Genomic DNA, 144,179 nt, shown 5'->3' on the forward strand with positions numbered 1-144,179 from the left:
GTCAGCTGGGTGTGGCAGCCAGGCGCCCCCTAGGGGATGGGGAGCCTGCCAGCCCCGGGCCTGTCACTGCCTGCTGTCCCTGCTGTCACCAGCTAGGCCTCTGAAAATTGGTCAAACCATGCCCAGACTTGGGGCCAATTTGGGCCAACGTCTTGAAAAGACAAGTCAGGACGAAAGACATGGGACAGAGGGAGAAAGCGAAGGGAGCAGGAGAAAGGGAAGGAAGAATAAAAAGTAGTGTTGGGCTGCAGGAGTGAGATGGAGGAATTGCCATTAAAGAGGCAAGAAGCAGGAGAGTGATAGAAAATGAAAGATGAGACATGCAGCCAGACGAGGGGTTAGTGAGAGAGGATGGGAGAGAGAACAGGATGAGAAGGAAATAAGGCAAGGCAAGGACAGGCAAGGACAGGCAAAGCAAGGCTAGGCTGCAGGACATTTTTTTGCTTTATATTTTCTAGCACATTCATCTTCAGACTAGGAGTAAGGCCATAAGACCGTATGAATTAGGCCCAAGCAAATACACCGGCTACTTGAGACACTTAGACTAAGCCTAAGATACGCAGAGTACTCCATAAGGATTGTTTTTATACTGTGCTTCCACAATCTGCTGGCAGTACAAAAAAATAAGCTGCAGATCTCTTAGGCTGAGTCATGGTGCTTTGTTGCAGGGACCAGGCATATCATGGGAATATTTCACCATTTCTGCTCTGGTGTTCAGAGTATGACACCAAAACACCCACCTGATGATATCCTTTCAAGAGCAAAGGCAGCAATTTGCAGAATTCCGCTTCTTTGGGGAACTGAGAAATTGCTGAGCTGCCACCGAGTCCTGCAGTGTCCCTGTCACCTGCAGAGTCACCACATAGTCGCCACGGTAGCGGGCATTGTGACAAAGGTTCTATGTCAGCTGGGTGTGGCAGCCAGGCGCCCCCTAGGGGATGGGGAGCCTGTCAGCCCCGGGCCTGTCACTGCCTGCTGTCCCTGCTGTCACCAGCCAGGCCTCTGAAAATTGGTCAAACCATGCCCAGACTTGGGGCCAATTTGGCCCAAAGTCTTGAAAAGACAAGTCGGGAAGAAAGATATGGGACAGAGGGAGGAAGCGAAGGGAGCAGGAGAAAGGGAAGGAAGAATAAAAAGTAGTGTTGGGCTGCAGGAGTGAGATGGAGGAATTGCAGGAAAAGAGGGAGGAAGTAGGAGAGTGATAGAAAAGGAAAGACGAGACATGCAGCCAGACGAGGGGTTAGTGATAGAGGATGGGACAGAGAACAGGATGTGAAGGAAATAAGGCATGGCAAGGACAGGCAAGGACAGGCAAAGCAAGGCTAGGCTTCAGGACATTTTTTTGCTTTATATTTTCTAGCACATTCGTCCTCGGACTACGAGGAAAGCCATAAGACCGTATGGATTAGGCCCAAGCAAATACACCGGCTACTTGAGACACTTAGACTAAGCCTAAAATACGCAGATCTCTCCATAAGGATGGTTTTTATACTGTGCTTCCACAATCTGCTGGCAGTACAAAAACATAAGCTGCAGATCTCTTAGGCTGAGTCATGGTGCTTTGTTGCAGGGACCATGCATATCATGGGAATATTTCACCATTTCTGCTCTGGTTTTCAGAGTATGACACCAAAACACCCACCTGATGATATCCTTTCAAGAGCAGAGGCAGCAACATGCAGAATTCTGCTTCTTTGGGGAAGTGAGAAATTGCTGAGCTGACACCAAGTCCTGCAGTGTCCCTGTCACCTGCAGAGTCACCACATACTCGCCACGTAGCGGGCATTGTGACAAAGGTTCTATGTCAGCTGGGTGTGGCAGCCAGGCGCCCCCTAGGGGATGGGGAGCCTGTCAGTCCCGGGCCTGTCACTGCCTGCTGTCCCTGCTGTCACCAGCCAGGCCTCTGAAAATTGGTCAAACCATGCCCAGACTTGGGGCCAATTTGGCCCAAAGTCTTGAAAAGACAAGTCGGGAAGAAAGATATGGGACAGAGGGAGGAAGCGAAGGGAGCAGGAGAAAGGGAAGGAAGAATAAAAAGTAGTGTTGGGCTGCAGGAGTGAGATGGAGGAATTGCAGGAAAAGAGGGAGGAAGTAGGAGAGTGATAGAAAAGGAAAGACGAGACATGCAGCCAGACGAGGGGTTAGTGAGAGAGGATGGGACAGAGAACAGGATGAGAAGGAAATAAGGCATGGCAAGGACAGGCAAGGACAGGCAAAGCAAGGCTAGGCTGCAGGACATTTTTTTGCTTTATATTTTCTAGCACATTCGTCCTCGGACTACGAGGAAAGCCATAAGACCGTATGGATTAGGCCCAAGCAAATACACCGGCTACTTGAGACACTTAGACTAAGCCTAAAATACGCAGATCTCTCCATAAGGATGGTTTTTATACTGTGCTTCCACAATCTGCTGGCAGTACAAAAAAATAAGCTGCAGATCTCTTAGGCTGAGTCATGGTGCTTTGTTGCAGGGACCATGCATATCATGGGAATATTTCACCATTTCTGCTCTGGTGTTCAGAGTATGACACCAAAACACGCACCTGATGACATCCTTTCAAGAGCAGAGGCAGCAACTTGCAGAATTCCGCTTCTTTGGGGAAGTGAGAAATTGCTGAGCTGCCACCAAGTCCTGCAGTGTCCCTGTCACCTGCAGAGTCACCACATAGTCGCCACGGTAGCGGGCATTGTGACAAAGGTTCTATGTCAGCTGGGTGTGGCAGCCAGGCGCCCCCTAGGGGATGGGGAGCCTGTCAGCCCCGGGCCTGTCACTGCCTGCTGTCCCTGCTGTCACCAGCCAGGCCTCTGAAAATTGGTCAAACCATGCCCAGACTTGGGGCCAATTTGGGCCAAAGTCTTGAAAAGACAAGTCGGGAAGAAAGATATGGGACAGAGGGAGAAAGCGAAGGGAGCAGGAGAAAGGGAAGGAAGAATAAAAAGTAGTGTTGGGCTGCAGGAGTGAGATGGAGGAATTGCAGGAAAAAAGGGAGGAAGTAGGAGAGTGATAGAAAAGGAAAGACGAGACATGCAGCCAGACGAGGGTTTAGTGAGAGAGGATGGGACAGAGAACAGGATGAGAAGGAAATAAGGCAAGGCAAGGACAGGCAAGGACAGGCAAAGCAAGGCTAGGCTGCAGGACATTTTTTTGCTTTATAGTTTCTAGCACATTCGTCTTCAGACTAGGAGTAAGGCCATAAGACCGTATGGATTAGGCCCAAGCAAAAACCCCAGCTACTTGAGACACTTAGACTAAGCCTAAAATACGCAGATCTCTCCATAAGGATGGTTTTTATACTGTGCTTCCAAAATCTGCTGGCAGTACAAAAAAATAAGCTGCAGATCTCCTTAGGCTGAGTCATGGGTCTTTGGTGCAGGGACCATGCATATCATGGGAATATTTCACCATTTCTGCTCTGGTTTTCAGAGTATGACACCAAAACACCCACCTGATGATATCCTTTCAAGAGCAGAGGCAGCAACTTGCAGAATTCCGCTTCTTTGGGTAAGTGAGAAATTGCTGAGCTGCCACAAAGTCCTGCAGTGTCCCTGTCACCTGCAGAGTCACCACATACTCGCCACGGTAGTGGGCATTGTGACAAAGGTTCTATGTCAGCTGGGTGTGGCAGCCAGGCGCCCCCTAGGGGATGGGGAGCCTGTCAGCCCCGGGCCTGTCACTGCCTGCTGTCCCTGCTGTCACCAGCCAGGCCTCTGAAAATTGGTCAAACCATGCCCAGACTTGGGGCCAATTTGGCCCAAAGTCTTGAAAAGACAAGTCGGGAAGAAAGATATGGGACAGAGGGAGAAAGCGAAGGGAGCAGGAGAAAGGGAAGGAAGAATAAAAAGTAGTGTTGGGCTGCAGGAGTGAGATGGAGGAATTGCAGGAAAAGATGGAGGAAGTAGGAGAGTGATAGAAAAGGAAAGAGGAGACATGCAGCCAGACGAGGGGTTAGTGAGAGAGGATGGGACAGAGAACAGGATGAGAAGGAAATAAGGCAAGGCAAGGACAGGCAAGGACAGGCAAAGCAAGGCTAGGCTGCAGGACAGTTTTTTGCTTTAAAGTTTCTAGCACATTCGTCCTCGGACTACGAGGAAAGCCATAAGACCGTATGGATTAGGCCCAAGCAAATACACCGGCTACTTCAGACACTTAGACTAAGCCTAAAATACCCAGATTACTCCATAAGGATTGTTTTTATACTGTGCTTCCACAATCTGCTGGCAGTACAAAAACATAAGCTGCAGATCTCTTAGGCTGAGTCATGGTGCTTTGTTGCAGGGCCCATGCATATCATGGGAATATTTCACCATTTCTGCTCTGGTTTTCAGAGTATGACACCAAAACACCCACCTGATGATATCCTTTCAAGAGCAGAGGCAGCAATTTGCAGAATTCCGCTTCTTTGGGGAAGTGACAAATTGCTGAGCTGCCACCAAGTCCTGCAGTGTCCCTGTCACCTGCAGAGTCACCACATACTCGCCACGGTAGCGGGCATTGTGACAAAGGTTCTATGTCAGCTGGCTGTGGCAGCCAGGCACCCCCTAGGGGATGGGGAGCCTGCCAGCCCCGGGCCTGTCACTGCCTGCTGTCCCTGCTGTCACCAGCCAGGCCTCTGAAAATTGGTCAAACCATGCCCAGACTTGGGGCCAATTTGGGCCAAAGTCTTGAAAAGACAAGTCATGAAGAAAGACATGGGACAGAGGGAGAAAGCGAAGGGAGCAGGAGAAAGGGAAGGAAGAATAAAAAGTAGTGTTGGGCTGCAGGAGTGAGATGGAGGAATTGCAGGAAAAGAGGCAGGAAGCAGGAGAGTGAGAGAAAAGGAAAGAAGAGACATGCAGCCAGACGAGGGGTTAGTGAGAGAGGATGGGACAGAGAAAAGGATGAGAAGGAAATAAGGCAAGGCAAGGACAGGCAAGGACAGGCAAAGCAAGGCTAGGCTGCAGGACATTTTTTTGCTTTATATTTTCTAGCACATTCGTCCTCGGACTACGAGGAAAGCCATAAGACCGTATGGATTAGGCCCAAGCAAATACACCGGCTACTTGAGACACTTAGACTAAGCCTAAAATACGCAGATCTCTCCATAAGGATAGTTTTTATACTGTGCTTCCACAATCTGCTGGCAGTACAAAAAAATAAGCTGCAGATCTCCTTAGGCTGAGTCATGGTGCTTTGGTGCAGGGACCATGCATATCATGGGAATATTTCACCATTTCTGCTCTGGTGTTCAGAATATGACACCAAAACACCCACCTGATGATATCCTTTCAAGAGCAGAGGCAGCAATTTGCAGAATTCCGCTTCTTTGGGGAAGTGAGAAATTGCTGAGCTGACACCAAGTCCTGCAGTGTCCCTGTCACCTGCAGAGTCACCACATACTCGCCAGGGTAGTGGGCATTGTGACAAAGGTTCTATGTCAGCTGGGTGTGGCAGCCAGGCGCCCCCTAGGGGATGGGGAGCCTGCCAGCCCCGGGCCTGTCACTGCCTGCTGTCCCTGCTGTCACCACCCAGGCCTCTGAAAATTGGTCAAACCATGACCAGACTTGGGGCCAATTTGGGCCAAAGTCTTGAAAAGACAAGTCAGGAAGAAAGACATGGGACAGAGGGAGAAAGCGAAGGGAGCAGGAGAAAGGGAAGGAAGAATAAAAAGTAGTGTTGGGCTGCAGGAGTGAGATGGAGGAATTGCCATTAAAGAGGCAAGAAGCAGGAGAGTGAGAGAAAAGGAAAGAAGAGACATGCAGCCAGACGAGGGGTTAGTGAGAGAGGATGGGACAGAGAACAGGATGAGAAGGAAATAAGGCAAGGCAAGGACAGGCAAGGACAGGCAAAGCAAGGCTAGGCTGCAGGACATTTTTTTGCTTTATATTTTCTAGCACATTCATCTTCAGACTAGGAATAAGGCCATAAGACCGTATGGATTAGGCCCAAGCAAATACACCGGCTACTTGAGACACTTAGACTAAGCCTAAAATACGCAGATCTCTCCATAAGGATGGTTTTTATACTGTGCTTCCAAAATCTGCTGGCAGTACAAAAAAATAAGCTGCAGATCTCTTAGGCTGAGTCATGGTGCTTTGTTGCAGGGACCATGCATATCATGGCAATATTTCACCATTTCTGCTCTGGTTTTCAGAGTATGACACCAAAACACCCACCTGATGATATCCTTTCAAGAGCAGAGGCAGCAACTTGCAGAATTCCGCTTCTTTGGGGAAGTGAGAAATTGCTGAGCTGCCACCAAGTCCTGCAGTGTCCCTGTCACCTGCAGAGTCACCACATAGTCGCCACGGTAGCGGGCATTGTGACAAAGGTTCTATGTCAGCTGGGTGTGGCAGCCAGGCGCCCCCTAGGGGATGGGGAGCCTGTCAGCCCCGGGCCTGTCACTGCCTGCTGTCCCTGCTGTCACCAGCCAGGCCTCTGAAAATTGGTCAAACCATGCCCAGACTTGGGGCCAATTTGGGCCAAAGTCTTGAAAAGACAAGTCGGGAAGAAAGATATGGGACAGAGGGAGAAAGCGAAGGGAGCAGGAGAAAGGGAAGGAAGAATAAAAAGTAGTGTTGGGCTGCAGGAGTGAGATGGAGGAATTGCCATTAAAGAGGCAAGAAGCAGGAGAGTGAGAGAAAAGGAAAGAAGAGACATGCAGCCAGACGAGGGGTTAGTGAGAGAGGATGGGACAGAGAACAGGATGAGAAGGAAATAAGGCAAGGCAAGGACAGGCAAGGACAGGCAAAGCAAGGCTAGGCTGCAGGACATTTTTTTGCTTTATATTTTCTAGCACATTCGTCCTCGGACTACGAGGAAAGCCATAAGACCGTATGGATTAGGCCCAAGCAAATACACCGGCTACTTGAGACACTTAGACTAAGCCTAAAATACGCAGATCTCTCCATAAGGATAGTTTTTATACTGTGCTTCCACAATCTGCTGGCAGTACAAAAAAATAAGCTGCAGATCTCCTTAGGCTGAGTCATGGTGCTTTGGTGCAGGGACCATGCATATCATGGGAATATTTCACCATTTCTGCTCTGGTGTTCAGAATATGACACCAAAACACCCACCTGATGATATCCTTTCAAGAGCAGAGGCAGCAATTTGCAGAATTCCGCTTCTTTGGGGAAGTGAGAAATTGCTGAGCTGCCACCAAGTCCTGCAGTGTCCCTGTCACCTGCAGAGTCACCACATACTCGCCAGGGTAGTGGGCATTGTGACAAAGGTTCTATGTCAGCTGGGTGTGGCAGCCAGGCGCCCCCTAGGGGATGGGGAGCCTGCCAGCCCCGGGCCTGTCACTGCCTGCTGTCCCTGCTGTCACCAGCCAGGCCTCTGAAAATTGGTCAAACCATGCCCAGACTTGGGGCCAATTTGGGCCAAAGTCTTGAAAAGACAAGTCAGGAAGAAAGACATGGGACAGAGGGAGAAAGCGAAGGGAGCAGGAGAAAGGGAAGGAAGAATAAAAAGTAGTGTTGGGCTGCAGGAGTGAGATGGAGGAATTGCCATTAAAGAGGCAAGAAGCAGGAGAGTGAGAGAAAAGGAAAGAAGAGACATGAAGCCAGAAGAGGGGTTAGTGAGAGAGGATGGGACAGAGAACAGGATGAGAAGGAAATAAGGCAAGGCAAGGACAGGCAAGGACAGGCAAAGCAAGGCTAGGCTGCAGGACATTTTTTTGCTTTATATTTTCTAGCACATTCATCTTCAGACTAGGAGTAAGGCCATAAGACCGTATGGATTAGGCCCAAGAAAATACACCGGCTACTTGAGATACTTAGACTAAGCCTAAAATACGCAGAGTACTCCATAAGGATTGTTTTTATACTGTGCTTCCAAAATCTTCTGGCAGTACAAAAAAATAAGCTCCAGATATCCTTAGGCTGAGTCATGGTTCTTTGGTGCAGGGACCATGCATATCATGGGAATATTTCACCATTTCTGCTCTGGTTTTCAGAGTATGACACCAAAACACCCACCTGATGATATCCTTTCAAGAGCAAAGGCAGCAATTTGCGGAATTCCGCTTCTTTGGGGAAGTGAGAAATTGCTGAGCTGACACCAAGTCCTGCAGTGTCCCTGTCACCTGCAGAGTCACCACATACTCGCCACGGTAGCGGGCATTGTGACAAAGGTTCTATGTCAGCTGGGTGTGGCAGCCAGGCGCCCCCTAGGGGATGGGGAGCCTGTCAGCCCCGGGCGTGTCACTACCTGCTGTCCCTGCTGTCACCAGCCAGGCCTCTGAAAATTGGTCAAATCATGCCCAGACTTGGGGCCAATTTGGCCCAAAGTCTTGAAAAGACAAGTCGGGAAGAAAGATATGGGACAGAGGGAGAAAGCGAAGGGAGCAGGAGAAAGGGAAGGAAGAATAAAAAGTAGTGTTGGGCTGCAGGAGTGAGATGGAGGAATTGCCATTAAAGAGACAGCAGCAGGAGAGTGAGAGAAAAGGAAAGAAGAGACATGCAACCAGACGAGGGGTTAGTGAGAGAGGATGGGACAGAGAACAGGATGAGAAGGAAATAAGGCAAGGCAAGGACAGGCAAGGACAGGCAAAGCAAGGCTAGGCTGCAGGACATTTTTTTGCTTTATATGTTCTAGCACATTCGTCCTCGGACTACGAGGAAAGCCATAAGACCGTATGGATTAGGCCCAAGCAAATACACCGGCTACTTGAGACACTTAGACTAAGCCTAAAATACGCAGATCTCTCCATAAGGATAGTTTTTATACTGTGCTTCCACAATCTGCTGGCAGTACAAAAAAATAAGCTGCAGATCTCCTTAGGCTGAGTCATGGTGCTTTGGTGCAGGGACCATGCATATCATGGGAATATTTCACCATTTCTGCTCTGGTGTTCAGAATATGACACCAAAACACCCACCTGATGATATCCTTTCAAGAGCAGAGGCAGCAATTTGCAGAATTCCGCTTCTTTGGGGAAGTGAGAAATTGCTGAGCTGACACCAAGTCCTGCAGTGTCCCTGTCACCTGCAGAGTCACCACATACTCGCCAGGGTAGTGGGCATTGTGACAAAGGTTCTATGTCAGCTGGGTGTGGCAGCCAGGCGCCCCCTAGGGGATGGGGAGCCTGCCAGCCCCGGGCCTGTCACTGCCTGCTGTCCCTGCTGTCACCAGCCAGGCCTCTGAAAATTGGTCAAACCATGCCCAGACTTGGGGCCAATTTGGGCCAAAGTCTTGAAAAGACAAGTCAGGAAGAAAGACATGGGACAGAGGGAGAAAGCGAAGGGAGCAGGAGAAAGGGAAGGAAGAATAAAAAGTAGTGTTGGGCTGCAGGAGTGAGATGGAGGAATTGCCATTAAAGAGGCAAGAAGCAGGAGAGTGAGAGAAAAGGAAAGAAGAGACATGCAGCCAGACGAGGGGTTAGTGAGAGAGGATGGGACAAAGAACAGGATGAGAAGGAAATAAGGCAAGGCAAGGACAGGCAAGGACAGGCAAAGCAAGTCTAGGCTGCAGGACATTTTTTTGCTTTATATTTTCTAGCACATTCATCTTCAGACTAGGAATAAGGCCATAAGACCGTATGGATTAGGCCCAAGCAAATACACCGGCTACTTGAGACACTTAGACTAAGCCTAAAATACGCAGATCTCTCCATAAGGATGGTTTTTATACTGTGCTTCCAAAATCTGCTGGCAGTACAAAAAAATAAGCTGCAGATCTCTTAGGCTGAGTCATGGTGCTTTGTTGCAGGGACCATGCATATCATGGCAATATTTCACCATTTCTGCTCTGGTTTTCAGAGTATGACACCAAAACACCCACCTGATGATATCCTTTCAAGAGCAGAGGCAGCAACTTGCAGAATTCCGCTTCTTTGGGGAAGTGAGAAATTGCTGAGCTGCCACCAAGTCCTGCAGTGTCCCTGTCACCTGCAGAGTCACCACATAGTCGCCACGGTAGCGGGCATTGTGACAAAGGTTCTATGTCAGCTGGGTGTGGCAGCCAGGCGCCCCCTAGGGGATGGGGAGCCTGTCAGCCCCGGGCCTGTCACTGCCTGCTGTCCCTGCTGTCACCAGCCAGGCCTCTGAAAATTGGTCAAACCATGCCCAGACTTGGGGCCAATTTGGCCCAAAGTCTTGAAAAGACAAGTCGGGAAGAAAGATATGGGACAGAGGGAGAAAGCGAAGGGAGCAGGAGAAAGGGAAGGAAGAATAAAAAGTAGTGTTGGGCTGCAGGAGTGAGATGGAGGAATTGCCATTAAAGAGGCAAGAAGCAGGAGAGTGAGAGAAAAGGAAAGAAGAGACATGCAGCCAGACGAGGGGTTAGTGAGAGAGGATGGGACAGAGAACAGGATGAGAAGGAAATAAGGCAAGGCAAGGACAGGCAAGGACAGGCAAAGCAAGGCTAGGCTGCAGGACATTTTTTTGCTTTATATTTTCTAGCACATTCGTCCTCGGACTACGAGGAAAGCCATAAGACCGTATGGATTAGGCCCAAGCAAATACACCGGCTACTTGAGACACTTAGACTAAGCCTAAAATACGCAGATCTCTCCATAAGGATAGTTTTTATACTGTGCTTCCACAATCTGCTGGCAGTACAAAAAAATAAGCTGCAGATCTCCTTAGGCTGAGTCATGGTGCTTTGTTGCAGGGACCATGCATATCATGGGAATATTTCACCATTTCTGCTCTGGTGTTCAGAATATGACACCAAAACACCCACCTGATGATATCCTTTCAAGAGCAGAGGCAGCAATTTGCAGAATTCCGCTTCTTTGGGGAAGTGACAAATTGCTGAGCTGCCACCAAGTCCTGCAGTGTCCCTGTCACCTGCAGAGTCACCACATAGTCGCCACGGTAGCGGGCATTGTGACAAAGGTTCTATGTCAGCTGGGTGTGGCAGCCAGGCGCCCCCTAGGGGATGGGGAGCCTGCCAGCCCCGGGCCTGTCACTGCCTGCTGTCCCTGCTGTCACCAGCCAGGCCTCTGAAAATTGGTCAAACCATGCCCAGACTTGGGGCCAATTTGGGCCAAAGTCTTGAAAAGACAAGTCAGGAAGAAAGACATGGGACAGAGGGAGAAAGCGAAGGGAGCAGGAGAAAGGGAAGGAAGAATAAAAAGTAGTGTTGGGCTGCAGGAGTGAGATGGAGGAATTGCCATTAAAGAGGCAAGAAGCAGGAGAGTGAGAGAAAAGGAAAGAAGAGACATGCAGCCAGACGAGGGGTTAGTGAGAGAGGATGGGACAGAGAACAGGATGAGAAGGAAATAAGGCAAGGCAAGGACAGGCAAGGACAGGCAAAGCAAGGCTAGGCTGCAGGACATTTTTTTGCTTTATATTTTCTAGCACATTCATCTTCAGACTAGGAGTAAGGCCATAAGACCGTATGGATTAGGCCCAAGAAAATACACCGGCTACTTGAGACACTTAGACTAAGCCTAAAATACGCAGAGTACTCCATAAGGATTGTTTTTATACTGTGCTTCCAAAATCTTCTGGCAGTACAAAAAAATAAGCTCCAGATATCCTTAGGCTGAGTCATGGTTCTTTGGTGCAGGGACCATGCATATCATGGGAATATTTCACCATTTCTGCTCTGGTTTTCAGAGTATGACACCAAAACACCCACCTGATGATATCCTTTCAAGAGCAAAGGCAGCAATTTGCGGAATTCCGCTTCTTTGGGGAAGTGAGAAATTGCTGAGCTGACACCAAGTCCTGCAGTGTCCCTGTCACCTGCAGAGTCACCACATACTCGCCACGGTAGCGGGCATTGTGACAAAGGTTCTATGTCAGCTGGGTGTGGCAGCCAGGCGCCCCCTAGGGGATGGGGAGCCTGTCAGCCCCGGGCGTGTCACTACCTGCTGTCCCTGCTGTCACCAGCCAGGCCTCTGAAAATTGGTCAAACCATGCCCAGACTTGGGGCCAATTTGGCCCAAAGTCTTGAAAAGACAAGTCGGGAAGAAAGATATGGGACAGAGGGAGAAAGCGAAGGGAGCAGGAGAAAGGGAAGGAAGAATAAAAAGTAGTGTTGGGCTGCAGGAGTGAGATGGAGGAATTGCCATTAAAGAGACAGCAGCAGGAGAGTGAGCGAAAAGGAAAGAAGAGACATGCAACCAGACGAGGGGTTAGTGAGAGAGGATGGGACAGAGAACAGGATGAGAAGGAAATAAGGCAAGGCAAGGACAGGCAAGGACAGGCAAAGCAAGGCTAGGCTGCAGGACATTTTTTTGCTTTATAGTTTATAGCACATTCGTCTTCAGACTAGGAGTAAGGCCATAAGACCGTATGGATTAGGCCCAAGCAAAAACCCCAGCTACTTGACACACTTAGACTAAGCCTAAAATACGCAGATCTCTCCATAAGGATTGTTTTTATACTGTGCTTCCACAATCTGCTGGCAGTACAAAAAAATAAGCTGCAGATCTCCTTAGGCTGAGTCATGGGTCTTTGGTGCAGGGACCATGCATATCATGGGAATATTTCACCATTTCTGCTCTGGTGTTCAGAGTATGACACCAAAACACCCACCTGATGATATCCTTTCAAGAGCAAAGGCAGCAATTTGCAGAAATCCACTTCTTTGGGGAAATGAGAAATTGCTGAGGTGACACGAAGTCCTGCAGTGTCCCTGTCACCTGCAGAGTCACCACATACTCGCCACGGTAGCGGGCATTGTGACAAAGGTTCTATGTCAGCTGGGTGTGGCAGCCAGGCGCCCCCTAGGGGATGGGGAGCCTGCCAGCCCCGGGCCTGTCACTGCCTGCTGTCCCTGCTGTCACCAGCCAGGCCTCTGAAAATTGGTCAAACTGTTATAGTTGAATTGAATTTTGTGGGCTGTGTTTTGATTCTGTAGACCGTATCCAAGATTCTTAGCTTACTGTATCCAGGTTCAGAATGTGCATTCAAGCATGATTTTATATAATTATATCTTATTCTTGAAATTGACATAGATTTATGACATATTCTTTAGAACAGGTAACTTAAACCATACCCTATTGTTAAGATTGATATAGATTTATGATATATTCTTTAAAACAGGTAAAAACAGGTAACTTAGAAATAACTGATAAACATGCAAATGTTACTTAGCATTGCTTAGATAGACAATTTGTGTTAGAATAGGTGTGGGATATGCTAATGGTTGTCAGGAATTGTAATGCATATGTATGTGATCAAATTGTATAAATATGGTGTAGTCTGAATCAGTGGCTGAAGCCAGCTTTGGGTGCGAACCCCTGGTTTCCCAGCGCTGAAATAAAGCACCGCATATAACTGCACCTGTGGTTATGTGTCTTGAATGCTAACATTTTTGGCGACCCAGATGGGACCTCGCGAGCATTGCTGAGGCGGATCGCGTCTTGATCCTGCTCCAGCTAGCACCGAGGTATTCTTGGGGAGTGCATCGGACGCGACCGACCCTCTGCTGCTCACGACGGACCTCTGACTGGTAAGAAGGTGCTTTATCTGGATTGTTGGGTACCCACTTGGTCTGGTTCTGGTCTGGTAGCCTGCTGGTCAGGCATCTGGTAGCCTGCCGGTCAGACGCGGCGAAAGCCACGCTCGGTTGGGCAGGGAGCTCCCGTGGTATTGCCTAGGCAGCCGTCCGTCAGACAGAGGGAAACCTCTGCAGGTTCGGCATCTGGTCTGGTTATTTGTGCCGCAGGTTCGGCACCTGGTCTGGTTATTTGTGCGCACCTGGTCTGGTTATTTGTGCGCACCTGGTCTGGTTATTTGTGCTGCTCAGCACCTGGTCTGTGGTTCCTGTGATTTAGTCTGTACTTGCTGTTGAAATCGGTGATCTGATCCGTGTTTACTGTTGTTCTAGTGAAGTTATCTGTGTTATCTTTCTGTGTTGATATGTCTGATTCAAAAGTGTCGCCGTTGAATTGTTTATTGAAGTATTGGAAAGAGGCTGGGTTTGGACAGTCTATGCATAAAAAGAAGTTAATTGAGTATTGCACTCATTGGTGGCCTGAATATAAATTACCAAATGAAGTACAGTGGCCGCCGGAGGGCACTTTGAACCATGAAATTATTGCTGAATTAATGAGGTTTTGTCAGAGAGAGGGCAAATGGGATGAAGTTCCATACGTTGATCTCTTCTTCTATCTCGAGCGAAAACATGATTGGAGAGAGAGCTGTGGGTTAATGTTGGTGCAAGGTAGCAGCAATAATAAGTGCGTGGGATGCACAACGGAAAAGAAATGCATGACGTGTTTGGCTGTAGAAAACAGCAGTGGTAATGATTCAAAGACGGATTTACTGTGTTTTGATGTTGCGCCTTCTGAGGAAGGGGTACCAATTAGACCCTCCGCGCCTGTCCTTCCTGTCGATAGTGATGACGAATCAAGTGATGAAAGGGGGGCTATAGCCGGTGTAAAAGGAATAACTGTAACTCCAATATCTCACCGAACTAGAAACAGAGAAAAGGAAAAGGAAGCACAAAGGGGGGGAGGTTTATCGAATGTGATAGCACCCCTGCGGCAGGCGGTAGGTGTTGGGGGGGAACCGGTCTATGTAAAAGTTCCATTTTCGCCGGGGGATTTAGTGATCTGGAAGCAGTCAGCTGGTCCTTATAGGGAAAACCCAGATAAGGTTGCAAAAGTGATTAAGATGATAATTAAGACGCAGAATCCTGATTGGGATGATTTACAAGTCATTCTAGATACATTAATGGATTCTACAGAAAAGGATATGGTTATACGGGCTGCAAGGGATAAGGTGAAAGAAGATATCCGGAATGGGAGAGTAGAGGGGAATGTTGATGAGAATTTTCCAAAGGAGGATCCCCGATGGAATTATAATACAGGAGGCGGGTTATGTCATCTCCGGAGGTATCAAGATTGGTTATTGATCGGTGTTCAAACTGCTATGCCGAAGCAAATGAATTGGTCGAAATTGTATAATGTAAGGCAGGAAAGGAATGAGTCTCCCTCAGCCTTTTTAGAAAGATTAAAAGAAGCTGCCAAAAGATATACGGATTTAGACGTAGAAACGGAACAAGCAAAAATTCAGTTGGCTCTAATTTTCTTAGGGCAATCTCAAGATGATATTCGAAAGAAGCTGCAGAAATTAGAGGGTGCACAATTAAGGGATCTGGACGTAATGTTGGAAACAGCTTGGAAAGTTTATAATAATAGAGAAAAAGAACAATCGAGACGCCACCAGCAAAATTTGTTGGCTTTGATCCAGGGACAAGGCAGGGGAATAGGGGTCCGGGGTAGGGGAGCTGGAAATAGTCGAGGAGGTGGTCGGGGACGTGGTTCGTGGAGTGCCCAAGGAACTCCCCTGAGACCCCTCATGAGGCTTGGCATAAATCAATGTGCTTATTGTAAGCAAGAAGGACACTGGAAAAATGAATGCCCGGCTAGGAGCCCTGTGGGTCAGATGTCCAATGCGATGGGAAATGCGGTACAGACTATGGTGTTAGGGGAATACAGTAACAACAGCTGACTATATGAAGGCACGGAAGTGAAAACCCAGAATAAGGAGCCCTTAGTGACAATACAAGTGGGAGACCGGGATGTAAGATTTTTAGTAGATACGGGGGCTACTTACTCTGTATTAAATTCCTTACAGGGGGCAGTGGGTCACAGAGCTACAACAATTGTTGGTGCCACAGGGAAGGAGGAAGTACGGCCATTCCTGCAACCTTTGGATTTGTGTTTTGGAGAAAAGGAGCTAACCCACGAGTTCTTATATGTTCCAGATTGTCCAGTTTCTCTTTTAGGACGAGATTTGCTGACCAAATTAGATGCCACAATAACATTTGAGGATGGAAATTTGGTAATGAAAGTTCCAGAGTCAAAGGTAGGACAAATTTTACTATTAAAGGAAAATCCAATTGTGAAAATACCACAGGCAATAGAGGGTGCAGTGATTCCCACGGTATGGGAAACTGATATACCTGGGAAGTCAAAGGCAGCTAAACCTGTGAAAGTAGTGCTGAAGGAAGGTGCTGAACCGGTACGATTAAGACAGTACCCATTGAAATTGGAAGCCAGATTAGGAATAGTATCTTTAATTGAGAAGTTTTTGAAATATGGAATTCTAGAGGAATGTGAATCAGAATATAATACTCCAATTTTTCCAGTAAAGAAACCTGATGGTAGCTATCGACTAGTCCAAGACTTACGAGCAATAAACCAGATCACTAAGGACATACATCCAGTAGTTGCAAATCCGTATACCTTGTTAACATCTGTGAAAGAGAAATATAAATGGTTTACAGTACTTGATTTAAAAGATGCCTTCTTCTGCATACCCCTTGACCAGGAAAGCAAAAAGCTATTCGCTTTCGAATGGGAGAACCCACACAACGGGAGAAAAGCCCAATTAACCTGGACACGCCTTCCACAAGGATTTAAGAATAGTCCAACTATCTTCGGAAATCAACTAGCCAAAGAACTTGAGGAGTGGACTACGAGAGGCTATATCAGAATTCCTCGACAATGGTATTTGTTGCTGCAATATGTGGATGATATTCTGATTGCTGCTGAGACCCAAGAACTTTGCATACAGGTAACAATTGGAATATTGAATCAATTAGGAATGAATGGATATAAAGTGTCAAAAAATAAAGCTCAGATTGCATCCACAACTGTGATCTATCTAGGATGCGAGCTTTCTCAAGGACAGCGAAGACTAGGTATAAACCGTGTACATGCTATCTGTGCGATCTCAGAACCGCGTAACTTACATGAATTAAGATCTTTTCTAGGAATGGCAGGATGGTGCAGGCTCTGGATCATGGACTATGGACTTATTGCCAAACCTTTATACGAGGCACAGAAAAATAAGACCTTGGTGTGGGAAAGACCACAACGAGAAGCTTTTCGGAAATTGAAACAGGCTTTAATGCAAGCACCTGCTTTGGGCCTACCTGATCTGAGTAAAGACTTCCAGTTATTTGTACATGAACGACAGAGACTTGCTCTAGGGGTATTAACCCAACGGCTGGGATCTTGGAAAAGGCCCGTAGGTTATTTCTCTAAACAACTTGACCCGGTAAGTGCTGGATGGCCGGCGTGCTTGCGGGCGGTGGCTGCTACCGTGATATTAATTCAGGAAGTCCGGAAACTGACTATGGGGAAAAAGATTGAAGTGTTTGTATCCCACATGGTGACTACTGTATTAGAACAAAAGGGGGGCCATTGGCTTTCCCCAAGTAGAATGATGAAATATCAGGCAATTTTAACAGAGCAGGATGATATTATCCTAAAAACAACTAACCTAATGAATCCAGCTGTGTTTTTAAGCGCAGAGACTGAAGAAGAAAATCTGGAACATGATTGTGTGGAGGTCATTGAATATACCCACGCAAGTCGACCTGACCTGAAAGATACCCCGTTGGAGAAGACGGATTGGGAGCTTTTTACTGACGGCAGTAGTTTTGTGGAAAGAGGAGTGCGGTATGCAGGATACGCGATTACTACTGCCAAAACAGTAATTGAAGCTAAATCCCTACCACCAAACACATCAGCACAGAAAGCTGAGTTGATAGCCCTAACTAGGGCATTAGAGCTCAGTGAGGACAAAAGGGTCAATATTTGGACTGACTCAAAATATGCATTCGGGGTTGTTCATGTACATGGAGCTCTTTGGAAAGAGCGTGGACTACTCTCCTCCCAAGGAACAAACATCAAGTACCAAAAAGAAATATTGAACTTGATTAATGCTGTTCAAAAGCCATCACTGGTTGCCATCATGCACTGTAAAGCTCATCAGAGTGGGACATCAACAATTATTGAAGGAAACCGACTTGCTGATCAAACAGCCTGATCAGTGGCACGACGAGTCTGGATGATGGTGGGTCTTGTCTCCCAAAAGGTAAGAGCAATTGATTTATTACCTACACCTTCAGAGGCACCTGAATATTCTACAGAAGATGAGAAATTGGCAAGACTAGTAAAAGCTGTCAAGGATAATTCTGGATGGTATGTAACCACCAACGGACAAATTGTGGTCCCGATCACAATTATGAGAAGGATACTTCAGGCGGAGCACCAGAAGTGTCATTGGGGTGCAGAAGCATTGGTAACTTATCTAAGAAAACAAATTATCTCGGTCCAGATGTTAACAATGGCAAAATCTATCACAGCTAAGTGTGAAATTTGCTTGAGAAATAATCCTTTAGTTCGAAGAAAAGCAGATATGGGAAAAATTAGGACAGGTGTACAACCAGGGGATTGTTGGCAGATAGATTATGTGGAACTCCCCAAAACTCGAGGATTCAGATATCTGCTAGTTGGGGTATGCACCTTTTCAGGATGGCCAGAAGCCTTCCCTTGTCGCACCAACCAGGCACAAGAAACTGTAAAATGGTTACTGAAGGAAATAATTCCTAGATTTGGAGTACCATTGGGAATATCATCTGATAGGGGACCGCATTTTATTGCTCAAGTGGTAAAGGAAGTCAGTAGATGTTTGGGAATTAAATGGGAATTACATACCCCATGGAGACCCCAGTCTAGTGGCCAGGTGGAGAAAATGAATCAGACGTTAAAACGACAACTTAGCAAAATTTGCCAGGAAGCAAAAATTCAGTGGCCCCAGGCCTTACCAATAGCGTTATTGCGAATTAGGATTAAACCTAGGAGTGGAATGTCCGTAAGCCCATACGAAATTCTGTATGGCAGACCATATGAAGCACCTGATCCGAATCTAAGTGTACATGTAAAAGGTAATCAGGATGTGTACAATTATGTGTTGTCTCTCGGCAGGACATTGAATCGACTCAGATCTGTACTAGTGTGGAATCGCCCACTAGCACTTGAGAATCCGGTACATGATATAGAACCTGGAGACACAGTGTATATAAAGACTTGGAGAGAAGATCCTTTAAAAGAACGTTGGGACGGACCTTATCAAGTACTTTTAACTACATTTACCGCAATCAAGGTTGCTGAAATAGACTCCTGGATACATTACACCCGAGTGAAGAAAGTCCCAAAACTGTGGCAATCACGATTAGTGGGTCCAACCACACTTAAAATCACAAAGCAGGATGTCTAACTCTTGTTACCGTTTTGCTTTTGTAGTAGTTTATGTACCCAGACTGTATGCCACACTGATTTGCAAAGTCACTGGAGAACAATTATGTAAAACACGAAGGGCTGTAGGAGATAGTGACGATACTCAAATGCCACAAGTAGTACAGAGTGTACAGAATCAGGCAGAGAATCTGATGATAGGACTAATTCGAGATTTTGCACAAACCCAAAATGTCAGTAGCATCACTGCTTGTCTTCCCATCCCGAAATCAGCCGAAGACCCAGTACAGTGGGGAATAATATCTACGACCTTACCAGAAGTAAATAAGACTGGTAAGATAGTGTGTGAGTCCCATACTAAAATAGAGCAAGTACCAATCGAACAGCAGACAAAAGAGCTTGTTAAGAATGCCATGATAAAGAGAGGTGACTGCTTGAAGTTGCCAGGAGCAACATTTGTAAAGATAGGACGATTTCATAATATTGGGTATTGCACGTATGAAAAGTGGACCACCAAAACAGTATATGAAAAGGTTGAGCGAGCCTATTGGGAATGTAAAGATCAGGATAATCAGAACATAACTGAATCATGGGACAACATGTGGACGTTGAGTATAGTACAGCAATATCAATATAGCGAAGCATTTCCATGGTGTATACGATGGACCAATGTAACAAGAGGAGTAACAGTACCATGGTGGAATTGCTCTCAAGTAATGACCTGCCAGACAGATGTGAAAGAAATACCTCTGTCCATCATTAAAGTTGCAGTAATCGCAGGTTGCATTTGCCAGAAACAATTGGATCCAAAGGAAGCAGTCAAAATAGGCATTGAAGGAGATAAGATAGATTGTAGAGGAACTATAGGTAGTGTGGGACATTTGGTTTGGGCCTTAAGTGATGGAACTTGGACAACACATTTGCCGATAGCAGGACCTGTAAGGGAGGCTACTTTGGGGTTACCAACCCTATGTCCCATTTGGAAGAGGTCACCCCTGAAGAACAGGCAGGAACTCCTACAAGTTAGGTACAAGCGAGAGATAGATGAAGATGATGTGTGGCACGAGCCATCAGGTAGTGTTAAATTCGGCTGGGCATTAGAATCTTTCTTTGCACCAATCGCAGCCTATAGAAACAGAGAAATGATTGACAGATTAATTGGACAGATGGATCGATTGGCAAGGGTAACCAAAAAGGGTTTTCGAGAATTCAATATACAATTGCAAGCTACGACCAAAATGACTTTGCAGAACAGAATGGCACTTGACATAATGTTGCTAAAAGAAAATGGGGTTTGTGGATATTTAAAAGATAGGGTTGATCATTGCTGCATTCATATCCCAAACGTAACCTCTGAAGTGGAAAAAGATATTTCCCAATTAACCCAAACAGAAAAAGAACTGCAAGCGGAAAAACAAGATGTAGAGCAGAGCTGGGTTGGGGCCTTGCTAGGCAAATTGAACCTGAACCTGGGAGGATGGGTACATTCGTTATTGGAGAGTTTATTTTTGCTTGCCATTATAGTTGCTCTTTTCTTTTTGCTCTATGCTTGTATTAAGCATCAAATAAGTCAATCAAAGGCAAGGAACGACCGCATCTTTACTGTCCTTAGCAGATCCACTTTTGACAACCCTCCAGCTTATAAGGAAAATATAATGTAGTGAAAATGCATTGTCTAGGAATAGAAAAGCATTTTCAAAGGGGGGAAATGTTATAGTTGAATTGAATTTTGTGGGCTGTGTTTTGATTCTGTAGACCGTATCCAAGATTCTTAGCTTACTGTATCCAGGTTCAGAATGTGCATTCAAGCATGATTTTATATAATTATACCCTATTCTTGAAATTGACATAGATTTATGACATATTCTTTAGAACAGGTAACTTAAACCATACCCTATTCTTAAGATTGATATAGATTTATGATATATTCTTTAAAACAGGTAAAAACAGGTAACTTAGAAATAACTGATAAACATGCGAATGTTACTTAGCATTGCTTAGATAGACAATTTGTGTTAGAATAGGTGTGGGATATGCTAATGGTTGTCAGGAATTGTAATGCATATGTATGTGATCAAATTGTATAAATATGGTGTAGTCTGAATCAGTGGCTGAAGCCAGCTTTGGGTGCGAACCCCTGGTTTCCCAGCGCTGAAATAAAGCACCGCATATAACTGCACCTGTGGTTATGTGTCTTGAATGCTAACAAAACCATGCCCACACTCGGGGCCAATTTGGCCCAAAGTCTTGAAAAGACAAGTCGGGAAGAAAGATATGGGACAGAGGGAGAAAGCGAAGGGAGCAGGAGAAAGGGAAGGAAGAATAAAAAGTAGTGTTGGGCTGCAGGAGTGAGATGGAGGAATTGCAGGAAAAGAGGGAGGAAGTAGGAGAGTGATAGAAAAGGAAAGACGAGACATGCAGCCAGACGAGGGGTTAGTGAGAGAGGATGGGACAGAGAACAGGATAAGAAGGAAATAAGGCAAGGCAAGGACAGGCAAGGACAGGCAAAGCAAGGCTAGGCTGCAGGACAGTTTTTTGCTTTATATTTTCTAGCACATTCGTCCTCGGACTACGAGGAAAGCCATAAGACCGTATGGATTAGGCCCAAGCAAATACACCGGCTACTTGAGACACTTAGACTAAGCCTAAAATACGCACATTACTCCATAAGGATTGTTTTTATACTGTGCTTCCACAATCTGCTGGCAGTACAAAAAAATAAGCTGCAGATCTCTTAGGCTGAGTCATGGTGCTTTGTTGCAGGGACCATGCATATCATGGGAATATTTCACCATTTCTGCTCTGGTTTTCAGAGTATGACACCAAAACACCCACCTGATGATATCCTTTCAAGAGCAGAGGCAGCAACTTGCAGAATTCCGCCTCTTTGGGGAAGTGAGAAATTGCTGAGCTGCCACCAAGTCCTGCAGTGTCCCTGTCACCTGCAGAGTCACCACATACTCGCCACGGTAGCGGGCATTGTGACAAAGGTTCTATGTCAGCTGGGTGTGGCAGCCAGGCGCCCCCTAGGGGATGGGGAGCCTGTCAGCCCCGGGCCTGTCACTGCCTGCTGTCCCTGCTGTCACCAGCCAGGCCTCTGAAAATTGGTCAAACCATGCCCAGACTTGGGGCCAATTTGGCCCAAAGTCTTGAAAAGACAATTCGGGAAGAAAGATATGGGACAGAGGGAGAAAGTGAAGGGAGCAGGAGAAAGGGAAGGAAGAATAAAAAGTAGTGTTGGGCTGCAGGAGTGAGATGGAGGAATTGCAGGAAAAGAGGGAGGAAGTAGGAGAGTGATAGAAAAGGAAAGACGAGACATGCAGCCAGACGAGGGGTTAGTGAGAGAGGATGGGACAGAGAACAGGATGAGAAGGAAATAAGGCAAGGCAATGACAGGCAAGGACAGGCAAAGCAAGGCTAGGCTGCAGGACAGTTTTTTGCTTTATATTTTCTAGCACATTCGTCCTCAGACTACGAGGAAAGCCATAAGACCGTATGGATTAGGCCCAAGCAAATACACCGGCTACTTGAGACACTTAGACTAAGCCTAAAATACGCAGATCTCTCCATAAGGATGGTTTTTATACTGTGCTTCCACAATCTGCTGGCAGTACAAAAACATAAGCTGCAGATCTCCTTAGGCTGAGTCATGGTGCTTTGGTGCAGGGACCATGCATATCATGGGAATATTTCACCATTTCTCCTCTGGTGTTCAGAATATGACACCAAAACACCCACCTGATGATATCCTTTCAAGAGCAGAGGCAGCAATTTGCAGAATTCCGCTTCTTTGGGGAAGTGAGAAATTGCTGAGCTGCCACCAAGTCCTGCAGTGTCCCTGTCACCTGCAGAGTCACCACATACTCGCCACGGTAGCGGGCATTGTGACAAAGGTTCTATGTCAGCTGGGTGTGGCAGCCAGGCGCCCCCTAGGGGATGGGGAGCCTGTCAGCCCCGGGCCTCTCACTGCCTGCTGTCCCTGCTGTCACCAGCCAGGCCTCTGAAAATTGGTCAAACCATGCCCAGACTTGGGGCCAATTTGGGCCAAAGTCTTGAAAAGACAAGTCAGGAAGAAAGACATGGGACAGAGGGAGAAAGCGAAGGGAGCAGGAGAAAGGGAAGGAAGAATAAAAAGTAGTGTTGGGCTGCAGGAGTGAGATGGAGGAATTGCAGGAAAAGAGGGAGGAAGTAGGAGAGTGATAGAAAAGGAAAGACGAGACATGCAGCCAGACGAGGGGTTAGTGAGGGAAGACTGGACAGAGAACAGGATGAGAAGGAAATAAGGCAAGGCAAGAACAGGCAAGGACAGGCAAAGCAAGGCTAGGCTGCATGACATTTTTTTGCTGTATAGTTTCTAGCACTTTCATCTTCAGACTAGGAGTAAGGCCATAAGACCGTATGGATTAGGCCCAAGCAAAAACCCCAGCTACTTGAGACACTTAGACTAAGCCTAAATTACGCAGATCTCTCCATAAGGATGGTTTTTATACTGTGCTTCCACAATCTGCTGGCAGTACAAAAATATAAGCTGCAGATCGCTTAGGCTGAGTCATGGTGCTTTGGTGCAGGGACCATGCTTATCATGGGCATATTCCTCCATTTCTGCTCTGGTTTTCAGTGGATGTTACCAAAACACCCACGGGATAACATCCTTTCAAGAGCAAAGGCAGCAATTTGCAGAATTCCGCTTCTTTGGGGAAGTGAGAAATTGCTGAGCTGACACCAAGTCCTGCAGTGTCCCTGTCACCTGCAGAGTCACCACATAATCGCCACGGTAGCGGGCATTGTGACAAGGGTTCTATGTCAGCTGGGTGTGGCAGCCAGGCGCCCCCTAGGGGATGGGGAGCCTGTCAGCCCCGGGCCTCTCACTGCCTGCTGTCCTTGCTGTCACCAGCCAGGCCTCTGAAAATTGGTCAAACCATGCCCAGACTTGGGGCCAATTTGGCCCAAAGTCTTGAAAAGACAAATTGGGAAGGAAGATATGGGACAGAGGGAGAAAGCGAAGGGAGCAGGAGAAAGGGAAGGAAGAATAAAAAGTAGTGTTGGGCTGCAGGAGTGAGATGGAGGAATTGCAAGAAAAGAGGCAGGAAGCAGGAGAGTGAGAGAAAAGGAAAGAAGAGATATGCAGCCAGACGAGGGGTTAGTGAGAGAGGATGGGACAGAGAACAGGATGAGAAGGAAATAAGGCAAGGGAAGGACAGGCAAGGACAGGCAAAGCAAGGCTAGGCTGCAGGACATTTTTTTGCTGTATAGTTTCTAGCACATTCATCATCAGACTAGGAGTAAGGCCATAAGAACGTATGGATTAGGCCCAAGCAAAAACCCCAGCTACTTGAGACACTTAGACTAAGCCTAAAATACGCAGATCTCTCCATAAGGATGGTTTTTATACTGTGCTTCCACAATCTGCTGGCTGTACAAAACCATAAGCAGCAGATCTCTCAGGCTGAGTCATGATGCTTTGGTGCAGGGACCATGCATATCATGGGAATATTTCACCATTTCTGCTCTGGTTTTCAGTGTATGACACCAAAACACCCACCTGATGACATCCTTTCAAGAGCAAAGGCAGCAATTTGCGGAATTCCGCTTCTTTGGGGAAGTGAGAAATTGCTGAGCTGACACCAAGTCCTGCAGTGTCCCTGTCACCTGCAGAGTCACCACATACTCGCCACGGTAGCAGGCATTGTAACAAAGGTTCTATGTCAGATTGGTGTTGCAGCCAGGTGCCCCCTAGGGGATAGGGAACCTGTCAGCCCCGAGCCTGTCACTGCCTGCTGTCTCTGCTGTCACCTGCCAGGCCTCTGAAAATTGGTCAAACCATGCCCAGACTTGGGGCCAATTTGGGCCAAAGTCTTGAAAAGACAAGTTGGGAAGAAAGATATGGGACAGAGGGAGAAAGCGAAGGGAGCAGGAGAAAGGGAAGGAATAATAAAAAGTAGTGTTGGGCTGCAGGAGTGAGATGTGGGAATTGCAAGAAAAGAGGCAGGAAGCAGGAGAGTGAGAGAAAAGGAAATAAGAGGCATGCAGCCAGACGAGGGGTTAGTGAGAGAGGATGGGACAGAGAACAGGATGAGAAGGAAATAAGGCAAGGCAAGGACCGACAAGGACAGACAAGGCAAGGCTAGGCTGCAGGACATTTTTTTGCTTTGTAGTTTCTAACACATTCTTCTTCAGACAAGGAGGAAATCCACAAGACCGTATGGATTAGGCCCAAGAAAAAAAACCCAGCTACTTGAGACACTTAGACGAAGCCTAAAATACGAAGATCTCTCCATAAGGATGGTTTTTATACTGTACTTCCACAATCTGCTGACAGTACAAAAAAATAATCTGCATAACTCCTTATGCTGAGTCATAGTGCAGTGGGGCAGGGACCATGCATATCATGGGAATATTTCTCCATTTCTGCTCTGGTTTTCCGTGTATTACACCAGAAACACCCACCTGATGACATCCTTTCAAGAGCAAAGGCAGCATTTGCAGAATTCCGCTTTTTTGGGGAAGTAAGAGATTGCTGAGCTGACACCAAGTCCTGCAGCGTCGCTGTCACCCGCAGAGTCACCGCATCCTAGCCACGCTAGCAGGCATTGTGACAAAGGTTCTATGTCATCTGGGTGTGGCAGTCAAGCGCCCCCTACGGGATGGGGAGCCTGTCAGCCCCGGGCCTGTCACTGCCTGCTGGCCCTGCTGTCACCTGCCAGGCCTCTGAAAACTTGTCAAACCATGCCCAGACGTGGGGCCAGTTTGGTCCGAAGTCTCCAACAGAGAAGTCGAGAGGAACGATATGGGACATAGGGAGAAAGCGAAGGGAGCAGGAGAAAGGGAAGGAAGAATAAAAAGTAGTGTTTGGCTGCAGGAGTGAAATGGGGGAAATGCAATAAAAGAGGCAGGAAGCAGGAGAGTGTGAGAAAAGGAACGAAGAGACATGCAGCCAGACGAGGGTTTAACGAGAGAGAATGGGACAGAGAACAGGATGTGGAGGAAATAAGGCAAGGCAAGGACAGGCAAGGACAGGCAAGGCAAGGCTAGGCTGCAAGACATTTTTTGGCTTTATAGTTTCTAGCACATTCTTCTTCAGACTAGGAGGAAAGCCATAAAACCGTATGGATTAGGCCCAAGCAAAAACCCCATCTACTTGAGACATTTAGACTAAGCCTAAAATACTAAGATCTCTCCATAAGAATGGTTTTTATACTGTACTTCCACAATCTGCAGGCAGTGCAAAAAAATAAGCTGCAGGTCAGCTTAGGCTTAGTCATGGTGCTTTGGGGCAGGGATCATGCATATCATGGGCATATTTCACTATTACTGGTCTGGTTTTCAGCGTATTACACCGAAACACCCACCTGATGACATCCTTTCAAGAGCAAAGGTTCGCGGTTGAGGCGTACAAATGACATGGACCAAGTTCTTTCAAGATGAAAGTAATAGATGCCATTTATTGCTACAAGTGCATTTTTATACAATTCTACCACTTCATGTGTCTTTTCAATATTGGTTACAAGTTTCAGCACTGACATCTCATTGGTTAATTTTTCTATCATCCATGTTATTCTTCTATCCCCTTCTTTCTCACGGGTACATCTCTCCTCTCTCCGGATACTCCTTTACTCCCATCCTTCTCAAGGGTAAATCTTAATATCTCAAGGCTGATCTCTACTCTCATATTTTCTGTCAAGGATTCCACAGATCCGCTGCAGTTTCCCACAATTCCCCCTTTTTTTATTTTTGCTAAAAATGCTGCCCTCATTGTCCACTGCAGGGCCCTTTGCAGCAGAGAAATCATGCATGGCAACATTAGTAACACAACCACAACAACCATCAAAATGATCAGTCCTGTTTTCACTACTGATAACAACCATCCTAGAAACCCTCAACCACTAATCAATTTATTTAACAAATCCCATCGAAGTCTTCACACCCATGTCCTTGAGCTAATAACAAAAAATCTATCGCGACCCCACTCTGCCATGTGGCATGTCTTACAGAATGTACATCTAGAAAAAGTCCACTTAAAGCCTTTTAAGTTCTGTTAGTTTGCTTAACTAGTCAGCATCCTAATTTTCTAAAATATTTAAAGCTTTTAGCTGTGCCAACACCAGATACAAGAGATTCTAAAACCCTTAACCTTGAACCCCAAAAATCTACATTATCATCACATTTTGACTCATATACACGCAAAAAGTGTTTTTCTCGTCTTGCTCTTCTGTGATCTATTATCTATTATACATTGGGCGTTAAGAGAGTTAATAGTCCCAAAATACACAGTCCTTCAACAGCATTAGAAGGAATTCCTGGTCAGGCTCTATCTCCACAGATCAAGAATACACCATACAGGAGGTTTTGGGGTCCCTGTTCCCACATTATCAATGACATCCCTTGGATTCTTCTGCGAGCCATTACACCATTGAGTTTCATTTCTATAGTCACCAAAGGTAGAATTAACATTTTGCAGTTTTATTCATTCATTTTCTCGTATATTGTTCTGACACTTTTCACAAACCAGGTTGATACAAGTGTCCATGGGCATAGATGCCAGCAATTCCAGTTCCTGTGGTTCAATGTCTATTTCCGGGAGACAGTTAATCCAAAGTGCCATGTTAGTATTATTACAGTTTGTTGCAATGCCTCTGCACCAACCTCCATTTTGAAACAGTTGTGTGATGCTGCTGTAGTCATCAAGGGGGATGCCAACCAAGCATGTGTGGAACGGGTTTTCCAGAGATGCCATAGCTAGGCATATGGAGTCCTGGTCAGTCATGTTGGTTAAAGTACTCCACATGTTAGTCTTTGTCTGTGCGGGCATCCAAAACACAGCAGCTGCAACAATCATTGTCAGGAAGATAACACAGGTTTCACATTTCGTGCTGGCAACCATTGCGGCCCTTGATCTGTAAAGACATAAGCATAGCCTCTCCCCCAGGTTATCAATTGATGTGGCCTTTTCCATTGACCATTAACTAGTGATTTGGCCATAACTAATGTAGGTTCTTTCTGATTTAGCATGGTTTTGGGTCACACTTGCAAAGTATTTCATCACATACAATGCTTTTGACAATAGGTGTTGTGGTGTTTTCCCTACTTCTCCCCCCTTTTTGTTTAAAAAAGAACAGAACCAAAACAAAAAACACAGTTCAGAAGGAGATACGTGCATTGGACCTTGACTACGTACTCAGAATCACAAATCAAATTTAGAGGTTCCTCCTTAAAAAGCTCTAAGTAATGTAAAGCTGTGTCAAGTTCTGCTAATTGGGTTGAACCTTCAATAATTTTTACAGAATGATGCCAATTGTTATCTTCACACCAAACCACTACAGCTTTATGGGACTTCCCAGAACCAGCAACAAAAACTTTGCAAGTATGTAGGATCAGACCAAATACAAGTATGGCCTATGACCTGATGTGAAAGACTTGCAGGTTCTGCAGCAATTTACATTTTACATTTATGCATGCCAAAAGCTGTGCTGTTAAGAAAACCAGCTAGTGCAATTTACAAAGACATAGATTACAAATAAAATTAAAAAATCAGAATTACATTTCACAAATGGTACATATATGACAAAAGGATCATGGCCTATTGAAACTTAAATTCATTCCCTGCTTTTCTTGATCAGAGTAAAAAGCAGTATATCAGTCTGCTAGCAATCTCATCATACTGTTCCACAATAGCCACAGGTTGTTTCTATGTTGTAGCTATAAATAGACAAATCTGCAAGTCCAATTGAATGCAGTCAGCCTGTAAAGTTGTCATAAATTTATTCCTCAAAGTTTCCAACTCCATTTTGGCTGTCATATTTATTGGATATTGTTTTCCCTTACCAGATCGAAGTCCTGTTTCAGATCAATCAGTGTAGTATTTGCTTTATCGAAACATTGGCTGTTAATACTAGTGGAAATACAGCATTTGAAATTTCCTTGGAGATTTCTCACTTGCAGCAAGCAGATATGCGCCATCCAAGCAGCTTCTTGTAGGCCATGCAACTAAACAGAATTCTCAGAAAACGTTATTTGAGCTTACAATTTACTTAACAAATCTTAACCTAAGAGAAGTATAGGAGTTTCTAACAACTATAAGAATTCATGTATTTAAACTTTGTTCCAAATATGGCATTCTATTGGTCTCAAAAAACGGCCTTTCTTTAATTCTCTCTCATGACCTCAAAAACTAGCACAGTGAATTTACTAAGAAGTCACTTACAACTAATTACTACAGAATAAGTCTATTAACAAATTTTTGGTTTAGTTTTCCAGTTTCATTAGAACTATGGGTCTGCTAAGGATACCTTTAAACTTCACCCTCGGACTGCTCCATTCAGTATTACATCGCTGCAGTGGCGGGGAGAGAGAACCCCCCTTTCACTGCTTTAAAAGCAGGCAGCCAGATTTTTCCAGTTGTTTTTTCTTTCTGTGCAGTGTAGATATAACCAAGGTCACGCAGCTGGCAAACTGGCTGGTATGAAGTAGGAGGTTCTGGGAAACTTCTCAGTTACAATGAGCTGCACACAGGCCTGGGATATTTTGCTCTTTTGTTTACCCATTTCATTCCAACTACAAATTTCAAGTAGCTCAGAAATAGTTACATTCCTTAGCTTCATTTACGTTTTACAATTTAGAGGTGTCAAAAAACAGTATAAACCAGTATAATAAACATAAATCCATTAGTCTATTTTCCTAGATCCAAATCAGTTAATATTCTAGCAATTTTTAAATACAACCTCTTCCAAATTCACAGCTATCATAGCATTTTAACAATTTAAATGCTTTTCTAACAATATAAGCGATTACTTTAATGTGTAAGGATGCATCCTAAGGGGGAGCAAGGTGGAATTTTAGCAGTGGAACCGGTTCACATTTTGTAGTTATCTCCCCAAACAAGATTCTTTTGGTACCAAATATGAATATGCAAACTAAAATACTGAGCTCAGATGTGAAAACCATATACCAAGTTCAAATAAGCAGATGGATCACAGTTACACCAATTTAAGACAATATCTCAATTTTTTGCATTGCACCTTTGGGCTGCCTACTGCTCAGCCAGGTGGAGGTACCTCTGGGTCTCCCTGACAAAAAAAGTCAGTGCGCACTGGAGCCTCATCGGCCCCCGCAGCGAGCTGGACTGGGCAAGGCCTTTTTTGTTTTATTTTGTTTTGTTTTAGTGTCTCATCTGGTGTGCCACAGCTGTTATGCCAAAACCAGGATTCTTTACGTGATGTGCATACGGAAAAACCAAATCCAGCACACCGAGATGAGACACAGCCTGTCACAGAGTTGCGCAAGTCTGAATGCCGGAATAAAGGTAGCATGCTAGAGAAAAGAAAAAAAAATAACAGCTACTACACACAAAATTTTACCATCATATTCACGCAGTAAAGAACTAAATTACTTATGATCTTCTGTATTATCACAAAACACACATTTTGAGTCAACGGATTCTCATAATTTAACAGACTGTAAACTTATCGTACCATATAATAAAGACCTACCAAAATTGCAACATGCTTAAACCGATACCCACAAAGAAAACAGGTTAATGAGGGAAGCATCTTGCAGACTTCAGCAAGTTTACTGTGACATGTGTGTTGTCAGTTAACTCTCTCTCAGCTTGTTGACGTTCAAATCGTTCCAGCTGTAAAACTGTCTGTAATGATCTAATGATCTCTTGTAGAGATTTATTTTGTCCTGCTCTTCTCATCTTAAAAACAACATTAATTGCAACAAAATTCTATTCTCCGGACACTTTTCCCAATCATTTAACGTAAACAGCAGCGAACACTGATTTCAATATTTAACAAGATCTTCCTTCCTCATAATTCTGAGTGCTTTCCTAAGTTTTAAAACACCTCCCAATACTGATTTTTCAGGAACACAACTGAAAACAATTATTCCTGACCCCGTCTTGCAAGTAAAACCTTGAGAATGGGGAGGGAGGGGGAGAAAACACAGGGTGCTTGCAGCACGACTGGGAAAAATGGGGACAGAGTTTTACGGCGCACTGAAAAACAACTAGTAAAACAATTAACTCACATTCCTGACAAGCTGCTTGATTTTCAGAGAGGCAATACACAGAAGCACATAATATGTACTGTAAAACTTGCAGATAACACATCGGTAGCAAGCATTAGCATTCTCTACTGCTAATTTCAACATTAGTGCTTCCTTAACTTCTAAGTTTTCAACCTGCTTATTGATGGCCTCTTGAAGATGGTCAATAAATTGCATGTAATTCTCACTGGGACCCTGATCAATAGTTGCAATTGATTTGGCTGCATTGTTGGTTTCAGGCACCTTTATCATAGCTTGATATGCGAGGTCTGGTGACTGCCTCAGGATTTCAGAAAGTTATCGTGCCTGTAGTTGTGGTGTCAATTAGTGTCTCTTCCAGAAACACACGGGGTCCCGTGGTTTAACTGTAACTGAAAATGGGGGTAAATCCCAGCTTTTTGGTAAGTTCAGTTTACGCTCTGAAACTCCACCCCCACCCTCAGGAATTCGCTTTTTAGCAGCGTGGGAGGGAGGCGGGGGCAGGTTGGGGGGACCCAAATCCATAGGAATTACGTTATTTGGCTCAGTCTGGCTCACCACGGGGGGTCCTCCCCACCTAAATCTCCAGGCAAGGGGGGATAGGAAAAAAAATGTCCATTTTTTTCTTCCGCAACTGATAGCGGCGGGGCAGAGGGTTGAACTGTGATCAATGGCGGTGACGCAGACGGCGGAACCGCGGTTGATGATGGTAGAGGAGAGGTTCGAGCCGTGATTGATGACAGCGGAGCGGTCGGCCGAACGCATTGCTCCGACCGGTGTTTTGAGGGCCCCTCCCGAGATCGCACATAACCCAACGCTGTTTTTTCATGTGAGTCTTTCATAGCTTTTATCTGATCTCAGGGCCACACACATGTATATGAGTCTTTCATAATTTTTTTCTGATCTCGGAGCCACACATACGTATGCTCCTTCTTTACTCCTTTTAACTTTCCAAGAAAGTGCCGCGGATCCTTATCCGTGTCAGATAATACGGACTTGGGTGGTTTTGACGAATCCTTAGTAACAGGGGAGGTTGGAGTAGTACTTAATCTTGCCTTTTCCTCCGAATCTGGCCCAGGAGAGCCAGGAAGACCATCCCCCTCCGCCGCCTCTGCCTGTTGCTGTTTTAACTCTTTCAGAGTATCTAATAACAAGCACCACGTCGTTAACAGTTCAGATGCTTCCTTGGACCCTTTAGTAGCACTGTCAAGCAGTTTATCCCCCAAGTCCATCCATTGTGACACACTAAATGCTGTCACAGGATTAACCTCTATACCTTGTGCTTTGCCCCATAGTAACATTTTTCTTAAAGTCAGTTCTGGAAGGCTAACACCCTGCTTCTTCAGAAGCAGCTTCCATGTAGATAATATAGTACCCTCTTCTTTAGATAAGTTTCAACCCCCCTGTTCCCGGTAACTCACCTCCTCCTTAGCGAGATGTCTTTTCAACGTTCCGGACCTTCGGCAGCTCTCCTCGGCTGCTCTTATCAGCTGTACTGGGCTCCGTCTCCACAGCTCTTCTCCGGCTGTTCACAGCTTCACGCTGTCACCTTGTCATGCGAGATCCTCTTCAGGCAGGATCACGTCGGGGTCACCATATGTCGCGGTTGAGACAGACAAATGACATGGACCAAGTTCTTTCAAGATGAAAGTAATAGATGCCATTTATTGCTACAAGTGCATTTTTATACAATTCAATCAGTTCATGTGTCTTTTCACTATTGGTTACAAGTTACAGCACTAACATCTCATTGGTTAATTTTTCTATCATCCATGTTATTCTTCTATCCCTTTCTCTCTCACGGGTACATCTCTCCTCTCTCCGGATACTCCTTTACTCCCATCCTTCTCAAGGGCAAATCTTAATATCTCAAGGCTGATCTCTAGTTTCATACTTTCTGTCAAGGATTCCACATACCCGCTGCAGTTTCCCACAACACACACACTGTCTAATTGGGTTTGTGACACACACACGATGTCCAATGGTGTTTGTGACACACACGGTGTCAAATGGGGTTTGTGACACACACGGTGTCAAATGGGGTTTGCGACACACACACTGTCGAGGGGGGTTTGTGACACACACGCTGTCCAATGGTGTTCGTGACATACACAATGTCCAATGGGGTTTGTGACACACACGCTGTCCAATGGGGATTGTAACACACACACGCTGTCTATTGGTGTTTGTGACACGCATACTGTCCAATGGAGTTTCTGACACACACTCTGTCCAATGGGTGATGTGACACAAAGACTGTCCAGGGGGGTTTGAGACACACACACTGTTTAAAGGGGTTTGTCACATACACTCTGTCCAATGAGGTTTATGCCACACACACTGACCAATGGGGATTGTGACACACAGACGCTGTCCAATGGGGTTTGTGAAACACACTGTCCAATGGGGATTGTGACACACACACTGTCCAATGGGGATTGTGAACACACACATGCTGTCCAATGGTGTTTGTGACACACAAACTCTGTCCAATGGGGTTTGTGACACACACGCTGTCCAGTGGAGATTTTGACACACACACGCTGTCCAATGGGGGTTGTGACACACACAATCTATCCAATGGGCTTGTGAAACACACGTTGTCCAATGGGGATAGTGACACACATGCTGTCCAGTGTGTTTTGTGACACACAAACTGTCCAATGGGGTTTGTGACACACACACTTTCCACTGGGTTTGGAACACACACGCTGTCCAGGTGAGTTTGTGACACACACGCTGTCCAATGGGGTTTGTGACACACACACTCTGTCCTGGACAGCGTATTTTGGACAGGGTATTTTGACTCACACACGCTCTCCAATGGGGTTTGGACACACACACTGTTCAATGGGGTTTGTGACACACACACTGTCCAATGGGGATTGTGGCACACACATGCTGTCCAATGGGGTTTGTGACACACACGTGGTCCAACGGGGTTCGTGACACATACGCTGTCCAATAGGGTTTGCGACACACACACTTTCCAATGCGGTTTGTGACACACACGCTGTCCAATGGGGTTCGTGACACACACGCTGTCCAATAAGGTTTATGACACACACACTTTCCAATGGGGTTTGTGACACACATGCTGTCCAATGGGGTTCGTGACACACACGCTGTCCAATAAGGTTTATGACACACAAACTTTCCAATGGGGTTTGTGACACACACGCTGTCCAATGGGGTTTGTGACACATACACTGTTCCGGGGGGTTTGTGACACACACGCTGTCCAATGGTGTTTGTGACACAGAGACTCTCCAGGGGTGTTTGTGACACATGCGCTGTCCAGAGGGGTTTGTGACACACACACGCTGTCCAATGGGGTTTGTCACACACATGCTGTCCACTGGGGATTTTGACACACACATGCTGTCCAATGGGGATTGAGAGATACACACGCTGTCCAATGGTGTTTGTGACACGCATGCTGTCCAATGGGTTTTGTGACACACACACTGTCCGGGGGGGTTTATGAAACAATCGCTGTCCAATGGGGTTTGTGACACACACACTCTGTCCAATGGGGTTCGTGACACACACACTGGCCAGTGGGGATTGTGACACACACGCTTTCCTATGGGGTTTGTGACACACACACGCTGTCCAATGGGGTTTGTGTCACACACACACTTTCCAATGGGTTTTGTGAAACACACACGCTCTCCAATGTGGTTTATGAGAAACACACTTTCCAATGGGTTTTGTGGCACACACACTGTCCAATGGGGTTTGTGACAAATACATGCTGTCCAATGCTATTTGTGAACATACACGCTGTCCAATGCTTTTTGTGACACACACACTCTGTCTAATGGGGATTGTGACACACACACGCTGTCCCATAGGGTCTGTGATACGCATGCTGTCCAATGGGGTTTGTGACACACACATTGTACAGGGGGGGTTGTGACACATACGCTGTGCAATGGGGTTTGTGACACACACACTCTGTCCAATGGGGATTGTGACACACACACACTGTCCAATGAGGATTGTGACACAAACAAGGTCCAATGGCGTTTGTGATACACACGCTGTCCAATGGGGATTGTGACAAACACGTGCTGTCCAATGGTGTTTGTGACACGCATGCTGTCCAATGGCGTTTGTGACACACACGATGTCCAATGCGGTTCATGACAAACACTCTGTCCAGTGGCGTTTGTGAAACACACACTGTCCAGTAGGGTTTGTGACACACACATTTTCCAATGGGGTTTCTAACACACACGCAGTTCAAATGGAGTTTTTGACACAGACAGTGTCCACGGGAGTTTGTGACACTCACGCTGTCCAATGGGGATTGTGACACACACTCTGTCCAATGGGGTTTGTCACACACATTCTGTCCAACGAGGTTTGTGACACACACACTGTAAAATGGGTATTGTGACACACACACGCTGTCCAGTGGGGTTTGTTACACACACTCTGTCCAATATGGCTTGTGACATACACGCTGTCCAATAGGGTTTGTGACACACACACGCTATCCAATGTGGTTTGTGACACACACAATTTCCAATCGGGTCTGTGACATACGCACGGTGTCCAATGTTGTTTGTGACACACACACTGTCAAATGGGGATTGTGACACACACACGCTGTCCAATGGTGTTTGTGACACACAGGCTGTCCAATGGGGTTTGTGACACACACTCTGTCTAATGTTGTTTGTGACACATACACTTTCCAATGAGGATTGTGACACACACACGCTGTCCAATGGGGTTTGTGACACACACACTGTAAAATGGGGTTTGTGAAACACACGGTGTCAAATGGGGTTTGTGACATGCACACTGCCCAGGGCGGTTTGTGACACACACGCTGTCCAATGGGGTTTGTGACAAACACACTATCCAGGTCAGTTTGTGACACACACGCTGTCCAATGGGTTTTGTGAAACAGAGACTCTCCAGAGGTGCTTGTGACACACACGCTGTCCAGAGGGTTCTGTGACACACACACTGTCCAATGGGGTTTGTGACACACACACTGTCCGGCTGCATTTCCGACACACACAATGTCCAATGGTGTTTGTGACACACACGCTGTCTAATGGAGATTGTGAAACACACACTGTCCAGAGGGGATTGTGACACATGCACTATACAATGGGGTTTGTCACACCCACTCTGTCCAAAGGGGTTTGTGACACACACACATTCCAATGGGGTTTGTGACACACACACTGTCCAGGGGGGTTTGTGACACACAGACTGACCAATGGGGGTTGTGACACACACGCTGTTTAATGGGGTTCGTAACACACACGCTGTCCAGTGGGATTTGTGACACACACACTGTCCTATAGGGATTGTGACACACAGATGCTATACCATGGGTTTTGTAACACACACACTTTCCAAGAGGCTGTCCAATGCAGTTTGTGACACACACGCTTTCAAATGGGGTTTGTGACACACACTCTGTCCAGGGGAGTTTGTGACACACATACGGTCCAATGGGGTTTGTGAAACACACTCTGTCCAATGGGGTTTGTGACACACACACACTGTCTAAATGGGTTTGTGACACACACATGCTGTCCAATGTTGTTTGTAACACGCATGCTTTCCAATGGTGTTTGTGACAAACAGTCTATCCTTTGCGGTTTGGGACACACACACTTTCCAAGGTGGTTTGTGTCACACACGCTGTCCAATGGGGTTTGTGACACACTGTGTCTACGGGGGTTTGTGACAAACACGCTGTCCAATGGGGATTGTGACACACAGACGCTGTCCAACGTTTTTTGTGACACGGATGCTGTCCGATGGGGTTTTTGACACACATACACAGTCCAGGGGGGTTTGTGACACACAAACAGTTCAATGGGGTCTGTGACACACACATCGTCCAATGGGGTTTTTCTCACACACACTGTCCAATGGGGTTTGTGACACACACGCTGTAAAATGGGGATTGTGACACACAGACGCTGTCCAACGGTGTTTGTGACACGGATGCTGTCCGATGGGGTTTTTGACACACATACACAGTCCAGGGTGGTTTGTGACACACACTGTCCAATGGGGTTTGTGACACACACTCTGTCAAATGGGGTTTGTGACACACCACACACACTCTGTCCAATGGTGAATGTAAAAACATATGCTGTCCAATTTGGTTCATGACACACACGCTGTCCAGTGGGGTTTGTGACACACACACTGTCCAATAGGGTTTGTGGCACACACACGCTATCCAATGGGGTTTGAGACACACACACATTCCAATAGGTTTGTGGCTAACACACGCTATCCAATGGAGTTTGTGACACACATGCTGTCACATGGGGTTTGTGATATACACTCTGTCCAATGGGGTTTGTGACACACATACACTGTCCAATGGGGATTGTGATGCACACACGCTGTCCAATGTTGTTTGTGACATGCATGCTGTTTAATGGTGTTTGTGAAAAATACGCTGTTCAATGGGGATTGTGATACACACACGCTGTCCAGTGGGGTTTGTGACACACAGGCTGTCCAGTGGGGTTTGTGACACACACACTGTCCAATGGGGATTGTGACACACATGCGCTGTCCAATGGGGTTCGTGACACACACGCTGTCCAGTGGGGTTTTGACACACACTCTGTCAAATGGGTTTGTCACACACACTCTGTCCAATGGTGTTTGTGACACACACACTGTCTAATGGGTATTGTGACACACACAGGCTTTCCAATGGGGTTTGTCACACATACTCTGTCCAATGGGGTTTGTGACAAACACATGCTGTCCAATGGTGTTTGTGACACACACACTGTCCAATGGGGTTTGTGAACACATATGCTGTCCAATGGGGTTCGTGACACACATGCTGTCCAGTGGGGTTTGAGACACACACACCATCCAATAGGGTTTGTGACACACACACTGTCCAATGGGGTTTCTGAAGACATACGCTGTCCAATGGGGATTGTGACACACACACTCGGTCCAATGGGGATTGTGACACACACAAGGTCCAATGGGGTTTGTGACACACACGCTGTCCAATGGGGATTGTGACACACCACACACACTCTGTCCAATAGGGAATGTGACAGACACGCTGTCCAACGGGGTTTGTGACACACAGGCTGTCCAGTGGCGTTTGTGACACACACACTGTCCAATAGGGTTTGTGACACACACATGCTATACAATGGGGTTAGTAACACAGACACTTTCCAAGAGACGTTGTGACACAAACGCTGTCAAATGGGGTTTGTGTCACACACTCTGTCCAGGGGGGTTTGTGACACACAGACGGTCCAATGGGGTTTGCGAAACACACTCTGTCCTACGGGGTTTGTGACACACACACACTGTCCAATGGGGTTTGTGACACACACACTGTCCAATGGGTTTTGTGACACACACGCTGTCCAATGGAGATTGCAACACACACATGCTGTCCAATGTTGTTTGTGACATGCATGCTTTCCAATGGTGTTTGTGGCAAACAGGCTGTCCATTGCGGTTTGGGACACACACTCTTTCCAAAGCGGTTTGTGTCACACACGCTGTCCAATGGGGTTTGTGACACACTCTGTCCACGGGGGTTTGTGACAAACACGCTGTCCAATGGGGATTGTGACACACATATCCTCCAATGGGGTTTGTCTCACACACACTGTCCAATGGGGTTTGTGACACACACGCTGTCCAATGGGGTTTTTGACACACACGCTGTCCAATCAGGTTTGTGACTCGCTCACTCTGTCCAATGGTTCTTGTGACTCACACGCTGTCCAGTGGTGTTTGTGACACACACGCTGTCCAAAAGGGTTTGTGACACGCATACGCTATCCAATGGGATTTGTAACACAAACACTTTCCAATGAGGTTTATGACACACACGCTGTCAAATGGGTTTTCTGACACACACGCTGTTGAAATGGGGTTTGTGACACACACTCTGTCCAATGGGGTTTGTGACACACACATGCTGTCGAATGTTGTTTGTGACACACATTCTGTTTAATGGTGTTTGTGACAAACAGGCTGTCCATTGCGGTTTGGGACACACAAACTTTCCTAAGTGGTTTGTGTCACACACGCTGTCCAATGGGGTTTCTGACACACACAGTCTCCACGGGGGTTTGTGACACACACAGTGTCTAATGGGTACTGTGACACACACACACTCTCCAATGGGGTTTGTGACACACACAGTATCCAGTGGGGTCTGTGACACACACACTGTCCAATAGGCTTTGTGAGACACACATGCTATACAATGGAGTTTGTAACACACACACTTTCCAAGAGGCGTTGTGACACACACGCTGTAAAATGGGGTTTGTGACACACACGCTGTCCAATGGGGATTGTGACACACACACGCTGTCCCATGGGGATTGTGACACGCATGCTGTCCAAAGGGGTTTGTGACACACACGCTGTCCAATGAGGTTTGTGATTTGCTCACTCTGTCCAATGGGGCTTGTGACACACACGCTGTCCAGTGGTGTTTGCGACACACACACTGTCCACAAGGGTTTGTGACACACACACGGTATCCAATGGGATTTGTGACATAAACACTTTCCAATGAGGTTTCTGACACACACGCTGTCAAATGGGGTTTCTGACACACACGCTGTTCAAATGGGGTTTGTGACACACACACGCTGTCCCATGGGGTTTGTGAAATGCATGCTGTCCAATGGGATTTGTGATATACACACTGTCCAATGGGGTTTCTGACACACGCACTGTCCAATGGGGTTTGTCACACACACTCTGTCCAATGGGGTTTGTGACACACAAGCTGTCCAATGGGGTTTGTGACACACACACTCGGTCAAATGGGGGTTGTGACACACAGGCCGTCTAGTGGGGTTTGTGACACGCACACTGTCCAATGGGGTTTCTGACACACACACTATCAAATTGAGTATATGACACACACACTTTCTAATGGGGTTTGTGACACACACACGCTGTCCAGTGGGGTTTGTGACACACACACTGTCCAATGGGGTTTGTGACATACACGCTGTCAAATGGGGTTTGTGACAAACCACACACACTCTGTCCAATGGGGAATGTGACAGACACGCTGTCCAATGGGGTTCGTGACACACACGCTGTCCAATGGGGTTTGTGACATACACACATTCCAATAGGGTTTGTGGCAAACACACGCAATCCAATTGGGTTTCTGACACACATGCTGTCACATGGGGTTTGTGACACGCACTCTGTCCAATGGGGTTTGTGACACACACACTGTCCAATGGGGATTGTGACATACACACGCTGTCCAATGTTGTTTGTGACATGCATGCTGTTTAATGGTGTTTGTGAAAAACACGCTGTCCGATGGGGATTGTGATACACACACGCTGTCCCATGGGGTTTGTGACACACATGCTGTCCAATGGGGTTTGGGACAGACACATTGTACAATGAGGATTGTGACACACACACTGTCCAATGGGGTTTTTGACACACACACTGTCCAATGGGGTTTCTCAAACACACTCTTACCAATGGGGCTTGTGAAACACACGCTGTCTAACGGGGTTCTTGAACCACACACTGTCCAATAGTGTTTGTGACACACACACGCTATCCAATGGTGTTTGTGACACAAACACTTTCCACTGGGGTTTGTGACATACACACTCTATCCTATGGGGTTTGTGACACACACACTTTCCAATGGTGTTTCTGACACACACGGTGTCCAATGGGTTTTGCGACACACATGCTATCCAATGGGGTTTGTGACACACACACGCTATCCAATGGGGTTTGTGTCACACAAACTGTCCAATGGGGATTGTGACACACACACACTGTCCAATGCGGATTGTGACATACACACGCTGTGTAATGGGGTTTGTGTCACACACGCTGTATAGGGATGTTTGTAAAGAACACTCTGTCCAATGGGGTTTGTGACACACACACTGTCCAGGGGGGTTTGTGACACACACGCTGTCCAATTTGCTTTGTGACACACACGCTGTCCAATGGGGTTTGTGACTCAGATAATCTCCAGGGGTGTTTGTGAAACACAAGCTGTCCAGAGGGGTTTGTGAAACACACACTGTCCAATGGGTATTGTGACACACACACTGTCCAATGGGGTTTATGACACACACGCTGTCAAATGGGGTTTGTGACAAACCACACACACTCTGTCCAATGGGGAATGTGACACACACGCTGTCCAATGGGGTTCGTGACACACACTCTGTCCAATTTGGTTTGTGACACACACGCTGTCCAATGGGGTTTGTGACTCAGATAATCTCCAGGGGTGTTTGTTGAACACACGCTGTCCAGAGGGATTTGTGACACACACACTGTCCAATGGGTATTGTGACACACACAACATGTCCAATGGTGTTTGTGACACACACACACTCCAAAGTGGTTTTGACACACACACGCTGTCCAATTGGGTTTGCGATACACACACGCTATCCAATGGGGGTTGTGACACAAACACTGTCCAATGGGATTGTTGACAAACAAACTGTCCAATGGGGTTTGTGACACTTATGCTGTCCAATGGAGTTTGTCACACATACTCTGTTCAACGGGGATTGTGACACACACACGCTGTCCAGAGAGGTTTGTGACACACACACTGTCCAATGGGGATTGTTACACACACACGCTGTCCCATGGGTTTTTTCACACGCATGCTGTCCAATGGGGTTTGTGACACACACACTGTCCAATGGGGTTTGTAACACACACGCTCTCCAATGGGTTTTGTGACACACACAATCTGTCCAATGGGGCTTGTGACACCCACACTGTACAGGGGGGTTTGTTACACACATTCTATCCAATGGGGTGTGTGACACACAAAGTTTACAATGGGGTTTGTGACATACACACTGTCCAGGGGGGCTTGTGACACACACACTGATTAATGGGGTTTCTCACACACTCTCTATCCAATGGGATTTGTGACACAAAACTCTCCAATGGGCATTGTGACACACACACGCTGTAACATGGGGTTTGTGACACGCATGCTGTCAAATGGGGTTTGTGACACACACATTGTCCTGAGTGGTTTGTGACTCAGAGACTCTCCAGGGTTGTTTGTTACACACACGCTGTCCAGAGGGGTTTGCAACACACACACTGTCCAATGGGTTTGTGACACACACACACTGTCCAATGGGGTTTTTAACACACACGCTGCCCAATGGGATTTGTGACATACACACTCTCCAGGGTGGTTTGTGACAAAGACGCTGCAGAATTGGGTTTGTGAAACACACTGTCCGATGGGGATTGTGACACTCACACGCTGTCCAATGGGGTTTGAGACACGGATGCTGTCCCATGGGGTTCATGACAAACACTCTGTCCAATAGGGTTTGTGACATACACATGCTATACAACGGGGTTTGTGACACACACACTTTCAATGTGGTTTGTGACTCACACGATGTCCAATGGGGTTTGTGACACCCGCACTGTCCAGGGGGGTTTGTGACACACACGCTCTCCAATTTGGTTTGTGACACATACGCTATCCAATGGGGTTTGTGACACAGACAATCTCCAGGGGTGTTTGTGAAACACACGCTGTCCAGAGGGGTTTGTGACACACACACTGTCCAATGGGGATTGTGACACACACACTCTCCAAAGGGGTTTGACACACACACGCTGTCCAATGGGGTTTTCGACACACACACGCTATCCAATGGGGATTGTGACACACACACTGTCCAAGGCTGATTGTGACACACACAAACTCTGTCCAATGGGGTTGTTGACAAACAAACTGTCCAATGGGGTTTGTGACACATACGCTGTCCAATGGAGTTTGTCACACACACTCTGTTCAATGGGGACTGTGACACATACACGCTGTCCAGAAAGTTTTGTGATGCACACACTGTCCAATGGGGATTATGACACACACACGCTGTCCCATGGGTTTTTTCACACACATGCTCTCCAATGGGTTTTGTGAAACACACAATCTGTCCAATGGGGCATGTGATACACACACTGTACAGGGGGGTTTGTTACACACACTCTATCCAAAGGGGTCTGTGACACACAAAGTTTCCAATGGGGTTTGTGCCATACACACTGTCCAGGGGGGATTGTGACACACACACTGATTAATGGGGTTTCTCACACACACTCTGTTCAATGGGGTTTGTGACACACAACTCTCCAATGGGCATTGTTACACACACACCCTGTCTAATGGGTTAGTGACACACACACTCTGTCCAACGAGGTTTGTGACACACATGCTGTCCAATGGGGTTTGTGACACACACAGTGTCTCGAGGGGTTTGTGACTCAGAGACTCTCCAGGGTTGTTTGTGACACACACGCTGTTCAGAGGGGTTTGTGACACACACACCATTCAAAGGGGTTTGTGACACACACGCTGTCCAATGGGATTTGTGACACACACACTGTCCAGTGGGGTTTGTGACACACACGCTGTCAAATGGGATTTGTGAAACACACTCTGTCCGATGGGGATTGTGACACACACGCTGTCCAATGGGGTTTGAGAAACGGGCGCTGTCCCATGGGGTTCATGACAAACACTGTGTCCAATAGGGTTTGTGACATACACACGCTATACAATGGGATTTGTGACACACAGACTTTCCAATGTGGTTTGTGACACACATGCTGTCCAATGGGTTTTGTGACACACAGACTGTGTAAGGGGTTTGTGACACACCCACGCTCTCCAAAGGTGTTTCTGACACACGCTGTCAAATGGGGTTTGTGACACCCGCACTGTCCAGGGGGGTTTGTGACACACACACTGTCTGTCCAATGGGGTTTGTCACACACACTCTGTCCAATGGGGTTTCTGACAGACACGCTGTCCAATGGGGATTGGGACATACACACGCTGTCCAATGGGGATTGTGATACACACACGCTGTCCAATGGGGATTGTGATATACACACGCTGTCCAATGGTGTTTGTGATACGCATGCTGACCAGTGGTGTTTGTGACACACACGCTGAATATTGCAGTTTGGGACACACACACTTTCCAAAGGGGTTTGTGTCATACACGCTGTCCAATGGGGTTTGTGTCACACACCGTGTCCAGGGGGGTTTGTGACACAAACGCTGTACAGTGGGGTTTTTGACACACACACTGTCCAATGGGGTTAGTGACACACACGATGTCCAATGGGGTTTCTGACACACACACTGAGTCCAATGGGGCTTGTGACACACACGGTGTCAAATGGGGTTCGTGACACATATGCTGTCCAGTGGGATTTGTGAACACACAAACTTTTCAATAGGGTTTGTGACACAGACACGCTATACAATGGGATTTGTGACACACACGGTGTCCAGGGGGGTTTGTGACACACACGCTGTCTAATGGGGTCTGTGACACACACAGTTTCCAATGTGGTTTTTGACACACACACTGTCCAAAGGGGTTTGTGACATTCAATTGTCCAATGGGGATTGTACCACACACATGCTGTCCAATGTGGTTTGTGAAACACACACTCTGTCCAATGGGGTTTGTGACATACACGCTGTCTAGAGGGGTTTGTGACACACACACTGTCCGGACGGGTTTGCGATAAACACAATGTCCAATGGGCTTTGTGACACATAGACTTTACAGGGGGGTTTGTGACCCACACACTGTCCAGTGGGTTTTGTGACACACACACTTTCCAATGGGTTTTGTGACTCACACGCTGTCCGATGGTGTTTGTGACACACGCACTATCGAGGCGGGTTTGTGACAAACACACTGTCCAGTGGGTTTTGTGACACACACACTTTCCAATGGGTTTTGTGACACTCACGCGCTGTCCAATGGTGTTTGTGACACCCACATTGTCCATTGTGTTTTGTGACACACACACTGTTCAGGGGGGTTTGAGACACACACACTGTCCAATGGGGTTTGTGACACACACACGCTGTCCCATGGGTTTTTTCACACGCATGCTGTCCAATGGGGTTTGTGACACACACGCTGTCCAATGGGGTTTGTAACACACACGCTCTCCAATGGGGTCTGTGACACACAAAGTTTCCAATGGGGTTTGTGACACACACGCTGTCCAATGGGAATTGTGATACACACACGCTGTCCAATGGTGTTTGTGATACGCATGCTGACCAATGGTGTTTGTGACACACACGCTGAATATTGCGGTTTGGGACACACACACTTTCCAAAGGGGTTTGTGTCATACACGCTGTCCAATGGGGTTTGTGACACACACAGTGTCCAGGGGGGTTTGTGACACAAACGCTGTACAGAGGGGTTTGTGACACACACACTGTAAAATGGGCTTAGTGACACACAAGTTGTCCAATGGGGTTTCTGACACACACACTCAGTCCAATGGGGCTTGTGACACACACGGTGTCCAATGGGGTTCGTGACACATATGCTGTCCAGTGGGATTTGTGAACACCCAAACTTTTCAATAGGGTTTGTGACACAGACACGCTATACAATGGGTTTTGTGACACACATGCTGTCCAGGGGGGTTTGTGACACACACGCTGTCTAATGGGGTTTGTGACACACACAGTCTAATGGATTTTGTGACACTCACCCGCTGTCCAATGGTGTTTGTGACACGCACGCTGTCCATTGTGTTTTGTGACACACACACTGTTCAGGAGGGTTTGTGACACACACACTGTCCAATAGGGTTTGTGACACACACACTCTGTCCAGTGGGGGTTGTGATGACACACGTTGTCCAATGGGGTTTCTGACACATGCACTCTGTCCAATGGGGGTTGTGACACACACGATGTCCAATGGGGTTTGTGACAAACACACGCTATACAATGGGGTTTGTGATACACACACTGTCCAATGGGGTTGGTGACAAATACACGCTATCCAATGTGTTTTGTTACACACACGCTGTGCAATGGGATTTCTGACACACACACTGTCTAATGGGGTTTGTGACAAACACACTGTCCAATACGGATTGTGACAGACACAAGCTGTCCCATGCTCTTTGTGACACGCACGCTGTCCAAAGTGGTTTGTGACACACACATTGTACAGGGGTGTTTGTGACACACACACTGTCCAATGGGGTTTGTGACACATAGGCTGTTCAATGGTTTTTGTGACACACACACTCTGTCCAATGGGGCTTTTGACACACACACAGTCCAATGGGGATTGTGACACACACACTGTACAGGGGGGTTTGTGACACACCCTGTGTCCAATGGGATTTGTGACACACACACTGTCCAATGGGGATTGTGACTCACACAAACTCTGTCCAATGGGGTTGGTGACACACAAACTGTCCAATAGTGTTTGTGAAACACACGCTGTCCAATGGGGTTTGTTACACAGATGCTTCCCAATGGGGTTTGTTACACACACACTTTCCAGGGGGGTTTGTGACACACATGCTGTCCAGTGGGGATTGTGACACACACGCTGTCCAGAGGTTTTTGTGACCCACACACATTCCAATGGAGATTGTGACAGACACGCTGTCCAATGGGGTTTGTGAAACACACACACTGTCCAATGGGGATTGTGACACACACACGCTGTCCAATGTTGGTTGTGACACACATGCTGTCCAATGGTGTGTGTGACAAACACGCTGCCCATTGCGGTTTGGGACAGACTCAATTTCCTATCTTGGGCCTTGAAAAGCAAGTCCTTTGGCGACACGGTACGCCAGAAAGAATTGAATCAGACAACGGTACTCATTTCAAAAACAGTCTTATAGACAATTGGGCCAAAGAACATGGTATTGAGTGGGTATATCATATTCTATATCATGCACCAGCCTCTGGGAAAATTGAAAGGTACAATGGTTTGCTAAAAACTACACTAAAGGCACTTGGTGGTGGAACCTTTAAAAATTGGGACTCACATTTAGCAAAAGCCACTTGGTTGGTCAACACCCGGGGATCAACCAATCGAGCCGGGCCTGCCCAATCAGAAATTCTACGGACTGTAGAAGGAGATAAAGTCCCTGTAGTACACATGAAAAACATGTTAGGAAAGGCAGTCTGGGTTACTCCTGCCTCAGGCAAAGGCAAGCCCATTCGTGGGATTGTTTTTGCCCAGGGACCTGGCAGCACCTGGTGGGTGATGCTTAAGGATGGAGAAGTTCGGTGTGTACCTCAAGGGGATTTGAGTTTAGGTGAAAATATTCAATATTGAACTGCATGATGTGAATTGCCATGCTAACAGTGTTTAATAAGTGTCTTCCAGATCAAGACAATGATGATGAAACCAGAGCTAGCTTCTTCGAGTGGCGCCTGACAACTTCTTCGAAGTTGATATCTTTAACCCACAAACAGTGGTAATGAGATGCACTTGTACCATTTTTCCTGCCCTGGGAGACTGTCGTGACAAAACGAACTTAATGAACTTTTTAAAGGATGGTCCACTGATTAATTACTCCTGTGTATATATGTACATATGTATATATAGATATATAGTTGTAGTGATTAATTAGATTATATTGATAGATTGTATTGATAAGGTTTAAGCATTCAGTGAATGGCATATTATAAGGGGTGGAATGTCCTGGTTTAGTTAAAAACAAGTATCTCTTTCAGTGAATTTGCCTGTCAGCTAAAGCCTTCATATTAACTGCATTTTCCTGGAGAACCAGACACATGTTTTGGTAAACCTAGCAATGGAATGCAAACTTATTGATAAGCACGGATGGACATCTCGCGAGAGGGGCGACGAGAAGAAAGAGACCAAGAAACTGACCAACTGTGTATAACATTCCATTCACTTGAATACTTCATATAAAAGTGGGAGATCACAAGGATCTCGTTCGTTTTTCCCCTTTTGCCTTTTTCCCTTCTGCTCATGGCCGACATTAGAAGAGGACCTTGCTAGTCGTCCCTGCGAACTGAGGCCTAGTGAGAGACTGAATCCAGCTCCGGTTGGCTGCAGAATCTAATCCAGGACTTTGGTTGCCGGCTCTGCAGTTGCTGAGACTTTCAAGATTGGTTTTGTATATTTTGTATTATTTTCTCTATTCTTATTAGTAGCATTAGTAAAACATCTTTAATTTTTTCCAACTCTCTTCACTCTGTCCTTCTTTTCCTCCCAATTGCCTCTCCTTAGTGGAAAGCGGGGAGAGGGAGAGGAAAGTGGGGGCGGGGAGAGGGGGTTAACAATACATCTGCCGGGGTTTTATTGTCACCCCGCAATCTTAACCCTCGACACACACACGGTGTCCAAAGGGGATTGCGACACACACGTTGTGCAATGGCGTTTGTGACACAGAAACTGTCAAGGGGTGTTTGTGACACACACACTGTCCAGGGGGGTTTGAGACACACACGCTGTTCAATGGTGTTTGAGACACAGAGGCTGTCAAATGGGGATTGTGACACACAGGCTGTTCAATAGGGATTGTGACTCACACACGCTGTCCAAAGGGGTTTATGGCACACACACTGTGCAAATGGGTTTGTGACACACACACGCTGTCCAATGGCGTTTGTGACACACATACTCTATCCAATGGGGTTTCTGACACACAAGCTTTCCAATAGGGTTTGTGACACACACGCGCTGTACAATGGGGTTTGTGACACACACATTCCAATGGGTTTTGTGACACACATGCTGTCCAAAGCCTTTTGTGACACACACACTGTTTAATGGGTTTTGTGACACACACTCGCTGTCCAATTGTGTTTGTGACACACACGCTGTCAAATGGGGTTTGTGACACACACGCTGTCCAATGGGATTTGTGACACAAACGCTGTATAATGGGTTTAGTGACACACACACAATCTAATGGGGTTGTGACACACAATCGCTGTCCAATGGCGTTTGTAGACACACACGCTGTGAAATGCTGTTTGTGACACAGACACTGTCCAGGGGGGTTTGTGACACACACACTGTCCAGGTGGGTTTGAGACACACACGCTGTCCAATGGGGATTGTGACATGCACGCTGTCCAATAGGGTTTATGGCACACACACACTGTCCAATGGGGTTTGTGTCACAGACACTTTCCAATGAGTTTTATGATACACACTCTGCCACACTCTGCCATGGGTTTTGTGAAACACACACAGTCTAAGGGGGTTTGTGACACACACTCGTTGTCCAATGGTTCTTGTAAAACACACATGCTGTCCAATGGGGTTTGTGGCACACACACTGTCTAATGGGGTGTGTGAAATACACTCGCTGTCCAATGGTGTTTGTGACACAGACACACTATCCAGTGGGGTTTGTGACACACACACTGTCCAATGGGGTTTGTGACACACATGCTGTACAATGGGGTTTGTGACACACACAGTGTCCCCTGGGGTTTGTGACACACACGCTGCCCCATGCCTTTTGTGACACACGAGCTGTCCAATGTGGATTGTGACAAAAACATGCTGTCCAATGGGGTTTATGGCACACACACTCTCCAATGGGTTTTGTGAGACACACACACTATTCAATTGGGATTGTGAAACACACACATTCCAATGGGGTTTGTGACACACACGCTGTCCAAGGTGTTTTGTGACACACACGCTGTCCAATGTGGATTGTGACACACAGGCTGTCCAATCCTGTTGATGACACACACATGGTCCAATGGGGTTTGTGATATCCACACTGTCCAATGGGGTTTCTGGCACAGACACTGTCCAACGGGGTTGGTGACACACAAAGGCTGTCCAATGGGGTTTGTGACACACACGCTGTCCATGGGTTTTGTGACACACACGCTGTCCAATGTCGTTTGTAATACACATGCTGTCCAATGGGGTTTGAGACAAAAAGGTTGTTCAATGGGTTTTTGACAAACACACTGTCCAATGGGGTTTCAGACACACATGCTGTCCAAAGGCGTTTGTGACACACAAACTGTCCAATGCGGTTTGTGACACACATGCTGTCCATTAGGGTTTGTGACACACACAAGCTGTCCAATGGGGTTTGTGACACACACACTGTCCCATGGGGCTTGAGGCACACATGCTGTCCAATAAGGATTGTGACACACACGCTGTCCGGGGGGTTTGTGACACATGCTGTCGACTGGGGTTTGTGACACACACACTTTCCATTGGGGTTTGTGACACACGCACGCTGTCCAATGGTGTTTGAGACATACACACTGTTCAATGGAATTTGTGACACACACAGTGTGCAGGGGTGTTTGTAAGACACTCGCTGTCCAATGGGGATTGTGACACACACACGCTGTCCAATGGGGTTTGTGACACAGACACTTTCCAATGGGGTTTATGAAACACATGCTGTCCAATGGGAGTTGTGAAACACACGCTGTCCGATGGGGTTTGTGACACACACGCTGTCCAATGGTGTTTGCGACACACCCGTGCTTTCCAAAGGGATTTGTGACACACACACGCTATTCAGTGGGGTTTCTGACACCCATGCTGTCCAACGGGGTTTGTAATCCAGAAACTGTCAAGAGGGATTTGTGACACACAAAGTGTCTCAGCTACCTGAGACACTTAGACTAAGCCTAAAATACTCAGATCTCTCCATAAGGATGGTTTTCATACTGTACGTCCACAATCTGCTGGCAGTACAAAAAAATAAGCTGTAGATCTCCTTAGGCTGAGTCATGGTGCTTTGGTGCAGGGATCAGGCATATCATGGGAATATTTCACCATTTCTGCCCTCGTTTTCAGTGTATTACACCAAAACACCCACTTGCTGATTTCCTTTCAAGAGGAAAGGCTGCGATTTGCAGAATACCTCTGTTTTGGGGAAGTGAGAAATTGCTGAGTTGACACCAAGTCCGTCAGTGTCCCTGTCACCTGCAGAGTCACCGCATCCTCACCACGGTAGCGGGCATTGTGACAAAGTACGATGTCAGCTGGGTGTGACAGAGAGCCGCCCCCTAGAGGAGGAGGAGCCTGTCAGCCCCGGGCCTGTCACTGCCTGCTGTCCCTCCTGTTACCAGCCAGGCCTCTGAAAACTGGTCAAACCATGCCCAGACTTGGGGCCAAAGGGGCCCAAAGTCTCCAACAGACAAGTCTGGAAAAAAGATATGGGGCAGAGGGAGAAAGCGAAGGGAGCAGAACAAAAGGAAAGGAAGAATAAAAAGTAGTGTTGGGCTGCAGGAGTGAGATGGATGAATTGCCATTAAAGAGGCAGGAAGGAGGAGAGTGAGAGAAAAGGAAAGAAGAGACATGCAGCCAGACGAGGGGTTAGTGAGAGAGGGTGGGACAGAGAACAGGATGAGAAGGAAATAAGGCAGGGCAAGGACAGACAAGGATAGGCAAGGCAAGGCTAGGCTGCAGGACATTTTTTTGCTTTATAGTTTCTAGCACATTCGTCTTCAGACGTGGTGGATAGCCATAAGACCGTATGGATTAGGCCCAAGCAAAAACCCCAGCTACTTGAGACACTTAGACTAAGCCAAAAATACGCAGATCTCTACATAAGGTTGGTTTTTATACTGTATTCCACAATCTGCTGGCAGTACAAAAAAATAAGCTGCAGATCTCCTTAGGCTGAGTCATGGTGCTTTGTTGCAGGAACCATGCATATCATGGGAATATTTCATTATTTCTGCTCTGGTTTTCAGTGTATTACACCAAAACACCCACCTGATGACATCCTTTCAAGAGCAAAGGCAGCAATTTGCAGAATTCCGCTTCTTTGGGTAACTGAGAAATTGCTGAGCTGACACCAAGTCCTGCAGTGTCCCTGTCACCTGGAGAGTCACCGCATCCTCGCCACGGTAGCGGGCATTGTGAAAAAGGTTCTTTGTCAGATGGGTGTGGCAGCCAGGCGCCCCCTAGGGGATGGGGAGCCTGCCAGCCCCGAGCCTGTCACTGCCTGCTGTCCCTGCTTTCACCAGCCAGGCCTCTGAAAATTGGTCAAACCATGCCCAGACTTGGGGCCAATTTGGCCCAAAGTCTTGAAAAGACAAGTCGGGAAAAAAGATATAGGACAGAGGGAGAAAGCGAAGGGAGCAGGAGAAAGGGAAGGAAGAATGGAAAGCCCGAATTAAGAGGGAAATCAGCAGCCCACTTGACTTGCATGTACACTAATGCATGCAGTATGGGCAACTAACAAGAGAAGCTGGAAGCCATCGTGTAGCAGGAAAGCTATGACATAGTTGCCATCACAGAAACATGGTGGGATGACTCATATGACTGGAGTGCTGCTATGTGTGGCTACAAGCTCTTCAGAAAAGATAGGTAGGGTAGGAGAGGTGGAGGGGTGGCTTTATACATTAGAGAGTCACTCGACTCTGTTAAACTTGAGGTCAGTATGCAGGTTTGAGTTCCTGTGGACCAGAATCAGGGGGAAGTCCAACAAGGCTGACATCCTCGTGGGTGTCTGTTATAGACCGCGCAACCAGGACAATGAAGGAGATGAATTATTCTACAAGCAGCTGGCAGATGTCTCAAAATCGATGGCCCTTGTTCTTGTGGGTGACTTTAACCTGCCGGATATCTGCTGGGAGGTCAATACTGCACAGAAGAGGCAGTCTAGGAAGTTCCTAGAGTGTATAGAGGACAATTTCCTTCATCAGCTGGTAAATGAGCCCACCAGTGGCAAGACCCCGCTAGACCTACTGTTTACAAACAGAGAAGGGCTGGTGGGAGATGTAGTGGTTGGAGGCCGCCTGGGGCATAGCAACCATGAAATAATAGAATTTTCAGTACTCAGAGATGCAGGGAGAACCATTAACAAAAACTCTATGCTGGACTTCCCGAGGGCAGATTTTTGCCTATTCAGAAGTCTAGTTCAGAGCATACCCTGGGAAACAATGCTTAAAAACAAGGGGGCCTAGGAGGGTTGGACATGCTTCAAGCAGGTGGTTTTGAGTGCACAGGAACAGGCTATACCAGTGTGCCGAAAGGCTAGCCGGCGGGGAAGACAACCGGCTTGGCTAAACAGGGAGATTCTGAATGAAATCAGAAATAAAAAGAGACTTTACCGACTGTGGAAAAAAGGGCTGGCTACTTATGAAGGATTTATGGAAATAGCTAGATCATGCAGAAAAAAGATCAGGGAAACAAAAGTGCAATTTGAAGTTAACTTGGCCAATTCTGTCAGGGATAATAAAAAGTCCTTCTTCAAATATGTTAATAACAAAAGGAGGGGCAAGGAAAACCTCCATTCTCTGTTGGACTCTGAAGGAAATATAGTTAACAAAGATGAGGAGAAAGCTGAGGTACTTAATACCTACTTTGCCTCAGTTTTTACCAGTGAGACAGGTGGCCCTCAGGACAACTCATCTCTGGAGGTGGTTGACAGAGATAGGAAGCCAAATAGGCCCCTTGTATTCCAGGAGGAAATAGTTGGTGATTTACTGAGCCATCTGGATCCTCACAAGTCTATGGGACCAGATGGGATCCATCCTAGGGTGATGAGGGAGCTAGCAGAAGAACTTGCCAAGCCGCTCTCCATAATCTTCCAACAGTCCTGGCTCACTGGGGAGGTCCCATATGATTGAAAATTGGCCAATGTTACCCCAGTCCACAAAAAGGGCTGCAGAGCTGACCCTGGCAACTACAGGCCTGTCAGTCTGACCTCGGTGCCTGGCAGGGTTATGGAGCAGATCATCCTGAGTGGAATCACACAGCACCTTCAGGATGGACAAGGGATCAGACCCAGCCAGCATGGGTTTAGGAGGGGCAGGTCCTGTCTGACCAGCCTGATCTCCTTTTATGATCAGGTGACCCAGCTGGTGGATGAGGGGAAAGCCATGGATGTGGTCTATCTGGACTTCAGCAAGGTCTTTGACACTGTCTCCCATAATATACTCTTGCAAAAGCTGGTAGCCCATGGCTTGGACAAGTGCACTCTACGCTGGGTTAAGAACTGGCTGGAGGGCCGGGCCCAGAGAGTGCTGGTGAACGGGGCTGCATCCAGCTGGCGGCCAGTCACTAGTGGTGTTCCCCAGGGGTCAGTGTTGTGTCCAGTCCTGTTTAACATCTTTATTGATGATTTAGATGAGGGGATTGAGACCATCATCAGCAAATTTGCAGATGACACCAAGTTGGGAGGGAGTGTCGACCTACTGGAAGGCAGGAGGGCTCTGCAGAGGGATCTGGATAGACTGGAAAAATGGGCTGATTTCAATGGGATGAAGTTCAATAAGGCCAAGTGCCGGGTGCTGCACTTTGGTCACAACAACCCCCTGCAGCGCTACAGGCTGGGCACAGAGTGGCTGGAGAGCAGTCAGACAGAAAGGGACCTGGGGGTACTAATTGACAGGAAGCTCAACATGAGCCAACAGTGTGCCCAGGTGGCCAAGAAGGCCAATGGTATCCTGTCCTGTATCAAAAATAGCGTGGTCAGCAGGACAAGGGAAGTGATCCTTCCCCTGTACTCTGCATTGGTGAGGCCACATCTGGAGTATTGTGTTCAGTTCTGGGCCTCTCAGTTCAGGAAAGACATTGAAGTGCTGGAGCGGGTCCAGAGAAGAGCAACACGACTGGTGAAGGGACTTGAACACAAGCCCTATGGGGAGAGGCTGAGGGAGCTGGGGTTGTTTAGTCTAGAGAAGAGGAGGCTTAGAGGTGACCTCATCACTCTCTATAACTACCTGAAGGGAAGTTATAGCCAGGTGGGGATTGGTCTCTTCTCCCAGGCAGTTAGCAATAGGACAAGGGGGCATGGGCTTAAACTCTACCAGGGGAAATTTAGACTGGATATTAGAAAGAAATTCTGTACCGAGAGAGTGGTCAGGCATTGGAATGGCCTGCCCAGGGAGGTAGTGGACTCGCCGTCCCTAGAGGTTTTTAAACTGAGATTGGACATGGCACTTAGTGCCATGATCTAGTAAATGGACTAGAGTTGGACCAAGAGTTGGACTTGATGATCGCTGAGGTCTTTTCTAAACCAGTCGATTCTGTGATTTTGTGATTCTGTGATTATGTGATTCTGTGAATAAAAAGTAGTGTTGGGCTGCAGGAGTGAGATGGAGGAATTGCAGGAAAAGAGGCAGGGAGCAGGAGAGTGAGAGAAAAGGAAAGAAGAGACATGCAGCCAGACGAGGGGTTAGTGAGAGTGGATGGGACAGAGAACAGGATGAGAAGGAAATAAGGCAAGACAAGGACAGGCAAGGCAAGGCAAGGCTGCAGGACATTTTTTTGCTTTATAGTTTCTAGCACATTCGTCTTCAGACTAGGAGGAAAGCCAGACGACCGTATGGATTAGGCCAAAGCAAAAACCCCAGCTACTTGAGACACTTAGACTAAGCCTAAAATATGCAGATCTCTCCATAAGGATGGTTTTTATACTGTACTTCCACAATCTTCTGGCAGTACAAAAAAATAAGCTGCAGATCTCCTTAGGCTGAGTCATGGTGCTTTGGTGCAGGGACCATGCATATCATGGGAATATTTCACTATTTCTGCTCTGGTTTTCAGTGTATTACACCAAAACACCCACCTGAGGACATCCTTTCAAGAGCAAAGGCAGCAATTTGCAGAATTCCGCTTCTTTGGGGAAGTGAGAAATTGCTGAGCTGCCACCAAGTCCTGCAGTGTCCCTGTCACCTGCAGAGTCACCACATCCTCGCCACGGTAGCGGGCATTGTGAAAAAGGTTCTTTGTCAGATGGGTGTGTCAGCCAGGCGCCCCCTAGGGGATGGGGAGCCTGCCAGCCCCGGGCCTGTCACTGCCTGCTGTCCCTGCTGTCACCAGCCAGGCCTCTGAAAATTGGTCAAACCATGCCCAGTCTTGGGGCCAATTTGCCCCAAAGTCTTGAAAAGACAAGTTGGGAAGAAAGATATGGGACAGAGGGAGAAAGCGAAGGGAGCAGGAGAAAGGGAAGGAAGAATAAAAGTAGTGTTGGGATGCAGGAGTGAGATGGAGGAATTGCAGGAAAAGAGGCAGGAAACAGGAGAGTGAGAGAAAAGGAAAGAAGAGACATGCAGCCAGACGAGGGGTTAGTGAGAGTGGATGGGACAGAGAACAGGATGAGAAGGAAATAAGGCAAGACCAGGACAGGCAAGAACAGGCAAAGCAAGGCTAGGCTGCAGGACATTTTTTCGCTTTATAGTTTCCAGCACATTCGTCTTCAGACTAGGATTAAGACCATAAGACCGTATGGATTAGGCCCAAGTAAAAACCCCAGCTACTTGAGATACTTAGACTAAGCCTAAAATACGCAGATGTCTCCATAAGGATGGTTTTTATACTGTGCTTCCACAATCTGCTGGCAGTACAAAAAAATAAGCTGCAGATCTCCTTAGGCTGAGTCATGGTGCTTTGGTGCAGGGACCATGCATATCATGGGAATATTTCACCATTTCTGCTCTGGTTTTCAGTGTATGACACCAAAAAACCCACCTGATGATATCCTTTCAAGAGCAAAGGCAGCAATTTGCAGAATTCCGCTTCTTTGGGGAAGTGAGAAATTGCTGAGCTGACACCAAGTCCTGCAGTGTCCCTGTCGCCTGCAGAGTCACCGCATCCTCGCCAAGGTAGCGGGCATTGTGACAAAGGTGCTATGTCAGAAGGGTTTGGCAGCCAGACGCCCCCTAGGGGATGGGGAGCCTGCCAGCCCTGGGCCTCTCACTGCCTGCTGTCCCTTCTGTCACCAGGCAGGCCTCTGAAAATTGATCAAACCATGCCCAGACTTGGGGCCAATATGGCCCAGAGTCTTGAAAAGACAAGTCGGGAAGAAAGATATGGGACAGAGGGAAAAAGCGAAGGGAGCAGGAGAAAGGGAAGGAAGAATAAAAAGTAGTGTTAGTCTGCAGAAGTGAGATGGAGGAATTGCAGGAAAAGAGGCAGGAAGCAGGAGAGTGAGAGAAAATGAAAGAAGAGACATGCAGCCAGACGAGGGGTTAGTGAGAGAGGGTGAGAGAGAGAACAGGATGAGAAGGAAATAAGGCAAGGCAAGGACAGGCAAGGACAGGCAAAGCAAGGCTAGGCTGCAGGACATGTTTTTGCTTTATAGTTTACATCACATTCGTCTTCAGACTAGTAGTAAGGCCATAAGACCGTATGGATTAGGCCCAGGCAAAAACCCCAGCTACTTGAGACACTAAAACTAAGCCTAAAATACGCAGATCTCTCCATAAGGATGGTTTTTATACTGTGCTTCCACAATCTGCTGGCAGTACAAAAAAATAAGCTGCAGATCTCCTTAGGCTGAGTCATGGTGCTTTGGTGCAGGGACCATGCATATCATGGGAATATTTCACCATTTCTGGTCTGGTTTTCAGAGTATGACACCAAAACACCCACCTGATGATATCCTTTCAAGAGCAAAGGCAGCAATTTGCAGAATTCCGCTTCTTTGGGGAACTGAGAAATTGCTGAGCTGCCACCAAGTCCTGCAGTGTCCCTGTCACCTGCAGAGTCACCTCATACTCGCCACGGTAGCGGGCATTGTGACAAAGGTTCTATGTCAGCTGGGTGTGGCAGCCAGGCGCCCCCTAGGGGATGGGGAGCCTGTTAGCCCCGGGCCTCTCACTGCCTGCTGTCCCTGCTGTCACCAGCCAGGCCTCTGAAAATTGGTCAAACCATGCCCAGACTTGGGGCCAATTTGGCCCAAAGTCTTGAAAAGACAAGTCGGGAAGAAAGATATGGAACAGAGGGAGAAAGCGAAGGGAGCAGGAGAAAGGGAAGGAAGAAAAAAAAGAAGTGTTGGGCTTCAGGAGTGAGATGGAGGAATTGCAGGAAAAGAGGCAGGAAGCAGGAGAGTGAGAGAAAAGGAAAGTAGAGACATGCAGCCAGACGAGGGGTTAGTGAGGGAGGATGGGACAGAGAACAGGATGAGAAGGAAATAAGGCAAGGCAAGGACAGGCAAGGACAGGCAAAGCAAGGCTAGGCTGCAGGACATTTTTTCGCTTTATAGTTTCTAGCACATTCGTCTTCAGACTAGGAGTAAGGCCATAAGACCGTATGGATTAGGCCCAAGCAAAAACCCCAGCTACTTGAGACACTAAAACTAAGCCTAAAATACGCAGATCTCTCCATAAGGATGGTTTTTATACTGTGCTTCCACAATCTGCTGGCAGTACAAAAAAATAAGCTGCAGATCTCCTTAGGCTGAGTCATGGTGCTTTGGTACAGGGACCATGCATATCATGGGAATAGTTCACCATTTCTGCTCTGGTTTTCAGAGTATGACACCAAAACACTCACCTGATGATATCCTTTCAAGAGCAAAGGCAGCAATTTGCAGAATTCCCCTTCTTTGGGGAAGTGAGAAATTGCTGAGCTGCCACCAAGTCCTGCAGTGTCCCTGTCACCTGTAAAGTCACCAGATATTCGCCACGGTAGCGGGCATTGTGACAAAGGTTCTATGTCAGCTGGGTGTGGCAGCCAGGCGCCCCCTAGGGGATGGGAAGCCTGTCAGCCCCGGGCCTGTCACTGCCTGCTGTCCCTGCTGTCACCAGCCAGGCCTCTGAAAATTGGTCAAACCATGCCCAGTCTTGGGGCCAATTTGTCCCAAAGTCTTGAAAAGACAAGTCGGGAAGAAAGATATGGGACAGAGGGAGAAAGCGAAGGGAGCAGGAGAAAGGGAAGGAAGAATAAAAGTAGTGTTGGGATGCAGGAGTGAGATGGAGGAATTGCAGGAAAAGAGGCAGGAAACAGGAGAGTGAGAGAAAAGGAAAGAAGAGACATGCAGCCAGACGAGGGGTTAGTGAGAGTGGATGGGACAGAGAACAGGATGAGAAGGAAATAAGGCAAGACCAGGACAGGCAAGAACAGGCAAAGCAAGGCTAGGCTGCAGGACATTTTTTCGCTTTATAGTTTCCAGCACATTCGTCTTCAGACTAGGATTAAGACCATAAGACCGTATGGATTAGGCCCAAGTAAAAACCCCAGCTACTTGAGATACTTAGACTAAGCCTAAAATACGCAGATGTCTCCATAAGGATGGTTTTTATACTGTGCTTCCACAATCTGCTGGCAGTACAAAAAAATAAGCTGCAGATCTCCTTAGGCTGAGTCATGGTGCTTTGGTGCAGGGACCATGCATATCATGGGAATATTTCACCATTTCTGCTCTGGTTTTCAGTGTATGACACCAAAAAACCCACCTGATGATATCCTTTCAAGAGCAAAGGCAGCAATTTGCAGAATTCCGCTTATTTGGGGAAGTGAGAAATTGCTGAGCTGACACCAAGTCCTGCAGTGTCCCTGTCGCCTGCAGAGTCACCGCATCCTCGCCAAGGTAGCGGGCATTGTGACAAAGGTGCTATGTCAGAAGGGTTTGGCAGCCAGACGCCCCCTAGGGGATGGGGAGCCTGCCAGCCCTGGGCCTCTCACTGCCTGCTGTCCCTTCTGTCACCAGGCAGGCCTCTGAAAATTGATCAAACCATGCCCAGACGTGGGGCCAATATGGCCCAGAGTCTTGAAAAGACAAGTCGGGAAGAAAGATATGGGACAGAGGGAAAAAGCGAAGGGAGCAGGAGAAAGGGAAGGAAGAATAAAAAGTAGTGGTAGTCTGCAGAAGTGAGATGGAGGAATTGCAGGAAAAGAGGCAGGAAGCAGGAGAGTGAGAGAAAATGAAAGAAGAGACATGCAGCCAGACGAGGGGTTAGTGAGAGAGGGTGAGAGAGAGAACAGGATGAGAAGGAAATAAGGCAAGGCAAGGACAGGCAAGGACAGGCAAAGCAAGGCTAGGCTGCAGGACATGTTTTTGCTTTATAGTTTACATCACATTCGTCTTCAGACTAGTAGTAAGGCCATAAGACCGTATGGATTAGGCCCAGGCAAAAACCCCAGCTACTTGAGACACTAAAACTAAGCCTAAAATACGCAGATCTCTCCATAAGGATGGTTTTTATACTGTGCTTCCACAATCTGCTGGCAGTACAAAAAAATAAGCTGCAGATCTCCTTAGGCTGAGTCATGGTGCTTTGGTGCAGGGACCATGCATATCATGGGAATATTTCACCATTTCTGGTCTGGTTTTCAGTGCATGACACCAAAACACCCACCTGATGATATCCTTTCAAGAGCAAAGGCAGCAATTTGCAGAATTCCGCTTCTTTGGGGAAGTGAGAAATTGCTGAGCTGCCACCAAGTCCTGCAGTGTCCCTGTCACCTGCAGAGTCACCTCATACTCGCCACGGTAGCGGGCATTGTGACAAAGGTTCTATGTCAGCTGGGTGTGGCAGCCAGGCGCCCCCTAGGGGATGGGGAGCCTGTTAGCCCTGGGCCTCTCACTGCCTGCTGTCCCTGCTGTCACCAGCCAGGCCTCTGAAAATTGGTCAAACCATGCCCAGACTTGGGGCCAATTTGGCCCAAAGTCTTGAAAAGACAAGTCGGGAAGAAAGATATGGGACAGAGGGAGAAAGCGAAGGGAGCAGGAGAAAGGGAAGGAAGAAAAAAAAGAAGTGTTGGGCTTCAGGAGTGAGATGGAGGAATTGCAGGAAAAGAGGCAGGAAGCAGGAGAGTGAGAGAAAAGGAAAGTAGAGACATGCAGCCAGACGAGGGGTTAGTGAGGGAGGATGGGACAGAGAACAGGATGAGAAGGAAATAAGGCAAGGCAAGGACAGGCAAGGACAGGCAAAGCAAGGCTAGGCTGCAGGACATTTTTTCGCTTTATAGTTTCTAGCACATTCGTCTTCAGACTAGGAGTAAGGCCATAAGACCGTATGGATTAGGCCCAAGCAAAAACCCCAGCTACTTGAGACACTAAAACTAAGCCTAAAATACGCAGATCTCTCCATAAGGATGGTTTTTATACTGTGCTTCCACAATCTGCTGGCAGTACAAAAAAATAAGCTGCAGATCTCCTTAGGCTGAGTCATGGTGCTTTGGTACAGGGACCATGCATATCATGGGAATAGTTCACCATTTCTGCTCTGGTTTTCAGAGTATGACACCAAAACACCCACCTGATGATATCCTTTCAAGAGCAAAGGCAGCAATTTGCAGAATTCCCCTTCTTTGGGGAAGTGAGAAATTGCTGAGCTGCCACCAAGTCCTGCAGTGTCCCTGTCACCTGTAAAGTCACCAGATATTCGCCACGGTAGCGGGCATTGTGACAAAGGTTCTATGTCAGCTGGGTGTGGCAGCCAGGCGCCCCCTAGGGGATGGGAAGCCTGTCAGCCCCGGGCCTGTCACTGCCTGCTGTCCCTGCTGTCACCAGCCAGGCCTCTGAAAATTGGTCAAACCATGCCCAGTCTTGGGGCCAATTTGCCCCAAAGTCTTGAAAAGACAAGTCGGGAAGAAAGATATGGGACAGAGGGAGAAAGCGAAGGGAGCAGGAGAAAGGGAAGGAAGAATAAAAGTAGTGTTGGGATGCAGGAGTGAGATGGAGGAATTGCAGGAAAAGAGGCAGGAAACAGGAGAGTGAGAGAAAAGGAAAGTAGAGACATGCAGCCAGACGAGGGGTTAGTGAGGGAGGATGGGACAGAGAACAGGATGAGAAGGAAATAAGGCAAGGCAAGGACAGGCAAGGACAGGCAAAGCAAGGCTAGGCTGCAGGACATGTTATAGCTTTATAGTTTCTAGCACATTCGTCTTCAGACTAGGAGTAAGGCCATAAGACCGTATGGATTAGGCCCAAGCAAAAACCCCAGCTACTTGAGACACTAAGACTAAGCCTAAAATATGCAGATCTCTCCATAAGGATGGTTTTTATACTGTGCTTCTGCCGAGAGAAAAATTCCATCAGAGTTCCAGACCCGAGCGGACGGAGGAAGGAATGCAGTCGAACCAATATGAGTGATAAGCATACCTCCAATTTATTGATGCACTAAACTGGTTTATATAAGACTTACAATAATTATGCATACTCGTCATCTATTATTTGGATAGTATACAGTAATTATGCCTACTCGTCTTCTATTAATTGGATAGTATACAATAATTATGCCTACTCGTCTTCTATTGATTGGATAGTATACATAATGAGCTCAACCTTCTTGTGGTTTCTCTGGAATGCAACCTCCTCACCCTGCTAGAGATAATTCCCCAGCTTGTTTATCTAAACGCTCAGCTGAACCAGAGAGCAACCGCTCAGTACTTTTCCACTATGCTACACCAAACTCATGCTAACTGAGGCCTACTCATGCTAACTTAGAACAAAATTCTCCTGATACAACGGATCAATAGAGCCATGCCCCTTCTCTATTAGCCATGTCCCAACATGCTTCCACAATCTTCTGGCAGTACAAAAAAATAAGCTGCAGATCTCCTTAGGCTGAGTCACGGTGCTTTGGTGCAGGGACCATGCATATCATGGGAATATTTCACCATTTCTGCTCTGGTTTTCAGAGTATGACACCAAAACACCCACCTGATGATATCCTTTCAAGAGCAAAGGCAGCAATTTGCAGAATTCCGCTTCTTTGGGGAAGTGAGAAATTGCTGAGCTGCCACCAAGTCCTGCAGTGTCCCTGTCACCTGCAGAGTCACCACATACTCGCCACGGTAGCGGGCATTGTGACAAAGGTTCTATGTCAGCTGGGTGTGGCAGCCAGGCGCCCCCTAGGGGATGGGGAGCCTGTCAGCCCCGGGCCTGTCACTGCCTGCTGTCCCTGCAGTCACCAGCCAGGCCTCTGAATATTGGTCAAACCATGCCCAGACTTGGGGCCAATTTGGCCCAAAGTCTTGAAAAGACAAGTCGGGAAGAAAGATATGGGACAGAGGGAGAAAGCGAAGGGAGCAGGAGAAAGGGAAGGAAGAATAAAAAGTAGTGTTGGGCTGCAGGAGTGAGATGGAGGAATTGCAGGAAAAGAGGCAGGAAGCAGGAGAGTGAGAGAAAAGGAAAGACGAGACATGGAGCCAGACGAGGGGTTAGTGAGAGAGGATGGGACAGAGAACAGGATGAGAAGGAAATAAGGCAAGGCAAGGACAGGCAAGGACAGGCAAAGCAAGGCTAAGCTGCAGGACATTTTTTCGCTTTATAGTTTCTAGCACATTCGTCTTCAGACTAGGAGTAAGGCCATAAGACCGTATGGAATAGGCCCAAGCAAAAACCCCAGCTACTTGAGACACTAAGACTAAGCCTAAAATACGCAGATCTCTCCATAAGGATGGTTTTTATACTGTGCTTCCACAATCTGCTGGCAGTACAAAAAAATAAGCTGCAGATCTCCTTAGGCTGAGTCACGGTGCTTTGGTGCAGGGACCATGCATATCATGGGAATATTTCACCATTTCTGCTCTGGTTTTCAGAGTATGACACCAAAACACCCACCTGATGATATCCTTTCAAGAGCAAAGGCAGCAATTTGCAGAATTCCGCTTCTTTGGGGAAGTGAGAAATTGCTGAGCTGACACCAAGTCCTGCAGTGTCCCTGTCACCTGCAGAGTCACCACATACTCGCCACGGTAGTGGGCATTGTGACAAAGGTTCTATGTCAGCTGGGTGTGGCAGCCAGGCGCCCCCTAGGGGATGGGGAGCCTGTCAGCCCCGGGCCTGTCACTGCCTGCTGTCCCTGCTGTCACCAGCCAGGCCTCTGAAAATTGGTCAAACCATGCCCAGACTTGGGGCCAATTTGGCCCAAAGTCTTGAAAAGACAAGTCGGGAAGAAAGATATGGGACAGAGGGAGAAAGCGAAGGGAGCAGGAGAAAGGGAAGGAAGAATAAAAAGTAGTGTTGGGCTTCAGGAGTGAGATGGAGGAATTGCAGGAAAAGAGGCAGGAAGCAGGAGAGTGAGAGAAAAGGAAAGTAGAGACATGCAGCCAGACGAGGGGTTAGTGAGGGAGGATGGGACAGAGAACAGGATGAGAAGGAAATAAGGCAAGGCAAGGACAGGCAAGGACAGGCAAAGCAAGGCTAAGCTGCAGGACATTTTTTCGCTTTATAGTTTCTAGCACATTCGTCTTCAGACTAGGAGTAAGGCCATAAGACCGTATGGATTAGGCCCAAGCAAAAACCCCAGCTACTTGAGACACTAAGACTAAGCCTAAAATACGCAGATCTCTCCATAAGGATGGTTTTTATACTGTGCTTCCACAATCTGCTGGCAGTACAAAAAAATAAGCTGCAGATCTCCTTAGGCTGAGTCACGGTGCTTTGGTGCAGGGACCATGCATATCATGGGAATATTTCACCATTTCTTCTCTGGTTTTCAGAGTATGACACCAAAACACACACCTGATGATATCCTTTCAAGAGCAAAGGCAGCAATTTGCAGAATTCCGCTTCTTTGGGGAAGTGAGAAATTGCTGAGCTGCCACCAAGTCCTGCAGTGTCCCTGTCACCTGCAGAGTCACCACATACTCGCCACGGTAGTGGGCATTGTGACAAAGGTTCTATGTCAGCTGGGTGTGGCAGCCAGGCGCCCCCTAGGGGATGGGGAGCCTGTCAGCCCCGGGCCTGTCACTGCCTGCTGTCCCTGCTGTCACCAGCCAGGCCTCTGAAAATTGGTCAAACCATGCCCAGACTTGGGGCCAATTTGGCCCAAAGTCTTGAAAAGACAAGTCGGGAAGAAAGATATGGGACAGAGGGAGAAAGCGAAGGGAGCAGGAGAAAGGGAAGGAAGAATAAAAAGTAGTGTTGGGCTTCAGGAGTGAGATGGAGGAATTGCAGGAAAAGAGGCAGGAAGCAGGAGAGTGAGAGAAAAGGAAAGTAGAGACATGCAGCCAGACGAGGGGTTAGTGAGGGAGGATGGGACAGAGAACAGGATGAGAAGGAAATAAGGCAAGGCAAGGACAGGCAAGGACAGGCAAAGCAAGGCTAAGCTGCAGGACATTTTTTCGCTTTATAGTTTCTAGCACATTCGTCTTCAGACTAGGAGTAAGGCCATAAGACCGTATGGATTAGGCCCAAGCAAAAACCCCAGCTACTTGAGACACTAAGACTAAGCCTAAAATACGCAGATCTCTCCATAAGGATGGTTTTTATACTGTGCTTCCACAATCTGCTGGCAGTACAAAAAAATAAGCTGCAGATCTCCTTAGGCTGAGTCACGGTGCTTTGGTGCAGGGACCATGCATATCATGGGAATATTTCACCATTTCTTCTCTGGTTTTCAGAGTATGACACCAAAACACCCACCTGATGATATCCTTTCAAGAGCAAAGGCAGCAATTTGCAGAATTCCGCTTCTTTGGGGAAGTGAGAAATTGCTGAGCTGCCACCAAGTCCTGCAGTGTCCCTGTCACCTGCAGAGTCACCACATACTCGCCACGGTAGTGGGCATTGTGACAAAGGTTCTATGTCAGCTGGGTGTGGCAGCCAGGCGCCCCCTAGGGGATGGGGAGCCTGTCAGCCCCGGGCCTGTCACTGCCTGCTGTCCCTGCAGTCACCAGCCAGGCCTCTGAATATTGGTCAAACCATGCCCAGACTTGGGGCCAATTTGGCCCAAAGTCTTGAAAAGACAAGTCGGGAAGAAAGATATGGGACAGAGGGAGAAAGCGAAGGGAGCAGGAGAAAGGGAAGGAAGAATAAAAAGTAGTGTTGGGCTTCAGGAGTGAGATGGAGGAATTGCAGGAAAAGAGGCAGGAAGCAGGAGAGTGAGAGAAAAGGAAAGTAGAGACATGCAGCCAGACGAGGGGTTAGTGAGGGAGGATGGGACAGAGAACAGGATGAGAAGGAAATAAGGCAAGGCAAGGACAGGCAAGGACAGGCAAAGCAAGGCTAAGCTGCAGGACATTTTTTCGCTTTATAGTTTCTAGCACATTCGTCTTCAGACTAGGAGTAAGGCCATAAGACCGTATGGATTAGGCCCAAGCAAAAACCCCAGCTACTTGAGACACTAAGACTAAGCCTAAAATACGCAGATCTCTCCATAAGGATGGTTTTTATACTGTGCTTCCACAATCTGCTGGCAGTACAAAAAAATAAGCTGCAGATCTCCTTAGGCTGAGTCACGGTGCTTTGGTGCAGGGACCATGCATATCATGGGAATATTTCACCATTTCTTCTCTGGTTTTCAGAGTATGACACCAAAACACACACCTGATGATATCCTTTCAAGAGCAAAGGCAGCAATTTGCAGAATTCCGCTTCTTTGGGGAAGTGAGAAATTGCTGAGCTGCCACCAAGTCCTGCAGTGTCCCTGTCACCTGCAGAGTCACCACATACTCGCCACGGTAGTGGGCATTGTGACAAAGGTTCTATGTCAGCTGGGTGTGGCAGCCAGGCGCCCCCTAGGGGATGGGGAGCCTGTCAGCCCCGGGCCTGTCACTGCCTGCTGTCCCTGCAGTCACCAGCCAGGCCTCTGAATATTGGTCAAACCATGCCCAGACTTGGGGCCAATTTGGCCCAAAGTCTTGAAAAGACAAGTCGGGAAGAAAGATATGGGACAGAGGGAGAAAGCGAAGGGAGCAGGAGAAAGGGAAGGAAGAATAAAAAGTAGTGTTGGGCTGCAGGAGCGAGATGGAGGAATTGCAGGAAAAGAGGCAGGAAGCAGGAGAGTGAGAGAAAAGGAAAGACGAGACATGGAGCCAGACGAGGGGTTAGTGAGAGAGGATGGGACAGAGAACAGGATGAGAAGGAAATAAGGCAAGGCAAGGACAGGCAAGGACAGGCAAAGCAAGGCTAAGCTGCAGGACATTTTTTCGCTTTATAGTTTCTAGCACATTCGTCTTCAGACTAGGAGTAAGGCCATAAGACCGTATGGATTAGGCCCAAGCAAAAACCCCAGCTACTTGAGACACTAAGACTAAGCCTAAAATACGCAGATCTCTCCATAAGGATGGTTTTTATACTGTGCTTCCACAATCTGCTGGCAGTACAAAAAAATAAGCTGCAGATCTCCTTAGGCTGAGTCACCGTGCTTTGGTGCAGGGACCATGCATATCATGGGAATATTTCACCATTTCTGCTCTGGTTTTCAGAGTATGACACCAAAACACCCACCTGATGATATCCTTTCAAGAGCAAAGGCAGCAATTTGCAGAATTCCGCTTCTTTGGGGAAGTGAGAAATTGCTGAGCTGCCACCAAGTCCTGCAGTGTCCCTGTCACCTGCAGAGTCACCACATACTCGCCACGGTAGTGGACATTGTGACAAAGGTTCTATGTCAGCTGGGTGTGGCAGCCAGGCGCCCCCTAGGGGATGGGGAGCCTGTCAGCCCCGGGCCTGTCACTGCCTGCTGTCCCTGCTGTCACCAGCCAGGCCTCTGAAAATTGGTCAAACCATGCCCAGACTTGGGGCCAATTTGGCCCAAAGTCTTGAAAAGACAAGTCGGGAAGAAAGATATGGGACAGAGGTAGAAAGCGAAGGGAGCAGGAGAAAGGGAAGGAAGAATAAAAAGTAGTGTTGGGCTTCAGGAGTGAGATGGAGGAATTGCAGGAAAAGAGGCAGGAAGCAGGAGAGTGAGAGAAAAGGAAAGTAGAGACATGCAGCCAGACGAGGGCTTAGTGAGGGAGGATGGGACAGAGAACAGGATGAGAAGGAAATAAGGCAAGGCAAGGACAGGCAAGGACAGGCAAAGCAAGGCTAAGCTGCAGGACATTTTTTCGCTTTATAGTTTCTAGCACATTCGTCTTCAGACTAGGAGTAAGGCCATAAGACCGTATGGATTAGGCCCAAGCAAAAACCCCAGCTACTTGAGACACTAAGACTAAGCCTAAAATACGCAGATCTCTCCATAAGGATGGTTTTTATACTGTGCTTCCACAATCTGCTGGCAGTACAAAAAAATAAGCTGCAGATCTCCTTAGGCTGAGTCACGGTGCTTTGGTGCAGGGACCATGCATATCATGGGAATATTTCACCATTTCTTCTCTGGTTTTCAGAGTATGACACCAAAACACACACCTGATGATATCCTTTCAAGAGCAAAGGCAGCAATTTGCAGAATTCCGCTTCTTTGGGGAAGTGAGAAATTGCTGAGCTGCCACCAAGTCCTGCAGTGTCCCTGTCACCTGCAGAGTCACCACATACTCGCCACGGTAGTGGGCATTGTGACAAAGGTTCTATGTCAGCTGGGTGTGGCAGCCAGGCGCCCCCTAGGGGATGGGGAGCCTGTCAGCCCCGGGCCTGTCACTGCCTGCTGTCCCTGCAGTCACCAGCCAGGCCTCTGAATATTGGTCAAACCATGCCCAGACTTGGGGCCAATTTGGCCCAAAGTCTTGAAAAGACAAGTCGGGAAGAAAGATATGGGACAGAGGGAGAAAGCGAAGGGAGCAGGAGAAAGGGAAGGAAGAATAAAAAGTAGTGTTGGGCTGCAGGAGCGAGATGGAGGAATTGCAGGAAAAGAGGCAGGAAGCAGGAGAGTGAGAGAAAAGGAAAGACGAGACATGGAGCCAGACGAGGGGTTAGTGAGAGAGGATGGGACAGAGAACAGGATGAGAAGGAAATAAGGCAAGGCAAGGACAGGCAAGGACAGGCAAAGCAAGGCTAAGCTGCAGGACATTTTTTCGCTTTATAGTTTCTAGCACATTCGTCTTCAGACTAGGAGTAAGGCCATAAGACCGTATGGATTAGGCCCAAGCAAAAACCCCAGCTACTTGAGACACTAAGACTAAGCCTAAAATACGCAGATCTCTCCATAAGGATGGTTTTTATACTGTGCTTCCACAATCTGCTGGCAGTACAAAAAAATAAGCTGCAGATCTCCTTAGGCTGAGTCACGGTGCTTTGGTGCAGGGACCATGCATATCATGGGAATATTTCACCATTTCTGCTCTGGTTTTCAGAGTATGACACCAAAACACCCACCTGATGATATCCTTTCAAGAGCAAAGGCAGCAATTTGCAGAATTCCGCTTCTTTGGGGAAGTGAGAAATTGCTGAGCTGCCACCAAGTCCTGCAGTGTCCCTGTCACCTGCAGAGTCACCACATACTCGCCACGGTAGTGGGCATTGTGACAAAGGTTCTATGTCAGCTGGGTGTGGCAGCCAGGCGCCCCCTAGGGGATGGGGAGCCTGTCAGCCCCGGGCCTGTCACTGCCTGCTGTCCCTGCTGTCACCAGCCAGGCCTCTGAAAATTGGTCAAACCATGCCCAGACTTGGGGCCAATTTGGCCCAAAGTCTTGAAAAGACAAGTCGGGAAGAAAGATATGGGACAGAGGGAGAAAGCGAAGGGAGCAGGAGAAAGGGAAGGAAGAATAAAAAGTAGTGTTGGGCTTCAGGAGTGAGATGGAGGAATTGCAGGAAAAGAGGCAGGAAGCAGGAGAGTGAGAGAAAAGGAAAGTAGAGACATGCAGCCAGACGAGGGGTTAGTGAGGGAGGATGGGACAGAGAACAGGATGAGAAGGAAATAAGGCAAGGCAAGGACAGGCAAGGACAGGCAAAGCAAGGCTAAGCTGCAGGACATTTTTTCGCTTTATAGTTTCTAGCACATTCGTCTTCAGACTAGGAGTAAGGCCATAAGACCGTATGGATTAGGCCCAAGCAAAAACCCCAGCTACTTGAGACACTAAGACTAAGCCTAAAATACGCAGATCTCTCCATAAGGATGGTTTTTATACTGTGCTTCCACAATCTGCTGGCAGTACAAAAAAATAAGCTGCAGATCTCCTTAGGCTGAGTCACGGTGCTTTGGTGCAGGGACCATGCATATCATGGGAATATTTCACCATTTCTTCTCTGGTTTTCAGAGTATGACACCAAAACACCCACCTGATGATATCCTTTCAAGAGCAAAGGCAGCAATTTGCAGAATTCCGCTTCTTTGGGGAAGTGAGAAATTGCTGACCTGCCACCAAGTCCTGCAGTGTCCCTGTCACCTGCAGAGTCACCACATGCTCGCCACGGTAGTGGGCATTGTGACAAAGGTTCTATGTCAGCTGGGTGTGGCAGCCAGGCGCCCCCTAGGGGATGGGGAGCCTGTCAGCCCCGGGCCTGTCACTGCCTGCTGTCCCTGCTGTCACCAGCCAGGCCTCTGAAAATTGGTCAAACCATGCCCAGACTTGGGGCCAATTTGGCCCAAAGTCTTGAAAAGACAAGTCGGGAAGAAAGATATGGGACAGAGGGAGAAAGCGAAGGGAGCAGGAGAAAGGGAAGGAAGAATAAAAAGTAGTGTTGGGCTTCAGGAGTGAGATGGAGGAATTGCAGGAAAAGAGGCAGGAAGCAGGAGAGTGAGAGAAAAGGAAAGTAGAGACATGCAGCCAGACGAGGGGTTAGTGAGGGAGGATGGGACAGAGAACAGGATGAGAAGGAAATAAGGCAAGGCAAGGACAGGCAAGGACAGGCAAAGCAAGGCTAGGCTGCAGGACATTTTTTCGCTTTATAGTTTCTAGCACATTCGTCTTCAGACTAGGAGTAAGGCCATAAGACCGTATGGATTAGGCCCAAGCAAAAACCCCAGCTACTTGACACACTAAGACTAAGCCTAAAATACGCAGATCTCTCCATAAGGATGGTTTTTATACTGTGCTTCCACAATCTGCTGGCAGTACAAAAAAATAAGCTGCAGATCTCCTTAGGCTGAGTCACGGTGCTTTGGTGCAGGGACCATGCATATCATGGGAATATTTCACCATTTCTGCTCTGGTTTTCAGAGTATGACACCAAAACACCCACCTGATGATATCCTTTCAAGAGCAAAGGCAGCAATTTGCAGAATTCCGCTTCTTTGGGGAAGTGAGAAATTGCTGACCTGCCACCAAGTCCTGCAGTGTCCCTGTCACCTGCAGAGTCACCACATGCTCGCCACGGTAGTGGGCATTGTGACAAAGGTTCTATGTCAGCTGGGTGTGGCAGCCAGGCGCCCTCTAGGGGATGGGGAGCCTGTCAGCCCCGGGCCTGTCACTGCCTGCTGTCCCTGCTGTCACCAGCCAGGCCTCTGAAAATTGGTCAAACCATGCCCAGACTTGGGGCCAATTTGCCCCAAAGTCTTGAAAAGACAAGTCGGGAAGAAAGATATGGGACAGAGGGAGAAAGCGAAGGGAGCAGGAGAAAGGGAAGGAAGAATAAAAAGTAGTGTTGGGCTGCAGGAGTGAGATGGAGGAATTGCAGGAAAAGAGGCAGGAAGCAGGAGAGTGAGAGAAAAGGAAAGACGAGACATGCAGCCAGACGAGGGGTTAGTGAGGGAGGATGGGACAGAGAACAGGATGAGAAGGAAATAAGGCAAGGCAAGGACAGGCAAGGACAGGCAAAGCAAGGCTAGGCTGCAGGACATTTTTTCGCTTTATAGTTTCTAGCACATTCGTCTTCAGACTAGGAGTAAGGCCATAAGACCATATGGATTAGGCCCAAGCAAAAACCCCAGCTACTTGAGACACTAAGACTAAGCCTAAAATACGCAGATCTCTCCATAAGGATGGTTTTTATACTGTGCGTCCACAATCTGCTGGCAGTACAAAAAAATAAGCTGCAGATCTCCTTAGGCTGAGTCACGGTGCTTTGGTGCAGGGACCATGCATATCATGGGAATAGTTCACCATTTCTGCTCTGGTTTTCAGAGTATGACACCAAAACACCCACCTGATGATATCCTTTCAAGAGCAAAGGCAGCAATTTGCAGAATTCCGTTTCTTTGGGGAAGTAAGAAATTGCTGAGCTGACACCAAGTCCTGCAGTGTCCCTGTCACCTGCAGAGTCACCACATACTCGCCACGGTAGCGGGCATTGTGACAAAGGTTCTATGTCAGCTGGGTGTGGCAGCCAGGCGCCCCCTAGGGGATGGGGAGCCTGTCAGCCCCGGGCCTGTCACTGCCTGCTGTCCCTGCAGTCACCAGCCAGGCCTCTGAATATTGGTCAAACCATGCCCAGACTTGGGGCCAATTTGGCCCAAAGTCTTGAAAAGACAAGTCGGGAAGAAAGATATGGGACAGAGGGAGAAAGCGAAGGGAGCAGGAGAAAGGGAAGGAAGAATAAAAAGTAGTGTTGGGCTTCAGGAGTGAGATGGAGGAATTGCAGGAAAAGAGGCAGGAAGCAGGAGAGTGAGAGAAAAGGAAAGTAGAGACATGCAGCCAGACGAGGGGTTAGTGAGGGAGGATGGGACAGAGAACAGGATGAGAAGGAAATAAGGCAAGGCAAGGACAGGCAAGGACAGGCAAAGCAAGGCTAGGCTGCAGGACATTTTTTCGCTTTATAGTTTCTAGCACATTCGTCTTCAGACTAGGAGTAAGGCCATAAGACCGTATGGATTAGGCCCAAGCAAAAACCCCAGCTACTTGAGACACTAAGACTAAGCCTAAAATACGCAGATCTCTCCATAAGGATGGTTTTTATACTGTGCTTCCACAATCTGCTGGCAGTACAAAAAAATAAGCTGCAGATCTCCTTAGGCTGAGTCACGGTGCTTTGGTGCAGGGACCATGCATATCATGGGAATATTTCACCATTTCTGCTCTGGTTTTCAGAGTATGACACCAAAACACCCACCTGATGATATCCTTTCAAGAGCAAAGGCAGCAATTTGCAGAATTCCGCTTCTTTGGGGAAGTGAGAAATTGCTGAGCTGACACCAAGTCCTGCAGTGTCCCTGTCACCTGCAGAGTCACCACATACTCGCCACGGTAGCGGGCATTGTGACAAAGGTTCTATGTCAGCTGGGTGTGGCAGCCAGGCGCCCCCTAGGGGATGGGGAGCCTGTCAGCCCCGGGCCTGTCACTGCCTGCTGTCCCTGCTGTCACCAGCCAGGCCTCTGAAAATTGGTCAAACCATGCCCAGACTTGGGGCCAATTTGCCCCAAAGTCTTGAAAAGACAAGTCGGGAAGAAAGATATGGGACAGAGGGAGAAAGCGAAGGGAGCAGGAGAAAGGGAAGGAAGAATAAAAAGTAGTGTTGGGCTGCAGGAGTGAGATGGAGGAATTGCAGGAAAAGAGGCAGGAAGCAGGAGAGTGAGAGAAAAGGAAAGACGAGACATGCAGCCAGACGAGGGGTTAGTGAGGGAGGATGGGACAGAGAACAGGATGAGAAGGAAATAAGGCAAGGCAAGGACAGGCAAGGACAGGCAAAGCAAGGCTAGGCTGCAGGACATTTTTTCGCTTTATAGTTTCTAGCACATTCGTCTTCAGACTAGGAGTAAGGCCATAAGACCGTATGGATTAGGCCCAAGCAAAAACCCCAGCTACTTGAGACACTAAGACTAAGCCTAAAATACGCAGATCTCTCCATAAGGATGGTTTTTATACTGTGCTTCCACAATCTGCTGGCAGTACAAAAAAATAAGCTGCAGATCTCCTTAGGCTGAGTCACGGTGCTTTGGTGCAGGGACCATGCATATCATGGGAATAGTTCACCATTTCTGCTCTGGTTTTCAGAGTATGACACCAAAACACCCACCTGATGATATCCTTTCAAGAGCAAAGGCAGCAATTTGCAGAATTCCGCTTCTTTGGGGAAGTGAGAAATTGCTGACCTGCCACCAAGTCCTGCAGTGTCCCTGTCACCTGCAGAGTCACCACATGCTCGCCACGGTAGTGGGCATTGTGACAAAGGTTCTATGTCAGCTGGGTGTGGCAGCCAGGCGCCCCCTAGGGGATGGGGAGCCTGTCAGCCCCGGGCCTGTCACTGCCTGCTGTCCCTGCTGTCACCAGCCAGGCCTCTGAAAATTGGTCAAACCATGCCCAGACTTGGGGCCAATTTGGCCCAAAGTCTTGAAAAGACAAGTCGGGAAGAAAGATATGGGACAGAGGGAGAAAGCGAAGGGAGCAGGAGAAAGGGAAGGAAGAATAAAAAGTAGTGTTGGGCTTCAGGAGTGAGATGGAGGAATTGCAGGAAAAGAGGCAGGAAGCAGGAGAGTGAGAGAAAAGGAAAGTAGAGACATGCAGCCAGACGAGGGGTTAGTGAGGGAGGATGGGACAGAGAACAGGATGAGAAGGAAATAAGGCAAGGCAAGGACAGGCAAGGACAGGCAAAGCAAGGCTAGGCTGCAGGACATTTTTTCGCTTTATAGTTTCTAGCACATTCGTCTTCAGACTAGGAGTAAGGCCATAAGACCGTATGGATTAGGCCCAAGCAAAAACCCCAGCTACTTGACACACTAAGACTAAGCCTAAAATACGCAGATCTCTCCATAAGGATGGTTTTTATACTGTGCTTCCACAATCTGCTGGCAGTACAAAAAAATAAGCTGCAGATCTCCTTAGGCTGAGTCACGGTGCTTTGGTGCAGGGACCATGCATATCATGGGAATATTTCACCATTTCTGCTCTGGTTTTCAGAGTATGACACCAAAACACCCACCTGATGATATCCTTTCAAGAGCAAAGGCAGCAATTTGCAGAATTCCGTTTCTTTGGGGAAGTAAGAAATTGCTGAGCTGACACCAAGTCCTGCAGTGTCCCTGTCACCTGCAGAGTCACCACATACTCGCCACGGTAGCGGGCATTGTGACAAAGGTTCTATGTCAGCTGGGTGTGGCAGCCAGGCGCCCCCTAGGGGATGGGGAGCCTGTCAGCCCCGGGCCTGTCACTGCCTGCTGTCCCTGCAGTCACCAGCCAGGCCTCTGAATATTGGTCAAACCATGCCCAGACTTGGGGCCAATTTGGCCCAAAGTCTTGAAAAGACAAGTCGGGAAGAAAGATATGGGACAGAGGGAGAAAGCGAAGGGAGCAGGAGAAAGGGAAGGAAGAATAAAAAGTAGTGTTGGGCTTCAGGAGTGAGATGGAGGAATTGCAGGAAAAGAGGCAGGAAGCAGGAGAGTGAGAGAAAAGGAAAGTAGAGACATGCAGCCAGACGAGGGGTTAGTGAGGGAGGATGGGACAGAGAACAGGATGAGAAGGAAATAAGGCAAGGCAAGGACAGGCAAGGACAGGCAAAGCAAGGCTAGGCTGCAGGACATTTTTTCGCTTTATAGTTTCTAGCACATTCGTCTTCAGACTAGGAGTAAGGCCATAAGACCGTATGGATTAGGCCCAAGCAAAAACCCCAGCTACTTGAGACACTAAGACTAAGCCTAAAATACGCAGATCTCTCCATAAGGATGGTTTTTATACTGTGCTTCCACAATCTGCTGGCAGTACAAAAAAATAAGCTGCAGATCTCCTTAGGCTGAGTCACGGTGCTTTGGTGCAGGGACCATGCATATCATGGGAATATTTCACCATTTCTTCTCTGGTTTTCAGAGTATGACACCAAAACACCCACCTGATGATATCCTTTCAAGAGCAAAGGCAGCAATTTGCAGAATTCCGCTTCTTTGGGGAAGTGAGAAATTGCTGAGCTGACACCAAGTCCTGCAGTGTCCCTGTCACCTGCAGAGTCACCACATACTCGCCACGGTAGCGGGCATTGTGACAAAGGTTCTATGTCAGCTGGGTGTGGCAGCCAGGCGCCCCCTAGGGGATGGGGAGCCTGTCAGCCCCGGGCCTGTCACTGCCTGCTGTCCCTGCTGTCACCAGCCAGGCCTCTGAAAATTGGTCAAACCATGCCCAGACTTGGGGCCAATTTGCCCCAAAGTCTTGAAAAGACAAGTCGGGAAGAAAGATATGGGACAGAGGGAGAAAGCGAAGGGAGCAGGAGAAAGGGAAGGAAGAATAAAAAGTAGTGTTGGGCTGCAGGAGTGAGATGGAGGAATTGCAGGAAAAGAGGCAGGAAGCAGGAGAGTGAGAGAAAAGGAAAGACGAGACATGCAGCCAGACGAGGGGTTAGTGAGGGAGGATGGGACAGAGAACAGGATGAGAAGGAAATAAGGCAAGGCAAGGACAGGCAAGGACAGGCAAAGCAAGGCTAGGCTGCAGGACATTTTTTCGCTTTATAGTTTCTAGCACATTCGTCTTCAGACTAGGAGTAAGGCCATAAGACCGTATGGATTAGGCCCAAGCAAAAACCCCAGCTACTTGAGACACTAAGACTAAGCCTAAAATACGCAGATCTCTCCATAAGGATGGTTTTTATACTGTGCTTCCACAATCTGCTGGCAGTACAAAAAAATAAGCTGCAGATCTCCTTAGGCTGAGTCACGGTGCTTTGGTGCAGGGACCATGCATATCATGGGAATAGTTCACCATTTCTGCTCTGGTTTTCAGAGTATGACACCAAAACACCCACCTGATGATATCCTTTCAAGAGCAAAGGCAGCAATTTGCAGAATTCCGCTTCTTTGGGGAAGTGAGAAATTGCTGAGCTGCCACCAAGTCCTGCAGTGTCCCTGTCACCTGCAGAGTCACCACATACTCGCCACGGTAGCGGGCATTGTGACAAAGGTTCTATGTCAGCTGGGTGTGGCAGCCAGGCGCCCCCTAGGGGATGGGGAGCCTGTCAGCCCCGGGCCTGTCACTGCCTGCTGTCCCTGCAGTCACCAGCCAGGCCTCTGAATATTGGTCAAACCATGCCCAGACTTGGGGCCAATTTGGCCCAAAGTCTTGAAAAGACAAGTCGGGAAGAAAGATATGGGACAGAGGGAGAAAGCGAAGGGAGCAGGAGAAAGGGAAGGAAGAATAAAAAGTAGTGTTGGGCTGCAGGATTGAGATGGAGGAATTGCAGGAAAAGAGGCAGGAAGCAGGAGAGTGAGAGAAAAGGAAAGACGAGACATGGAGCCAGACGAGGGGTTAGTGAGAGAGGATGGGACAGAGAACAGGATGAGAAGGAAATAAGGCAAGGCAAGGACAGGCAAGGACAGGCAAAGCAAGGCTAAGCTGCAGGACATTTTTTCGCTTTATAGTTTCTAGCACATTCGTCTTCAGACTAGGAGTAAGGCCATAAGACCGTATGGATTAGGCCCAAGCAAAAACCCCAGCTACTTGAGACACTAAGACTAAGCCTAAAATACGCAGATCTCTCCATAAGGATGGTTTTTATACTGTGCTTCCACAATCTGCTGGCAGTACAAAAAAATAAGCTGCAGATCTCCTTAGGCTGAGTCACGGTGCTTTGGTGCAGGGACCATGCATATCATGGGAATATTTCACCATTTCTGCTCTGGTTTTCAGAGTATGACACCAAAACACCCACCTGATGATATCCTTTCAAGAGCAAAGGCAGCAATTTGCAGAATTCCGCTTCTTTGGGGAAGTGAGAAATTGCTGAGCTGCCACCAAGTCCTGCAGTGTCCCTGTCACCTGCAGAGTCACCACATACTCGCCACGGTAGCGGGCATTGTGACAAAGGTTCTATGTCAGCTGGGTGTGGCAGCCAGGCGCCCCCTAGGGGATGGGGAGCCTGTCAGCCCCGGGCCTGTCACTGCCTGCTGTCCCTGCTGTCACCAGCCAGGCCTCTGAAAATTGGTCAAACCATGCCCAGACTTGGGGCCAATTTGCCCCAAAGTCTTGAAAAGACAAGTCGGGAAGAAAGATATGGGACAGAGGGAGAAAGCGAAGGGAGCAGGAGAAAGGGAAGGAAGAATAAAAAGTAGTGTTGGGCTGCAGGAGTGAGATGGAGGAATTGCAGGAAAAGAGGCAGGAAGCAGGAGAGTGAGAGAAAAGGAAAGACGAGACATGCAGCCAGACGAGGGGTTAGTGAGGGAGGATGGGACAGAGAACAGGATGAGAAGGAAATAAGGCAAGGCAAGGACAGGCAAGGACAGGCAAAGCAAGGCTAGGCTGCAGGACATTTTTTCGCTTTATAGTTTCTAGCACATTCGTCTTCAGACTAGGAGTAAGGCCATAAGACCGTATGGATTAGGCCCAAGCAAAAACCCCAGCTACTTGAGACACTAAGACTAAGCCTAAAATACGCAGATCTCTCCATAAGGATGGTTTTTATACTGTGCTTCCACAATCTGCTGGCAGTACAAAAAAATAAGCTGCAGATCTCCTTAGGCTGAGTCACGGTGCTTTGGTGCAGGGACCATGCATATCATGGGAATAGTTCACCATTTCTGCTCTGGTTTTCAGAGTATGACACCAAAACACCCACCTGATGATATCCTTTCAAGAGCAAAGGCAGCAATTTGCAGAATTCCGCTTCTTTGGGGAAGTGAGAAATTGCTGAGCTGCCACCAAGTCCTGCAGTGTCCCTGTCACCTGCAGAGTCACCACATACTCGCCACGGTAGCGGGCATTGTGACAAAGGTTCTATGTCAGCTGGGTGTGGCAGCCAGGCGCCCCCTAGGGGATGGGGAGCCTGTCAGCCCCGGGCCTGTCACTGCCTGCTGTCCCTGCAGTCACCAGCCAGGCCTCTGAATATTGGTCAAACCATGCCCAGACTTGGGGCCAATTTGGCCCAAAGTCTTGAAAAGACAAGTCGGGAAGAAAGATATGGGACAGAGGGAGAAAGCGAAGGGAGCAGGAGAAAGGGAAGGAAGAATAAAAAGTAGTGTTGGGCTGCAGGATTGAGATGGAGGAATTGCAGGAAAAGAGGCAGGAAGCAGGAGAGTGAGAGAAAAGGAAAGACGAGACATGGAGCCAGACGAGGGGTTAGTGAGAGAGGATGGGACAGAGAACAGGATGAGAAGGAAATAAGGCAAGGCAAGGACAGGCAAGGACAGGCAAAGCAAGGCTAAGCTGCAGGACATTTTTTCGCTTTATAGTTTCTAGCACATTCGTCTTCAGACTAGGAGTAAGGCCATAAGACCGTATGGATTAGGCCCAAGCAAAAACCCCAGCTACTTGAGACACTAAGACTAAGCCTAAAATACGCAGATCTCTCCATAAGGATGGTTTTTATACTGTGCTTCCACAATCTGCTGGCAGTACAAAAAAATAAGCTGCAGATCTCCTTAGGCTGAGTCACGGTGCTTTGGTGCAGGGACCATGCATATCATGGGAATATTTCACCATTTCTGCTCTGGTTTTCAGAGTATGACACCAAAACACCCACCTGATGATATCCTTTCAAGAGCAAAGGCAGCAATTTGCAGAATTCCGCTTCTTTGGGGAAGTGAGAAATTGCTGAGCTGCCACCAAGTCCTGCAGTGTCCCTGTCACCTGCAGAGTCACCACATACTCGCCACGGTAGTGGGCATTGTGACAAAGGTTCTATGTCAGCTGGGTGTGGCAGCCAGGCGCCCCCTAGGGGATGGGGAGCCTGTCAGCCCCGGGCCTGTCACTGCCTGCTGTCCCTGCTGTCACCAGCCAGGCCTCTGAAAATTGGTCAAACCATGCCCAGACTTGGGGCCAATTTGGCCCAAAGTCTTGAAAAGACAAGTCGGGAAGAAAGATATGGGACAGAGGGAGAAAGCGAAGGGAGCAGGAGAAAGGGAAGGAAGAATAAAAAGTAGTGTTGGGCTTCAGGAGTGAGATGGAGGAATTGCAGGAAAAGAGGCAGGAAGCAGGAGAGTGAGAGAAAAGGAAAGTAGAGACATGCAGCCAGACGAGGGGTTAGTGAGGGAGGATGGGACAGAGAACAGGATGAGAAGGAAATAAGGCAAGGCAAGGACAGGCAAGGACAGGCAAAGCAAGGCTAGGCTGCAGGACATTTTTTCGCTTTATAGTTTCTAGCACATTCGTCTTCAGACTAGGAGTAAGGCCATAAGACCGTATGGATTAGGCCCAAGCAAAAACCCCAGCTACTTGACACACTAAGACTAAGCCTAAAATACGCAGATCTCTCCATAAGGATGGTTTTTATACTGTGCTTCCACAATCTGCTGGCAGTACAAAAAAATAAGCTGCAGATCTCCTTAGGCTGAGTCACGGTGCTTTGGTGCAGGGACCATGCATATCATGGGAATATTTCACCATTTCTTCTCTGGTTTTCAGAGTATGACACCAAAACACCCACCTGATGATATCCTTTCAAGAGCAAAGGCAGCAATTTGCAGAATTCCGCTTCTTTGGGGAAGTGAGAAATTGCTGACCTGCCACCAAGTCCTGCAGTGTCCCTGTCACCTGCAGAGTCACCACATGCTCGCCACGGTAGTGGGCATTGTGACAAAGGTTCTATGTCAGCTGGGTGTGGCAGCCAGGCGCCCCCTAGGGGATGGGGAGCCTGTCAGCCCCGGGCCTGTCACTGCCTGCTGTCCCTGCTGTCACCAGCCAGGCCTCTGAAAATTGGTCAAACCATGCCCAGACTTGGGGCCAATTTGGCCCAAAGTCTTGAAAAGACAAGTCGGGAAGAAAGATATGGGACAGAGGGAGAAAGCGAAGGGAGCAGGAGAAAGGGAAGGAAGAATAAAAAGTAGTGTTGGGCTTCAGGAGTGAGATGGAGGAATTGCAGGAAAAGAGGCAGGAAGCAGGAGAGTGAGAGAAAAGGAAAGTAGAGACATGCAGCCAGACGAGGGGTTAGTGAGGGAGGATGGGACAGAGAACAGGATGAGAAGGAAATAAGGCAAGGCAAGGACAGGCAAGGACAGGCAAAGCATGGCTAGGCTGCAGGACATTTTTTCGCTTTATAGTTTCTAGCACATTCGTCTTCAGACTAGGAGTAAGGCCATAAGACCATATGGATTAGGCCCAAGCAAAAACCCCAGCTACTTGAGACACTAAGACTAAGCCTAAAATACGCAGATCTCTCCATAAGGATGGTTTTTATACTGTGCGTCCACAATCTGCTGGCAGTACAAAAAAATAAGCTGCAGATCTCCTTAGGCTGAGTCACGGTGCTTTGGTGCAGGGACCATGCATATCATGGGAATAGTTCACCATTTCTGCTCTGGTTTTCAGAGTATGACACCAAAACACCCACCTGATGATATCCTTTCAAGAGCAAAGGCAGAAATTTGCAGAATTCCGCTTCTTTGGGGAAGTGAGAAATTGCTGACCTGCCACCAAGTCCTGCAGTGTCCCTGTCACCTGCAGAGTCACCACATGCTCGCCACGGTAGTGGGCATTGTGACAAAGGTTCTATGTCAGCTGGGTGTGGCAGCCAGGCGCCCCCTAGGGGATGGGGAGCCTGTCAGCCCCGGGCCTGTCACTGCCTGCTGTCCCTGCAGTCACCAGCCAGGCCTCTGAATATTGGTCAAACCATGCCCAGACTTGGGGCCAATTTGGCCCAAAGTCTTGAAAAGACAAGTCGGGAAGAAAGATATGGGACAGAGGGAGAAAGCGAAGGGAGCAGGAGAAAGGGAAGGAAGAATAAAAAGTAGTGTTGGGCTTCAGGAGTGAGATGGAGGAATTGCAGGAAAAGAGGCAGGAAGCAGGAGAGTGAGAGAAAAGGAAAGTAGAGACATGCAGCCAGACGAGGGGTTAGTGAGGGAGGATGGGACAGAGAACAGGATGAGAAGGAAATAAGGCAAGGCAAGGACAGGCAAGGACAGGCAAAGCAAGGCTAGGCTGCAGGACATTTTTTCGCTTTATAGTTTCTAGCACATTCGTCTTCAGACTAGGAGTAAGGCCATAAGACCGTATGGATTAGGCCCAAGCAAAAACCCCAGCTACTTGACACACTAAGACTAAGCCTAAAATACGCAGATCTCTCCATAAGGATGGTTTTTATACTGTGCTTCCACAATCTGCTGGCAGTACAAAAAAATAAGCTGCAGATCTCCTTAGGCTGAGTCACGGTGCTTTGGTGCAGGGACCATGCATATCATGGGAATATTTCACCATTTCTGCTCTGGTTTTCAGAGTATGACACCAAAACACCCACCTGATGATATCCTTTCAAGAGCAAAGGCAGCAATTTGCAGAATTCCGCTTCTTTGGGGAAGTGAGAAATTGCTGAGCTGCCACCAAGTCCTGCAGTGTCCCTGTCACCTGCAGAGTCACCACATACTCGCCACGGTAGTGGGCATTGTGACAAAGGTTCTATGTCAGCTGGGTGTGGCAGCCAGGCGCCCCCTAGGGGATGGGGAGCCTGTCAGCCCCGGGCCTGTCACTGCCTGCTGTCCCTGCTGTCACCAGCCAGGCCTCTGAAAATTGGTCAAACCATGCCCAGACTTGGGGCCAATTTGGCCCAAAGTCTTGAAAAGACAAGTCGGGAAGAAAGATATGGGACAGAGGGAGAAAGCGAAGGGAGCAGGAGAAAGGGAAGGAAGAATAAAAAGTAGTGTTGGGCTTCAGGAGTGAGATGGAGGAATTGCAGGAAAAGAGGCAGGAAGCAGGAGAGTGAGAGAAAAGGAAAGTAGAGACATGCAGCCAGACGAGGGGTTAGTGAGGGAGGATGGGACAGAGAACAGGATGAGAAGGAAATAAGGCAAGGCAAGGACAGGCAAGGACAGGCAAAGCAAGGCTAGGCTGCAGGACATTTTTTCGCTTTATAGTTTCTAGCACATTCGTCTTCAGACTAGGAGTAAGGCCATAAGACCGTATGGATTAGGCCCAAGCAAAAACCCCAGCTACTTGACACACTAAGACTAAGCCTAAAATACGCAGATCTCTCCATAAGGATGGTTTTTATACTGTGTTTCCACAATCTGCTGGCAGTACAAAAAAATAAGCTGCAGATCTCCTTAGGCTGAGTCACGGTGCTTTGGTGCAGGGACCATGCATATCATGGGAATATTTCACCATTTCTTCTCTGGTTTTCAGAGTATGACACCAAAACACCCACCTGATGATATCCTTTCAAGAGCAAAGGCAGCAATTTGCAGAATTCCGCTTCTTTGGGGAAGTGAGAAATTGCTGACCTGCCACCAAGTCCTGCAGTGTCCCTGTCACCTGCAGAGTCACCACATGCTCGCCACGGTAGTGGGCATTGTGACAAAGGTTCTATGTCAGCTGGGTGTGGCAGCCAGGCGCCCCCTAGGGGATGGGGAGCCTGTCAGCCCCGGGCCTGTCACTGCCTGCTGTCCCTGCTGTCACCAGCCAGGCCTCTGAATATTGGTCAAACCATGCCCAGACTTGGGGCCAATTTGGCCCAAAGTCTTGAAAAGACAAGTCGGGAAGAAAGATATGGGACAGAGGGAGAAAGCGAAGGGAGCAGGAGAAAGGGAAGGAAGAATAAAAAGTAGTGTTGGGCTTCAGGAGTGAGATGGAGGAATTGCAGGAAAAGAGGCAGGAAGCAGGAGAGTGAGAGAAAAGGAAAGTAGAGACATGCAGCCAGACGAGGGGTTAGTGAGGGAGGATGGGACAGAGAACAGGATGAGAAGGAAATAAGGCAAGGCAAGGACAGGCAAGGACAGGCAAAGCAAGGCTAAGCTGCAGGACATTTTTTCGCTTTATAGTTTCTAGCACATTCGTCTTCAGACTAGGAGTAAGGCCATACGACCGTATGGATTAGGCCCAAGCAAAAACCCCAGCTACTTGAGACACTAAGACTAAGCCTAAAATACGCAGATCTCTCCATAAGGATGGTTTTTATACTGTGCTTCCACAATCTGCTGGCAGTACAAAAAAATAAGCTGCAGATCTCCTTAGGCTGAGTCACGGTGCTTTGGTGCAGGGACCATGCATATCATGGGAATATTTCACCATTTCTTCTCTGGTTTTCAGAGTATGACACCAAAACACCCACCTGATGATATCCTTTCAAGAGCAAAGGCAGCAATTTGCAGAATTCCGCTTCTTTGGGGAAGTGAGAAATTGCTGACCTGCCACCAAGTCCTGCAGTGTCCCTGTCACCTGCAGAGTCACCACATGCTCGCCACGGTAGTGGGCATTGTGACAAAGGTTCTATGTCAGCTGGGTGTGGCAGCCAGGCGCCCCCTAGGGGATGGGGAGCCTGTCAGCCCCGGGCCTGTCACTGCCTGCTGTCCCTGCTGTCACCAGCCAGGCCTCTGAAAATTGGTCAAACCATGCCCAGACTTGGGGCCAATTTGGCCCAAAGTCTTGAAAAGACAAGTCGGGAAGAAAGATATGGGACAGAGGGAGAAAGCGAAGGGAGCAGGAGAAAGGGAAGGAAGAATAAAAAGTAGTGTTGGGCTTCAGGAGTGAGATGGAGGAATTGCAGGAAAAGAGGCAGGAAGCAGGAGAGTGAGAGAAAAGGAAAGTAGAGACATGCAGCCAGACGAGGGGTTAGTGAGGGAGGATGGGACAGAGAACAGGATGAGAAGGAAATAAGGCAAGGCAAGGACAGGCAAGGACAGGCAAAGCATGGCTAGGCTGCAGGACATTTTTTCGCTTTATAGTTTCTAGCACATTCGTCTTCAGACTAGGAGTAAGGCCATAAGACCATATGGATTAGGCCCAAGCAAAAACCCCAGCTACTTGAGACACTAAGACTAAGCCTAAAATACGCAGATCTCTCCATAAGGATGGTTTTTATACTGTGCGTCCACAATCTGCTGGCAGTACAAAAAAATAAGCTGCAGATCTCCTTAGGCTGAGTCACGGTGCTTTGGTGCAGGGACCATGCATATCATGGGAATAGTTCACCATTTCTGCTCTGGTTTTCAGAGTATGACACCAAAACACCCACCTGATGATATCCTTTCAAGAGCAAAGGCAGCAATTTGCAGAATTCCGCTTCTTTGGGGAAGTGAGAAATTGCTGACCTGCCACCAAGTCCTGCAGTGTCCCTGTCACCTGCAGAGTCACCACATGCTCGCCACGGTAGTGGGCATTGTGACAAAGGTTCTATGTCAGCTGGGTGTGGCAGCCAGGCGCCCCCTAGGGGATGGGGAGCCTGTCAGCCCCGGGCCTGTCACTGCCTGCTGTCCCTGCAGTCACCAGCCAGGCCTCTGAATATTGGTCAAACCATGCCCAGACTTGGGGCCAATTTGGCCCAAAGTCTTGAAAAGACAAGTCGTGAAGAAAGATATGGGACAGAGGGAGAAAGCGAAGGGAGCAGGAGAAAGGGAAGGAAGAATAAAAAGTAGTGTTGGGCTTCAGGAGTGAGATGGAGGAATTGCAGGAAAAGAGGCAGGAAGCAGGAGAGTGAGAGAAAAGGAAAGTAGAGACATGCAGCCAGACGAGGGGTTAGTGAGGGAGGATGGGACAGAGAACAGGATGAGAAGGAAATAAGGCAAGGCAAGGACAGGCAAGGACAGGCAAAGCAAGGCTAGGCTGCAGGACATTTTTTCGCTTTATAGTTTCTAGCACATTCGTCTTCAGACTAGGAGTAAGGCCATAAGACCGTATGGATTAGGCCCAAGCAAAAACCCCAGCTACTTGACACACTAAGACTAAGCCTAAAATACGCAGATCTCTACGTAAGGATGGTTTTTATACTGTGCTTCCACAATCTGCTGGCAGTACAAAAAAATAAGCTGCAGATCTCCTTAGGCTGAGTCACGGTGCTTTGGTGCAGGGACCATGCATATCATGGGAATATTTCACCATTTCTTCTCTGGTTTTCAGAGTATGACACCAAAACACCCACCTGATGATATCCTTTCAAGAGCAAAGGCAGCAATTTGCAGAATTCCGCTTCTTTGGGGAAGTGAGAAATTGCTGAGCTGCCACCAAGTCCTGCAGTGTCCCTGTCACCTGCAGAGTCACCACATACTCGCCACGGTAGCGGGCATTGTGACAAAGGTTCTATGTCAGCTGGGTGTGGCAGCCAGGCGCCCCCTAGGGGATGGGGAGCCTGTCAGCCCCGGGCCTGTCACTGCCTGCTGTCCCTGCAGTCACCAGCCAGGCCTCTGAATATTGGTCAAACCATGCCCAGACTTGGGGCCAATTTGGCCCAAAGTCTTGAAAAGACAAGTCGGGAAGAAATATATGGGACAGAGGGAGAAAGCGAAGGGAGCAGGAGAAAGGGAAGGAAGAATAAAAAGTAGTGTTGGGCTTCAGGAGTGAGATGGAGGAATTGCAGGAAAAGAGGCAGGAAGCAGGAGAGTGAGAGAAAAGGAAAGTAGAGACATGCAGCCAGACGAGGGGTTAGTGAGGGAGGATGGGACAGAGAACAGGATGAGAAGGAAATAAGGCAAGGCAAGGACAGGCAAGGACAGGCAAAGCAAGGCTAGGCTGCAGGACATTTTTTCGCTTTATAGTTTCTAGCACATTCGTCTTCAGACTAGGAGTAAGGCCATAAGACCGTATGGATTAGGCCCAAGCAAAAACCCCAGCTACTTGACACACTAAGACTAAGCCTAAAATACGCAGATCTCTCCATAAGGATGGTTTTTATACTGTGCTTCCACAATCTGCTGGCAGTACAAAAAAATAAGCTGCAGATCTCCTTAGGCTGAGTCACGGTGCTTTGGTGCAGGGACCATGCATATCATGGGAATATTTCACCATTTCTGCTCTGGTTTTCAGAGTATGACACCAAAACACCCACCTGATGATATCCTTTCAAGAGCAAAGGCAGCAATTTGCAGAATTCCGCTTCTTTGGGGAAGTGAGAAATTGCTGAGCTGCCACCAAGTCCTGCAGTGTCCCTGTCACCTGCAGAGTCACCACATACTCGCCACGGTAGCGGGCATTGTGACAAAGGTTCTATGTCAGCTGGGTGTGGCAGCCAGGCGCCCCCTAGGGGATGGGGAGCCTGTCAGCCCCGGGCCTGTCACTGCCTGCTGTCCCTGCTGTCACCAGCCAGGCCTCTGAAAATTGGTCAAACCATGCCCAGACTTGGGGCCAATTTGGCCCAAAGTCTTGAAAAGACAAGTCGGGAAGAAAGATATGGGACAGAGGGAGAAAGCGAAGGGAGCAGGAGAAAGGGAAGGAAGAATAAAAAGTAGTGTTGGGCTGCAGGAGTGAGATGGAGGAATTGCAGGAAAAGAGGCAGGAAGCAGGAGAGTGAGAGAAAAGGAAAGTAGAGACATGCAGCCAGACGAGGGGTTAGTGAGGGAGGATGGGACAGAGAACAGGATGAGAAGGAAATAAGGCAAGGCAAGGACAGGCAAGGACAGGCAAAGCAAGGCTAGGCTGCAGGACATTTTTTCGCTTTATAGTTTCTAGCACATTCGTCTTCAGACTAGGAGTAAGGCCATAAGACCGTATGGATTAGGCCCAAGCAAAAACCCCAGCTACTTGAGACACTAAGACTAAGCCTAAAATACGCAGATCTCTCCATAAGGATGGTTTTTATACTGTGCTTCCACAATCTGCTGGCAGTACAAAAAAATAAGCTGCAGATCTCCTTAGGCTGAGTCACGGTGCTTTGGTGCAGGGACCATGCATATCATGGGAATAGTTCACCATTTCTGCTCTGGTTTTCAGAGTATGACACCAAAACACCCACCTGATGATATCCTTTCAAGAGCAAAGGCAGCAATTTGCAGAATTCCGCTTCTTTGGGGAAGTGAGAAATTGCTGAGCTGCCACCAAGTCCTGCAGTGTCCCTGTCACCTGCAGAGTCACCACATACTCGCCACGGTAGCGGGCATTGTGACAAAGGTTCTATGTCAGCTGGGTGTGGCAGCCAGGCGCCCCCTAGGGGATGGGGAGCCTGTCAGCCCCGGGCCTGTCACTGCCTGCTGTCCCTGCAGTCACCAGCCAGGCCTCTGAATATTGGTCAAACCATGCCCAGACTTGGGGACAGTTTGGCCCAAAGTCTTGAAAAGACAAGTCGGGAAGAAAGATATGGGACAGAGGGAGAAAGCGAAGGGAGCAGGAGAAAGGGAAGGAAGAATAAAAAGTAGTGTTGGGCTGCAGGATTGAGATGGAGGAATTGCAGGAAAAGAGGCAGGAAGCAGGAGAGTGAGAGAAAAGGAAAGACGAGACATGGAGCCAGACGAGGGGTTAGTGAGAGAGGATGGGACAGAGAACAGGATGAGAAGGAAATAAGGCAAGGCAAGGACAGGCAAGGACAGGCAAAGCAAGGCTAAGCTGCAGGACATTTTTTCGCTTTATAGTTTCTAGCACATTCGTCTTCAGACTAGGAGTAAGGCCATAAGACCGTATGGATTAGGCCCAAGCAAAAACCCCAGCTACTTGACACACTAAGACTAAGCCTAAAATACGCAGATCTCTCCATAAGGATGGTTTTTATACTGTGCTTCCACAATCTGCTGGCAGTACAAAAAAATAAGCTGCAGATCTCCTTAGGCTGAGTCACGGTGCTTTGGTGCAGGGACCATGCATATCATGGGAATATTTCACCATTTCTGCTCTGGTTTTCAGAGTATGACACCAAAACACCCACCTGATGATATCCTTTCAAGAGCAAAGGCAGCAATTTGCAGAATTCCGCTTCTTTGGGGAAGTGAGAAATTGCTGAGCTGCCACCAAGTCCTGCAGTGTCCCTGTCACCTGCAGAGTCACCACATACTCGCCACGGTAGTGGGCATTGTGACAAAGGTTCTATGTCAGCTGGGTGTGGCAGCCAGGCGCCCCCTAGGGGATGGGGAGCCTGTAAGCCCCGGGCCTGTCACTGCCTGCTGTCCCTGCTGTCACCAGCCAGGCCTCTGAAAATTGGTCAAACCATGCCCAGACTTGGGGCCAATTTGGCCCAAAGTCTTGAAAAGACAAGTCGGGAAGAAAGATATGGGACAGAGGGAGAAAGCGAAGGGAGCAGGAGAAAGGGAAGGAAGAATAAAAAGTAGTGTTGGGCTTCAGGAGTGAGATGGAGGAATTGCAGGAAAAGAGGCAGGAAGCAGGAGAGTGAGAGAAAAGGAAAGTAGAGACATGCAGCCAGACGAGGGGTTAGTGAGGGAGGATGGGACAGAGAACAGGATGAGAAGGAAATAAGGCAAGGCAAGGACAGGCAAGGACAGGCAAAGCAAGGCTAGGCTGCAGGACATTTTTTCGCTTTATAGTTTCTAGCACATTCGTCTTCAGACTAGGAGTAAGGCCATAAGACCGTATGGATTAGGCCCAAGCAAAAACCCCAGCTACTTGACACACTAAGACTAAGCCTAAAATACGCAGATCTCTCCATAAGGATGGTTTTTATACTGTGCTTCCACAATCTGCTGGCAGTACAAAAAAATAAGCTGCAGAACTCCTTAGGCTGAGTCACGGTGCTTTGGTGCAGGGACCATGCATATCATGGGAATATTTCACCATTTCTTCTCTGGTTTTCAGAGTATGACACCAAAACACCCACCTGATGATATCCTTTCAAGAGCAAAGGCAGCAATTTGCAGAATTCCGCTTCTTTGGGGAAGTGAGAAATTGCTGACCTGCCACCAAGTCCTGCAGTGTCCCTGTCACCTGCAGAGTCACCACATGCTCGCCACGGTAGCGGGCATTGTGACAAAGGTTCTATGTCAGCTGGGTGTGGCAGCCAGGCGCCCCCTAGGGGATGGGGAGCCTGTCAGCCCCGGGCCTGTCACTGCCTGCTGTCCCTGCTGTCACCAGCCAGGCCTCTGAAAATTGGTCAAACCATGCCCAGACTTGGGGCGAATTTGGCCCAAAGTCTTGAAAAGACAAGTCGGGAAGAAATATATGGGACAGAGGGAGAAAGCGAAGGGAGCAGGAGAAAGGGAAGGAAGAATAAAAAGTAGTGTTGGGCTTCAGGAGTGAGATGGAGGAATTGCAGGAAAAGAGGCAGGAAGCAGGAGAGTGAGAGAAAAGGAAAGTAGAGACATGCAGCCAGACGAGGGGTTAGTGAGGGAGGATGGGACAGAGAACAGGATGAGAAGGAAATAAGGCAAGTCAAGGACAGGCAAGGACAGGCAAAGCAAGGCTAGGCTGCAGGACATTTTTTCGCTTTATAGTTTCTAGCACATTCGTCTTCAGACTAGGAGTAAGGCCATAAGACCGTATGGATTAGGCCCAAGCAAAAACCCCAGCTACTTGACACACTAAGACTGAGCCTAAAATACGCAGATCTCTCCATAAGGATGGTTTTTATACTGTGCTTCCACAATCTGCTGGCAGTACAAAAAAATAAGCTGCAGATCTCCTTAGGCTGAGTCACGGTGCTTTGGTGCAGGGACCATGCATATCATGGGAATATTTCACCATTTCTGCTCTGGTTTTCAGAGTATGACACCAAAACACCCACCTGATGATATCCTTTCAAGAGCAAAGGCAGCAATTTGCAGAATTCCGCTTCTTTGGGGAAGTGAGAAATTGCTGAGCTGGCACCAAGTCCTGCAGTGTCCCTGTCACCTGCAGAGTCACCACATACTCGCCACGGTAGCGGGCATTGTGACAAAGGTTCTATGTCAGCTGGGTGTGGCAGCCAGGCGCCCCCTAGGGGATGGGGAGCCTGTCAGCCCCGGGCCTGTCACTGCCTGCTGTCCCTGCTGTCACCAGCCAGGCCTCTGAATATTGGTCAAACCATGCCCAGACTTGGGGCCAATTTGGCCCAAAGTCTTGAAAAGACAAGTCGGGAAGAAAGATATGGGACAGAGGGAGAAAGCGAAGGGAGCAGGAGAAAGGGAAGGAAGAATAAAAAGTAGTGTTGGGCTTCAGGAGTGAGATGGAGGAATTGCAGGAAAAGAGGCAGGAAGCAGGAGAGTGAGAGAAAAGGAAAGTAGAGACATGCAGCCAGACGAGGGGTTAGTGAGGGAGGATGGGACAGAGAACAGGATGAGAAGGAAATAAGGCAAGGCAAGGACAGGCAAGGACAGGCAAAGCAAGGCTAGGCTGCAGGACATTTTTTCGCTTTATAGTTTCTAGCACATTCGTCTTCAGACTAGGAGTAAGGCCATAAGACCGTATGGATTAGGCCCAAGCAAAAACCCCAGCTACTTGACACACTAAGACTAAGCCTAAAATACGCAGATCTCTCCATAAGGATGGTTTTTATACTGTGCTTCCACAATCTGCTGGCAGTACAAAAAAATAAGCTGCAGATCTCCTTAGGTTGAGTCACGGTGCTTTGGTGCAGGGACCATGCATATCATGGGAATATTTCACCATTTCTGCTCTGGTTTTCAGAGTATGACACCAAAACACCCACCTGATGATATCCTTTCAAGAGCAAAGGCAGCAATTTGCAGAATTCTGCTTCTTTGGGGAAGTGAGAAATTGCTGAGCTGCCACCAAGTCCTGCAGTGTCCCTGTCACCTGCAGAGTCACCACATACTCGCCACGGTAGCGGGCATTGTGACAAAGGTTCTATGTCAGCTGGGTGTGGCAGCCAGGCGCCCCCTAGGGGATGGGGAGCCTGTCAGCCCCGGGCCTGTCACTGCCTGCTGTCCCTGCTGTCACCAGCCAGGCCTCTGAAAATTGGTCAAACCATGCCCAGACTTGGGGCCAATTTGCCCCAAAGTCTTGAAAAGACAAGTCGGGAAGAAAGATATGGGACAGAGGGAGAAAGCGAAGGGAGCAGGAGAAAGGGAAGGAAGAATAAAAAGTAGTGTTGGGCTGCAGGAGTGAGATGGAGGAATTGCAGGAAAAGAGGCAGGAAGCAGGAGAGTGAGAGAAAAGGAAAGACGAGACATGCAGCCAGACGAGGGGTTAGTGAGAGAGGATGGGACAGAGAACAGGATGAGAAGGAAATAAGGCAAGGCAAGGACAGGCAAGGACAGGCAAAGCAAGGCTAAGCAGCAGGACATATTTTTGCTTTATAGTTTCTAGCACATTCGTCTTCAGACTAGGAGTAAGGCCATAAGACCGTATGGATTAGGCCCAAGCAAAAACCCCAGCTACTTGAGACACTAAGACTAAGCCTAAAATACGCAGATCTCTCCATAAGGATGGTTTTTATACTGTGCTTCCACAATCTGCTGGCAGTACAAAAAAATAAGCTGCAGATCTCCTTAGGCTGAGTCACGGTGCTTTGGTGCAGGGACCATGCATATCATGGGAATATTTCACCATTTCTGCTCTGGTTTTCAGAGTATGACACCAAAACACCCACCTGATGATATCCTTTCAAGAGCAAAGGCAGCAATTTGCAGAATTCCGCTTCTTTGGGGAAGTGAGAAATTGCTGAGCTGCCACCAATTCCTGCAGTGTCCCTGTCACCTGCAGAGTCACCACATACTCGCCACGGTAGCGGGCATTGTGACAAAGGTTCTATGTCAGCTGGGTGTGGCAGCCAGGCGCCCCCTAGGGGATGGGGAGCCTGTCAGCCCCGGGCCTGTCACTGCCTGCTGTCCCTGCAGTCACCAGCCAGGCCTCTGAATATTGGTCAAACCATGCCCAGACTTGGGGCCAATTTGGCCCAAAGTCTTGAAAAGACAAGTCGGGAAGAAAGATATGGGACAGAGGGAGAAAGCGAAGGGAGCAGGAGAAAGGGAAGGAAGAATAAAAAGTAGTGTTGGGCTTCAGGAGTGAGATGGAGGAATTGCAAGAAAAGAGGCAGGAAGCAGGAGAGTGAGAGAAAAGGAAAGTAGAGACATGCCGCCAGACGAGGGGTTAGTGAGGGAGGATGGGACAGAGAACAGGATGAGAAGGAAATAAGGCAAGGCAAGGACAGGCAAGGACAGGCAAAGCAAGGCTAGGCTGCAGGACATTTTTTCGCTTTATAGTTTCTAGCACATTCGTCTTCAGACTAGGAGTAAGGCCATAAGACCGTATGGATTAGGCCCAAGCAAAAACCCCAGCTACTTGACACACTAAGACTAAGCCTAAAATACGCAGATCTCTCCATAAGGATGGTTTTTATACTGTGCTTCCACAATCTGCTGGCAGTACAAAAAAATAAGCTGCAGATCTCCTTAGGCTGAGTCACGGTGCTTTGGTGCAGGGACCATGCATATCATGGGAATATTTCACCATTTCTGCTCTGGTTTTCAGAGTATGACACCAAAACACCCACCTGATGATATCCTTTCAAGAGCAAAGGCAGCAATTTGCAGAATTCCGCTTCTTTGGGGAAGTGAGAAATTGCTGAGCTGCCACCAAGTCCTGCAGTGTCCCTGTCACCTGCAGAGTCACCACATACTCGCCACGGTAGCGGGCATTGTGACAAAGGTTCTATGTCAGCTGGGTGTGGCAGCCAGGCGCCCCCTAGGGGATGGGGAGCCTGTCAGCCCCGGGCCTGTCACTGCCTGCTGTCCCTGCAGTCACCAGCCAGGCCTCTGAATATTGGTCAAACCATGCCCAGACTTGGGGCCAATTTGGCCCAAAGTCTTGAAAAGACAAGTCGGGAAGAAAGATATGGGACAGAGGGAGAAAGCGAAGGGAGCAGGAGAAAGGGAAGGAAGAATAAAAAGTAGTGTTGGGCTTCAGGAGTGAGATGGAGGAATTGCAGGAAAAGGGGCAGGAAGCAGGAGAGTGAGAGAAAAGGAAAGTAGAGACATGCAGCCAGACGAGGGGTTAGTGAGAGAGGATGGGACAGAGAACAGGATGAGAAGGAAATAAGGCAAGGCAAGGACAGGCAAGGACAGGCAAAGCAAGGCTAAGCAGCAGGACATATTTTTGCTTTATAGTTTCTAGCACATTCGTCTTCAGACTAGGAGTAAGGCCATAAGACCGTATGGATTAGGCCCAAGCAAAAACCCCAGCTACTTGAGACACTAAGACTAAGCCTAAAATACGCAGATCTCTCCATAAGGATGGTTTTTATACTGTGCTTCCACAATCTGCTGGCAGTACAAAAAAATAAGCTGCAGATCTCCTTAGGCTGAGTCACGGTGCTTTGGTGCAGGGACCATGCATATCATGGGAATATTTCACCATTTCTGCTCTGGTTTTCAGAGTATGACACCAAAACACCCACCTGATGATATCCTTTCAAGAGCAAAGGCAGCAATTTGCAGAATTCCGCTTCTTTGGGGAAGTGAGAAATTGCTGAGCTGCCACCAATTCCTGCAGTGTCCCTGTCACCTGCAGAGTCACCACATACTCGCCACGGTAGCGGGCATTGTGACAAAGGTTCTATGTCAGCTGGGTGTGGCAGCCAGGCGCCCCCTAGGGGATGGGGAGCCTGTCAGCCCCGGGCCTGTCACTGCCTGCTGTCCCTGCAGTCACCAGCCAGGCCTCTGAATATTGGTCAAACCATGCCCAGACTTGGGGCCAATTTGGCCCAAAGTCTTGAAAAGACAAGTCGGGAAGAAAGATATGGGACAGAGGGAGAAAGCGAAGGGAGCAGGAGAAAGGGAAGGAAGAATAAAAAGTAGTGTTGGGCTTCAGGAGTGAGATGGAGGAATTGCCATTAAAGAGGCAGGAAGCAGGAGAGTGAGAGAAAAGGAAAGTAGAGACATGCCGCCAGACGAGGGGTTAGTGAGGGAGGATGGGACAGAGAACAGGATGAGAAGGAAATAAGGCAAGGCAAGGACAGGCAAGGACAGGCAAAGCAAGGCTAGGCTGCAGGACATTTTTTCGCTTTATAGTTTCTAGCACATTCGTCTTCAGACTAGGAGTAAGGCCATAAGACCGTATGGATTAGGCCCAAGCAAAAACCCCAGCTACTTGAGACACTAAGACTAAGCCTAAAATACGGAGATCTCTCCATAAGGATGGTTTTTATACTGTGCTTCCACAATCTGCTGGCAGTACAAAAAAATAAGCTGCAGATCTCCTTAGGCTGAGTCACGGTGCTTTGGTGCAGGGACCATGCATATCATGGGAATATTTCACCATTTCTGCTCTGGTTTTCAGAGTATGACACCAAAACACCCACCTGATGATATCCTTTCAAGAGCAAAGGCAGCAATTTGCAGAATTCCGCTTCTTTGGGGAAGTGAGAAATTGCTGAGCTGCCACCAAGTCCTGCAGTGTCCCTGTCACCTGCAGAGTCACCACATACTCGCCACGGTAGCGGGCATTGTGACAAAGGTTCTATGTCAGCTGGGTGTGGCAGCCAGGCGCCCCCTAGGGGATGGGGAGCCTGTCAGCCCCGGGCCTGTCACTGCCTGCTGTCCCTGCAGTCACCAGCCAGGCCTCTGAATATTGGTCAAACCATGCCCAGACTTGGGGCCAATTTGGCCCAAAGTCTTGAAAAGACAAGTCGGGAAGAAAGATATGGGACAGAGGGAGAAAGCGAAGGGAGCAGGAGAAAGGGAAGGAAGAATAAAAAGTAGTGTTGGGCTTCAGGAGTGAGATGGAGGAATTGCAGGAAAAGGGGCAGGAAGCAGGAGAGTGAGAGAAAAGGAAAGTAGAGACATGCAGCCAGACGAGGGGTTAGTGAGAGAGGATGGGACAGAGAACAGGATGAGAAGGAAATAAGGCAAGGCAAGGACAGGCAAGGACAGGCAAAGCAAGGCTAAGCTGCAGGACATTTTTTCGCTTTATAGTTTCTAGCACATTCGTCTTCAGACTAGGAGTAAGGCCATAAGACCGTATGGATTAGGCCCAAGCAAAAACCCCAGCTACTTGAGACACTAAGACTAAGCCTAAAATACGCAGATCTCTCCATAAGGATGGTTTTTATACTGTGCTTCCACAATCTGCTGGCAGTACAAAAAAATAAGCTGCAGATCTCCTTAGGCTGAGTCACGGTGCTTTGGTGCAGGGACCATGCATATCATGGGAATATTTCACCATTTCTGCTCTGGTTTTCAGAGTATGACACCAAAACACCCACCTGATGATATCCTTTCAAGAGCAAAGGCAGCAATTTGCAGAATTCCGCTTCTTTGGGGAAGTGAGAAATTGCTGAGCTGCCACCAAGTCCTGCAGTGTCCCTGTCACCTGCAGAGTCACCACATACTCGCCATGGTAGTGGGCATTGTGACAAAGGTTCTATGTCAGCTGGGTGTGGCAGCCAGGCGCCCCCTAGGGGATGGGGAGCCTGTCAGCCCCGGGCCTGTCACTGCCTGCTGTCCCTGCAGTCACCAGCCAGGCCTCTGAATATTGGTCAAACTATGCCCAGACTTGGGGCCAATTTGCCCCAAAGTCTTGAAAAGACAAGTCGGGAAGAAAGATATGGGACAGAGGGAGAAAGCGAAGGGAGCAGGAGAAAGGGAAGGAAGAATAAAAAGTAGTGTTGGGCTTCAGGAGTGAGATGGAGGAATTGCCATTAAAGAGGCAGGAAGCAGGAGAGTGAGAGAAAAGGAAAGAAGAGACATGGAGCCAGACGAGGGGTTAGTGAGAGAGGATGGGACAGAAAACAGGATGAGAAGGAAATAAGGCAAGGCAAGGACAGGAAAGGACAGGCAAAGCAAGGCTAGGCTGCAGGACATGTTTTCGCTTTATAGTTTCTAGCACATTCGTCTTCAGACTAGGAGTAAGGCCATAAGACCGTATGGATTAGGCCCAAGCAAAAACCCCAGCTACTTGAGACACTTAGACTAAGCCTAAAATATGCAGATCTCTCCATAAGGATGGTTTTTATACTGTGCTTCCACAATCTGCTGGCAGTAAAAAAAAATAAGCTGCAGATCTCCTTAGGCTGAGTCACGGTGCTTTGGTGCAGGGACCATGCATATCATGGGAATAGTTCACCATTTCTGCTCTGGTTTTCAGAGTATGACACCAAAACACCCACCTGATGATATCCTTTCAAGAGCAAAGGCAGCAATTTGCAGAATTCCGCTTCTTTGGGGAAGTGAGAAATTGCTGAGCTGCCACCAAGTCCTGCAGTGTCCCTGTCACCTGCAGAGTCACCACATACTCGCCACGGTAGCGGGCATTGTGACAAAGGTTCTATGTCAGCTGGGTGTGGCAGCCAGGCGCCCCCTAGGGGATGGGGAGCCTGTCAGCCCCGGGCCTGTCACTGCCTGCTGTCCCTGCTGTCACCAGCCAGGCCTCTGAAAATTGGTCAAACCATGCCCAGACTTGGGGCCAATTTGGCCCAAAGTCTTGAAAAGACAAGTCGGGAAGAAAGATATGGGACAGAGGGAGAAAGCGAAGGGAGCAGGAGAAAGGGAAGGAAGAATAAAAAGTAGTGTTGGGCTTCAGGAGTGAGATGGAGGAATTGCAGGAAAAGAGGCAGGAAGCAGGAGAGTGAGAGAAAAGGAAAGTAGAGACATGCAGCCAGACGAGGGGTTAGTGAGGGAGGATGGGACAGAGAACAGGATGAGAAGGAAATAAGGCAAGGCAAGGACAGGCAAGGACAGGCAAAGCAAGGCTAGGCTGCAGGACATTTTTTCGCTTTATAGTTTCTAGCACATTCGTCTTCAGACTAGGAGTAAGGCCATAAGACCGTATGGATTAGGCCCAAGCAAAAACCCCAGCTACTTGACACACTAAGACTAAGCCTAAAATACGCAGATCTCTCCATAAGGATGGTTTTTATACTGTGCTTCCACAATCTGCTGGCAGTACAAAAAAATAAGCTGCAGATCTCCTTAGGCTGAGTCACGGTGCTTTGGTGCAGGGACCATGCATATCATGGGAATATTTCACCATTTCTGCTCTGGTTTTCAGAGTATGACACCAAAACACCCACCTGATGATATCCTTTCAAGAGCAAAGGCAGCAATTTGCAGAATTCCGCTTCTTTGGGGAAGTGAGAAATTGCTGACCTGCCACCAAGTCCTGCAGTGTCCCTGTCACCTGCAGAGTCACCACATGCTCGCCACGGTAGTGGGCATTGTGACAAAGGTTCTATGTCAGCTGGGTGTGGCAGCCAGGCGCCCCCTAGGGGATGGGGAGCCTGTCAGCCCCGGGCCTGTCACTGCCTGCTGTCCCTGCAGTCACCAGCCAGGCCTCTGAATATTGGTCAAACCATGCCCAGACTTGGGGCCAATTTGGCCCAAAGTCTTGAAAAGACAAGTCGGGAAGAAAGATATGGGACAGAGGGAGAAAGCGAAGGGAGCAGGAGAAAGGGAAGGAAGAATAAAAAGTAGTGTTGGGCTTCAGGAGTGAGATGGAGGAATTGCAGGAAAAGAGGCAGGAAGCAGGAGAGTGAGAGAAAAGGAAAGTAGAGACATGCCGCCAGACGAGGGGTTAGTGAGAGAGGATGGGACAGAGAACAGGATGAGAAGGAAATAAGGCAAGGCAAGGACAGGCAAGGACAGGCAAAGCAAGGCTAAGCTGCAGGACATTTTTTCGCTTTATAGTTTCTAGCACATTCGTCTTCAGACTAGGAGTAAGGCCATAAGACCGTATGGATTAGGCCCAAGCAAAAACCCCAGCTACTTGAGACACTAAGACTAAGCCTAAAATACGCAGATCTCTCCATAAGGATGGTTTTTATACTGTGCTTCCACAATCTGCTGGCAGTACAAAAAAATAAGCTGCAGATGTCCTTAGGCTGAGTCACGGTGCTTTGGTGCAGGGACCATGCATATCATGGGAATAGTTCACCATTTCTGCTCTGGTTTTCAGAGTATGACACCAAAACACCCACCTGATGATATCCTTTCAAGAGCAAAGGCAGCAATTTGCAGAATTCCGCTTCTTTGGGGAAGTGAGAAATTGCTGAGCTGCCACCAAGTCCTGCAGTGTCCCTGTCACCTGCAGAGTCACCACATACTCGCCACGGTAGCGGGCATTGTGACAAAGGTTCTATGTCAGCTGGGTGTGGCAGCCAGGCGCCCCCTAGGGGATGGGGAGCCTGTCAGCCCCGGGCCTGTCACTGCCTGCTGTCCCTGCTGTCACCAGCCAGGCCTCTGAAAATTGGTCAAACCATGCCCAGACTTGGGGCCAATTTGCCCCAAAGTCTTGAAAAGACAAGTCGGGAAGAAAGATATGGGACAGAGGGAGAAAGCGAAGGGAGCAGGAGAAAGGGAAGGAAGAATAAAAAGTAGTGTTGGGCTGCAGGAGTGAGATGGAGGAATTGCAGGAAAAGAGGCAGGAAGCAGGAGAGTGAGAGAAAAGGAAAGACGAGACATGCAGCCAGACGAGGGGTTAGTGAGAGAGGATGGGACAGAGAACAGGATGAGAAGGAAATAAGGCAAGGCAAGGACAGGCAAGGACAGGCAAAGCAAGGCTAAGCAGCAGGACATATTTTTGCTTTATAGTTTCTAGCACATTCGTCTTCAGACTAGGAGTAAGGCCATAAGACCGTATGGATTAGGCCCAAGCAAAAACCCCAGCTACTTGAGACACTAAGACTAAGCCTAAAATACGCAGATCTCTCCATAAGGATGGTTTTTATACTGTGCTTCCACAATCTGCTGGCAGTACAAAAAAATAAGCTGCAGATCTCCTTAGGCTGAGTCACGGTGCTTTGGTGCAGGGACCATGCATATCATGGGAATATTTCACCATTTCTGCTCTGGTTTTCAGAGTATGACACCAAAACACCCACCTGATGATATCCTTTCAAGAGCAAAGGCAGCAATTTGCAGAATTCCGCTTCTTTGGGGAAGTGAGAAATTGCTGACCTGCCACCAAGTCCTGCAGTGTCCCTGTCACCTGCAGAGTCACCACATGCTCGCCACGGTAGTGGGCATTGTGACAAAGGTTCTATGTCAGCTGGGTGTGGCAGCCAGGCGCCCCCTAGGGGATGGGGAGCCTGTCAGCCCCGGGCCTGTCACTGCCTGCTGTCCCTGCTGTCACCAGCCAGGCCTCTGAAAATTGGTCAAACCATGCCCAGACTTGGGGCCAATTTGGCCCAAAGTCTTGAAAAGACAAGTCGGGAAGAAAGATATGGGACAGAGGGAGAAAGCGAAGGGAGCAGGAGAAAGGGAAGGAAGAATAAAAAGTAGTGTTGGGCTTCAGGAGTGAGATGGAGGAATTGCAGGAAAAGAGGCAGGAAGCAGGAGAGTGAGAGAAAAGGAAAGTAGAGACATGCAGCCAGACGAGGGGTTAGTGAGGGAGGATGGGACAGAGAACAGGATGAGAAGGAAATAAGGCAAGGCAAGGACAGGCAAGGACAGGCAAAGCAAGGCTAGGCTGCAGGACATTTTTTCGCTTTATAGTTTCTAGCACATTCGTCTTCAGACTAGGAGTAAGGCCATAAGACCGTATGGATTAGGCCCAAGCAAAAACCCCAGCTACTTGAGACACTAAGACTAAGCCTAAAATACGCAGATCTCTCCATCAGGATGGTTTTTATACTGTGCTTCCACAATCTGCTGGCAGTACAGAAAAATAAGCTGCAGATCTCCTTAGGCTGAGTCACGGTGCTTTGGTGCAGGGACCATGCATATCATGGGAATATTTCACCATTTCTGCTCTGGTTTTCAGAGTATGACACCAAAACACCCACCTGATGATATCCTTTCAAGAGCAAAGGCAGCAATTTGCAGAATTCCGCTTCTTTGGGGAAATGAGAAATTGCTGAGCTGGCACCAAGTCCTGCAGTGTCCCTGTCACCTGCAGAGTCACCACATACTCGCCACGGTAGCGGGCATTGTGACAAAGGTTCTATGTCAGCTGGGTGTGGCAGCCAGGCGACCCCTAGGGGATGGGGAGCCTGTCAGCCCCGGGCCTGTCACTGCCTGCTATCCCTGCTGTCACCAGCCAGGCCTCTGAAAATTGGTCAAACCATGCTCAGACTTGGGGCGAATTTGGCCCAAAGTCTTGAAAAGACAAGTCGGGAAGAAAGATATGGGACAGAGGGAGAAAGCGAAGGGAGCAGGAGAAAGGGAAGGAAGAATAAAAAGTAGTGTTGGGCTGCAGGAGTGAGATGGAGGAATTGCAGGAAAAGAGGCAGGAAGCAGGAGAGTGAGAGAAAAGGAAAGTAGAGACATGCAGCCAGACGAGGGGTTAGTGAGGGAGGATGGGACAGAGAACAGGATGAGAAGGAAATAAGGCAAGGCAAGGACAGGCAAGGACAGGCAAAGCAAGGCTAGGCTGAAGGACATTTTTTCGCTTTATAGTTTCTAGCACATTCGTCTTCAGACTAGGAGTAAGGCCATAAGACCGTATGGATTAGGCCCAAGCAAAAACCCCAGCTACTTGAGACACTAAGACTAAGCCTAAAATACGCAGATCTCTCCATCACGATGGTTTTTATACTGTGCTTCCACAATCTGCTGGCAGTACAAAAAAATAAGCTGCAGATCTCCTTAGGCTGAGTCACGGTGCTTTGGTGCAGGGACCATGCATATCATGGGAATAGTTCACCATTTCTGCTCTGGTTTTCAGAGTATGACACCAAAACACCCACCTGATGATATCCTTTCAAGAGCAAAGGCAGCAATTTGCAGAATTCCGCTTCTTTGGGGAAGTGAGAAATTGCTGAGCTGACACCAAGTCCTGCAGTGTCCCTGTCACCTGCAGAGTCACCACATACTCGCCACGGTAGCGGGCATTGTGACAAAGGTTCTATGTCAGCTGGGTGTGGCAGCCAGGCGCCCCCTAGGGGATGGGGAGCCTGTCAGCCCCGGGCCTGTCACTGCCTGCTGTACCTGCTGTCACCAGCCAGGCCTCTGAAAATTGGTCAAACCATGCCCAGACTTGGGGCCAATTTGCCCCAAAGTCTTGAAAAGACAAGTCGGGAAGAAAGATATGGGACAGAGGGAGAAAGCGAAGGGAGCAGGAGAAAGGGAAGGAAGAATAAAAAGTAGTGTTGGGCTTCAGGAGTGAGATGGAGGAATTGCAGAAAAAGAGGCAGGAAGCAGGAGAGTGAGAGAAAAGGAAAGTAGAGACATGCAGCCAGACGAGGGGTTAGTGAGGGAGGATGGGACAGAGAACAGGATGAGAAGGAAATAAGGCAAGGCAAGGACAGGCAAGGACAGGCAAAGCAAGGCTAGGCTGCAGGACATTTTTTCGCTTTATAGTTTCTAGCACATTCGTCTTCAGACTAGGAGTAAGGCCATAAGACCGTATGGATTAGGCCCAAGCAAAAACCCCAGCTACTTGAGACACTAAGACTAAGCCTAAAATACGCAGATCTCTCCATAAGGATGGTTTTTATACTGTGCTTCCACAATCTGCTGGCAGTACAAAAAAATAAGCTGCAGATCTCCTTAGGCTGAGTCACGGTGCTTTGGTGCAGGGACCATGCATATCATGGGAATATTTCACCATTTCTGCTCTGGTTTTCAGAGTATGACACCAAAACACCCACCTGATGATATCCTTTCAAGAGCAAAGGCAGCAGTTTTCAGAATTCCGCTTCTTTGGGGAAGTGAGAAATTGCTGAGCTGACACCAAGTCCTGCAGTGTCCCTGTCACCTGCAGAGTCACCACATACTCGCCACGGTAGCGGGCATTGTGACAAAGTTTCTATGTCAGCTGGGTGTGGCAGCCAGGCGCCCCCTAGGGGATGGGGAGCCTGTCAGCCCCGGGCCTGTCACTGCCTGCTGTCCCTGCTGTCACCAGCCAGGCCTCTGAAAATTGGTCAAACCATGCCCAGACTTCGGGCCAATTTGGCCCAAAGTCTTGAAAAGACAAGTCGGGAAGAAAGATATGGGACAGAGGGAGAAAGCGAAGGGAGCAGGAGAAAGGGAAGGAAGAATAAAAAGTAGTGTTGGGCTTCAGGAGTGAGATGGAGGAATTGCAGGAAAAGAGGCAGGAAGCAGGAGAGTGAGAGAAAAGGAAAGTAGAGACATGCAGCCAGACGAGGGGTTAGTGAGGGAGGATGGGACAGAGAACAGGATGAGAAGGAAATAAGGCAAGGCAAGGACAGGCAAGGACAGGCAAAGCAAGGCTAGGCTGCAGGACATTTTTTCGCTTTATAGTTTCTAGCACATTCGTCTTCAGACTAGGAGTAAGGCCATAAGACCGTATGGATTAGGCCCAAGCAAAAACCCCAGCTACTTGAGACACTAAGACTAAGCCTAAAATACGCAGATCTCTCCATCAGGATGGTTTTTATACTGTGCTTCCACAATCTGCTGGCAGTACAGAAAAATAAGCTGCAGATCTCCTTAGGCTGAGTCACGGTGCTTTGGTGCAGGGACCATGCATATCATGGGAATATTTCACCATTTCTGCTCTGGTTTTCAGAGTATGACACCAAAACACCCACCTGATGATATCCTTTCAAGAGCAAAGGCAGCAATTTGCAGAATTCCGCTTCTTTGGGGAAGTGAGAAATTGCTGAGCTGGCACCAAGTCCTGCAGTGTCCCTGTCACCTGCAGAGTCACCACATACTCGCCACGGTAGCGGGCATTGTGACAAAGGTTCTATGTCAGCTGGGTGTGGCAGCCAGGCGCCCCCTAGGGGATGGGGAGCCTGTCAGCCCCGGGCCTGTCACTGCCTGCTATCCCTGCTGTCACCAGCCAGGCCTCTGAAAATTGGTCAAACCATGCTCAGACTTGGGGCGAATTTGGCCCAAAGTCTTGAAAAGACAAGTCGGGAAGAAAGATATGGGACAGAGGGAGAAAGCGAAGGGAGCAGGAGAAAGGGAAGGAAGAATAAAAAGTAGTGTTGGGCTTCAGGAGTGAGATGGAGGAATTGCAGGAAAAGAGGCAGGAAGCAGGAGAGTGAGAGAAAAGGAAAGACGAGACATGGATCCAGACGAGGGGTTAGTGAGAGAGGATGGGACAGAGAACAGGATGAGAAGGAAATAAGGCAAGGCAAGGACAGGCAAGGTCAGGCAAAGCAAGGCTAAGCCGCAGGACATTTTTTCGCTTTATAGTTTCTAGCACATTCGTCTTCAGACTAGGAGTAAGGCCATAAGACCGTATGGATTAGGCCCAAGCAAAAACCACAGCTACTTGAGACACTAAGACTAAGCCTGAAATACGCAGAGTACTCCATAAGTATTGTTTTTACACTGTGCTTCCACAATCTGCTGGCAGTACAAAAAAATAAGCTGCAGATCTCCTTAGGCTGAGTCATGGTGCTTTGGTGCAGGGACCATGCATATCATGGGAATAGTTCACCATTTCTGCTCTGGTTTTCAGAGTATGACACCAAAACACCCACCTGATGATATCCTTTCAAGAGCAAAGGCAGCAATTTGCAGAATTCCGCTTCTTTGGGGAAGTGAGAAATTGCTGAGCTGACACCAAGTCCTGCAGTGTCCCTGTCACCTGCAGAGTCACCACATACTCGCCACGGTAGCGGGCATTGTGACAAAGGTTCTATGTCAGCTGGGTGTGGCAGCCAGGCGCCCCCTAGGGGATGGGAAGCCTGTCAGCCCCGGGCCTGTCACTGCCTGCTGTCCCTGCTGTCACCAGCCAGGCCTCTGAAAATTGGTCAAACCATGCCCAGACTTCGGGCCAATTTGGCCCAAAGTCTTGAAAAGACAAGTCGGGAAGAAAGATATGGGACAGAGGGAGAAAGCGAAGGGAGCAGGAGAAAGGGAAGGAAGAATAGAAAGTAGTGTTGGGCTTCAGGAGTGAGATGGAGGAATTGCAGGAAAAGAGGCAGGAAGCAGGAGAGTGAGAGAAAGGGAAAGTAGAGACATGCAGCCAGACGAGGGGTTAGTGAGGGAGGATGGGACAGAGAACAGGATGAGAAGGAAATAAGGCAAGGCAAGGACAGGCAAGGACAGGCAAAGCAAGGCTAGGCTGCAGGACATTTTTTCGCTTTATAGTTTCTAGCACATTCGTCTTCAGACTAGGAGTAAGGCCATAAGACCGTATGGATTAGGCCCAAGCAAAAACCCCAGCTACTTGAGACACTAAGACTAAGCCTAAAATACGCAGATCTCTCCATAAGGATGGTTTTTATACTGTGCTTCCACAATCTGCTGGCAGTACAGAAACATAAGCTGCAGATCTCCTTAGGCTGAGTCACGGTGCTTTGGTGCAGGGACCATGCATATCATGGGAATATTTCACCATTTCTGCTCTGGTTTTCAGAGTATGACACCAAAACACCCACCTGATGATATCCTTTCAAGAGCAAAGGCAGCAATTTGCAGAATTCCGCTTCTTTGGGGAAGTGAGAAATTGCTGAGCTGGCACCAAGTCCTGCAGTGTCCCTGTCACCTGCAGAGTCACCACATACTCGCCACGGTAGCGGGCATTGTGACAAAGGTTCTATGTCAGCTGGGTGTGGCAGCCAGGCGCCCCCTAGGGGATGGGGAGCCTGTCAGCCCCGGGCCTGTCACTGCCTGCTATCCCTGCTGTCACCAGCCAGGCCTCTGAAAATTGGTCAAACCATGCTCAGACTTGGGGCCAATTTTTTGCCCAAAGTCTTGAAAAGACAAGTCGTGAAGAAAGATATGGGACAGAGGGAGAAAGCGAAGGGAGCAGGAGAAAGGGAATGAAGAATAAAAAGTAGTGTTGGGCTACAGGAGTGAGATGGAGGAATTGCAGGAAAAGAGGCAGGAAGCAGGAGAGTGAGAGAAAAGGAAAGAAGAGACATGGAGCCAGACGAGGGGTTAGTGAGAGAGTATGGGACAGAAAACAGGATGAGAAGGAAATAAGGCAAGGCAAGGACAGGCAAGGACAGGCAAAGCAAGGCTAGGCTGCAGGACATTTTTTCGCTTTATAGTTTCTAGCACATTCGTCTTCAGACTAGGAGTAAGGCCATAAGACCGTATGGATTAGGCCCAAGCAAAAGCCCCAGCTACTTGAGACACTAAGACTAAGCCTAAAATACGCAGATCTCTCCATCACGATGGTTTTTATACTGTGCTTCCACAATCTGCTGGCAGTAAAAAAAAATAAGCTGCAGATCTCCTTAGGCTGAGTCATGGTGCTTTGGTGCAGGGACCATGCATATCATGGGAATAGTTCACCATTTCTGCTCTGGTTTTCAGAGTATGACACCAAAACACCCACCTGATGATATCCTTTCAAGAGCAAAGGCAGCAATTTGCAGAATTCCGCTTCTTTGGGGAAGTGAGAAATTGCTGAGCTGCCACCAAGTCCTGCAGTGTCCCTGTCACCTGCAGAGTCACCACATACTCGCCACGGTAGCGGGCATTGTGACAAAGGTTCTATGTCAGCTGGGTGTGGCAGCCAGGCGCCCCCTAGGGGATGGGAAGCCTGTCAGCCCCGGGCCTGTCACTGCCTGCTGTCCCTGCTGTCACCAGCCAGGCCTCTGAAAATTGGTCAAACCATGCCCAGACTTGGGGCCAATTTGGCCCAAAGTCTTGAAAAGACAAGTCGGGAAGAAAGATATGGGACAGAGGGAGAAAGCGAAGGGAGCAGGAGAAAGGGAAGGAAGAATAAAAAGTAGTGTTGGGCTTCAGGAGTGAGATGGAGGAATTGCAGGAAAAGAGGCAGGAAGCAGGAGAGTGAGAGAAAAGGAAAGTAGAGACATGCCGCCAGACGAGGGGTTAGTGAGGGAGGATGGGACAGAGAACAGGATGAGAAGGAAATAAGGCAAGGCAAGGACAGGCAAGGACAGGCAAAGCAAGGCTAGGCTGCAGGACATTTTTTCGCTTTATAGTTTCTAGCACATTCGTCTTCAGACTAGGAGTAAGGCCATAAGACCGTATGGATTAGGCCCAAGCAAAAACCCCAGCTACTTGAGACACTAAGACTAAGCCTAAAATACGCAGATCTCTCCATAAGGATGGTTTTTATACTGTGCTTCCACAATCTGCTGGCAGTACAGAAACATAAGCTGCAGATCTCCTTAGGCTGAGTCACGGTGCTTTGGTGCAGGGACCATGCATATCATGGGAATATTTCACCATTTCTGCTCTGGTTTTCAGAGTATGACACCAAAACACCCACCTGATGATATCCTTTCAAGAGCAAAGGCAGCAATTTGCAGAATTCCGCTTCTTTGGGGAAGTGAGAAATTGCTGAGCTGGCACCAAGTCCTGCAGTGTCCCTGTCACCTGCAGAGTCACCACATACTCGCCACGGTAGCGGGCATTGTGACAAAGGTTCTATGTCAGCTGGGTGTGGCAGCCAGGCGCCCCCTAGGGGATGGGGAGCCTGTCAGCCCCGGGCCTGTCACTGCCTGCTATCCCTGCTGTCACCAGCCAGGCCTCTGAAAATTGGTCAAACCATGCTCAGACTTGGGGCGAATTTGGCCCAAAGTCTTGAAAAGACAAGTCGGGAAGAAAGATATGGGACAGAGGGAGAAAGCGAAGGGAGCAGGAGAAAGGGAAGGAAGAATAAAAAGTAGTGTTGGGCTGCAGGAGTGAGATGGAGGAATTGCAGGAAAAGAGGCAGGAAGCAGGAGAGTGAGAGAAAAGGAAAGACGAGACATGGAGCCAGACGAGGGGTTAGTGAGAGAGGATGGGACAGAGAACAGGATGAGAAGGAAATAAGGCAAGGCAAGGACAGGCAAGGACAGGCAAAGCAAGGCTAGGCTGCAGGACATTTTTTCGCTTTATAGTTTCTAGCACATTCGTCTTCAGACTAGGAGTAAGGCCATAAGACCGTATGGATTAGGCCCAAGCAAAAGCCCCAGCTACTTGAGACACTAAGACTAAGCCTAAAATACGCAGATCTCTCCATCAGGATGGTTTTTATACTGTGCTTCCACAATCTGCTGGCAGTAAAAAAAAATAAGCTGCAGATCTCCTTAGGCTGAGTCATGGTGCTTTGGTGCAGGGACCATGCATATCATGGGAATAGTTCACCATTTCTGCTCTGGTTTTCAGAGTATGACACCCAAACACCCACCTGATGATATCCTTTCAAGAGCAAAGGCAGCAATTTGCAGAATTCCGCTTCTTTGGGGAAGTGAGAAATTGCTGAGCTGCCACCAAGTCCTGCAGTGTCCCTGTCACCTGCAGAGTCACCACATACTCGCCACGGTAGCGGGCATTGTGACAAAGGTTCTATGTCAGCTGGGTGTGGCAGCCAGGCGCCCCCTAGGGGATGGGGAGCCTGTCAGCCCCGGGCCTGTCACTGCCTGCTGTCCCTGCTGTCACCAGCCAGGCCTCTGAAAATTGGTCAAACCATGCCCAGACTTGGGGCCAATTTTGCCCAAAGTCTTGAAAAGACAAGTCGTGAAGAAAGATATGGGACAGAGGGAGAAAGCGAAGGGAGCAGGAGAAAGGGAATGAAGAATAAAAAGTAGTGTTGGGCTACAGGAGTGAGATGGAGGAATTGCAGGAAAAGAGGCAGGAAGCAGGAGAGTGAGAGAAAAGGAAAGAAGAGACATGGAGCCAGACGAGGGGTTAGTGAGAGAGTATGGGACAGAAAACAGGATGAGAAGGAAATAAGGCAAGGCAAGGACAGGCAAGGACAGGCAAAGCAAGGCTAGGCTGCAGGACATTTTTTCGCTTTATAGTTTCTAGCACATTCGTCTTCAGAGTAGGAGTAAGGCCATAAGACCGTATGGATTAGGCCCAAGCAAAAGCCCCAGCTACTTGAGACACTAAGACTAAGCCTAAAATACGCAGATCTCTCCATCAGGATGGTTTTTATACTGTGCTTCCACAATCTGCTGGCAGTAAAAAAAAATAAGCTGCAGATCTCCTTAGGCTGAGTCATGGTGCTTTGGTGCAGGGACCATGCATATCATGGGAATAGTTCACCATTTCTGCTCTGGTTTTCAGAGTATGACACCAAAACACCCACCTGATGATATCCTTTCAAGAGCAAAGGCAGCAATTTGCAGAATTCCGCTTCTTTGGGGAAGTGAGAAATTGCTGAGCTGACACCAAGTCCTGCAGTGTCCCTGTCACCTGCAGAGTCACCACATACTCGCCACGGTAGCGGGCATTGTGACAAAGGTTCTATGTCAGCTGGGTGTGGCAGCCAGGCGCCCCCTAGGGGATGGGGAGCCTGTCAGCCCCGGGCCTGTCACTGCCTGCTGTCCCTGCTGTCACCAGCCAGGCCTCTGAATATTGGTCAAACCATGCCCAGACTTGGGGCCAATTTGGCCCAAAGTCTTGAAAAGACAAGTCGGGAAGAAAGATATGGGACAGAGGGAGAAAGCGAAGGGAGCAGGAGAAAGGGAAGGAAGAATAAAAAGTAGTGTTGGGCTTCAGGAGTGAGATGGAGGAATTGCAGGAAAAGAGGCAGGAAGCAGGAGAGTGAGAGAAAAGGAAAGTAGAGACATGCAGCCAGACGAGGGGTTAGTGAGGGAGGATGGGACAGAGAACAGGATGAGAAGGAAATAAGGCAAGGCAAGGACAGGCAAGGACAGGCAAAGCAAGGCTAGGCTGCAGGACATTTTTTCGCTTTATAGTTTCTAGCACATTCGTCTTCAGACTAGGAGTAAGGCCATAAGACCGTATGGATTAGGCCCAAGCAAAAACCCCAGCTACTTGAGACACTAAGACTAAGCCTAAAATACGCAGATCTCTCCATAAGGATGGTTTTTATACTGTGCTTCCACAATCTGCTGGCAGTACAAAAAAATAAGCTGCAGATCTCCTTAGGCTGAGTCACGGTGCTTTGGTGCAGGGACCATGCATATCATGGGAATAGTTCACCATTTCTGCTCTGGTTTTCAGAGTATGACACCAAAACACCCACCTGATGATATCCTTTCAAGAGCAAAGGCAGCAATTTGCAGAATTCCGCTTCTTTGGGGAAGTGAGAAATTGCTGAGCTGCCACCAAGTCCTGCAGTGTCCCTGTCACCTGCAGAGTCACCACATACTCGCCACGGTACCGGGCATTGTGACAAAGGTTCTATGTCAGCTGGGTGTGGCAGCCAGGCGCCCCCTAGGGGATGGGGAGCCTGTCAGCCCCGGGCCTGTCACTGCCTGCTGTCCCTGCTGTCACCAGCCAGGCCTCTGAAAATTGGTCAAACCATGCCCAGACTTGGGGCCAATTTGGCCCAAAGTCTTGAAAAGACAAGTCGGGAAGAAAGATATGGGACAGAGGGAGAAAGCGAAGGGAGCAGGAGAAAGGGAAGGAAGAATAAAAAGTAGTGTTGGGCTTCAGGAGTGAGATGGAGGAATTGCAGGAAAAGAGGCAGGAAGCAGGAGAGTGAGAGAAAAGGAAAGTAGAGACATGCAGCCAGACGAGGGGTTAGTGAGGGAGGATGTGACAGAGAACAGGATGAGAAGGAAATAAGGCAAGGCAAGGACAGGCAAGGACAGGCAAAGCAAGGCTAGGCTGCAGGACATTTTTTCGCTTTATAGTTTCTAGCACATTCGTCTTCAGACTAGGAGTAAGGCCATAAGACCGTATGGATTAGGCCCAAGCAAAAACCCCAGCTACTTGAGACACTAAGACTAAGCCTAAAATACGCAGATCTCTCCATCAGGATGGTTTTTATACTGTGCTTCCACAATCTGCTGGCAGTACAGAAAAATAAGCTGCAGATCTCCTTAGGCTGAGTCACGGTGCTTTGGTGCAGGGACCATGCATATCATGGGAATATTTCACCATTTCTGCTCTGGTTTTCAGAGTATGACACCAAAACACCCACCTGATGATATCCTTTCAAGAGCAAAGGCAGCAGTTTTCAGAATTCCGCTTCTTTGGGGAAGTGAGAAATTGCTGAGCTGACACCAAGTCCTGCAGTGTCCCTGTCACCTGCAGAGTCACCACATACTCGCCACGGTAGCGGGCATTGTGACAAAGGTTCTATGTCAGCTGGGTGTGGCAGCCAGGCGCCCCCTAGGGGATGGGGAGCCTGTCAGCCCCGGGCCTGTCACTGCCTGCTGTCCCTGCTGTCACCAGCCAGGCCTCTGAAAATTGGTCAAACCATGCCCAGACATGGGGCCAATTTGCCCCAAAGTCTTGAAAAGACAAGTCGTGAAGAAAGATATGGGACAGAGGGAGAAAGCGAAGGGAGCAGGAGAAAGGGAATGAAGAATAAAAGGTAGTGTTGGGCTTCAGGAGTGAGATGGAAGAATTGCAGGAAAAGAGGCAGGAAGCAGGAGAGTGAGAGAAAAGGAAAGAAGAGACATGGAGCCAGACGAGGGGTTAGTGAGAGAGTATGGGACAGAAAACAGGATGAGAAGGAAATAAGGCAAGGCAAGGACAGGCAAGGACAGGCAAAGCAAGGCTAGGCTGCAGGACATTTTTTCGCTTTATAGTTTCTAGCACATTCGTCTTCAGACTAGGAGTAAGGCCATAAGACCGTATGGATTAGGCCCAAGCAAAAGCCCCAGCTACTTGAGACACTAAGACTAAGCCTAAAATACGCAGATCTCTCCATCAGGATGGTTTTTATACTGTGCTTCCACAATCTGCTGGCAGTAAAAAAAAATAAGCTGCAGATCTCCTTAGGCTGAGTCATGGTGCTTTGGTGCAGGGACCATGCATATCATGGGAATAGTTCACCATTTCTGCTCTGGTTTTCAGAGTATGACACCCAAACACCCACCTGATGATATCCTTTCAAGAGCAAAGGCAGCAATTTGCAGAATTCCGCTTCTTTGGGGAAGTGAGAAATTGCTGAGCTGCCACCAAGTCCTGCAGTGTCCCTGTCACCTGCAGAGTCACCACATACTCGCCACGGTAGCGGGCATTGTGACAAAGGTTCTATGTCAGCTGGGTGTGGCAGCCAGGCGCCCCCTAGGGGATGGGGAGCCTGTCAGCCCCGGGCCTGTCACTGCCTGCTGTCCCTGCTGTCACCAGCCAGGCCTCTGAAAATTGGTCAAACCATGCCCAGACTTGGGGCCAATTTGGCCCAAAGTCTTGAAAAGACAAGTCGGGAAGAAAGATATGGGACAGAGGGAGAAAGCGAAGGGAGCAGGAGAAAGGGAAGGAATAATAAAAAGTAGTGTTGGGCTTCAGGAGTGAGATGGAGGAATTGCAGGAAAAGAGGCAGGAAGCAGGAGAGTGAGAGAAAAGGAAAGTAGAGACATGCAGCCAGACGAGGGGTTAGTGAGGGAGGATGGGACAGAGAACAGGATGAGAAGGAAATAAGGCAAGGCAAGGACAGGCAAGGACAGGCAAAGCAAGGCTAGGCTGCAGGACATTTTTTCGCTTTATAGTTTCTAGCACATTCGTCTTCAGACTAGGAGTAAGGCCATAAGACCGTATGGATTAGGCCCAAGCAAAAACCCCAGCTACTTGAGACACTAAGACTAAGCCTAAAATACGCAGATCTCTCCATAAGGATGGTTTTTATACTGTGCTTCCACAATCTGCTGGCAGTACAAAAAAATAAGCTGCAGATCTCCTTAGGCTGAGTCACGGTGCTTTGGTGCAGGGACCATGCATATCATGGGAATAGTTCACCATTTCTGCTCTGGTTTTCAGAGTATGACACCAAAACACCCACCTGATGATATCCTTTCAAGAGCAAAGGCAGCAATTTGCAGAATTCCGCTTCTTTGGGGAAGTGAGAAATTGCTGAGCTGCCACCAAGTCCTGCAGTGTCCCTGTCACCTGCAGAGTCACCACATACTCGCCACGGTACCGGGCATTGTGACAAAGGTTCTATGTCAGCTGGGTGTGGCAGCCAGGCGCCCCCTAGGGGATGGGGAGCCTGTCAGCCCCGGGCCTGTCACTGCCTGCTGTCCCTGCTGTCACCAGCCAGGCCTCTGAAAATTGGTCAAACCATGCCCAGACTTGGGGCCAATTTGGCCCAAAGTCTTGAAAAGACAAGTCGGGAAGAAAGATATGGGACAGAGGGAGAAAGCGAAGGGAGCAGGAGAAAGGGAAGGAAGAATAAAAAGTAGTGTTGGGCTTCAGGAGTGAGATGGAGGAATTGCAGGAAAAGAGGCAGGAAGCAGGAGAGTGAGAGAAAAGGAAAGTAGAGACATGCAGCCAGACGAGGGGTTAGTGAGGGAGGATGTGACAGAGAACAGGATGAGAAGGAAATAAGGCAAGGCAAGGACAGGCAAGGACAGGCAAAGCAAGGCTAGGCTGCAGGACATTTTTTCGCTTTATAGTTTCTAGCACATTCGTCTTCAGACTAGGAGTAAGGCCATAAGACCGTATGGATTAGGCCCAAGCAAAAACCCCAGCTACTTGAGACACTAAGACTAAGCCTAAAATACGCAGATCTCTCCATCAGGATGGTTTTTATACTGTGCTTCCACAATCTGCTGGCAGTACAGAAAAATAAGCTGCAGATCTCCTTAGGCTGAGTCACGGTGCTTTGGTGCAGGGACCATGCATATCATGGGAATATTTCACCATTTCTGCTCTGGTTTTCAGAGTATGACACCAAAACACCCACCTGATGATATCCTTTCAAGAGCAAAGGCAGCAGTTTTCAGAATTCCGCTTCTTTGGGGAAGTGAGAAATTGCTGAGCTGACACCAAGTCCTGCAGTGTCCCTGTCACCTGCAGAGTCACCACATACTCGCCACGGTAGCGGGCATTGTGACAAAGGTTCTATGTCAGCTGGGTGTGGCAGCCAGGCGCCCCCTAGGGGATGGGGAGCCTGTCAGCCCCGGGCCTGTCACTGCCTGCTGTCCCTGCTGTCACCAGCCAGGCCTCTGAAAATTGGTCAAACCATGCCCAGACATGGGGCCAATTTGCCCCAAAGTCTTGAAAAGACAAGTCGTGAAGAAAGATATGGGACAGAGGGAGAAAGCGAAGGGAGCAGGAGAAAGGGAATGAAGAATAAAAGGTAGTGTTGGGCTTCAGGAGTGAGATGGAAGAATTGCAGGAAAAGAGGCAGGAAGCAGGAGAGTGAGAGAAAAGGAAAGAAGAGACATGGAGCCAGACGAGGGGTTAGTGAGAGAGTATGGGACAGAAAACAGGATGAGAAGGAAATAAGGCAAGGCAAGGACAGGCAAGGACAGGCAAAGCAAGGCTAGGCTGCAGGACATTTTTTCGCTTTATAGTTTCTAGCACATTCGTCTTCAGACTAGGAGTAAGGCCATAAGACCGTATGGATTAGGCCCAAGCAAAAGCCCCAGCTACTTGAGACACTAAGACTAAGCCTAAAATACGCAGATCTCTCCATCAGGATGGTTTTTATACTGTGCTTCCACAATCTGCTGGCAGTAAAAAAAAATAAGCTGCAGATCTCCTTAGGCTGAGTCATGGTGCTTTGGTGCAGGGACCATGCATATCATGGGAATAGTTCACCATTTCTGCTCTGGTTTTCAGAGTATGACACCCAAACACCCACCTGATGATATCCTTTCAAGAGCAAAGGCAGCAATTTGCAGAATTCCGCTTCTTTGGGGAAGTGAGAAATTGCTGAGCTGCCACCAAGTCCTGCAGTGTCCCTGTCACCTGCAGAGTCACCACATACTCGCCACGGTAGCGGGCATTGTGACAAAGGTTCTATGTCAGCTGGGTGTGGCAGCCAGGCGCCCCCTAGGGGATGGGGAGCCTGTCAGCCCCGGGCCTGTCACTGCCTGCTGTCCCTGCTGTCACCAGCCAGGCCTCTGAAAATTGGTCAAACCATGCCCAGACTTGGGGCCAATTTGGCCCAAAGTCTTGAAAAGACAAGTCGGGAAGAAAGATATGGGACAGAGGGAGAAAGCGAAGGGAGCAGGAGAAAGGGAAGGAATAATAAAAAGTAGTGTTGGGCTTCAGGAGTGAGATGGAGGAATTGCAGGAAAAGAGGCAGGAAGCAGGAGAGTGAGAGAAAAGGAAAGTAGAGACATGCAGCCAGACGAGGGGTTAGTGAGGGAGGATGGGACAGAGAACAGGATGAGAAGGAAATAAGGCAAGGCAAGGACAGGCAAGGACAGGCAAAGCAAGGCTAGGCTGCAGGACATTTTTTCGCTTTATAGTTTCTAGCACATTCGTCTTCAGACTAGGAGTAAGGCCATAAGACCGTATGGATTAGGCCCAAGCAAAAACCCCAGCTACTTGAGACACTAAGACTAAGCCTAAAATACGCAGATCTCTCCATAAGGATGGTTTTTATACTGTGCTTCCACAATCTGCTGGCAGTACAAAAAAATAAGCTGCAGATCTCCTTAGGCTGAGTCACGGTGCTTTGGTGCAGGGACCATGCATATCATGGGAATAGTTCACCATTTCTGCTCTGGTTTTCAGAGTATGACACCAAAACACCCACCTGATGATATCCTTTCAAGAGCAAAGGCAGCAATTTGCAGAATTCCGCTTCTTTGGGGAAGTGAGAAATTGCTGAGCTGCCACCAAGTCCTGCAGTGTCCCTGTCACCTGCAGAGTCACCACATACTCGCCACGGTACCGGGCATTGTGACAAAGGTTCTATGTCAGCTGGGTGTGGCAGCCAGGCGCCCCCTAGGGGATGGGGAGCCTGTCAGCCCCGGGCCTGTCACTGCCTGCTGTCCCTGCTGTCACCAGCCAGGCCTCTGAAAATTGGTCAAACCATGCCCAGACTTGGGGCCAATTTGGCCCAAAGTCTTGAAAAGACAAGTCGGGAAGAAAGATATGGGACAGAGGGAGAAAGCGAAGGGAGCAGGAGAAAGGGAAGGAAGAATAAAAAGTAGTGTTGGGCTTCAGGAGTGAGATGGAGGAATTGCAGGAAAAGAGGCAGGAAGCAGGAGAGTGAGAGAAAAGGAAAGTAGAGACATGCAGCCAGACGAGGGGTTAGTGAGGGAGGATGTGACAGAGAACAGGATGAGAAGGAAATAAGGCAAGGCAAGGACAGGCAAGGACAGGCAAAGCAAGGCTAGGCTGCAGGACATTTTTTCGCTTTATAGTTTCTAGCACATTCGTCTTCAGACTAGGAGTAAGGCCATAAGACCGTATGGATTAGGCCCAAGCAAAAACCCCAGCTACTTGAGACACTAAGACTAAGCCTAAAATACGCAGATCTCTCCATCAGGATGGTTTTTATACTGTGCTTCCACAATCTGCTGGCAGTACAGAAAAATAAGCTGCAGATCTCCTTAGGCTGAGTCACGGTGCTTTGGTGCAGGGACCATGCATATCATGGGAATATTTCACCATTTCTGCTCTGGTTTTCAGAGTATGACACCAAAACACCCACCTGATGATATCCTTTCAAGAGCAAAGGCAGCAGTTTTCAGAATTCCGCTTCTTTGGGGAAGTGAGAAATTGCTGAGCTGACACCAAGTCCTGCAGTGTCCCTGTCACCTGCAGAGTCACCACATACTCGCCACGGTAGCGGGCATTGTGACAAAGGTTCTATGTCAGCTGGGTGTGGCAGCCAGGCGCCCCCTAGGGGATGGGGAGCCTGTCAGCCCCGGGCCTGTCACTGCCTGCTGTCCCTGCTGTCACCAGCCAGGCCTCTGAAAATTGGTCAAACCATGCCCAGACATGGGGCCAATTTGCCCCAAAGTCTTGAAAAGACAAGTCGTGAAGAAAGATATGGGACAGAGGGAGAAAGCGAAGGGAGCAGGAGAAAGGGAATGAAGAATAAAAGGTAGTGTTGGGCTTCAGGAGTGAGATGGAAGAATTGCAGGAAAAGAGGCAGGAAGCAGGAGAGTGAGAGAAAAGGAAAGAAGAGACATGGAGCCAGACGAGGGGTTAGTGAGAGAGTATGGGACAGAAAACAGGATGAGAAGGAAATAAGGCAAGGCAAGGACAGGCAAGGACAGGCAAAGCAAGGCTAGGCTGCAGGACATTTTTTCGCTTTATAGTTTCTAGCACATTCGTCTTCAGACTAGGAGTAAGGCCATAAGACCGTATGGATTAGGCCCAAGCAAAAGCCCCAGCTACTTGAGACACTAAGACTAAGCCTAAAATACGCAGATCTCTCCATCAGGATGGTTTTTATACTGTGCTTCCACAATCTGCTGGCAGTAAAAAAAAATAAGCTGCAGATCTCCTTAGGCTGAGTCATGGTGCTTTGGTGCAGGGACCATGCATATCATGGGAATAGTTCACCATTTCTGCTCTGGTTTTCAGAGTATGACACCCAAACACCCACCTGATGATATCCTTTCAAGAGCAAAGGCAGCAATTTGCAGAATTCCGCTTCTTTGGGGAAGTGAGAAATTGCTGAGCTGCCACCAAGTCCTGCAGTGTCCCTGTCACCTGCAGAGTCACCACATACTCGCCACGGTAGCGGGCATTGTGACAAAGGTTCTATGTCAGCTGGGTGTGGCAGCCAGGCGCCCCCTAGGGGATGGGGAGCCTGTCAGCCCCGGGCCTGTCACTGCCTGCTGTCCCTGCTGTCACCAGCCAGGCCTCTGAAAATTGGTCAAACCATGCCCAGACTTGGGGCCAATTTGGCCCAAAGTCTTGAAAAGACAAGTCGGGAAGAAAGATATGGGACAGAGGGAGAAAGCGAAGGGAGCAGGAGAAAGGGAAGGAAGAATAAAAAGTAGTGTTGGGCTTCAGGAGTGAGATGGAGGAATTGCAGGAAAAGAGGCAGGAAGCAGGAGAGTGAGAGAAAAGGAAAGTAGAGACATGCAGCCAGACGAGGGGTTAGTGAGGGAGGATGGGACAGAGAACAGGATGAGAAGGAAATAAGGCAAGGCAAGGACAGGCAAGGACAGGCAAAGCAAGGCTAGGCTGCAGGACATTTTTTCGCTTTATAGTTTCTAGCACATTCGTCTTCAGACTAGGAGTAAGGCCATAAGACCGTATGGATTAGGCCCAAGCAAAAACCCCAGCTACTTGAGACACTAAGACTAAGCCTAAAATACGCAGATCTCTCCATAAGGATGGTTTTTATACTGTGCTTCCACAATCTGCTGGCAGTACAAAAAAATAAGCTGCAGATCTCCTTAGGCTGAGTCACGGTGCTTTGGTGCAGGGACCATGCATATCATGGGAATATTTCACCATTTCTGCTCTGGTTTTCAGAGTATGACACCAAAACACCCACCTGATGATATCCTTTCAAGAGCAAAGGCAGCAATTTGCAGAATTCCGCTTCTTTGGGGAAGTGAGAAATTGCTGAGCTGCCACCAAGTCCTGCAGTGTCCCTGTCACCTGCAGAGTCACCACATACTCGCCACGGTAGCGGGCATTGTGACAAAGGTTCTATGTCAGCTGGGTGTGGCAGCCAGGCGCCCCCTAGGGGATGGGGAGCCTGTCAGCCCCGGGCCTGTCACTGCCTGCTATCCCTGCTGTCACCAGCCAGGCCTCTGAAAATTGATCAAACCATGCCCAGACTTGGGGCCAATTTGGCCCAAAGTCTTGAAAAGACAAGTCGTGAAGAAAGATATTGGATAGAGGGAGAAAGCGAAGGGAGCAGGAGAAAGGGAAGGAAGAATAAAAAGTAGTGTTGGGCTGCAGGAGTGAGATGGAGGAATTGCAGGAAAAGAGGCAGGAAGCAGGAGAGTGAGAGAAAAGGAAAGTAGAGACATGGAGCCAGACGAGGGGTTAGTGAGAGAGGATGGGACAGAAAACAGGATGAGAAGGAAATAAGGCAAGGCAAGGACAGGCAAGGACAGGCAAAGCAAGGCTAGGCTGCAGGACATTTTTTCGCTTTATAGTTTCTAGCACATTCGTCTTCAGACTAGGAGTAAGGCCATAAGACCGTATGGATTAGGCCCAAGCAAAAACCCCAGCTACTTGAGACCCTTAGACTAAGCCTAAAATACGCAGATCTCTCCATCAGGATGGTTTTTATACTGTGCTTCCACAATCTGCTGGCAGTACAAAAAAATAAGCTGCAGATCTCCTTAGGCTGAGTCACGGTGCTTTGTTGCAGAGACCATGCATATCATGGGAATAGTTCACCATTTCTGCTCTGGTTTTCAGAGTATGACACCAAAACACCCACCTGATGATATCCTTTCAAGAGCAAAGGCAGCAATTTGCAGAATTCCGCTTCTTTGGGGAAGTGAGAAATTGCTGAGCTGCCACCAAGTCCTGCAGTGTCCCTGTCACCTGCAGAGTCACCACATACTCGCCACGGTAGCGGGCATTGTGACAAAGGTTCTATGTCAGCTGGGTGTGGCAGCCAGGCGCCCCCTAGGGGATGGGGAGCCTGTCAGCCCCGGGCCTGTCACTGCCTGCTGTCCCTGCTGTCACCAGCCAGGCCTCTGAAAATTGGTCAAACCATGCCCAGACTTGGGGCCAATTTTGCCCAAAGTCTTGAAAAGACAAGTCGTGAAGAAAGATATTGGATAGAGGGAGAAAGCGAAGGGAGCAGGAGAAAGGGAAGGAAGAATAAAAAGTAGTGTTGGGCTGCAGGAGTGAGATGGAGGAATTGCAGGAAAAGAGGCAGGAAGCAGGAGAGTGAGAGAAAAGGAAAGTAGAGACATGGAGCCATACGAGGGGTTAGTGAGAGAGGATGGGACAGAGAACAGGATGAAAAGGAAATAAGGCAAGGCAAGGACAGGCAAGGACAGGCAAAGCAAGGCTAGGCTGCAGGACACTTTTTCGCTTTATAGTTTCTAGCACATTCGTCTTCAGACTAGGAGTAAGGCCATAAGACCGTATGGATTAGGCCCAAGCAAAAGCCCCAGCTACTTGAGACACTAAGACTAAGCCTAAAATACGCAGATCTCTCCATCAGGATGGTTTTTATACTGTGCTTCCACAATCTGCTGGCAGTAAAAAAAAATAAGCTGCAGATCTCCTTAGGCTGAGTCATGGTGCTTTGGTGCAGGGACCATGCATATCATGGGAATAGTTCACCATTTCTGCTCTGGTTTTCAGAGTATGACACCAAAACACCCACCTGATGATATCCTTTCAAGAGCAAAGGCAGCAATTTGCAGAATTCCGCTTCTTTGGGGAAGTGAGAAATTGCTGAGCTGCCACCAAGTCCTGCAGTGTCCCTGTCACCTGCAGAGTCACCACATACTCGCCACGGTAGCGGGCATTGTGACAAAGGTTCTATGTCAGCTGGGTGTGGCAGCCAGGCGCCCCCTAGGGGATGGGGAGCCTGTCAGCCCCGGGCCTGTCACTGCCTGCTGTCCCTGCTGTCACCAGCCAGGCCTCTGAAAATTGGTCAAACCATGCCCAGACTTGGGGCGAATTTGGGCCAAAGTCTTGAAAAGACAAGTCAGGAAGAAAGACATGGGACAGAGGGAGAAAGCGAAGGGAGCAGGAGAAAGGGAAGGAAGAATAAAAAGTAGTGTTGGGCTTCAGGAGTGAGATGGAGGAATTGCAGGAAAAGAGGCAGGAAGCAGGAGAGTGAGAGAAAAGGAAAGTAGAGACATGCAGCCAGACGAGGGGTTAGTGAGGGAGGATGGGACAGAGAACAGGATGAGAAGGAAATAAGGCAAGGCAAGGACAGGCAAGGACAGGCAAAGCAAGGCTAGGCTGCAGGACATTTTTTCGCTTTATAGTTTCTAGCACATTCGTCTTCAGACTAGGAGTAAGGCCATAAGACCGTATGGATTAGGCCCAAGCAAAAACCCCAGCTACTTGAGACACTAAGACTAAGCCTAAAATACGCAGATCTCTCCATAAGGATGGTTTTTATACTGTGCTTCCACAATCTGCTGGCAGTACAAAAAAATAAGCTGCAGATCTCCTTAGGCTGAGTCACGGTGCTTTGGTGCAGGGACCATGCATATCATGGGAATATTTCACCATTTCTGCTCTGGTTTTCAGAGTATGACACCAAAACACCCACCTGATGATATCCTTTCAAGAGCAAAGGCAGCAATTTGCAGAATTCCGCTTCTTTGGGGAAGTGAGAAATTGCTGAGCTGCCACCAAGTCCTGCAGTGTCCCTGTCACCTGCAGAGTCACCACATACTCGCCACGGTAGCGGGCATTGTGACAAAGGTTCTATGTCAGCTGGGTGTGGCAGCCAGGCGCCCCCTAGGGGATGGGGAGCCTGTCAGCCCCGGGCCTGTCACTGCCTGCTGCCCCTGCTGTCACCAGCCAGGCCTCTGAAAATTGGTCAAACCATGCCCAGACTTGGGGCCTGTTTGGCCCAAAGTCTTGAAAAGACAAGTCAGGAAGAAAGATATGGGACAGAGGGAGAAAGCGGAAGGAGCAGGAGAAAGGGAAGGAAGAATAAAAAGTAGTGTTGGGCTGCAGGAGTGAGATGGAGGAATTGCCATTAAAGAGGCAGGAAGCAGGAGAGTGATAGAAAAGGAAAGAAGAGACATGCAGCCAGACGAGGGGTTAGTGAGAGAGGATGGGACAGAGAACAGGATGAGAAGGAAATAAGGCAAGGCAAGGACAGGCAAGGACAGGCAAGGCAAGGCTAGGCTGCAGGACATTTTTTTGCTTTATATTTTCTAGCACATTCGTCCTCGGACTACGAGGAAAGCCATAAGACCGTATGGATTAGGCCCAAGCAAATACACCGGCTACTTGAGACACTTAGACTAAGCCTAAAATACGCATATCTCTCCATAAGGATAGTTTTTATACTGTGCTTCCACAATCTGCTGGCAGTACAAAAACATAAGCTGCAGATCTCCTTAGGCTGAGTCATGGTGCTTTGGTGCAGGGACCATGCATATCATGGGAATATTTCACCATTTCTGCTCTGGTGTTCAGAGTATGACACCAAAACACCCACCTGATGATATCCTTTCAAGAGCAAAGGCAGCAATTTGCAGAATTCCGCTTCTTTGGGGAAGTGAGAAATTGCTGAGCTGACACCAAGTCCTGCAGTGTCCCTGTCACCTGCAGAGTCACCACATACTCGCCACGGTAGCGGGCATTGTGACAAAGTTTCTATGTCAGCTGGGTGTGGCAGCCAGGCGCCCCCTAGGGGATGGGGAGCCTGCCAGCCCCGGGCCTGTCACTGCCTGCTGTCCCTGCTGTCACCAGCCAGGCCTCTGAAAATTGGTCAAACCATGCCCAGACTTGGTTTCAATTTGGGCCAAAGTCTTGAAAAGACAAGTCAGGAAGAAAGACATGGGACAGAGGGAGAAAGCGAAGGGAGCAGGAGAAAGGGAAGGAAGAATAAAAAGTAGTGTTGGGCTGCAGGAGTGAGATGGAGGAATTGCCATTAAAGAGGCAAGAAGCAGGAGAGTGAGAGAAAAGGAAAGAAGAGACATGCAGCCAGACGCGGGGTTAGTGAGAGAGGATGGGACAGAGAACAGGATGAGAAGGAAATAAGGCAAGGCAAGGACAGGCAAGGACAGGCAAAGCAAGGCTAGGCTGCAGGACAGTTTTTTGCTTTATATTTTCTAGCATATTCGTCCTCGGACTACGAGGAAAGCCATAAGACCATATGGATTAGGCCCAAGCAAATACACCGGCTACTTGAGACACTTAGACTAAGCCTAAAATACGCAGATTACTCCATAAGGATTGTTTTTATACTGTGCTTTCACAATCTTCTGTCAGTACAAAAAAATAAGCTGCAGATCTCTTAGGCTGAGTCATGGTGCTTTGTTGCAGGGACCATGCATATCATGGGAATAGTTCACCATTTCTGCTCTGGTTTTCAGAGTATGACACCAAAACACCCACCTGATGATATCCTTTCAAGATCAGAGGCAGCAACTTGCAGAATTCCGCTTCTTTGGGGAAGTGAGAAATTGCTGAGCTGACACCAAGTCCTGCAGTGTCCCTGTCACCTGCAGAGTCACCACATACTCGCCACGGTAGCGGGCATTGTGACAAAGGTTCTATGTCAGCTGGGTGTGGCAGCCAGGCGCCCCCTAGGGGATGGGGAGCCTGTCAGCCCCGGGCCTGTCACTGCCTGCTGTCCCTGCTGTCACCAGCCAGGCCTCTGAAAATTGGTCAAACCATGCCCAGACTTGGGGCCAATTTGGCCCAAAGTCTTGAAAAGACAAGTCGGGAAGAAAGATATGGGACAGAGGGAGAAAGCGAAGGGAGCAGGAGAAAGGGAAGGAAGAATAAAAAGTAGTGTTGGGCTGCAGGACTGAGATGGAGGAATAGCAAGAACAGAGGAAGGAAGCAGGAGAGTGAGAGAAAAGGAAAGAAGAGACATGCAGCCAGACGAGGGGTTAGTGAGAGAGGATGGGACAGAAAACAGGATGAGAAGGAAATAAGGCAAGGCAAGGACAGGCAAGGACAGGCAAAGCAACGCTAGGCTGCAGGACAGTTTTTTGCTTTATATTTTCTAGCACATTCGTCCTCGGACTACGAGGAAAGCCATAAGACCATATGGATTAGGCCCAAGCAAATACACCGGCTACTTGAGACACTTAGACTAAGCCTAAAATACGCAGATTACTCCATAAGGATTGTTTTTATACTGTGCTTTCACAATCTGCTGGCAGTACAAAAAAATTAGCTGCAGATCTCTTAGGCTGAGTCATGGTGCTTTGTTGCAGGGACCATGCATATCATGGCAATATTTCACCATTTCTGCTCTGGTTTTCAGAGTATGACACCAAAACCCCTACCTGATGATATCCTTTCAAGAGCAGAGGCAGCAACTTGCAGAATTCCGCTTCTTTGGGGAAGTGAGAAATTGCTGAGCTGACACCAAGTCCTGCAGTGTCCCTGTCACCTGCAGAGTCACCACATACTCGCCACGGTAGCGGGCATTGTGACAAAGTTTCTATGTCAGCTGGGTGTGGCAGCCAGGCGCCCCCTAGGGGATGGGGAGCCTGTCAGCCCCGGGCCTGTCACTGCCTGCTGTCCCTGCTGTCACCAGCCAGGCCTCTGAAAATTGGTCAAACCATTCCCAGACGTGGGGCCAATTTGGCCCAAAGCCTTGAAAAGACAAGTCGGGAAGAAAGATATGGGACAGAGGGAGAAAGCGAAGGGAGCAGGAGAAAGGGAAGGAAGAATAAAAAGTAGTGTTGGGCTGCAGGAGTGAGATGGAGGAATTGCAGGAAAAGAGGGAGGAAGTAGGAGAGTGATAGAAAAGGAAAGACGAGACATGCAGTCAGACGAGGGGTTAGTGAGAGAGGATGGGACAGAGAACAGGATGAGAATTAAATAAGGCATGGCAAGGACAGGCAAGGACAGGCAAAGCAAGGCTAGGCTGCAGGACATTTTTTTGCTTTATATTTTCTAGCACATTCGTCCTCGGACTACGAGGAAAGCCATAAGACCGTATGGATTAGGCCCAAGCAAATACACCGGCTACTTGAGACACTTAGACTAAGCCTAAAATACGCAGATTACTCCATAAGGATTGTTTTTATACTGTGCTTCCACAATCTGCTGGCATTACAAAAAAATAAGCTGCAGATCTCCTTAGGCTGAGTCATGGTGCTTTGTTGCAGGGACCATGCATATTAAGGGATTATTTCACCATTTCTGCTCTGGTGTTCAGAGTATGACACCAAAACACCCACCTGATGATATCCTTTCAAGAGCAAAGGCAGCAATTTGCAGAAATCCGCTTCTTTGGGGAAGTGAGAAATTGCTGAGCTGACACCAAGTCCTGCAGTGTCCCTGTCACCTGCAGAGTCACCACATACTCGCCACGGTAGCGGGCATTGTGACAAAGGTTCTATGTCAGCTGGGTGTGGCAGCCAGGCGCCCCCTAGGGGATGGGGAGCCTGTCAGCCCCGGGCCTGTCACTGCCTGCTGTCCCTGCTGTCACCAGCCAGGCCTCTGAAAATTGGTCAAACCATGCCCACACATGGGGCAAGTTTGGCCCAAAGTCTTGAAAAGACAAGTCGGGAAGAAAGATATGGGACAGAGGGAGAAAGCGAAGGGAGCAGGAGAAAGGGAAGGAAGAATAAAAAGTAGTGTTGGGCTGCAGGAGTGCGATGGTGGAATTGCAGGAAAAGAGGGAGGAAGTAGGAGAGTGATAGAAATTGAAAGACGAGACATGCAGCCAGACGAGGGGTTAGTGAGAGAGGATGGGACAGAGAACAGGATGAGAAGGAAATAAGGCAAGGCAAGGACAGGCAAGGACAGGCAAAGCAAGGCTAGGCTGCAGGACATGTTTTCGCTTTAAAGTTTCTAACACATTCATCTTCAGACTAGGTGTAATCCCATAAGACCGTATGAATTAGGCCCAAGCAAAAACCCCAGCTACTTGAGACACTTAGACTAAGCCTAAAATACGCAGATGTCTCCATAAGGATGGTTTTTATACTGTACTTCCACAATCTGCTGGCAGTACAAAAAAATAAGCTGCAGATCTCCTTAGGCTGAGTCATAGTGCTTTGGTGCAGGGACCATGCATATCATGGGAATATTTCAACTTTTCTGCTCTGGTTTTCAGAGTATGACACCAAAACACCCACCTGATGACATCCATTCAAGAGCAAAGGCAGCAATTTGCAGAATTCCGCTTCTTTGGGGAAGTGAGAAATTGCTGAGCTGACACCAAGTCCTGCAGTGTCCCTGTCACCTGCAGAGTCACCGCATCCTAGCCACAGTACTGGCATTGTGACAAAGGTTCTTTGTCAGAAGAGTTTGGCAGCCAGGCGCCCCCTAGGGGATTGGGAGCCTGTTAGCCCCGGGCCTGTCACTTCCGGCTGTCCCTGCAGTCACCAGCCAGTCCTCTGAAAATTGGTCAAACCATGCCCATACATGGGGCCAATTTGTCCCAAAGTCTTGAAAAGACAAGTGGGGAAGAGAGATATGGGACAGAGGGAGAAAGCGAAGGGAGCAGGAGAAAGGGAAGGAAGAATAAAAAGTAGTGCTGGGCTGCAGGAGTGAGATGGAGGAATTGCCATTAAAGAGGCAGGAAGCAGGAGAGTGAGAGAAAAGGAAAGAAGAGACATGAAGCCAGAAGAGGGGTTAGTGAGAGAGGATGGGACAGAGAACAGGATGAGAAGGAAATAAGGCAAGGCAAGCACAGGCAAGGACAGGCAAAGCAAGGCTAGGCTGCAGGACATTTTTTTGCTTTATATTTTCTAGCACATTCGTCCTCGGACTACAAGTAAAGCCATAAGACCGTATGGATTAGGCCCAAGCAAATACACAGGCTACTTGAGACACTTAGACTAAGCCTAAAATACGCAGAGTACTCCATAAGGATTGTTTTTATACTGTGCTTCCACAATCTGCTGGCAGTACAAAAACATAAGCTGCAGATCTCTTAGGCTGAGTCATGGTGCTTTGTTGCAGGGACCATGCATATCATGGGAATATTTCACCATTTCTGCTCTGGTTTTCAGAGTATGACACCAAAACACCCACCTGATGATATCCTTTCAAGAGCAAAGGCAGCAATTTGCAGAATTCCGGTCCTTTGGGGAAGTGAGAAATTGCTGAGCTGGCACCAAGTCCTGCAGTGTCCCTGTCACCTGCAGAGTCACCACATACTCGCCACGGTAGCGGGCATTGTGACAATGGTTCTATATCAGCTGGGTGTGGCAGCCAGGCGCCCCCTAGCTGATGGGGAGCCTGTCAAGCCCGGGCCTGTCACTGCCCGCTGTCCCTGCTGTCACCAGCCAGGCCTCTGAAAACTTGTAAAACCACGCCCAGACTTGTGGCCACTTTGGCCCAAAGTCTAGAAAAGACAAGTAGGGAAGAAAGATATGGGACAGAGAGAGAAGCGAAGGGAGCAGGAGAAAGGGAAGGAAGAATAAAAAGTACTGTTGGGCTGCAGGATTGAGATGGAGGAATTGCAAGAAAAGAGGCAAGAAGCAGGAGAGTGAGAGAAAAGGGAATAAGAGACATGTAGCCAGACGAGGGGTTAGTGAGAGAGGATGGGACAGAGAACAGGATGAGAAGGTAATAAGGCAAGGAAAGGACAGGCAAGGACAGGCAAAGCAAGGTTAGGCTGCAGGACACTTTTTTTCTTTATAGTTTCCAGCACATTCGTCTTCAGACTAGGAGTAAGGCCATAAGACCGTATGGATTAGGCCCAAGCAAAAACCCCAGCTACTTGAGACACTTAGACTAAGCCTAAAATACGCAGATCTCTCCATAAGGATGATTTTTATACTGTGCTTCCACAATCTGCTGGCAGTAGAAAAACATAAGCTGCAGATCTCTTAGGCTGAGTAATGGTGGTTTGGTGCATGGACCATACATATCATGAGAATATTTCACCATTTCAGCTCTGGTTTTCAGTGTATGACACCAAAACACCCACCTGATGATATCCTTTCAAGAGCAAAGGCAGCAGTTTGTAGAATTCCGCTTCTTTGGGGAAGTGAGAAATTGCTGAGCTGCCACCAAGTCCTGCAGTGTCCCTGTCACCTGCAGAGTCACCACATACTCGCCACGGTAGCGGGCATTGTGACAAAGGTTCTATGTCAGCTGGGTGTGGCAGCCAGGCGCCCCCTAGGGGATGGGGAGCCTGTCAGCCCCGGGCCTGTCACTGCCTGCTGTCCCTGCTGTCACCAGCCAGGCCTCTGAAAATTGGTCAAACCATGCCCAGACTTGGGGCCAATTTGGCCCAAAGTCTTGAAAAGACAAGTCTGGAAGAAAGATATGGGACAGAGGGAGAAAGCGAAGGGAGCAGGAGAAAGGGAAGGAAGAATAAAAAGTAGTGTTGGGCTGCAGGAGTGAGATGGAGGAATAGCAAGAAAAGAGGAAGGAAGCAGGAGACTGAGAGAAAAGGAAAGAAGAGACATGCAGCCAGACGAGGGGTTAGTGAGAGAGGATGGGACAGAGAACAGGATGAGAAGGAAATAAGGCAAGGCAAGGACAGGCAAGGACAGGCAAAGAAAGGCTAGGCTGCAGGACATTTTTTTGCTTTTTATTTTCTAGCACATTCGTCCTCGGACTACGAGGAAAGCCATAAGACCGTATGGATTAGGCCCAAGCAAATACACCGGCTACTTGAGACGCTTAGACTAAGCCTAAAATACGCAGATTACTCCATAAGGATTGTTTTTATACTGTGCTTCCACAATCTGCTGGCAGTACAAAAACATAAGCTGCAGATCTCTTAGGCTGAGTCATGGTGCTTTGTTGCAGGGACCATGTATATCATGGGAATATTTCACCATTTCTGCTCTGGTTTTCAGAGTATGACACCAAAACACCCACCTGATGATATCCTTTCAAGAGCAAAGGCAGCAACTTGCAGAATTCCGCTTCTTTGGGGAAGTGAGAAATTGCTGAGCTGACACCAAGTCCTGCAGTGTCCCTGTCACCTGCAGAGTCACCACATACTCGCCACGGTAGCGGGCATTGTGACAAAGTTTCTATGTCAGCTGGGTGTGGCAGCCAGGCGCCCCCTAGGGGATGGGGAGCCTGTCAGCCCCGGGCCTGTCACTGCCTGCTGTCCCTGCTGTCACCAGCCAGGCCTCTGAAAATTGGTCAAACCATGCCCAGACATGGGGCCAGTTTGGCCCAAAGTCTTGAAAAGACAAGTCGGGAAGAAAGATATGGGACAGAGGGAGAAAGCGAAGGGAGCAGGAGAAAGGGAAGGAAGAATAAAAAGTAGTGTTGGGCTGCAGGAGTGAGATGGAGGAAATGCAGGAAAAGAGGGAGGAAGTAGGAGAGTGATAGAAAAGGAAAGACGAGACATGCAGCCAGACGAGGGGTTAGTGAGAGAGGATGGGACAGAGAACAGGATGAGAAGGAAATAAGGCAAGGCAAGGACAGGCAAGGACAGGCAAGGACAGGCAAAGCAAGGCTAGGCTGCAGGACATTTTTTCGCTTTATAGTTTCTAGCACATTCGTCTTCAGAGTAGGAGTAAGGCCATAAGACCGTATGGATTAGGCCCAAGCAAAAACCCCAGCTACTTGAGACACTGAGACTAAGCCTAAAATACGCAGATCTCTCCATAAGGATGGTTTTTATACTGTGCTTCCACAATCTGCTGGCAGTACAAAAACATAAGCTGCAGATCTCCTTAGGCTGAGTCATGGTGCTTTGTTGCAGGGACCATGCATATCATGGGAATATTTCACCATTTCTGCTCTGTTTTTCAGAGTATGACACCAAAACACCCACCTGATGATATCCTTTCAAGAGCAAAGGCAGCAATTTGCAGAATTCCGCTTCTTTGGGGAAGTGAGAAATTGCTGAGCTGACACCAAGTCCTGCAGTGTCCCTGTCACCTGCAGAGTCACCACATACTCGCCACGGTAGCGGGCATTGTGACAAAGGTTCTATGTCAGCTGGGTGTGGCAGCCAGGCGCCCCATACGGGATTGGGAGGCCTGTCAGCCCCGGACCTGTCACTGCCTGCTGTCCCTGCTTTCACCAGCCAGGCCTCCGAAAATTGGTCAAACCATGCCCAGACTTGGGGCCAATTTGGCCCAAAGTCTTGAAAAGACAAGTCATGAAGAAAGATATGGGACAGAGGGAGAAAGCGAAGGGAGCAGGAGAAAGGGAAGGAAGAATAAAAAGTAGTGTTGGGCTGCAGGAGTGAGATGGAGGAATTGCAGGAAAAGAGGCAGGAAGCAGGACAGTGAGAGAAAAGGAAAGAAGAGACATGCAGCCAGACGTGGATTTAGTGAGAGAGGATGGGACAGAGAACAGCATGAGAAGGTAATAAGGCAAGGCAAGGACAGGCAAGGACATGCCAAGCTGCAGGACATTTTTTTGCGTTGTAGTTTCTAGCACATTCGTCTTCAGACTAGGAGGAAAGCTATAAGACCGTATGGATTAGGCCCAAGCATAGACCCCAGCTACTTGAGACACTTAGACTAAGCCAAAAATACGAAGATCTCTACATAAGGTTGGTTTTTATACTGTATTCCACAATCTGCTGGCAGTACAAAACAATAAGCTGCAGATCTCCTTAGGCTGAGTCATGGTGCTTTGGTGCAGGGTCCATGCATATCATGGGAATATTTCACCTTTTCTGCTCTGGTGTTCCATGTATTACAACAAAACACCCACCTAGTGACATCCTTTCAATAGCAAAGGCAGCAATTTGCAGAATTCCGCTTCTTTGGGGAAGTGAGAAATTGCTGAGCTGCCACCAAGTCCTGCAGTGTCCCTGTCACCTGCAGAGTCACCGCATCCTCGCCACGGTAGCGGGCATTGTGACAAAGGTTCTTTTTCAGATGGGTGTGGCAGCCAGGCGCCCCCTAGGGGATTGTGAGCCTGTCAGCCCCGGGCCTGTCACTGCCCGCTGTCCCTGCTGTCACCAGCCAGGCCTCTGTAAATTGGTCAAACCATGCCCAGACTTAGGGCCAATTTGGCCCAAAGTCTTGAAAAGACAAGTCGGGAAGAAAGATATGGGACAGAGGGAGAAAGCGTAGGTAGCAGGAGAAAGGGAAGGAAGAATGGAAAGCCCGAATTAAGAGGGAAATCAGCATCCCACTTGACTTGCATGTACACTAATGCACGCAGTATGGGCAACTAACAAGAGAAGCTGGAAGCCATCGTGTAGCAGGAAAGCTATGACATAGTTGCCATCACAGAAACATGGTGGGATGACTCATATGACTGGAGTGCTGCTATGTGTGGCTACAAGCTCTTCAGAAAAGATAGGCAGGGTAGGAGAGGTGGAGGGGTGGCTTTATATGTTAGAGAGTCACTCAACTCTGTTAAACTTGAGGTCAGCAGTGACAAGGTTGAGTTCCTGTGGAGCAGAATCAGGGGGAAGTTTAACAAGGCTGACATCCTCGTGGGTGTCTGTTATAGACCGCGCAACCAGGACAATGAAGGAGATGAATTATTCTACAAGCAGCTGGCAGATGTCTCAAAATCAACGGCCCTTGTTCTTGTGGGTGACTTTAACCTGCCGGATGTCTGCTGGGAGGTCAATACTGCACAGAAGAGTCAGTCTAGGAAGTTCCTAGAGTGTATAGAGGACAATTTCCTTCATCAGCTGGTAAATGAGCCCACCAGGGGCAAGACCCCACTAGACCTACTGTTTACAAACAGAGAAAGGCTGGTGGGAGATGTAGTGGTTGGAGGCCGCCTGGGGCATAGCTACCATGAAATAATAGAATTTTCAGTACTCAGAGATGCAGGGAGAACCATTAACAAAACCTCTATACTGGACTTCCCGAGGGCAGATTTTTGCCTATTCAGAAGTCTAGTTCAGAGCATACCCTGGGAAACAATGCTTAAAAACATGCGGGCCCAGGAGGGTTGGACATGCTTCCAGCAGGTGGTTTTGAGTGCACAGGAACAGGCTATACCAGTGTGCCGAAAGGCTAGCCGGCGGGGAAGACAACCGGCTTGGCTAAACAGGGAGATTCTGAATGAAATCAGAAATAAAAAGAGACTTTACCGACTGTGGAAAAAAGGGCTGGCTACTTATGAAGGATTTATGGAAATAGCTAGATCATGCAGAAAAAAGATCAGGGAAACAAAAGTGCAATTTGAAGTTAACTTGGCCAATTCTGTCAGGGATAATAAAAAGTCCTTCTTCAAATATGTTAATAACAAAAGGAGGGGCAAGGAAAACCTCCATTCTCTGTTGGACTCTGAAGGAAATATAGTTAACAAAGATGAGGAGAAAGCTGAGGTACTTAATACCTACTTTGCCTCAGTTTTTACCAGTGAGACAGGTGGCCCTCAGGACAACTCATCTCTGGAGGTGGTTGACAGAGATAGGAAGCCAAATAGGCCCCTTGTATTCCAGGAGGAAATAGTTGGTGATTTACTGAGCCATCTGGATCCTCACAAGTCTATGGGACCAGATGGGATCCATCCGAGGGTGATGAGGGAGCTAGCAGAAGAACTTGCCAAGCCGCTCTCCATAATCTTCCAACAGTCCTGGCTCACTGGGGAGGTCCCATATGATTGAAAATTGGCCAATGTTACCCCAGTCCACAAAAAGGGCTGCAGAGCTGACCCTGGCAACTACAGGCCTGTCAGTCTGACCTCGGTGCCTGGCAGGGTTATGGAGCAGATCATGCTGAGTGGAATCACACAGCACCTTCAGGATGGACAAGGGATCAGACCCAGCCAGCATGGGTTTAGGAGGGGCAGGTCCTGTCTGACCAACCTGATCTCCTTTTATAATCAGGTGACCCAGCTGGTGGATGAGGGGAAAGCCATGGATGTGGTCTAACTGGACTTCAGCAAGGCCTTTGACACTGTCTCCCATAATATACTCTTGCAAAAGCTGGTAGCCCATGGCTTGGACAAGTGTACTCTACGCTGGGTTAAGAACTGGCTGGAGGGCCGGGCCCAGAGAGTGCTGGTGAATGGGGCTGCATCCAGCTGGCGGCCAGTCACTAGTGGTGTTCCCCAGGGGTCAGTGTTGTGTCCAGTCCTGTTTAACATCTTTATTGATGATTTAGATGAGGGGATTGAGACCATCATCAGCAAATTTGCTCATGACACCAAGTTGGGAGGGAGTGTCGACCTACTGGAAGGCAGGAGGGCTCTGCAGAGGGATCTGGATAGACTGGAAAAATGGGCTGATTCCAATGGGATGAAGTTCAATAAGGCCAAGTGCCGGGTGCTGCACTTTGGTCACAACAACCCCCTGCAGCGCTACAGGCTGGGCACAGAGTGGCTGGAGAGCAGTCAGACAGAAAGGGACCTGGGGGTACTAATTGACAGGAAGCTCAACATGAGCCAACAGTGTGCCCAGGTGGCCAAGAAGGCCAACGGTATCCTGTCCTGTATCAAAAATAACGTGGTCAGCAGGACAAGGGAAGTGATCCTTCCCCTGTACTCTGCATTGGTGAGGCCACATCTGGAGTATTGTGTTCAGTTCTGGGCCTCTCAGTTCAGGAAAGACATTGAAGTGCTGGAGCGGGTCCAGAGAAGAGGAACACGAGTGGTGAAGGGACTTGAACACAAGCCCTATGGGGAGAGGCTGAGGGAGCTGGGGTTGTTTAGTCTAGAGAAGAGGAGGCTTAGAGGTGACCTCATCACTCTCTATAACTACCTGAAGGGAAGTTATAGCCAGGTGGGGATTGGTCTCTTCTCCCAGGCAGTTAGCAATAGGACAAGGGGGCATGGGCTTAAACTCTACCAGGGGAAATTTAGACTGGATATCAGAAAGAAATTCTTTACAGAGAGAGTGGTCAGGCATTGGAATGGCCTGCCCAGGGAGGTAGTGGACTCGCCGTCCCTAGAGGTTTTTAAACTGAGATTGGACATGGCACTTAGTGCCATGATCTAGTAAACGGACTAGAGTTGGACCAAGAGTTGGACTCGATGATCGCTGAGGTCTTTTCTAACCCAGTCGATTCTGTGATACTGTGATTCTGTGATTCTGTGAATAAAAAGTAGTGTTGGGCTGCAGGAGTGAGATGGAGGAATTGAAGGAAAAGAGGCAGGGAGCAGGAGAGTGAGAGAAAAGGAAAGAAGAGACATGCAGCCAGACGAGGGGTTAGTGAGAGAGGATGGGACAGAGAATAGGATGAGAAGGAAATAAGGCAAGACAAGGACAGGCTAGGCTGCAGGACATTTTTTTGCTTTATAGTTTCTAGCACATTCGTATTCAGACTAGGAGGAGAGCCAGAAGACCGTATGGATTAGGCCAAAGCAAAAACCCCAGCTACTTGAGACGCTTGGACTAAGCCTAAAATATGCAGATCTCTCCATTAGGATGGTTTTTATACTGTACTTCCACAATCTGCTGGCAGTACAAAAAAATAAGCTGCAGATCTCCTTAGGCTGAGTCATAGTGCTTTGGTGCAGGGACCATGCATATCATGGGAATATTTCAACTTTTCTGCTCTGGTTTTCAGAGTATGACACCAAAACACCCACCTGATGACATCCATTCAAGAGCAAAGGCAGCAATTTGCAGAATTCCGCTTCTTTGGGGAAGTGAGAAATTGCTGAGCTGACACCAAGTCCTGCAGTGTCCCTGTCACCTGCAGAGTCACCGCATCCTAGCCACAGTACTGGCATTGTGACAAAGGTTCTTTGTCAGAAGAGTTTGGCAGCCAGGCGCCCCCTAGGGGATTGGGAGCCTGTTAGCCCCGGGCCTGTCACTGCCGGCTGTCCCTGCAGTCACCAGCCAGTCCTCTGAAAATTGGTCAAACCATGCCCATACATGGGGCCAATTTGGCCCAAAGTCTTGAAAAGACAAGTGGGGAAGAGAGATATGGGACAGAGGGAGAAAGCGAAGGGAGCAGGAGAAAGGGAAGGAAGAATAAAAAGTAGTGTTGGGCTGCAGGAGTGAGATGGAGGAATTGCCATTAAAGAGGCAGGAAGCAGGAGAGTGAGAGAAAAGGAAAGAAGAGACATGAAGCCAGAAGAGGGGTTAGTGAGAGAGGATGGGACAGAGAACAGGATGAGAAGGAAATAAGGCAAGGCAAGCACAGGCAAGGACAGCCAAAGCAAGGCTAGGCTGCAGGACATTTTTTTGCTTTATATTTTCTAGCACATTCGTCCTCGGACTACAAGTAAAGCCATAAGACCGTATGGATTAGGCCCAAGCAAATACACAGGCTACTTGAGACACTTAGACTAAGCCTAAAATACGCAGAGTACTCCATAAGGATTGTTTTTATACTGTGCTTCCACAATCTGCTGGCAGTACAAAAACATAAGCTGCAGATCTCTTAGGCTGAGTCATGGTGCTTTGGTGCAGGGACCATGCATATCATGGGAATATTTCACCATTTCTGCTCTGGTGTTCAGAATATGACACCAAAACACCCACCTGATGATATCCTTTCAAGAGCAAAGGCAGCAATTTGCAGAATTCCGGTCCTTTGGGGAAGTGAGAAATTGCTGAGCTGACACCAAGTCCTGCAGTGTCCCTGTCACCTGCAGAGTCACCACATACTCGCCACGGTAGCGGGCATTGTGACAAAGTTTCTATGTCAGCTGGGTGTGGCAGCCAGGCGCCCCCTAGCGGATGGGGAGCCTGTCAAGCCCGGGCCTGTCACTGCCCGCTGTCCCTGCTGTCACCAGCCAGGCCTCTGAAAACTTGTAAAACCACGCCCAGACTTGTGGCCACTTTGGCCCAAAGTCTAGAAAAGACAAGTAGGGAAGAAAGATATGGGACAGAGAGAGAAGCGAAGGGAGCAGGAGAAAGGGAAGGAAGAATAAAAAGTAGTGTTGGGCTGCAGGAGTGAGATGGAGGAATTGCAAGAAAAGAGGCAGGAAGCAGGAGAGTGAGAGAAAAGGAAAGACATGCAGGCAGACGAGGGGTTAGTGGGAGAAGATTGGACAGAGAACAGGATGAGAAGGAAATAAGGGAAGGCAAGAACAGGCACGGACAGGCAAAGCAAGGCTAGGCTGCAGGATATTTTTTTGCTTTATATTTTCTAGCACATTCGTCCTCGGACTACGAGGAAAGCCATAAGACCGTATGGATTAGGCCCAAGCAAATACACCGGCTACTTGAGACACTTAGACTAAGCCTAAAATACGCAGATTACTCCATAAGGATGGTTTTTATACTGTGCTTCCACAATCTGCTGGCAGTACAAAAAAATAAGCTGCAGATCTCCTTAGGCTGAGTCATGGTGCTTTGGTGAAGGGACCATGCTTATCATGGGCATATTCCACCATTTCTGCTCTGGTTTTCAGTGTATGTTACCAAAACACCCACGGGATGACATCATTTCAAGAGTAAAGGCAGAAATTTGCAGAATTCCGCTTCTTTGGGGAAGTGAGAAATTGCTGAGCTGACACCAAGTCCTGCAGTGTCCCTGTCACCTGCAGAGTCACCACATACTCGCCATGGTAGCGGGCATTGTGACAAAGGTTCTATGTCAGCTGGGTGTGGCAGCCAGGCGCCCCCTAGGGGATGGGGAGCCTGTCAGCCCCGGGCCTCTCACTGCCTGCTGTCCCTGCTGTCACCAGCCAGGCCTCTGAAAATTGGTACAACCATGGCCAGTCTTTGGGCCAATTTGGCCCAAAGTCTCCAACAGACAAGTCGGGAAGAAAGATATGGGACAGAGGGAGAAAGCGAAGGGAGCAGGAGAAAGGGAAGGAAGAATAAAAAATAGTGTTGGGCTGCAGGAGTGAGATGGAGGAATTGCCATTAAAGAGGCAGGAAGCAGGAGAGTGAGAGAAAATGAAACACGAGACATGCAGGCAGACGAGGGGTTAGTGAGAGAGGATGGGACAGAGAACAGGATGAGAAGGAAATAAGGCAAGGCAAGCACAGGCAAGGACAGGCAAAGCAAGGCTAGGCTGCAGGACATTTTTTTGCTGTGTAGTTTCTAGCACATTCATCTTCAGACTAGGAGTAAGGCCATAAGACCGTATGGATTAGGCCCAAGCAAAAACCCCAGCTACTTGAGACACTTAGACTAAGCCTAAATTACGCAGATCTCTCCATAAGGATGGTTTTCATACTGTGCTTCCACAATCTGCTGGCAGTACAAAAATATAAGCTGCAGATCTCCTTAGGCTGGGTCATGGTGCTTTGGTGCATGGACCATACATATCATGAGAATATTTCACCATTTCTGCTCTGGTTTTCAGAGTATGACACCAAAACACCCACCTGATGACATCGTTTCAAGAGCAATTTGCAGAATTCCGCTTCTTTGGGGAAGTGAGAAATTGCTGAGCTGGCAGCAAGTCCTGCAGTGTCCCTTTCACCTGCAGAGTCACTGCATCCTCTCCAAGATAGCAGGCATTGTGACAAAGGTTCTATGTCAGCTGGGTGTGGCATCAAGTCGACCCTAGGTGTTTGGGAGCCTGTCAGCCCCGGGCCTGTCACTGCCTGCTGTCCCTGCTCTCACTAGCCAGGCCTCTGAAAACAGGTCAAACCATGCCAAGACTTGGGGCCAATTTGGCCCAAAGTGTCCAACAGACAAGTCGGGAAGAATCATGTGGGACACAGGGAGAAAGCGAAGGGAGCAGAACAAAGGGAAGGAAGAATAAGAAGTAGTGTTGGGCTGTAGGAGTGAGATGGAGGAATTGCAGGAAAATAGGCAGGAAGGAAGAGAATGAGAGAAAAGGAAAGAAGAGACATGCAGCCAGACGAGGGGTTAGTGAGAGAGGATGGGACAGAGAACAGGATGAGAAGGAAATAAGGCAAGGCAAGGACCGACAAGGACAGACAAGGCAAGGCTAGGCTGCAGGACATTTTTTTGCTTTGTAGTTTCTAGCACATTCGTCTTCAGACAAGGAGGAAATCCACAAGACCGTATGGATTAGGCCCAAGAAAAAAAACCCAGCTACTTGAGACACTTAGACTAAGGCAAAAATACGAAGATCTCTCCATAAGGATGGTTTTTATACTGTACTTCCACAATCTGCTGACAGTACAAAAAAATAAGCTGCATATCTCCTTATGCTGAGTCATAGTGCAGTGGGGCAGGGACCATGCATGTCATGTTAATATTTCTCCATTTCTGCTCTGGTTTTCCGTGTATTACACCAGAAACACCCACCTGATGACATCCTTTCAAGAGCAAAGGCAGCAATTTGCAGAATTCCGCTTTTTTGGGGAAGTAAGAGATTGCTGAGCTGACACCAAGTCCTGCAGTGTCGCTGTCACCCGCAGAGTCACCGCATCCTCACCACGCTAGCAGGCATTGTGACAAAGGTTCTATGTCATCTGGGTGTGGCAGCCAAGCGCCCCCTACGGGATGGGGAGCCTGTCAGCCCCGGGCCTGTCACTGCCTGCTGTCCCTGCTGTCACCAGCCAGGCCTCTGAAAACTTGTCAAACCATGCCCATACGTGGGGCCAGTTTGGTCCGAAGTCTCCAACAGAGAATTCGAGAGGAACGATATGGGACATAGGGAGAAAGCGAAGGGAGCAGGAGAAAGGGAAGGAAGAATAAAAAGTAGTGTTTGGCTGCAGGAGTGAAATGGAGGAAATGCAATAAAAGAGGCAGGAAGCAGGAGAGTGAGAGAAAAGGAACGAAGAGACATGCAGCCAGACGAGGGTTTAACGAGAGAGATTGGGACAGAGAACAGGATGAGGAGGAAATAAGGCAAGGCAAGGACAGGCAAGGACAGGCAAGGCAAGCCTAGGCTGCAAGACATTTTTTGGCTTTATAGTTTCTAGCACATTCTTCTTCAGACTAGGAGGAAAGCCATAAAACCGTATGGATTAGGCCCAAGCAAAAACCCCAGCTACTTGAGACATTTAGACTAAGCCTAAAATACAAAGATCTCTCCATAAGAGTGGTTTTTATACTGTGCTTCCACAATCTGCAGGCAGTACAAAAAAATAAGCTGCAGGTCTCCTTAGGCTGAGTCATGGTGCTTTGGGGCGGGGATCATGCATATCATGGGCATATTTCACTATTACTGGTCTGGTTTTCAGCGTATTACACCGAAACACCCACCTGATGACATCCTTTCAAGAGCAAAGGTTCGCGGTTGAGGCGTACAAACGACATGGACCAAGTTCTTTCAAGATGAAAGTAATAGATGCCATTTATTGCTACAAGTGCATTTTTATACAATTCTACCAGTTCATGTGTCTTTTCAATATTGGTTACTAGTTTCAGCACTGACATCTCATTGGTTAATTTTTCTATCATCCATGTTATTCTTCTATCCCCTTCTTTCTCACGGGTACATCTCTCCTCTCTCCGGATACTCCTTTACTCCCATCCTTCTCAAGGGTAAATCTTAATATCTCAAGGCTGATCTCTACTCTCATATTTTCTGTCAAGGATTCCACAGACCCGCTGCAGTTTCCCACAATTCCCCCTTTTTTTATTTTTGCTAAAAATGCTGCCCTCATTGTCCACTGCAGGGCCCTTTGCAGCAGAGAAATCATGCATGGCAACATTAGTAACACAACCACAACAACCATCAAAATGATCAGTCCTGTTTTCACTACTGATAACAACCATCCTAGAAACCCTCAACCACTAATCAATTTATTTAACAAATCCCATCGAAGTCTTCACACCCATGTCCTTGAGCTAATAACAAAAAATCTATCGCGACCCCACTCTGCCATGTGGCATATCTTACAGAATGTACATCTAGAAAAAGTCCACTTAAAGCCTTTTAAGTTCTGTTAGTTTGCTTAACTAGTCAGCATCCTAATGTTCTAAAATATTTAAAGCTTTTAGCTGTGCCAACACCAGATACAAGAGATTCTAAAACCCTTAACCTTGAACCCCAAAAATCTACATTATCATCACATTTTGACTCATATACACGCAAAAAGTGTTTTTCTCGTCTTGCTCTTCTGTGATCTATTATCTATTATACATTGGGCGTTAAGAGAGTTAATAGTCCCAAAATACACAGTCCTTCAACAGCTTTAGAAGGAATTCCTGGTCAGGCTCTATCTCCACAGATCAAGAATACACCATACAGGAGGTTTTGGGGTCGCTGTTCCCACATTATCAATGACATCCCTTGGATTCTTCTGCGAGCCATTACACCATTGAGTTTCATTTCTATAGTCACCAAAGGTAGAATTGACATTTTGCAGTTTTATTCATTCATTTTCTCGTATATTGTTCTGACACTTTTCACAAACCAGGTTGATACAAGTGTCCATGGGCATAGATGCCAGCAATTCCAGTTCCTGTGTTTCAATGTCTATTTCCGGGAGACAGTTAATCCAAAGTGCCATGTTAGTATTATTACAGTTTGTTGCAATGCCTCTGCACCAACCTCTATTTTGAAACAGTTGTGTGATGCTGCTGTAGTCATCAAGGGGGATGCCAACCAAGCATGTGTGGAACGGGTTTTCCAGAGATGCCATAGCTAGGCATATGGAGTCCTGGTCAGTCATGTTGGTTAAAGTACTCCACATGTTAGTCTTTGTCTGTGCGGGCATCCAAAACACAGCAGCTGCAACAATCATTGTCAGGAAGATAACACAGGTTTCACATTTCGTGCTGGCAACCATTGCGGCCCTTGATCTGTAAAGACATAAGCATAGCCTCTCCCCCAGGTTATCAATTGATGTGGCCTTTTCCATTGACCATTAACTAGTGATTTGGCCATAACTAATGTAGGTTCTTTCTGATTTAGCATGGTTTTGGGTCACACTTGCAAAGTATTTCATCACATACAATGCTTTTGACAATAGGTGTTGTGGTGTTTTCCCTACTTCTCCCCCCTTTTTGTTTAAAAAAGAACAGAACCAAAACAAAAAACACAGTTCAGAAGGAGATACGTGCATTGGACCTTGACTACGTACTCAGAATCACAAATCAAATTTAGAGGTTCCTCCTTAAAAAGCTCTAAGTAATGTAAAGCTGTGTCAAGTTCTGCTAATTGGGTTGAACCTTCAATAATTTTTACAGAATGATGCCAATTGTTATCTTCACACCAAACCACTACAGCTTTATGGGACTTCCCAGAACCAGCAACAAAAACTTTGCAAGTATGTAGGATCAGACCAAATACAAGTATGGCCTATGACCTGATGTGAAAGACTTGCAGGTTCTGCAGCAATTTACATTTTACATTTATGCATGCCAAAAGCTGTGCTGTTAAGAAAACCAGCTAGTGCAATTTACAAAGACATAGATTACAAATAAAATTAAAAAATCAGAATTACATTTCACAAATGGTACATATATGACAAAAGGATCATGGCCTATTGAAACTTAAATTCATTCCCTGCTTTTCTTGATCAGAGTAAAAAGCAGTATATCAGTCTGCTAGCAATCTCATCATACTGTTCCACAATAGCCACAGGTTGTTTCTATGTTGTAGCTATAAATAGACAAATCTGCAAGTCCAATTGAATGCAGTCAGCCTGTAAAGTTGTCATAAATTTATTCCTCAAAGTTTCCAACTCCATTTTGGCTGTCATATTTATTGGATATTGTTTTCCCTTACCAGTTCGAAGTCCTGTTTCAGATCAATCAGTGTAGTATTTGCTTTATCGAAACATTGGCTGTTAATACTAGTGGAAATACAGCATTTGAAATTTCCTTGGAGATTTCTCACTTGCAGCAAGCAGATCTGCGCCATCCAAGCAGCTTCTTGTAGGCCATGCAACTAAACAGAATTCTCAGAAAACGTTATTTGAGCTTACAATTTACTTAACAAATCTTAACCTAAGAGAAGTAGAGGAGTTTCTAACAACTATAAGAATTCATGTATTTAAACTTTGTTCCAAATATGGCATTCTATTGGTCTCAAAAAACGGCCTTTCTTTCATTCTCTCTCATGACCTCAAAAACTAGCACAGTGAATTTACTAAGAAGTCACTTACAACTAATTACCACAGAATAAGTCTATTAACAAATTTTTGGTTTAGTTTTCCAGTTTCATTAGAACTATGGGTCTGCTAAGGATGCCTTTAAACTTCACCCTCGGACTGCTCCATTCAGTATTACATCGCTGCAGTGGCAGGGAGAGAGAACCCCCCTTTCACTGCTTTAAAAGCAGGCAGCCAGATTTTTCCAGTTGTTTTTTCTTTCTGTGCAGTGTAGATATAACCAAGGTTACGCAGCTGGCATACTGGCTGGTATGAAGTAGGAGGTTCTGGGAAGCTTCTCAGTTACAATGAGCTGCACACAGGCCTGGGATATTTTGCTCTTTTGTTTACCCATTTCATTCCAACTACAAATTTCAAGTAGCTCAGAAATAGTTACATTCCTTAGCTTCATTTACGTTTTACAATTTAGAGGTGTCAAAAAACAGTATAAACCAGTATAATAAACATAAATCCATTAGTCTATTTTCCTAGATCCAAATCAGTTAATATTCTAGCAATTTTTAAATACAACCTCTTCCAAATTCACAGCTATCATAGCATTTTAACAATTTAAATGCTTTTCTAACAATATAAGCTATTACTTTAATGTGTAAGGATGCATCCTAAGGGGGAGAAAGGTGGAATTTTAGCAGTGGAACCGGTTCACATTTTGTAGTTATCTCCCCAAACAAGATTCTTTTGGTACCAAATATGAATATGCAAACTAAAATACTGAGCTCAGATGTGAAAACCATATACCAAGTTCAAATAAGCAGATGGATCACAGTTACACCAATTTAAGACAATATCTCAATTTTTTGCATTGCACCTTTGGGCTGCCTACTGCTCAGCCAGGTGGAGGTACCTCTGGGTCTCCCTGACAAAAAAAGTCAGCGTGCACTGGAGCCCCACCGGCCCCCGCAGCGAGCTGGACTGGGCAAGGCCTTTTTTGTTTTATTTTGTTTTGTTTTAGTGTCTCATCTGGTGCACCACAGCTGTTATGCCAAAACCAGGATTCTTTACATGATGTGCATACGGAAAAACCAAATCCAGCACACCGAGATGAGACACAGCCTGTCACAGAGTTGCGCAAGTCTGAATGCCGGAATAAAGGTAGCATGCTAGAGAAAAGAAAAAAAAATAACAGCTACTACACACAAAATTTTACCATCACATTCACGCAGTGAAGAACTAAATTACTTATGATCTTCTGTATTATCACAAAACACACATTTTGAGTCAACGGATTCTCATAATTTAACAGACTGTAAACTTATCGTACCATATAATAAAGACCTACCAAAATTGCAACATGCTTAAACCGATACCCACAAAGAAAACAGGTTAATGAGGGAAGCATCTTGCAGACTTCAGCAAGTTTACTGTGACATGTGTGTTGTCAGTTAACTCTCTCTCAGCTTGTTGACGTTCAAATCGTTCCAGCTGTAAAACTGTCTGTAATGATCTAATGATCTCTTGTAGAGATTTATTTTGTCCTGCTCTTCTCATCTTAAAAACAACATTAATTGCAACAAAATTCTATTCTCCGGACACTTTTCCCAATCATTTAACGTAAACAGCAGCGAACACTGATTTCAATATTTAACAAGATCTTCCTTCCTCATAATTCCGAGTGCTTTCCTAAGTTTTAAAACACCTCCCAATACTGATTTTTCAGGAACACAACTGAAAACAATTATTCCTGACCCCGTCTTGCAAGTAAAACCTTGAGAATGGGGAGGGAGGGGGAGAAAACACAGGGTGCTTGCAGCACGACTGGGAAAAATGGGGACAGAGTTTTACGGCGCACTGAAAAACAACTAGTAAAACAATTAACTCACATTCCTGACAAGCTGCTTGATTTTCAGAGAGGCAATACACAGAAGCACATAATATGTACTGTAAAACTTGCAGATAACACATCGGTAGCAAGCATTAGCATTCTCTACTGCTAATTTCAACATTAGTGCTTCCTTAACTTCTAAGTTTTCAACCTGCTTATTGATGGCCTCTTGAAGATGGTCAATAAATTGCATGTAATTCTCACTGGGACCCTGATCAATAGTTGCAATTGATTTGGCTGCATTGTTGGTTTCAGGCACCTTTATCATAGCTTGATATGCGAGGTCTGGTGACTGCCTCAGGATTTCAGAAAGTTATCGTGCCTGTAGTTGTGGTGTGTCAATTAGTGTCTCTTCCAGAAACACACGGGGTCCCGTGGTTTAACTGTAACTGAAAATGGGGGTAAATCCCAGCTTTTTGGTAAGTTCAGTTTACGCTCTGAAACTCCACCCCCACCCTCAGGAATTCGCTTTTTAGCAGCGTGGGAGGGAGGCGGGGGCAGGTTGGGGGTTCCCAAATCCATAGGAATTACGTTATTTGGCTCAGTCTGGCTCACCACAGGGGGTCCTCCCCACCTAAATCTCCAGGCAAGGGGGGATAGGAAAAAAAATGTCCATTTTTTTCTTCCGCAACTGATAGCGGCGGGGCAGAGGGTTGAACTGTGATCAATGGCGGTGACGCAGACGGCGGAACCGCGGTTGATGATGGTAGAGGAGAGGTTCGAGCCGTGATTGATGACAGCGGAGCGGTCGGCCGAACGCATTGCTCCGACCGGTGTTTCGAGGGCCCCTCCCGAGATCGCACATAACCCAACGCTGTTTTTTCATGTGAGTCTTTCATAGCTTTTATCTGATCTCAGGGCCACACACATGTATATGAGTCTTTCATAATTTTTTTCTGATCTCGGAGCCACACATACGTATGCTCCTTCTTTACTCCTTTTAACTTTCCAAGAAAGTGCCGTGGATCCTTATCCGTGTCAGATAATACGGACTTGGGTGGTTTTGACGAATCCTTAGTAACAGGGGAGGTTGGAGTAGTACTTAATCTTGCCTTTTCCTCCAAATCTGGCCCAGGAGAGCCAGGAAGACCATCCCCCTCCGCCGCCTCTGCCTGTTGCTGTTTTAACTCTTTCAGAGTATCTAATAACAAGCACCACGTCGTTAACAGTTCAGATGCTTCCTTGGACCCTTTAGTAGCACTGTCAAGCAGTTTATCCCCCAAGTCCATCCATTGTGACACACTAAATGCTGTCACAGGATTAACCTCTATACCTTGTGCTTTGCCCCATAGTAACATTTTTCTTAAAGTCAGTTCTGGAAGGCTAACACCCTGCTTCTTCAGAAGCAGCTTCCATGTAGATAATATAGTACCATCTTCTTTAGATAAGTTTCAACCCCCCGTTCCCGGTAACTCACCTCCTCCTTAGCGAGATGTCTTTTCAACGTTCCGGACCTTCGGCAGCTCTCCTCGGCTGCTCTTATCAGCTGTACTGGGCTCCGTCTCCACAGCTCTTCTCCGGCTGTTCACAGCTTCACGCTGTCACCTTGTCATGCGAGATCCTCTTCAGGCAGGATCACGTCGGGGTCACCATATGTCGCGGTTGAGACAGACAAATGACATGGACCAAGTTCTTTCAAGATGAAAGTAATAGATGCCATTTATTGCTACAAGTGCATTTTTATACAATTCAATCAGTTCATGTGTCTTTTCACTATTGGTTACAAGTTACAGCACTAACATCTCATTGGTTAATTTTTCTATCATCCATGTTATTCTTCTATCCCTTTCTCTCTCACGGGTACATCTCTCCTCTCTCCGGATACTCCTTTACTCCCATCCTTCTCAAGGGCAAATCTTAATATCTCAAGGCTGATCTCTAGTTTCATATTTTCTGTCAAGGATTCCACATACCCGCTGCAGTTTCCCACAACACACACACTGTCTAATTGGGTTTGTGACACACACACGCTGTCCGATGGTGTTTGTGACACACACGGTGTCAAATGGGGTTTGTGACACACACGGTGTCAAATGGGGTTTGCGACACACACACTGTCGAGGGGGGTTTGTGACACACACGCTGTCCAATGGTGTTCGTGACACACACAATGTCCAATGGGGTTTGTGACACGCATGCTGTCCAATGCGGATTGTAACACACACACGCTGTCTATTGGTGTTTGTGACACGCATACTGTCCAATGGGGTTTCTGACACACACTCTGTCCAATGGGTGATGTGACACAAAGACTGTCCAGGGGGGTTTGAGACACACACACTGTTTAAAGGGGTTTGTCACATACACTCTGTCCAATGAGGTTTATGACACACACACTGACCAATGGGGACTGTGACACACAGACGCTGTCCAATGGGGTTTGTGAAACACACTGTCCAATGGGGATTGTGACACACACACTGTCCAATGGGGATTGTGAACACACACATGCTGTCCAATGGTGTTTGTGACACACAAACTCTGTCCAATGGGGTTTGTGACACACACGCTGTCCAGTGGAGATTTTGACACACACACGCTGTCCAATGGGGGTTGTGACACACACAATCTATCCAATGGGCTTGTGAAACACACGTTGTCCAATGGGGATAGTGACACACATGCTGTCCAGTGTGTTTTGTGACACACAAACTGTCCAATGGGGTTTGTGACACACACACTTTCCACTGGGTTTGGAACACACACGCTGTCCAGGTGAGTTTGTGACACACACGCTGTCCAATGGGGTTTGTGACACACACACTCTGTCCTGGACAGCGTATTTTGGACAGGGTATTTTGACTCACACACGCTCTCCAATGGGGTTTGGACACACACACTGTTCAATGGGGTTTGTGACACACACACTGTCCAATGGGGATTGTGGCACACACATGCTGTCCAATGGGGTTTGTGACACACACGTGGTCCAACGGGGTTCGTGACACATACGCTGTCCAATAGGGTTTGCGACACACACACTTTCCAATGCGGTTTGTGACACACACGCTGTCCAATGGGGTTTGTGACACATACACTGTTCCGGGGGGTTTGTGACGCACACGCTGTCCAATGGTGTTTGTGACACAGAGACTCTCCAGGAGTGTTTGTGAC

Source organism: Columba livia, unplaced genomic scaffold (genome assembly GCF_036013475.1).
Source record: "Columba livia isolate bColLiv1 breed racing homer unplaced genomic scaffold, bColLiv1.pat.W.v2 Scaffold_106, whole genome shotgun sequence".
NCBI classification, from domain to species: Eukaryota; Metazoa; Chordata; class Aves; order Columbiformes; family Columbidae; genus Columba; species Columba livia.